Source organism: Poeciliopsis prolifica, unplaced genomic scaffold (assembly GCF_027474105.1).
Source record: "Poeciliopsis prolifica strain line A6 unplaced genomic scaffold, Auburn_PproV2 SCAFFOLD038, whole genome shotgun sequence".
Taxonomy (NCBI): Eukaryota; Metazoa; Chordata; class Actinopteri; order Cyprinodontiformes; family Poeciliidae; genus Poeciliopsis; species Poeciliopsis prolifica.
Window position 1 is genome coordinate 1,608,036 of NW_026562413.1, and position 113,220 is coordinate 1,721,255.

The 113,220-nt window shown below is 36.9% G+C and overlaps 7 protein-coding genes across 14 annotated transcripts; 4 read left to right on the plus strand and 3 right to left on the minus strand.

Moving 5' to 3' along the window:
• Nucleotides 1-231: 231 nt before the first annotated feature.
• Nucleotides 232-7,800, minus strand: LOC129374932 (26S proteasome non-ATPase regulatory subunit 4-like). The gene is made up of 10 exons (XM_055053628.1): nt 7,707-7,800; nt 7,000-7,140; nt 5,366-5,480; nt 4,515-4,601; nt 4,316-4,384; nt 3,733-3,948; nt 2,058-2,166; nt 1,832-1,963; nt 1,703-1,755; nt 232-739 (listed from the first exon to the last, which is right to left on the minus strand). The coding sequence occupies exons 1-10, from the start codon at nt 7,730-7,732 to the stop codon at nt 569-571; spliced, it is 1,119 nt and encodes a 372-aa protein (XP_054909603.1). The 5' UTR covers nt 7,733-7,800; the 3' UTR covers nt 232-568.
• Nucleotides 7,801-8,344: 544 nt separating this feature from the next.
• On the minus strand, nt 8,345-23,959 carry LOC129374966 (phosphatidylinositol 4-phosphate 5-kinase type-1 alpha-like). 2 transcript variants are annotated; one of them, XM_055053680.1, is made up of 17 exons: nt 23,830-23,959; nt 23,396-23,490; nt 22,305-22,346; nt 22,070-22,104; nt 21,782-21,868; nt 20,279-20,409; nt 20,047-20,164; nt 19,704-19,856; nt 17,839-18,138; nt 17,553-17,743; nt 16,988-17,071; nt 15,933-15,981; nt 15,772-15,856; nt 15,515-15,670; nt 15,175-15,376; nt 10,117-10,198; nt 8,345-10,041 (listed from the first exon to the last, which is right to left on the minus strand). In XM_055053680.1, exons 2-17 carry the CDS (start codon nt 23,442-23,444, stop codon nt 9,973-9,975), a joined length of 1,833 nt encoding a protein of 610 aa, XP_054909655.1. In that variant the 5' UTR covers nt 23,445-23,490; nt 23,830-23,959; the 3' UTR covers nt 8,345-9,972. The 2 variants fall into 2 exon arrangements, with proteins under 2 accessions (XP_054909655.1, XP_054909656.1); XM_055053681.1 differs by lacking the exon at nt 22,305-22,346.
• hcn3 (hyperpolarization activated cyclic nucleotide-gated potassium channel 3) lies at nt 10,294-48,186 on the plus strand. 3 transcript variants are annotated; one of them, XM_055053678.1, is made up of 9 exons: nt 10,294-10,389; nt 12,112-12,231; nt 37,318-37,798; nt 41,875-42,304; nt 44,076-44,237; nt 44,355-44,573; nt 45,236-45,382; nt 45,778-46,018; nt 46,788-48,186. In XM_055053678.1, exons 3-9 carry the CDS (start codon nt 37,341-37,343, stop codon nt 46,994-46,996), a joined length of 1,866 nt encoding a protein of 621 aa, XP_054909653.1. In that variant the 5' UTR covers nt 10,294-10,389; nt 12,112-12,231; nt 37,318-37,340; the 3' UTR covers nt 46,997-48,186. The 3 variants fall into 3 exon arrangements, 2 of the variants coding, with proteins under 2 accessions (XP_054909653.1, XP_054909654.1); XM_055053679.1 differs by having other exon boundaries at nt 12,112-12,227; XR_008607587.1 differs by lacking the exons at nt 37,318-37,798; nt 41,875-42,304; nt 44,076-44,237; ... (2 more) ...; nt 45,778-46,018; nt 46,788-48,186 and adding exons at nt 30,146-30,306; nt 32,004-32,301; nt 34,869-34,923; nt 35,011-35,122; nt 35,209-35,414.
• Nucleotides 48,187-48,985: 799 nt separating this feature from the next.
• On the plus strand, nt 48,986-56,141 carry ndufv1 (NADH:ubiquinone oxidoreductase core subunit V1). Its single transcript, XM_055054124.1, has 11 exons — nt 48,986-49,058; nt 50,370-50,475; nt 50,561-50,643; nt 50,751-50,921; nt 51,776-51,959; nt 52,932-53,121; nt 53,203-53,415; nt 54,878-55,044; nt 55,120-55,201; nt 55,303-55,448; nt 55,882-56,141. Exons 2-11 carry the CDS (start codon nt 50,371-50,373, stop codon nt 55,960-55,962), a joined length of 1,422 nt encoding a protein of 473 aa, XP_054910099.1. The 5' UTR covers nt 48,986-49,058; nt 50,370; the 3' UTR covers nt 55,963-56,141.
• Nucleotides 56,142-57,618: 1,477 nt separating this feature from the next.
• Nucleotides 57,619-62,002, plus strand: LOC129375190 (oocyte zinc finger protein XlCOF6-like). Of its 2 annotated transcripts, XM_055054111.1 has the most exons (5): nt 57,619-57,676; nt 57,998-58,114; nt 58,591-58,706; nt 60,460-60,603; nt 60,673-62,002. In XM_055054111.1, the coding sequence occupies exons 2-5, from the start codon at nt 58,021-58,023 to the stop codon at nt 61,246-61,248; spliced, it is 930 nt and encodes a 309-aa protein (XP_054910086.1). In that variant the 5' UTR covers nt 57,619-57,676; nt 57,998-58,020; the 3' UTR covers nt 61,249-62,002. The 2 variants fall into 2 exon arrangements, with proteins under 2 accessions (XP_054910086.1, XP_054910085.1); XM_055054110.1 differs by lacking the exon at nt 57,619-57,676 and having other exon boundaries at nt 57,683-58,114.
• A 2,061-nt stretch (nt 62,003-64,063) lies between these two features.
• LOC129374949 (histone-lysine N-methyltransferase 2B-like) lies at nt 64,064-105,421 on the plus strand. Of its 3 annotated transcripts, none has more exons than XM_055053657.1 (36): nt 64,064-64,434; nt 68,717-70,094; nt 70,868-71,031; nt 71,411-71,503; nt 72,570-72,726; nt 76,174-76,447; nt 77,777-77,838; nt 77,940-78,149; nt 78,392-78,471; nt 81,453-82,190; nt 82,880-82,993; nt 83,709-83,855; nt 84,800-84,892; nt 84,996-85,113; nt 85,828-85,938; nt 86,129-86,319; nt 86,406-86,507; nt 87,172-87,282; nt 88,073-88,134; nt 88,232-88,395; nt 88,478-88,545; nt 91,221-91,355; nt 92,018-92,176; nt 92,289-92,406; nt 93,186-93,264; nt 93,544-93,704; nt 93,832-93,993; nt 95,207-97,436; nt 98,110-98,229; nt 99,229-99,347; nt 99,436-99,561; nt 100,568-100,820; nt 101,848-101,958; nt 102,040-102,123; nt 102,206-102,335; nt 104,138-105,421. In XM_055053657.1, exons 1-36 carry the CDS (start codon nt 64,129-64,131, stop codon nt 104,411-104,413), a joined length of 9,006 nt encoding a protein of 3,001 aa, XP_054909632.1. In that variant the 5' UTR covers nt 64,064-64,128; the 3' UTR covers nt 104,414-105,421. The 3 variants fall into 3 exon arrangements, with proteins under 3 accessions (XP_054909632.1, XP_054909633.1, XP_054909634.1); XM_055053658.1 differs by having other exon boundaries at nt 82,086-82,190; XM_055053659.1 differs by lacking the exons at nt 64,064-64,434; nt 68,717-70,094; nt 70,868-71,031 and adding an exon at nt 74,385-74,447 and having other exon boundaries at nt 71,415-71,503; nt 76,218-76,447.
• Nucleotides 105,422-106,235: 814 nt separating this feature from the next.
• On the minus strand, nt 106,236-109,725 carry LOC129374950 (40S ribosomal protein S19). Of its 2 annotated transcripts, none has more exons than XM_055053660.1 (6): nt 109,600-109,725; nt 109,314-109,384; nt 108,228-108,328; nt 107,489-107,672; nt 107,226-107,280; nt 106,236-106,392 (listed from the first exon to the last, which is right to left on the minus strand). In XM_055053660.1, exons 2-6 carry the CDS (start codon nt 109,382-109,384, stop codon nt 106,345-106,347), a joined length of 459 nt encoding a protein of 152 aa, XP_054909635.1. In that variant the 5' UTR covers nt 109,600-109,725; the 3' UTR covers nt 106,236-106,344. The 2 variants fall into 2 exon arrangements, with proteins under 2 accessions (XP_054909635.1, XP_054909637.1); XM_055053662.1 differs by having other exon boundaries at nt 109,456-109,725.
• Between the last annotated feature and the right edge of the window lie 3,495 nt (nt 109,726-113,220).

A 113,220-nucleotide genomic window follows, 5' to 3' on the forward strand; every position in this document is an offset into this window, starting at 1 on the left:
GCGCTTCCCATCACGTGACCACACGCATCCCATCAAGCCAGCCTTGGGAAAATTGCAAGGATGCTGCCGCAAACGACACGTTTGTTTTACTTTTATTATACAGATTATTTGAAAAAAGCACACCGTGAAACTAAGAAGCCCTATTTTTAGAACTATTCTGATAATTTTCTGTGATTTAATCTGTTTTTGAGTTTTTCTGTGATGCCAGAAACGAGTCCTATAAGGCATGAATAGGAAAATGAGGCATTTAAACCTGACTTTTATTGCAAAAAACACACAGGCCAGGAGAATAACTGTATAGCCTACAGCTATAATTAATAATGAATTGGTTATTAAACACAAGAAAAATGTGAAGTGTTCAAAGTAACAAATGAGCCTAATATTTTGTAATTTAATCAAATTGTACTTCAGGAAAATTTATGCTGTCAAATTAATACTGATTTTTTTAATTTTTATTTGGTGTTTTGAAGGAGTTTAAAATGACAGAGTGCTGCAATGCAGAGAGCATCGGCATTCACATGTGTAAAGAAATCCTTAAACTGTTCATTTTTCTTTTTGTTTGGTCGTCTCATTTCTTCTTCTCTTCATCTTTTTTGCTGTCTTGCTTGTTGCCAGTCTGGGAGGCCAGGGAGCCCATTGCGTTGCGGATGGCCTCGTTGTTGGGATCGACTCCAGGCAGATTCTCCAAGACACTCTGAAGGAACTCTGGATCTTGCATTACATCATAGTCATCCTCCTCCTTTAAAAAAGACAAAGTTTACCTGTGATTTTTTTAAACTGAATTTAAAATATTCCTTCATGATATCACAACCTCGTTTACCTCTTGGGTCATATTGGGAAAATAATTTCTTATTAATAGATTACATTTTTAAATTAATTTGTGACAGTTCAAATTCCACATATATACAGTGTGGTCTCTTTTCAATACAATTCAATAATACTTTATTGATCATGAAGGGAAATTATTTTACAAGAATGAGTTTAATGGCTTACTCTGAAATTATAATTTCAAAAAGCCACAAAGAGGAAGAAAGTGAGAGGATGGCTTGATGAATGGGTTAACAGATAGAGATGAATAGATGCAGATTTAGATAATAGGACAGGGAATACATTCTGGAAATACAATTATTTTTTCATAATTATTTAGACCTGAAAAATACTCAAACCAAATTTTCCAGCAGAAGATGATATGGCTGAGAAACATACCATGATATCAGTGTTACGTATCAGTCAATATCCATAATAATAGATTGGTTTTTTTTGTTTTAAATATCTGAAATACTACCTCTTAAGCCGTTTCTCTCTTTATTCCACGGCGTTCTATTTACAAGCAGTTAAAAGGCTTGGCGGCGAAACATGAAACGGCTGCTGCGCATGATACATGAGAAGGTGTTGCTAGGCAACCAAAGATATCAGATGCAGAAAGAGGAGTACTCAGCAGCTAAATATCCTTTAGCTGCTGAGATGATGACTTCCATGGCGTAGTTATGAAATCATTGGCACATCTTTACCCAGTTCCAAGGACTTTCAGCTTGTGGCCTCCAACAGTTCCATCCCTGATGGAGGCCACAAGTCGAAAATGCATCGCTCTGTTAAAAAAAACTGTTGTCTGAAAACACATTTAGCTGAAGCCTTAAGTTGTTCTTATATTCCAACTTCTCTTTTACTAAAACAAACTGCACAGAGTCTGACAAAGACTGACCTTGGCTAATTCTGCAGCGTCCATTGGTGCTCCCGTTTCCATCTCACCATACTCTGTTCACAAGAAAACAATTATTCAACATACCAAGAGCAGAATGAAGTATAAACTTGTAGAAGGAATGAAACCCACCTTCTCCAGCTAGAGACATCTGCATGGCGTAGGCTATCTGTTCTTCTTCTGTCATGCTGCTGAAATCAGGAAGCACTGCGGCAATGCTCTCAGGCTGAGAGACTGACATCTTTAACAAGGCGTCCTCCGACTCTGTCAAAACAATAGCAAAGAAAACCCATCATTTCCTGCTGTTTTATAACAATCGGGTCAATTCTAGCAAACATCCAAGAACACTTGAAGCTACCGTCTGCAGTGGGTGTGGAGCCGCCAGCCTCATTAGCAGAAGCAGCAGCAGCTCTGCGGGCCTCTTCCTCCTGCCGCTGTCGCTGCTCTTCCATCGAAACACGCAGGGCCTAAAGCCAATCACAGAAATGGCACAATGAGGAATAATCACAAAAAAATGACAAACAGGAAACAGAGCTAAAGCAATGTAAATGCAGTCCTTAAAAAATATGAAGGCTGAAAAAGATATTAATAAAATACATTTAAAAAAGTTAGCCCCTGTATCAGTTCATGCTATTGTAGGTCCCCAACCTCAGTCCTCAGGGGCCGCTGTCCTGCATGTTTTTGATGAATCCAGACTCCAGCACAGCTGATTCATGTGATTGCATTGCCTCTTTTGCATTTCTGCAATTGCTGCAGAAGCTCCTTAATAATCTGTTCATTTAACGCAGGTGTGCGGCAGCAGGGAAACGCCTAAAATATACAGGGCAGTGGGCCTTGAGGACCAGGATTGGGGACCACTGGTTTAGAGCAGGGGTGTCAAACGCCGGTCCTCAAGAGCCACTGTCCTGCAGTTTTTAGCTGTTTAGATACTGTCAGCTTTTCTGTGCTTGGTACATGACTTAATTTCCGCCTCCTTGTGTAGATCAGTTCTCCAGGGCCTTGCCAATGAACTAATTATTCCTTTCAGGTGTGGTGCAGCAGAACCCCATCTGAAGGTTGCAGGGGTCCTCCAGGACTGGAGTTTGACATCTGTAGTTCAGAGCATATTCTTGAACCTTTTTTTTTTCCAAAAGTCCTACTTTTAATTTGAGTACATTTGCTCTTATGCTAAGATAAGTAAAAATTGCTATAATTAGATGCCCTTTACATGCCAACTGGTTACTTGAAGGGATGGAAAAACGCAGGAGGGGGGAGAAGAAAACCAACCCTTTCTGGCCCACCATCATAAACAGGAAGTATTTAAACTACTGGGAATTTACCTGGAACTGTGTGTCTTGGTACGACTAACGTTGCATTTTCTGGGAACATTTGAGGCAGATTTGATGTTAATGGAGGAATAGAGACAAAAATACTCCTTATTTGCTTTCAACTATGGTCACTATGGTAAAAATACACCTTATTTACTTTCAACTATTTTGGAATGCAAAAACATACATAAAAAAAATAACTGAAGGATGAGCCAGAGAGAATCAGACTAATTAATTAAACAACACTGTGTGAAGAGGAATGGCAAAAAGTTTCAGTTGCTCCAACCCAATAAAATGTAATAGGAGAAGACTAGATATTAATAAAGGGGGGCAAAATTTATTCTACAACTTTTAATTTTGGTTAAAAAATATATATATAACACTTTCTTTCCACTAAAAATCTGGATCTTTTCTTACTTTCCATTTCGCAACTATGATAATAGATCGATTAATTTGAAAGCTTTTTGCACAAATTTTAAATTAATTTTCTAGTTATTTGACATCTTATCTACATTTTAAAACTGGGACACCTTGATTTACGTCTTTTTCTCAGTTCAGATTAATAAACAGGCTGTGCATTTTTGTTCTTTTTTAAGAATATTTCAGGTGCAGATATTAAGATGTTGCTATAAAGTTGTGGCATTTTGATTCTGTGTCTTTGGGCTAATTAAAAGTTGTTAAATGCTAAGCTAACTAGCATCCAGGGCAGATGTTTCTACTGCTTACCAAGGCCAGTTCTGGATCAGCGCTGGGGTCAACGCCAAACTCAAAGTCACTGGCGCCCAGCCCGATCATAGAGCCTCCCTCGCCGGCCAGGATGGGAGAGGACAGCAGTGCGTCCGCCAAGCTGGGTCCAGGAGGAACCGTGACCAAGTGGGAGCCTGTTCCCTCCTTTCCATTTAGAGTGTTAATAAATGCTGTCAGCTTTTCTGTGTTCATCTCCTGAACAAGCAACAGAAAAGACCTTTAATTTCAAACTTCCATACTTTAACTGTCTACACCGTATTTTTGGTATTTTTGTAACATCCTGAACATTTGAGTACAAAATATTGTTTGACAAAATCATGTATCCAGAGACTGTATCCAGAAACTGGCTTTCAGTTTCTGGAGAGTGGATTGGAGCCATTTCACAGTTTTTTTGGGGGGGGTTTGTATTTGGACTAAATTATCTCTTCTCCCAAACCTGTGACTTTTGAACTTTGATTAAAGTACTGAAGTATCACCCCCCCCAAATGCAGGCTGTTTAAAGCACCATGAGGAAACACCAATACCTTTATTTTATTAGTGATCATAAAAGTTAAGTCTTCACCTCTTCTCCAAAGTTGATGATATCCACGTTCACCTTCTCCTTTTTCAAGCGCTTAGCCATCTTAACAAGCTAACGGGACAGAGACAGGGAGGTTTGAGGCAGAAAGAAAACAGGTTGAAGTGAAAATATGGAAAGAGTAGTACGAAGACATTCCACAGAAAATATTTACAGTAAAATGTCATAAAACACTTAAACTCACTTCTTTTTCATTGTCCTCCACAGGACTCCCAACAAAGGCAATGATCCTCATTTTGTGGTTTTTGCCTTGTCTGTGTTTTAGAGCCAGCTGAAAAAGACAAATATAAACATGGCTGCTCAAAAAGTGCTGCTCCGCTTTAAAATGCACACGTAAAAATACCTAATATCTGTGAGAAGAATAATGGATTTAGTATCCATCTGCCAAGCTCCTCATATTCTTCATTCAGGATTTTTTAAATAAGATAAAAGGAAAAGGATTTAAAATTCCAGTGGATTTGTACGTACCACAATTAATACGATTTGTCTGGTTTATTAGTTTAGATATTTGGTGATTTTAGAGGTCTCAATTTGTTATTTTTTATAACTAGATAAAATATTGTAATATGTAGGCTTGTCAACTTTTAGATTTTGTTAAAATTGGCTGTGACTTGTGAGTCTGTTCAATTTATTTTGACTAAATCTATTTTTCATGCTGTTTTGGTTCAGTTGTGTTGTGTCTGATCTTGATTTTTGCTTTACAGTTTTCAGTGTTAGAATGGTAAAATCTGAAAACTTTGAATTCTGCAGCAGGTAGAGAAACCACTCTAGTGGATGAACTAGATTATTATGTGCTTTAATTTCTAGTGAATTATAAACACCTTACTTGCAAAGACCATTTATTAAAGCAGCGATTTTTAGGTATGTTTAGAGAATTTTGCTTTTTGTGTGATTGGAATGCAACATCTCTATGATTTGGTTTAAGTAGTACAAAAAAATTACTTACAAGGGTACACACAGGAACACAAAATGCTGATTCGATTTTCCATCCTCACAAATTTGTCAAAACAAAGTTTGAATCTGTGAACTGCTTACATGAGCCACTCTGATGCCTGTACAGAATGAGATTCTTCCTCTGGGTTGGACTGCGTGTAGTTTGGACAGGATGCGGCCAGAATCTGATGTCAGGGTGGTAAGGACCTCGCAGTTACTACATCACAGAAGAAACACAAAAGCAATGTTAGCCATACTTGGTGTTTAGAGAGATGCATAGAACCTTATGCAATCTCATTGGACAATTAGCCAAAGGTAAAATGGAGAAAATACAGCTTTTTCAAAACATGGTGGATGCTCCTACCACCACCGCATCGCGTTAGTATTTATTTTGTTTTTTTATTAGGCATAGCCAATTGTCTGTTTAAGTTTGATATTTCATTCAGACATATTTTCTAATGGGTGCAGACTTTAGTTAATGTCTGTAGTTTACTCACACTTGTTCTTTTGTTTGAGATGCTGCAATTACAAACCAGCTGGAGGAGGAAACCTGGAACCATTTATTTTTCTGAAAGACTGCAGGGGGGAGATTTTGTTGTTTCAAGTTGATTTTAATTAGTTAATCTCACTTAAATATTCACTTACTATTGTTTGTGCTAGGTTAAAGTTAGTTTTGCTTTATTTGCATCATAGGGTGCTTTAGTTAATTCTGTATTTGTTTGTTCTTTTTTTATGTTGTGCCTCCCTCATGTGGTAGATATAGGTTACTCCACCCCTACTGACACAGCCTTTTGTTCTTTGTTTGGAGGTCACTTTTGTTTGTGTTCAGTTAGAGTTCATCTGAACTCTAGCAGTTAAACTGGGCCTAAATTTGTTACTTATTCGTTAACTTATTCTTGCAGTAAATCTTTAAGCTTAATGCAAGTTTAAAGATTGCATTAGTAGAAAAGTTTCAAAGTAGAAACTTTTCTACTTTGAACAATTTTTTGTCCTTATTTGAGTCTGGTCTCTCACACAAAACAATTCAGTGAGTTAATAATTAGCCTCCTAGATTGAAGATGATCTGCCTGAAATTTTATGTATGTACAGAATAAAATAAAAAAATACATGTTCTATGTGCCCAAAGTCAGTCATCAAAGGCTAGCATCCTCCATGTTGTAGTTTTCTCCCTGGTGATAGTGACAACCTTTTCAGTATGTCGCTGTTCTTCTTTGGCCTTCTAATGAGCCGTCATTGGATCCAGGTGTGTTAAACCAGGGAGCGAACTTAAACATGCAGGGTGCTGGCCATTGAGGACTGACTTTGGGCATCACTGATCTATACATATTGACTACCAAATAAATATTTGGTCATTTATGACAAACATTTTCACAGGGAGTGGGTGTGTGTGATTTCTGTACAGGGCTGTATTTCCCCCATACTCATCCAAACCAATTGTTTATCCCCCTTAAATAATTACCACCAAGAGCAGCCAACAGAAAAGAGCTGTGTGAAGCAATCAAGATGGAAAGACCTCTACAAATAATTATTAATCGGTTTATGCACTGCACTTTTCTTGTTGCAAAATAAGAACCATTTTTCTTATTCCAAAATAGTTATCAAATGTTGCATCCACATCTCAATCTTGTGAGATGTTGATACTATAGTGGCATATGCAATTAACTGTATGTTTATAAGTAGATTGTCTCTTGATATGTAAATTATGAATTAATGTAATGTAGGGAAAAAAAGCTTACTTTGCCATGGTGATGAGTCCAACGTTGTTCTCTGGATTGCTGCGTGTTTTTGAGTGGCAAACGATGTTGACAGCATCCTGCTGAGCCTGTAGTCTTGTGGGTAGAAAGTCTCCATTTCTCATGTATTCGCTGTTGTCCACACTAAAGGAAAAGACGACAAAATGAGGCTGACCTCGGAGGTCAGACTAGTTCATAACTTTAACTGAAATGTAATGTTAAATCTAACAGACTGTTTCAAACTAGTATCACATCTTAAGTCAGTTCCATATATCAAGCATCCAAAAACAAGATTAAGGACGCAGTAATAATGTTGCACAGAAGGACTTTACATGTTTAAAAAACAACTAACGCAACTGGCTATGCATAACAAGACTATTGCGACTGGTCTTAACAATAAAGTGTTCGCTTTTACCTTAACAGAGCAAGAAGCTTTCAATAGTAACTGCTAGAATTGTACCCACATATTTTAGCTAAATAAATCCTTTACTAGGACGGGAATTATTGGCTAATTTTAGCTACAATGACTCAGCCACTCAACTCTGCTTTAGCCGGCTAGCTCTTAACCGTTATTTATTAGGTCAGAAAGCCGGGACATCCGCCCTGTGTTCAGTTTAACAACTTCAATTGTCGAGTACTATCCTATCATTTTTTATTATAAACAAGAAATAGTTTACAAACTACTTAAAATTCGTTTCAAGAGTTCTTACCAAACCATAGTACTTTCGAGCACCATTTTGGAAACTTCTTGTTGCTTTCTGGCGGAGCCTAAAAAAAACCCAATCCTATTGGACAAAAAATGAATAAGAGCCCATATGATTGGTCACGTAGAGTTACGTTTGACTATCAAGCTGCGTGCGCACCGTTTGCCACCCGGGAAGCCGAACGATGCCGAGTAGGCGGAGTTTCTGGCAAGCCAAATGACACACTTACCCCAGAAATCACTTGGCGTGATTCTGAGGTAGTCTGTTTATTTATCTTGATAAATAAGAATTGTAATAGGTTATCCAGATGATACTTTGGTAAAATCTAATAACTTTACATCCAATTCGAAAATACCATATCGTAATGTTTCTTGAAAAAGTGTCCTTATTCTTCTTAGTGACATATTTCACCCATTTCCTAAATTAACAGTAGAAATACTGCAGAGTCACCTATATATATGCTAAATGATTTAGGTAGGAGACAAGTGACTGGAAAGAGAAAATTCAGGGCCTCACTGGTTAAGCTGCTGCCCAACAACCCAAACCCACATTAATGGAAAATGGTGGATGAATGAATTTAGTATTTAAGTTCATTGAGGTATATTCCATAAACAGAAATACGCTTGAAAAATAAGAGAAAATAGTCCTGTGGCAGTATTTTTTTTATTATTATTAAAACCGACATTATTCAAGAACAGTGTAAGTATCTGATTAGTCTGCAAACATTTACAGCTACAACATTATTTCCAATATTATGAAGAAAGAGTGTCTGTGCATGTATCTCACAGGGAAGGACAACCCTGCACCAAGATCAGGTGAACATCTGAAAATCTCAAACATTGGCATCTACACCTCTGTAGAAATATTTATACTTCCATGCACATCACTTGACAGCTGTCAGAGTAATGTTGTGCAAAACGTTCCAACCACATCCATGAGAAAGCAAAATGATTGTACCAGCTTATAATAATGTAATTTCCTACTTTTTGGTTCCAGTTGCATGATTCAAGAGAAACTGCTTTTTGATGGGTGGCTTTCGTGTAAAAATACCTCTGTTTGCACAAACTCAAGACAGATAAAGTACAAGATTCCGATCAGAGGTCTCTTATGAGACAAACTCCAGATCAGTGTTTGTTGAGGTGCTTCTTCACCATCCATCAGTTACATTTGATCACATCTACTCAAAGAATAAAAAACAACAACAATCACCTTCTTTTAAAATATAGTTTTGACGTTAGCATTAGAAGTTGTTAGGATTCACAGTGTTGGAAGTCATATAGATCCATTGAAAAATTTGGTTTAATAAAAAGCTGAGAGTCCTGACTTTCCCCAGCATTATGTACATTTAAAGCAAGGTTTAAAAAGGAAAAAACAGCATCTTATTGCAAATGAATACATTAATTCCTTTCAACATAAACATCTGCTTCCAAAAAGTGTTCCACATATACATTGTATGGATTTGCTTTAAAGCAACTAAATCAATTATTTAAAAAAAAATCATAATAATTCAACTTCAGCCAGTTGAGGTCTATAAACTGTATAGAAAATGTGTCCAGTTATTGAGTATTGACAGTAAAGCCAATAGAGAATGATGTTACTTGCAATACCACTTTTTGGCCATTAGGAGGAGTAAAACGTCCCAGATTCCAAAAAAAAAGCTCCTATTAAAAATAAACTTAAGTCATTGACATCTTTAGTTCAATTCACACTTTGTGATTAGACAGCAGATGATAATTTTATATACTAACTCTTAAATACATAATATTCATCAGTTATTTTCAAAATGTGGTCACGTCTAAATATATAAAAATATCAACAATCCATGATGTCACTTTGGATACTTTCATCTTTTCTGTACAATATACAATAGGATAGATACCAGCGTTTGTATTAGAACTTGCAAGAGTGATTTGGCAAATGCAAAATAAGGAATGGCATCCAAGAAGTCAAATAAATGAATAATAGAAAACAATTCTGAAGTTACTCTGAATGCTGGTTTAAATTAGGAAAGAATGAAATATTATGACTAGATGTCAATACAGATACTCTTGGGAAAGAAAGATAGTGTTCACTAACCATCACATTAATGTTCCCACATTTACTAGTGTCAGAACACGTCTGTTCAGAAATCAATGTGCAAATGAACAGGAAAGTAAACAAACAAACAAACAAACGTCCGGCTTGGTCCCAGAGATTCAATACAAGGATTTGTTAGTCCTGGTACTTCAAGGAAGACAAAGAGAGTGGTAGGAATGGAAGGCTTGTAAATAATTCAGTGTTGCTCATGAACACTTTCAACTTTATTTTCGTTGAATCCTGGTTTCTGTTCCACATCTATCGCCTGTGGAGGAAAAAGTTAGATTAAAAAAACATAAAGTAAGCTAAAGCTGACAGAGAAAACTTTGATTTTACTTACAGAGCCTTTTCTCTCAGTAGAAGCAATTTCATTGAGTGGGATCGGATCCTCTGTGGTATGTTCTTGATCAGAAGACTGAAATCTGAAAACAAAGACAAAGGAGTGATTTCTGGCGCAGTACCAATTACCACCAGCAGACGGCGCACAACGACGAGACTGACTATCCAGAATTCTGCAGAAGTAGTTCAGTGTGAGCGTAAACTGTACAAACCGGTCTGTATCACAGCGAAGCCTTTACTAAAGAAGCCGATTTCTCCATTTCTGTTTTCACAGGTGGGTTGAATGCAGAAGTAATAGATAAGTACCATGATTATAAGTGTCTGTAAATTCAGGACAGTGTTTTATTGACTTTGATTCTATTTTGAGATATTTCTGTGTACTACTGCTGCTAGCCGAAATGCTAACTATCGTTAGCGTGACCGTTAATTGCCGTTGCTCTCAATGTTATCAACCGTTAGCTTCCTTGAAAAAGGTAGGCTGGTTTAAGATTTATTCCCCCTTAATTACAGGTGTTAGGGTAGTTATTCTTGCACTATTCGTCCACTGGGAGTAAAAACTGCTAAGCTAAGTTATTGATTGTATATGGAGATCCAGAATCAGAATTCATTCCACGAAAGCACCACGAAATTTAAACATTCCACGTGTTTTATTTTGTGCGTACTACATAACAGAAAATGTACAAACTGTGTAATTACTAAAATAGGCTACGTTGAGTCAGCAGGCATAGGAAGTCCAAATCCTATATCCCGATTCACTGCAGTCTGAAAGGCCCAATTTCGATGTTTTCTTCCCCCCAAAATATCCGATATGTGCCACTTCCAAATGCGCATACATGTCCGATTGTTTTGTCTGTAGTCGAGTTTTATCCAGACTATTATCTCATTAAGGTGAGACATCATAATTCTGCACCAAAAGAAGCTGACATGAACAATAGCTGAAAATTATAATTACAAAATAAGTCAGACTTCCTCCATTAAGTCTCATTGCAATTGTATTTAATCAGTAGTATGAAGTTACTACTGATTTTTGTTTTTGTTTTTTGCAAAACAAAACAATTGGATTTGAGTATTGACATCTGTTGCGTGAACTAGCCTTAGTCTGCATAGCATAAACGCATTATATGCTCAGTGTAAGCATAAGCTGAACAGTTAAGTCAGCATCACAGCAAAGCCATTACTCCAGAAGCTGATTTCTGTTTTCAAAGAATAAAGTGGAACATTTTGTTCCACATTAATCAGTGCATCTGCCATCACATGTGTACCATAATCTTGCCAGGAGACAAAATAAGCATCCTACCTGAAAGTCAAACCTTGACGTGACAGGCAAGTCTACATTGGAGCAAGTACTGGATGAAATCATCACAACACTATGAACTTTCGAAAAGCCATAACTCGTCAAAGTGTGCCATTATCTCAAGCGCAGTGAAACAAGTTCAAGGTGGCTGGTTCAAGGGGCATGAAGTTGAACTTGAATCTCAAAAGTCAGAAAATGCTCCCATAGAAAAACCCAAGCAAGAACACAAGAAACTTCAGCAGATGCAAGAAGAATGTTGCATCCTGGAGAAGAAAATTGAAGCTTTGGGGACAAAGGTAAAAACAATGGCAGTAATTGGCGACAAAGGCAAATCCCCCTGGAACCTACAGAGTACCTAAAGTCACATTAAAGAAATACTTTAATGTATAGAGCAAGATTGGGGATGGAGGATTTAAAGACAAGCTTTCTCTCACCAGTCTCAATAACCAGATTGAGTCAGGACTCGAGATGGGATATTCTGAGAATCAAATAATTGAAACCGTCATCAAAGCTGTCAGCCCTGTCCTTCATCTCAGAGATCTGCTTGTGACTACAAAGTTAACTCTTCATTGGACCTGCAATACATACTAATGGACATCTCCCAAACCCAAAAGTTTGGGAGATGTCTTTCTGGACAGAAAGGCTTATTACTCAAGCCTTTCTGTCCAGAGTAATAGAATTGAAAGAAAAACTGCTTTGCAGGGCTGAGGAAGAAGATGAAAGGGGAGCAGTTCAGCCCAAATGTGATCCAGCATCACTAGGTTTTAAGGACAAAGGGTCTAAATCCCCAGGATATCCACAGGATGTAGGCAAACATTGTAGGTGAGTACAACATTTCTCAAACAACTAGTAAGAACTGAGAAGTTCATTTCCTTTCTTTTTCAACAGATTTAACAGTGTGTTGATGTTTTAGGAAGCCATTGGATTTTAAATATAGAACACAAGATGTATGTTTCCAGCATTGACAAGAAAAAGCCCCCACAAAATTACAGTGCTGTATTTTAGAAATACTTATTTATTAAATTGTATTAAAACAGCACTGTGTTGTCACAAAGCACAACACTTTTAAATAAGATGGCTGCTTTTGCCAGTCACTTGTTTGGTGGAAGCATCAAATAATGATGTTCGTTTTCAAGAGTCGAAAATTTGTTTATTACTCTGTTGTGACTCAGATGCTTAGTCTTTTCAATTGGCATGACTGTGAGACTGTGAAATCATTTCTGACTCAATGTTTGACGCAGCCAGGATTGCAGCTGGCAATGTGCACTAAAGGACTTTCACAAGAGCAGTTGCTTACAGAAATTTTTAGGGTAACTTGAATGTTTGCCTTCAGAGAAACATGTCTTACTCAAGGAAGTTGTACATAGTCAACATACCTGTAGAATATCCAGCCTCTGTTTTATAAGCAAAAACGTTTCTGGCCACTAGTACCTCCTATGTTTTCAGTAATGTTTTGCAAGTGTAATTCACTAAAGATGCTTGTCAGATTTAGAACTGCACACTTTTTAGTAGGACATACAGAGAATTATTGTTTTCTTACATAATTAAGACATATTTATAAAATCTAACAAAACATCAACATCTGAAGTTGCAGAACTGAAAAATAAAAGATGAAAAGAATAAGGTATGTGAAACAATACCCAATACTCCTGTATGAGGTTCTTATACAGGAGTACTGTCTGTGGTTGTTTGAGAAGGAATGTTAAAACTTTGCTCCATTAAGTTTCTTAAACTTATCCTCAAATCAACTGTGCATATTGGCATCATGGGTTTTCCATCAACTATTACAAATTTTTTTTTGCATAATACCCTCTACCTTTCTGGTATCACATCTTCGCCTTCATAGTAAAATCATAATTTTTGAATTACTGATGCTTGACGGAGCAGTTGATGCTGCTTCATCATGCATCTCAGCTGAATGGTCAATTTAAGTTGAATCTTAAGCTTTTGAAATCTTTTTTTATGTCAAAACAAAACTGCATAAAGTGCATTTTGCATTCTACATCAGACTCTGTATGGACCATTCATATTCAGGAATGGCCCGCCATCTTCATTCCTCTATCAACTGCCTCCCTTAAGGATGACCAGTGGTGACCTCTGCTGGTTGGTGGCCAACCTTACTTACTAGACTCACCTTTCCTGAAAAGATCCCTCCTCTCTCACTCTCTGTGCTCCTTTGTCCTGACTGGTATTTAGGGTTGGTGGAGTTATTCTTATGAGTGAATCATTATTATTATCACCTCATGACAATCACACATGAATGAGCTCCCTCCTATTCCACTGTGTGCAAGCATCCATGTGTGAAAAGAAAGTCCACCCAAAGATAATATATGGTAAAAGAATGCACACTTCACTTCATAAACAACAGGACATTCATGGTGCATTTCGGACTAAGTAGTTGGCTAAGTAGCAGCATTCTTTTAGCGCTGGAATGTAACGTTCTCTCATATGAAGTGTGTAGCCAGGGTTTTATTTGTCAAACAGGGAGCAGCTTGTTGGTTCATTAATTATATTTATGCAATGACTTTATGTTGCTAGCTGTGGCATGAAGGTAACTTTTCTTAATACCAGCAGTGATGCTTTACACTTTCTTGAAAAACTTTAGAATATCCATTCCTCACTGCATTGTGACCTGCCCACCACCCACCACTGGAAACAAGCACAAAGTCGAAGGCTGGATCAAGAGTTAATTGAAGGTCTCAAAGCAGACATGGAGAGAAATTGAACACACCTAATCAAAATTTTAAGACCACTTGAAAAATTTAAATAATTTCCATTAAAAATCAGTTTTTATATATTTGTACTATGTTGCAACAGTATGTTATGAGGGGGAAAAAATCAAGCTCCTGTTTTTTCCCAATGCTAACCAAGAACAACCAATCAGAGTCAGGAGGCGGGTCTTAGCACCAGTCATTCCCTCACTACCCCTTTGTTTTCTGCCAAGCTACAGCTTCAATGACAGCGGATAAACAGTTTTCCTATAACTGTAAGTTGTTTCTCCACCATTAGTACATTGAGTAGCGTGTAACTGAGAATGATTGACAGCGCTACAGCCTTTCTCCTGGCTCTGATTGATAATTTTCTGAATCTGGTATTCCACTGCTTTTGAACACCCTGGAAACCGATGGTAGAGTCTCCATTATACATTCAGCATAATAACTGAAATTCTGACCTTCTTTTTTGACCCCTCAAAACAAAGACTAGTTGTTGATTCAATTGGCATCAATCACAGGTGTGGTATTTAAGTATTTTATCAACAACAAACCTTACTATGAGGACCTGGATGGCTGGACCAGCTGTATTTTGGTATTAACAAAATGGAATTCATGAATTCAACTCACTGACTCTTCTTCAGCCTCATACATCAAGAATCTAACTGGAGAAAGGATAATTATCCAAACACAACCAGATTCTCTATTATTGATGGATGTTGTGAACTCAAGACTTAATCCTGAAAAAGAACCAAAGGCTATTTATTTATATTTATGCAACCAAGGTAATGTAGCTTTTTATTTCTTAGATTTCTAAATTATGTCTCTCTTGAATTGTGTAGAATTCAACACTACACATGGAAAAATTTTAAAAAATAATTAAAGTATATTTTATTACATCAGAAATTCCTTGCATTTTCACAGGGCGTTTGTACACATGAGAGTTAGTGTAACTGGATTTGAACTGGACCAGTTTGTGAAGTCCACTGACGTGACATTTGTTGAGAATTACTTGCTCCTTATAATGAAACCAAATTGAAATGCTCCATCTAACCTCTGGGGGGTGCTGCTGTCCTGGTGTCTGCTGGGTGTTTCACTTCCACCTTCTCCTTCACTCACTGAGGTATTATGAGAGTGAGACAGTGTGAGTATTGTGGGAGTGAAAGATAGAATAGTTGGAGTTGTAGGAGTGTTGACAGCACTGCCGTCGTGGGGTAAGCTCTGCAGGAGGAGGTCAGGTCGACCAGACTGAATGCCTGGTTGGGACAAGAGAATAAACTTGTATTACTGGATTATGAAAGCGTCACTTCACATTACCAACACACGTTTTCAGCTATCAGTAAAACTTTGTTTCCCACACTACACTGAAGCAGCTGCGCTCTGATTTCTCTTACCGATGACTCCCTCGGTGTCATCCTTAGTGTCAGTGCTGACATGTTGTTGGAGTGAAGGTTGCTGGTAGCTGCTTTGAGTCAATAGATAGACCCCAGAGCCAGCAAGTTTCTTCACAGGACCATTTGCACGACGCTTCTTAACTGGGGAGGCTTTTACTACATGCAATGCAAGATAGTAAAGAGCAAATTAGGAGTTCAAGTTCTAAAATTGAGATGTCTCTTTTTTTTTTCCAGCAGTGATTTAACATAAACCTTACCTGACACCTTCTTGAAAACCACATTGCTCATGAACCTTTGAAATCTTTCCGCATAAAAACCTGGTCTATGCACAGACACAGTGTCCTGAGTGGGAAAAAAAGGTTTATGTTTAAATCTGTGTTTTCATCCACACCAACCTGACAAACTGGAAACTACTCACCCCATCATGAACCAAGGATTTCCAAGAATGTTCTAATTTCTTTACTAATCTGCAAAAAAACAAAACAAACAAATCCAAGGCCTGTTACATAAACTATAAGACAAAACACATGTAATTCAATTCAACATCCAATTCAATTTAAATGTTGAATTGAATGTTCAACATTTAAATGTTCCTTAAATGATCCTTGACTATTATGCTCATCCATAAATTCTCCTTTTGAACTCTTCTGCCTGGGCTTGGCATCATAGTTCAGGTATTATCATAGCTTTTCAGATGCTAATCAGGTGCTCCCAGTTGAAACCGTGAAAATAGTTATGCATCATAGCAGCAATCCGAGAGTAAAAAAGTGGGAGGAAAAGTAATTCTAGCTGCACAGAGTCCAGAACCAGAGAGAACAAATGTCAAAACATCCAAAGGCTCAATCAAAAAATTATGAACAAAGTTTACAAAAATAACAAATCAGAGCTACACCAACATGCTGCCACCATGAGCAGCACAATACTAGAATCATGTAGATTCAATAAAACAATTCACACAAAATATACAGCAAAAATAAATCCGATCAGTTTCATAGATTTTCAGTTTCATACCAACACTTTCACCCCGCTCACCATAAACTTTGCTCATATACCTAAACCATTTCATATTAATTGGCTCTCTTTTGTACAAAAAAAAAATTAAAATGACAAGAGAACGGTCAAATTGTGAAAACAAATGATGACGGGGTGAAATGAACTGAAGCTCAGAAATGTCTGAGAGCTTTCATGCACAGCTTCATTCATGCTAAGTGAACCCAGTTTAACACAACACATAGGTTTATGTTTCACTTAAGCTGTTCACAAAGTCTGCACAAAAGTTTTTTATTTAAGCCCAATCCAAAGTTTTAAATTTCTGTAAACTTAGAATATTAGTGTGTGAGTTTCGAGTCTTGCTGCTACAAAACAAATGATCTAGGAGTGTTTTGTTGAACGGATCTGTGTATGTATTGCTTTTTCCATGAGGGCTGGGTTTTGGTTTTCATTTACTAAACAAAGACACAAACATGTACTCACCTATAGGACTGCAGAATGTCAATAATACCAATGTACACCAGCAGCCTCTCGCCCTTCGAGTTTCGTGCAGGGATCCCTCCAGTCCTGAAAAATTAAACACACTTAGTGCTTTAGATTTGTATCTTCTGTCTCTGTCAGGACGTGTGATTATTCTACTTGGAAACAATGGTAAATTTAATTTTGCTCTATAATATTCCTGGCACTCTTATGTATATAGTTAATAAATTTTATATAGAGAGGAGGTCTCCCACCTTTATAGAGTTAATAGCCAGATTCATGCTGAGAAACTTTACCATTTAAATTAACTTGTTTTGTAACTATCAGTAGGGATGTATGAATTTAGCAGAGCATGTAATTTGTGATATGAATTAGATGAAATCTATATTAAATGTATATATTTGCTTGAAATTATTTTTTTAATATTAAATTATGTGGTTTATAATAATTGAAACTTGGAAAAGGTTTAAATAAAGCATTTTAAAGCCCCAAAATAATACCACATTATTTTATGCACTGTCCATCAGTGCATAAAATCTTCTGACCAGAACTTCTCATTTTCACTCACTGGTCCACTGGCTCCACTCGTCGCGTTTCAGCCTGGATGGCCTCGATAGCTGTGCTGTACAGGGACTTCTGGACTTGTGGCCTCACGGCTTCTTCTGCTGCTGCTTCTGTATTTTGCTCTCGGCAGGCCTGATCTAAATTATGAATTCCCACTAGCAGACTGTAGTCCATTATCTTGAAACTTTGCAACAGCTGAAACCAAGTTGAACAAATCAAGTCATGAAAAAAAAATCACACACATTAAATGAACAGTAAACTATGCATTTATGTTTTAACTTAATTCTTACCAGACAGTCTCTCTGAATAGTTTTACAAACAGCATTGTATGTGTCTGCCTCCAGGATTAAACCGTCACGCATGTCCTGGAGGAAATCCAGGTCCTTGAACGTGGGAACAGCCTTTTCCCTCTCTTTGGGACTGGCTCGTCGCTTATGAGTGGAGCCTTTCAGATCAAATTTGAGGTGCATCCGTACCGAACTGGGCAGCAGATTGTTCATAACTACAATGCGGATGTTTTTACCGGCTGCTTGAACGCAGTACAGCCCATAAAACTTTGGTAATAAGGTCCTCTTGTTCTGGTTCAAGTTCTGCAGAAGAAAAGAAATTACAGAAGGCAATGAATTGTTATACAATATTAGGAATACATAAAAAAAATAAAAAATAATTTAAAAAGTTTTTTAATATTTCAATATTGTAATAAAATGAGAAAATATACATGTCAAAGCGAAGATGCAAAAATATAGGCATTCCTTTGGTCCAAACAATGAATATGCAAATAAGAATACTTGTAATAACCTCCTGTCCTTGACTTAGCATCAATAATGTATGGCAGATCTGTATTTTTTTGGATTACCATTTAATGATTGGATAGCAAAAGGTGTTTGTTTTTTTGTTTGTACAGAAAAAGCTAACCCTATACCACAATCTTTAGATCAATGAGTTTTGCATCGAACATATTCACAGACAAAGATAAATTCTTAACTGCAAATGTTTTTTGTACAATTTTGGCTTAATTGTTGCCCTGAGTATGCTTTTCTTTCAGCAATTGTCTTTTTTGAGTATGCATACCCCAGTTAATGATTTTTCATTTACTATAAATTAGTTGACAATTATTTTAATAATCGATTAATCACAAATAAACCGATTAATTGTTTCAGCCCTAATTGTAAGTTAGTTAGTCTGAGTTCTCTTCATGGCGATCTGAACAATTGTATAACCTAAAGACATCCTTAGTAAATAAATACTCTCCTTTGTTTTGTGTGTCAGGACACAATCTGTTCTTTATCGGATTATTAGATTATTTTAAATCACCCTTGATTGCAGAAAATCAGAAATGTGTCGAAACATTCTCCTGATGATAATGTCAACCATATAAAAGTTTTTCCACCTATATAGAATCTCTTGGTTACTTCTCTAAGATCATTGCTTTAGTATTTCCATCTTGGCACTGTGTTCAACACCTAATTGCTCCAGAACAGCAAACTGACCAAACTCCTGCCTCCATAGAAGCAGACACAGATGAAGATAATCAAATAAGTTAAATATTGCTCTCTCAAATTATATGGAAGAAAGAAGGATGTACACAAAGCTCTTCCTCTTGTCAATCGCTTTAGATTAAAATATTTGAAGAATATGGGAATGTTTACAAAGACAGGTGTTGATTTGGTCCAATGAGGTATTTATTATTAGAAAAACGTGTGAAGCCAGTATTAAATGGTAAATGGGGAGTCAGTGTAATCACTATATATTGCAATGACACATTACTTGCATTCAGCTTATGGGAACATATTGTGGTTCTATTCCTTGAAGTCAACCACATAAGCATAGACTTTGCTGTTATCAGATAACTGAAAGGAAAATCAACTGTATTTTTTAATCATGTCATGTTTCCTGTTATAGTCAATGTGTTAGGAGGAAATTATCAGTACAAAGAGAAGTGCAGCACATCTTGTGTCTTAAACTATGGTATTTCTCAATCCTGTCCTCTATGACTCAGCCGATTCAAAGGAATGTAGTTCTTCAGCCTCAATTCGCCAGAATCCTGGTAATTACTTTCTCATGCAAATAAGGCATATGAGAAAAATTCAACACATACAAGACTGTTTGCCCTAAGGCCCAGCTTGAGAAAAGTGTGCATTGAATCAGATCTTACCATAAAGTATCCTGGAAGCAGCTTTTGGAGAAACTCTGCCTCTTTGTGCTGCACTGTCTTAACAATGAATTCATCGTCACTTGAGAGGTAGAACAGAGATCCGCTGGCCCCGGAGCTCGACAGCTCAATCAGAGACTCGTTACACAGAGAATACTGTAAATAAATCAGAGGAAAGTATGAAGACCTGCGATAAGAACAGAAAAAGAACACCAACTCTAAAAATAGTAACACTAATAGGTGGAAAAAGCCCCGCCTGTCTTGTTCCAAAACTCCATTGCCCTCTGGTTACCCATTCTCCTCATTTTCATCATTCAGTTGTTCTGAATAGTGTGGACAGAAGTACCATGTAGTCATCAGGCCGGATGCCAAACATCTCTCTGAAGTAACGAAAGGCCATTGGAGCGTATGTTTTGAACCTGAAGTCCCCGTAGTGATGACCCGGTGTCAGGTTACTGCCTTCGCTGCCAGAAAATGACAAACCGGGACATTTATTTTCTGAACACAGACTACAAATAAAAAGAAATCGATCCGCAGACGACAACAAACTCCTTGATAAATAATTCCCCCAAGCTCACCAGGGAAAGAAGATGCTTTCCACGACTTCAAAGTCTTGCAGCAGCACATCTCTCTCAGGTTTCTGGTTCAAGCTGCCCACCGTGTGTGTGATGCCCAACTGTATGGCCGCTTTAAGAGTGGAAGATGTTGTCTGGATAGAAGGAAATACTTGCATGTTCAAATGTAGGATAAAAGACTAGATGTTACTGATGGTTTATGAACATAAGCTATACATTTATACACATCTGAAATAGTGAAAAGTTGAAATCATATCATTGATAGAAGAACAAATCTCAGAAATTACTTTATTACAGTGGCAATAACAAGCTTAATAATAGTGGCTATAATAATAAAATCCCATATTTAAATAAAACTTGATAAGATAGAAGCAGATTGTATTATATTTAATTCAAAATTGCCAGACCTTTTAGAGCTTCAGCACTGTTAAATTGTTGATACTCCTTGAACTTTTCTACAAACTTCACAGTATTTTTGATAGTTTATGCTGACAGGAAAACACTAAGTAGTGCATAAATGTGAAATGGGGTGGATGGTTTTCAAAATATCACCAAATTAGATTTTAAAAAGTGTAACAGGTACGTATACTCATCCTCTTTTACTCAGCTACCCCTACAATAAAATCCACAGCAGCCAAATGGCTGCAGAAGTCGCCTTATTAGTCAATAGTTATTAATCTTATTTATGAAGGCCTCATAGGTTTGTTAAAGAACATAAGTGAGCACAGCAGACAGACCAGTTTAAAGCAAAATTGGTTATAAAACAATATCTAAAGCATTGTAATTCTCAAGAAAGAGTGTTTAAACCATAACCAAATATTTAGAGTGTCGCAAAACCACAATACTGCCAAAGGCAAAGCACCTGAACAGACAAGTCTGGCATTAAGAGCATGAATTAGAAGCAGCCACACAGGTGTTCAGTCAGGTACGAGCTCAGGTGTTCACAGATACACTATTCCATTAATTAGCACCATGCAGTTTTCAGTGACATTGTTGTTGTTAGATATGCATATGTCATTGTTGTGTTATCTAGGTTCTCGTTTTTCTTTCTCTCTTTCCTCCAACGTAGAAACGGATTCCAAATGTGTTTTCTTGTATTCTCTACATCCTCCTTCCTCTTCCATTTTTATCTCTCAGTCTCCTGGTTAACTTTCTCCACCACCTGTTCTATTTCCTTTTTTTTTCTTGTTCATTGCGATTGAAACAATCACAGAGCAAGTTCTAAAAAAAGTGAGTTTTTTCTAAATCTATTTCAAGTGAAGCACTAGAGCAAAAGTCACATTGCTCCATCTGTGAAAGTAAAAGTGTTTGGCCTCTTTTTGGCACTCAGACATCAATTCAGATAGGACATGATTTAAAAACTAGCATGATAAGATAAGAATGGAGGAACTGGAGATCCACCGTTCATGCAGATGGATCTACAAACTTTATGTCACAAACACTAGCAGAAATCCAGACACTATGACTATCTGCTGGCTCATACAGAGCTACTATCTATGATAGCACCTTTTTGTAGACCGTCTCCCCCGTGGGATCAACTCCCCGATGGCCGATGGTTTTTTTCAGGGCCTGAGACGTGCCGATGCTCGTACCCTGTCAGTCCAAACACAAGACAGCAGAAAGTCAGACAGGGAAAAGAAATCTTGAATCTTAAGCAATAAGCACCATTCTCATGTTTCAAACAGGAAAGAGAAGATGGGATGTCAGCAAAATGTTGCTAAACTCCATACTGTCGAGGTGATTTGTGTCAATGTGTCCTAACCGATAGTTTCCAGCTTATGTGTTGCGGCTCACCTCTGAAGCAACATTTTTTCGGTTCCCAGTCGAGTCTGCAGGCAGAAGAGGGAAGAAACATGTGTTACTTAAAAATCAAAAAAAAAAAAAAAAAGGAACAATTAGGTAACCAAGCAAATTCAGTTTCTTCACTGGACGTAATTATTTTGTGCAACACAGCTTCAACTGTCATTCCTTACAATAAACATTGTAGCTGGGCTCCAACACAAACATGCAGACCAACCTCATCTGTTACCTTTGAGAGAAGACAGTGCCCTCCAAAACTGACCCGGCAGGTCTTTGAGTGCAGTGAAAGGAATTAAACCAGTATTAAAAAAAATAAATTCAAACTGTGCCAATGAGGAACAAAGAAACATTTTCTAGAAAATGAAACACATACAGGTGTCTCCAGCACAGGTAGTTCTCCTTTCAAAAGCTTTTTTTAATGTAAATAACAATTATATTAGTATTAGTTCTGAAATCTGCTGTTTTAAGAATCATCTGTTGTGTTCTGTGCTTTTTGAGCTCTGACTGAAGTTGGAAGTAGCATGTTTTCCATGTGATTAGGTGTGACCCATTTTTTTTGGCTCTGACACGTTTCTGGCTCAGCAACTCTTTTTAAATCTGCCTTTGTTACTTTTGTTTTGTGTATCTGTTATTTTGTTTGTTGAAGCACTTTGTGCTCCCCCCAATTTGGTTTGGGGGAAAAAGTATCCACTCTGTGTTTGTGTTGGGCGTTTTCTTACTGGCAGTTAAGAGATCGAAAATTCAGAAAAAAAGTTTTATATTTTCAATCAAAAATAAATGAAAAAAAAAACTCTAAGGCATTTTTTATTATTTTCGTACTTCATTTAGAAACAATGGATGAATATTTGATATGACAACTTACGAGAAAAAAAAAGTTGAAATAAATTAGAAAATGTGCATTTAATACTTTCACATGCATTTTTGAGATGCTCTGAGAAACTTGAAATAGGCTGTATATGCAAGAAAGCCCTGGAATATCTGAAAGAAAGGAGTGGGACAAACCTTCCTAAGATTCAGATTGAAGTCAGAGACATGATGATGGCTAAAAGCTTCTCTCTGAAGTTATTTCAGCCAAAGGGAGTAAGATAAGGGGGAGGGTGCACTGACTTTTCAGAGGATGAAAATATTTACCTTAGACAAACTTTAAGCAGAGTTACATACAATCAAAACGTGGATTTGTAACTTTTGGCTTAAATTATGTAATATATATATATATATATATATATATATATATATATATATATATATATATTTTTTTTATATATATATATATATATATATATTTTTTTTTTATATATATAAAATAAGCCTTGAACTTACTGGAAGAGTGGCCCTGGAGACCTGGAGGCTCCTCAGATGCTGTGGCCATTCAGATAGGAAACCAGTCTGGGTTCGAATGAAACTCGGGTCTGGATCTGGGCAGACAAGCAGAACCTCATCAATAACAGATACTCCTGTTGAAACTGGACTAAAACCAGCCACGTTGACTAACTCTGTGTATGTGGAATCTTAACATAGGATGGGCAAAACCTTCTGTAGCTACAATAACACTGAATTTCTGTTTGAATTGTGTCTAGAAGTACCAGCGAAACAGAGCGTGAACGATAAAAGCAGAACACATTGTAGGTTACTGTGACTAACTGGATCACTGGGTGGCGACGTCTACAGACGAGGCTAACCGCTAACACCACTTTAACCAACAGCGCTAAACCTGTGAATAACAAAAAGAAGTCAAGTCTCAATGGTCAACTCACCCGAGAGTCTGGTGACGGCGTCCTACGACTTTCCTCAAAAAGAATAAACCGTCCTCTAAAAGTTAGGATTCCCACAAACACGTAAACAAGGAAGCAATGCGGATGCGGCAGTTTCTGTGAGTGCCTCAAACCGAGCGCACACCGCGCTTCCGGTGGTTCCTGGGACTTTCACAATAAAATACCCATTCATCCTGTGCAGTCTTGCCCAGTTCTTCACCAGCTAGTTGTTAAATTAGCTAAAAAAAAATGTTTTTTCAATTAAATTTTTGTTCAATCATTGCGGATGAACAAAAATAGTTGTTTGATTGTGAAATATAGTTATTGAATGTTAAATACAGTGTGGTGTATTTTGGCATGATGTATATTAAACAGTCAGATGAAAACATGAATTTGCAAATGCGGTATTTCACAAAATTATTTGTTGATAAAGAACATTTGTTATTTTAAAAGCACATTAAATGAAAAAAACACTGGGCAAACTACATTATAAGAAGTAAGACGATATGCCAGCTGATATGAGCTCATCAGCTGGCATCAGCAAACATGACATCAGACAAGATCTTGATGTCGACATTTATGTCTTCAGTTTGCACTGCACTTAAAATGGGCTCCACCTTTCATGTTTGCACTAGAGTTGGTATCATGAAAACAATGTAAGAAAGTGAAGCTGAAGCAATTATGGGCTGTTGACAATGATCATCTTCAGAACTTTGCTTGGACTCTATTGCCCTGTTTGAATTTTACATTTGGAAGCATAAATAAATTCAGATTTTAGCTGAGCTAGTCCAACTGCATGGAAAATCAATCTCTTTTTTGTAGCATCATTGGTGAATTCATGATCACTATCAAAGTTCTAAAAAATCTCATTGTTTTTTTTTTTTTTAGCTCTTTCACCAAAAAATGGAAGAAAATGTTGGGATCAATAGTCTATGTCCTTCTAATAATATGAGTTTGGGACCAGAAAAATTGATCTCATTGTTATTCATTCTCTATGATCTCGACCACTCACCACACTCTAGTATTTTTATGCAGATTGTGATAAGAGCTATAGTATTTTAATAAACTTCTGCTGTTACTTTGAGCCACTAAGAAAGTAAAATATGCTTTTATTTTTAAAATTAATAAAATTCTAACAATACAAAGTCTTAACAATTTGACAAGGAAAACAAGTTGTGTTCTTGAATCTCTGGACATTATTGTGTAAAGGATTCTTTAAAAATGAAGAACAATGAGGATATTTCTGAGCATCCTCTTAATGAACAGAGCGTCTTCCATAAGAGGCTTCTTCAAAACCACCGTAACACAAACTGTTACAGGAGATCCTTCCTGACCACAGCTGTCAGCAGCTACAACAACAAAGCTGGACAGTATGAGTTACAACAATTAATTTCCCTCTGGAATTAATTAAGTAGTTTGAATCGAATCAAACCTTATTTTACAGATATGTTGAAAAACAATAATAAACTAAAGCACTAAAAATAATAGTAATTGGAGAAATATGTTGAATCGACAAGTTTCACAAGTAGCGTCTTGTTTATGTTTTATATTGAAAATGCATGAAACAGGAAGTGTAGTTGTTTCCTATACATTGGTTAAAGTGGTTTGAGTTGCTCTGATTCTATTCTATGCATAATAAATTGAAAACAGTTAAAAGTAAAGAAAAATTATTATTTGTTATGTTCTGCACAGGATGAGACAGACCTTTACACTTTCTTGTAGATGTATTACATTTACTTTTAACATTCAAAAGTCCAGCCTGCAGTCTGTCATTGGCTTTACAGAAGCTCCAGTTGAAACAAAATTCATGTCAGAATTTTCTCCTGAACATAGGAGTGTGAAATTAATGAAAGAACAGTTTTATAAACGTGGTAACGATAAGTATGCAAACTGTACTGCACATTTTGAAATGTGGTGTTCATTATTTCTTGAACAGTTTAATATATCAGAATAGAAAAAGTAACTCAGTCAGACCACCATCTACTCTACTCTTATTCTGACTGTCTAGGTAAGACAGAAGATATGGATAAGCAGTAAAGATATTAATTTGCTTTATTTGGGCTTCCCTTCATTCTTTATTGATGGGAATGATTACATTATCTGTCATATTTAACATGCACTCTGGTGAACCCTGGCTCTGGGGACATGATTTAAGCAATGTAACCCTCCACACAGCTATTGTCTTGGTTTGGCAAGTCACTGTTGAAGCAGCTCCATTTAGCATCTTTTTTGTATTCACAGCACTCCTGGGTGGAAATGTCTGGGTGGAAAATTCTTCCTCACAGAACTGGGAGAGGGCTAGTGTCCACTGTGAAGAAGAAAGAAAAAAATACTGGTGTATAGATGAAGAGAGATTTCAATGCTTACAAAGACTTCAAGAAAAGCCCCATCAAGAATAATACTTCTTTAGGAATTGTTCTTGATTATTTCTAGTAAAAAGAGTAATGTATCAAACTAAAGCTCTAAAACTTGCATTTTTGACCAGGTCAATCAAGGCCAAACTGTTGAGCAAAAGAAATCATCCAAAGACGAGCTTCTTACATAAACATATTAGGAGTGGTTTATAGTCATTGTATAGCATTGAATGTAAATGGCAAACAGTAGAGCTCTTGTGATTAAATAATTATGAAATGAGAACTCTGAGACCTTCAAGCTCTAGATCTGTCAGTCATAGATAGTAAAACAAATCCCTGTCCCACTTCTCTAGCACTTATAGCTTGTTGCGTGCAGCACAGTTTTTCTTCTGGCTTTCCACAGCACAAACTGTACCATGACTCCAGGAGGTTGATGGATTTTCCAAGATGGACAAAATGGCTGGCACTGGGCCACGGAAAGTAGCTTGGTAGGTATCTGGGACGTCAAAAGATCTTTCTGGCAGATGGTACCAAGATTCAGAGAAGTAGGAGTAGCAGGTGGGTACTGGATTTTGGGTAGGGTAATTGTCTTTGTCTCTGAGAAACAGAAGACGAAGAAACAAAAAGACTAAAAGCACTGAAGATTTAAGATTGTGAGAAATTCAAATGATTGAGAAGTCTGAAATACGTTTCCTCCCTGATCAGAACACAGAAGAGCTATCAGGGCAATCATCAAAAAGCCATTGGGGCATCCAGCTGAAGTCATGGGTGTGCAAAATTTGAGGTGCAATCCTGAGTCTGTTAAGGTAGGCTCCTCTCGAACTAGGTCTGTGATGGGATCACTGACCAATTTAATTTCAAAATAGAGTAGAATGTATGTGCAGAAAGAAGTGTCTGAAAGGGAGTGGAATAGTTGAAGAAATGTGGTTTCTGTATGGGGCCGGAGGAATGGAGGATGGGCAACATGTTGCTGGGAAGTGATGATAAAACAAATGTCAGTCTAACTAGGAGATGCTTCTGCGAAGGTTTTCAAGGACAGACTGAAAAGCCTCCAGCTGAGGAGCCTGCTAGTATGAAAAACGGTGCAGCAAAAAGTTCCAAATTCAAACACTAAGAAGACAACAAAATGCAGATACACCGGTCACTTTATCACGTACACATTGCTAGTGGTGGCAACACTTTATTTGATAGAGTCATGAAGTGTCATTTGGTAAATAATGACACTTTTAATGCTAAGTTGCATTAAAAGTTGCATTGAAAGTCCAGTAAAAGTGCCATCTTCGCATTAAAGTGTCATTTTTTACAAGATAACTTTATGGAAAGAGACAAGATGACTTTATGACAGCGTCATGTCAGTCTTATGCACATCCCACCAAATAACGTGTTACCCTATTGGTAAATTGGCTTGAGGTCACTGGATTACAGAGAGCTCATTCTCATGTTCAAGAATCCAGTTTGAGATCATTTAAACTTTATTAACATGGTGTTTTGCTTTGTAAGAAGCAGCCATCAGAGTTTGGGTGAATTACGGTGATAAAATCGAATGGATCCTTGCTTTGATGCTGTTTATGCTAAGCTGAAATTGTAACACATCAAACAAGATTGTCTATTTTGTTAAGATGGTTGTCAGACACTATGGTCTTCTACAGCTGTTATTCATCAACTTTGACGTTTTATGTTTTATACCTTCGTATATGTAGATATCGAATAATTATTTGACATATAATCACCTTTCTCTCATCTAGAACTTGTTTGCTCAATCTCCTCTGACACCAGCAAGTCAAACAAGCACTCCTCACTGGGTATTTTCTCTTTTTCCAGCCATTCTCTGGAAACCTAAAGATGTTTGTGCGAGACAACCCAGTAGATCTGAAGTTGGTGCCAAACAGACCAGTCTGTTTGGCACCAACATCCATTCCAGTTTTAACCCTCTCAGGCTCAAATTACTTGCAAAGACTAACAAAGTAGCATTTAGCTGTTGCAAATCTGCAACATCTGCCTGGAGAGGGTTAAAATCACTTATGCGTCATTTCTACTGAGCTATGTGATATGGTGCACTGCAGATCACTATGCTATTTTGTCTGTTTCCTTTGTGAAAGTGGATCATACACAAACCCAAACCGTACCATTCCATGACCTCCTTCAGTGGTAAGACCATAGAATAGAGCATCTGGGTCCAACAATCCAGTTCATTGATTGGAGGACAGTAAAATGTTACTGCTCGCGACAAGCACAATGCGTTGTACTTTATACATTTGGTAAGTGAGTGTCCAACAGACAGAGGAAACACTCGGAATACGCGAACCATAAAACAAAGTACCAAACCACATCGACGAATGACGTACTGCAGAGACATGAACCACCCTAATCTGAGAAAGTAGAGAAACCCAAAAGAGCAAAACCACTAGGACATCCTATTACTTAAACTAAAAGCTAAAAACAAAGGTTCTGCACTGAATTTTTTATTTTATTTTTATTTTTTACCTAACGTGATGTCTCTAAATGCAAGGAACTTTATTGTTATTTGGCACTTTCAAATCTTTAGCATAAGCACACATCTGTATGTAGCCGTGGAGATAACAAGCAAAAGGTACTGTACTTACCATAGTGGAGTCTTATCAGTTGCACATAAACTTTGACTCAATCTGGCTTTAAATTAATGGGCTATAAAAATAATAGAGAAAAAACCTTGGAAAAATACAACTGCTCCCACACTCACAGTCGGTCAAAATGCCCATAAATCCTCCCTAGCATTGGCTAAAATGATTTATCTTTTTGCAAATGGTATATGGAATGAATTGTAAATATACATTAGTGTTTCCACTGAGAAAGATAACATTTTCTAACTTAGCCCCATGCAAACTGTACTGTTTTTCACAGTTCTACTCTCTTCATTTTGTTTTATTCAGTCATATTTTTGCAAAGCAATTCATCTCCATTTATGGTCTTAGTATGGCTAATTTTCTTTTGATTGCATTTAGTTTTCTTTGCTATGCTTCTAAAATCTATATTTTTGCGTTTTTGTCTTGGAGTTGAGGCATCTCTTGTTGTTCCAAAGTATTCTCTCTAGATGTCCTCAGTCCCTTTTATCTTGTCTCCAGATCATCTAGTTGTTAAATTCCTCAGTGTTTTCTAAAAACACCACCAGTACTCTCCTTTACTGGGACAGCAGGCTGAGCCAGTTCAGCAGCCTCTTGTTCAGCCTTAGTGAAAAATTTTTTCAAAGGCACCTCTGGAGAAGATGTAGTCTTAAAGGAAGCACATGTTGCTCCAAAATGTCTGCATTTATGGAGCTAGGCTTTGCTAAGAGAAATAAAACGAACCCCTGTCATGATAATATTTCATATTGCTACACAGCTGCTGAACTGGATTTTTTTTCTTTTCTTTTTACTGATTTTCATCCACGTCTCCCAACAAAGATCAAGATAATGGTTTATTTTCATTCCACATTCTTACTGTGTGATGATCGTTCTATTTGGTTCTTTGTTTTGCTCTGAAAAGTTAAGTTTGTGGCTCTTGCCAAAGAACGTCATTTTAAATCAATTCAGTGAATATCTTGCAGGGGAGCAAGATATTGCAGGAATATTGCTCCCCTGCAATAACCTGCTGGTGAAAGCGAGGGTGCTTTCTCCCTGCTTCCTCCAGTACGTTGCTTCCTCCAGCAGGGAGAAAGCAACGTACATGGTAACAGCCATGTGGCGCCTCTCGGCGGTAGCAACGTACATGGTTCACAATGGGACATCACTACCCACATAACATAGGGGGTAGTATTCAACATTCATCTGATAATGTGAAAAAAGGTTGAAGTGCTTGTGCTTGTATAGATTGATACCTATACAAGGACAAGTTTTGAATGATCATAAAGTCACAGAAATGTTTGTAGAAACAAGACCTTTCTTGTTTCTGTAGTTGGCTTCTTTCACCTCGTCAGTCAGGTAACTATTAACATAGTTAATGTTTTCCAGAGAATCAGGATCCTCCCGTCAGCCAGGAGTGGGTGTCTTCCAACATGTGGGCGGGCTTACGGCAGCCATTAAGTTGCCAAGCAGGAAATCCAGGTGTTGCTTTTCATTTTGTTTGCAATCTGAGATCAGAGACGCAGTACTGTGAGAGGAAGAAAGTATCAGTAAGTACTATGCGTTTTATTCTGTTACAGTGGAATTATTTTTTACAAGGAATTAGTAAGAGTTTGCAGTAATGTAGAAAATACACTAAAATTAGATTTCACTCAGCTAAGTAACCGGTGAGAAATTTCCATATAAAGTAACAAGAAACTGCTGAGTTGGTCAGAAGAGACAATGAGCTGAAACATTCTGAATGATTAGCCTGCATAGTAGCAGAAACCAATATTTACATTTATTGCAGCTGCATTCAAATGAAACAACTCAGACAGTGGGATACAAAATTTAAGTTTTCATTCAGTTAGCTGAACAAAAACATGGCCTAAAATGCAAACTGTTTTTTTTTTAACAATCTGTTTATTTCAGGGGCTCAAAACTGGATCTGACAAATAAAAACAACAACAAAATGTTTTACTTTCTAACACTTGGTTAAAAAAAAAAATAACTCTGCTTGGACTGACAACCTGAGAACCTGAACTCATGGATGTCACCAGATACGAGGATTTCACATTTCCTCTTGCCATTATTCTTTTAGATTTTGACATTAAATATCTTTTATTGGACTCACCAAACTGTCTGAGCCACTCTTGACATGGTAGTGATTTCTTGGATGAGGTTTTGTTGTTATTTTTGCAGCTTTTGTATGGCTCCTTTGACTGGATGATGACTGCTCACAGAAAAATGTTTCAAATAAACTGGAGGGTTTGTGTTCAGATACAAATTGGCAGTAGCTGAGTGAAAGTGCAGATAGGGGAAAATAAAAGGATAGGAAACAGCTGAGAAGAGGAGTATGCGTGGTATTAAGTGGAGGAATTGAAGATTATGTTCATAAATGTAACATATGAGATTCATATGAGTTGCGTGTACAACAGACGGATTAATATTGTGTTGACTGGAGTAATTAAAAAAAAACTTCAGCCATAAAGAGCATTGCTTTATCTTAAACTGGCAATTACTAGATGTATGTGCCACCCGAGTTGATAATTAAATCCACAAAAGTCAGTAAAATGTTGTTTGGAGTTAAATTTCATGTATGTGTCAGAACAATTTAATCAAAATTCTCATTATGAAGCAGAAAAAAATATGTTATTTAACTTAGGAGCATTTATGTTGATCTCTGTTGTGACCAAGTATTTCTGTTTAAATCTGTGTTTTTGGTACTGAAACATGCACTGACTGGTTCAGAGACTTTTCCAAGACTTAGCTCTTCTATGAAGAACCAGAGCCCTTTGCATACATGTAAATAAACTTGTGCCTACTTTAACCAACAGTCTCTGAAGCCCCTCACAACGTCAGCCCGGTCCAATCCTATTAGGTCACTTTGCTGCCTCAGAGAAGTACAGCAATGAGCGATCGGCCAAAGTGCATTCTTGCATTGTTACCTTGGGAGGTTTGGCCAAAAGCTGCACAGCAGGTTTAACAATTGACCAAAAAAAGAAAGCCGAATAATGGGAGGAACACATGTAAATAGTTTGAAATGACAATCTACACTTCTTGTTCCGTCATGTCCACAATATCAGCGCAGAGGACAGAGGAGCAGACAGTTCAGTGACTTCACGATAAATGATATTGAGAACTGCCGGCTGTAAAAGAGGAAATCAAATTTTTGTTTTCCACTGCTAGCAGCAAGAATCCAGCTGCTGCAGAACCCTGTCAACCCTTTTCCTGCCACGTCTAACCGTGCTTGTTTTCTTCTTTACAGCAACCAGACGCATCCATGGCGAACCTGCCGATTGGTTGCATCTTTATCGTCCTGATTAACCTGGGGCTGATCATGGTTATCTTGGGCCAGTACAGAGAGATAGAGATGATCAGCAAGAAGAATGAAGAGCTCCTTACAGTCAAACGTTTGGCTTATGACAAACTTCAATATGAAGTCAATTTTAAAAAGACGTTGCAGGTCCTTCTAGCAACTGGGGAACAGAAGTTGAAGGAGATGGATGCTGATCAGCCCAAACTCACCAAGCAGCTGGAGGACAAGAAATCTGAGGCCGCCACATGTCAGGAGCAAACAGTAAAATGTTTTAATAGACGTTTCTTTCTACTTTACTTGTCTGTTCTTCTGCTTCCAAAAGATGCAAAAACGCATTTTTTAATACACATTTAGGTCAAAACATAAATTAAGAAATGCAGTTGCCCTCAATCTATTCATGGATTAGTGTTTGTAGATCATAACTCCTAATTATTCACAAAAGTCTCCTCATTTTTTTGGGAGGATATTCACATGAGCATAGAGGTTTAGCCTCTATCACGGGATGCTGGTTCTGTTTGTTCTGGGTGTGTTTGGTACTTTCAGTTGTACTAAACAGTAAACAGGTGTAAATAGACAATGAAGGAAAATCCCACAAGAAAAAACTTATTGTTTCTCATGTCGCCTCCAACCAACTGCTGTCCTGGGTGGTGAGTCATATCACCCACATCTAACAGAGTCGCTGCAAAAAATGGCACTTTAATTTAATTAAAATAAATTTACTTGCTACTTTTAGCTCTTTTCTAAATTTTTTGTAGCATGAAGCTATGCGCAGTGCTTTATATCAGCTGTAGTTATTTAAAGGGGTTCACAAATAAAATTATTTTAGCAAAAGCTTTTTTTTGCCACTATTCCAAGAAGACCAGAAAGAAATGAAGAGTGCATGACAAAATGGTCGTCCTGTTGACAGATTCCTTCATCTGAAGCTGTGGAGTTCTGCACCTTTTACTCTTGGCACATTTTTCTGAAAATGATTTTCTTCTTCAAGCTGTCAATTTAATTCTTGGTAAATTTATGGTTTTATTTCTCCTGTAATTGGATAACCCTGTGAGATATTCACAGCTTAGTCTATTGTTTTGCAAAATGCACAACTTTAGCTAGTGGAGGAAGTCGGAGTAATCTGAAACAACTTGTGCAAAATCCAGGTTTGGATTGAAAACCTGGACTTTCTTTCCGCGAGGCAACAGCGCCACCGACTAAGCCCTTGGTTTGCAGAAACAGTATTTTATTCTTTTATTTTTATCAGTACTTTTTTTTCATAATGTCTCCAGCCTTATTAAGACTTCACTGATTGGTGGAGGGTCCGATTAGCTTTTTAAGAATCATGGGAAACAGGAGCGTGAAATATAAAATAACAGCATTTTAAATAGTTTTCACCTCATCCCTGCTGTACCTTTTATCATTTCCTTTTTTCCTATTTTCATTGGTGCGATCTTTCTAAATGCAAATAGCTTCATGCATATATTGTTAAGCTTACATGAAGCATCAGAAGATAATACGAGGATCCAGCTGTAATCTAGACAACATACATAGAAGCTTTTGTTTGTGTTTTCCATAACTGCATAACTTTCTTTCTCCTGTGTTTCTGGGTTGCGTAATGGACTCTTTTTCGTAATTATTTCCTTGATGTTTGTGGTTGGTTTGCTTGCGCTGCCCCACATCAAATGTCACCACACCCTTCATGAAACAGGATCACAAACTGCTCCGATGAGACGGTGTGGTGTCTCCATTGTTCAGCACCTCTTTATCTTGATGCTGGGCGTGGAGCCGGTGCTGCTGGTCAGAGTCATCACATTCCACCTGATCTGGGTTTTATGACTCCTTCAGTACTTCAAACATAACCTGAATTCATACAAGAGTCGTGGCATGAAAGTAATTAACAGAACAAGTAAATGGAAGGAGAGTCCACACCTGATTGACATTGAACTTGTTCTCAGCAGCAGAAAAGATATCCGGCTCTTAAATCAACAAATTACCACTTTAACCTTATAAAATAGAAGTCAACATTCACTCACACTCATTTAGAAATTTAGTGTGGTCACCTTAAGCATGGCAAGACCTGCAGCTAAAATCGGATATTTATATTTACACTATAAAACCCACACACAACTTTGTTTTACCCTCTCTGTATCACTCAGAGTCAGGGTTAGAATATTTCTATTTGTGTAAAATCCCAAAATGACAGAAATAATTGTCTTTAGAAAATGTTCTTTTGCAGGATTCTTCAGACTCACACGTTTACATACGCCACACCCCAAACATCTATTGGCGCTTGGATGATGATGTCATTGGGTTTTTTGAACCTAGAATAATGTTTTTAAATTAACCTCCGCGTTTCTGAATGGAAAATTGATTAAGGCTCGTCTCAATTTTTTCTGAAGGAAAATGTCCAGCCGTCTGCTTGGGACATCAAACTGAAATGAACTAGGGCTCTGCAGCAGGACAACGAGCCAAAAAAAAAAACACCAAACAAAATGAAGACTTTGTAGTGGCCTAGTCAAAGTCCTGACCTCAAACCTATTGAGAAATTGTGGCAGGACCTTGAAAATGCTATTCTTGCTCAGAAACCCCCCATTTTCACTGAATCACAGCAATTCAGTAAAGATGAGTGAACCAAAATTCCTCCACAGCTGAAAAAACTCATGACAAGTTATCCAAAACACTTGATTCTTGCTACTAAATGTGTTATTATTTCACACATCTTTATTTAAAAACTGCATGTTGTGTTTGATCAATATTTAAAGTGGTGTGATGTTCCGAAACATTTAAGATATATTCTAAAAATGCGTGTCATGATTTGTCATTTCTCCCATACAGAAAACCAAAAACGAGGAGGTGGCAACTCTGGAGGAAACGCTCAAAAGTTCCACAGGTAGGACCTGCTGCTCCTCTGCCACCATGTGGTCAAATGCAGGAACGACAGCTCAATTCTGACCCGCTTCCTTCCTTTTTCTTGAAGCGACCTTTAATGCAGAGTCTGAAGTCTGGAAACAAGAGATCATCACTCTGAATGCGAATCTATCAGCACCCAGCCCGATCTGCAAATACGTGACAAAGACTGAAAAACCATTGTAAGATCCAATTTAGCGAAACACATCAAACGTTTTTAGAAAATATAGCTACACACCAAAGAATAACAAATTGTTCTGTTTTTCAGGGAATTTTGTGCCACAAAATCAACTCAAGCTAAAGAGAAGTTAAGCAGATGAAACTACAAACTCCAAAAAACATTTTATACTCGCAGAAATGTGTCACGATCTGTGTTTTTCTGTGTGTTCATTTTGAGTTTCTGTGTCCTCCCAGTCTCCGTGTTTTTTGATGTTTTTGTGCCTCATTTTTGTCATTAAATGACCATTCATCTCATCTGGGTCTACAGCGTTCTGCCTCGCCACCTCACACCGAGCTTTGTGATGATCTAAAACTGTTTTTACCATTGCAAACTGCATTTAAAAATCTCAAATCATTTTCACTGCCTGAAAATTGAGCTACTTGTCTCAACTTTAAGTATTTTTGCATTTGAACCAGACGAGCCGCTTCAGTATGAGAGACATTTTCAAAGCAAAACTGTTACGCAATAATCTATGATCAATGATTCTGTTGGGCCACAGCAGCAGTCAAATAAACGTGACTTTAGTAAATCTGAACCCTGTATTTACTCTGAAAGGTTTCTTTAGATTTAGAAGAGCTTTACTAAATGGAGGATTTAGAATAAGAAGATAAAAAAGCATAGACTCAAACCCTACATCTGTTGTGTTTGAGTCCACACTTTATTATGTCTGATCCCGTTCAGACACACTAACGCACACAAGTGCAGGATCTCGAAATCAAAATCTCACGTGTTGTCTTGGTAGATTTCAGAAAACATGCTTTTCTGTTTCTAAGAAAACTTAAATTAAGTAATTTATTGGGGATTGAAAAAGAACCTGAAGGTTCTGCTCAGGATGTTACTTAAAGTTCGAATAAGGACACTAAATACTATCATGTCTATTTTTCTTGATGTCTCTTGTTAAGTGGTATTTGCATTAAGCTATACATATATATGTATGTGTGTGTATATATATATATATATATATATATATATATATTTTTTTTTTTTTTTTTCTCTAAATACTTGTTTGAAATCACATGCAACTATCATTTCTTGTTTTGACTTGTTTCAATATCTAATTGTTCTGAGGTAAAAAAAAAAAAAAAAGATATTAAAGGAAAATTACTAAAAATAAACCAAACAGCCAGCTGCGTTCAAATACTTTAAAGTGTCCTGGTCTCTGAGTCTGTATTTGGATCCTATAAATCCATAAATCATGCGCTGTGCAATCATGTGCATTGTTAGTATCTGTATTTACTAAATATTTAGTTTACAAACAAGATATTTAGTTCCCAACTAACTTTTAAGTCTGAGCTACATTTTTTGTTTTCAAATTTAATGTGAAACGTTAAATATTACGTTGGCAAAAATTAATATTTAATTTCAGTCTAAATGTTTAGTTTGTAAACCACATATTTAGTATGGAAGCTAAATATTTAGTTCAGAGTTAGACATTTAGTTTAGAACAAAAAATTTAGTTTGCAAGCAAAACTTTAGCGTCAATTTGAAATCTAAACATTTAGTTTGAAACTCTGACATTGCGTGTCACCATGAATAACATGGGGAAAGTATGACAAATTTAAATATTGCTGTTATTTTTATTTCACTGCGTAACGTTACAAGCAGCATTCATAAATATAACGCCTTAATTAGCAGATTATTTGTGCAAATAACGAAGCCTTAACATTAAGTCCTTCTCATTAATGTCAACCAGAAGTTGTGAGTGAAGAGATAAATTTCTATTTTAAGTTTTTTTTTTGTTGCTCCTACTCACTCAGACTTTTTGCTTGTTGACGGTGCAACACAAGACCAGTTAGTGGGACTCTCCTCTCAGGAGGGGAGGGAGGCCACTTCCACCAGTGGGAGGGAGGAAGAGGGTTGAGTGGGCCAGGCTGTGACAAAAAGCCGATTACACTGAGGCCACTGAGTCCTGTGTGGCAATTTGCATCCATCCTCTCCTGGTCATTCAAGAGGAAAACACATCCGCGGATCAAGTTTGTGGTTTTTCACGGAGCAGGATTGTATGACTTTGAGGCTTTCACTTGTAGTTTGTAACTTGGACACAAAATACTAAATGGAAGTTTTAATAAACATTTAGATCTCAGGACAAGTTCAAGAAAAACTTTCAACTTTTTTATTAATTTTTTATTTTTATTTATTTATTTATTTATTTTGCAGTTTTAAGTGAAAACCACACAGAAATGACCAGCCCTTCTAGGAGCATAGACGATCAGAGGGGAACCGGAGAAGGCCCGGCTCACAAGGCGGAGACGCCCCGGTACCGCAGCTGGAGCAGCCTGCGCTTCTCCAGGTGGAGGAGCAGCTCCCAGAGGACGACTCCTCCGAGCACCCCCTCTCCAAAGACCGAGAAGAGAAGCGACGTTTCCCGGACTCTCTTCACTCTGGTCAGGACGCACAATGACGACTACACGGCGGACCCGGACGGCACGCTGGACATGGGCGCGGAGGCCGAGGTCGGCCTGGATGACCTGCTGCAGGATCAGACCACGTACTTCCAGAAGCAGTTCGGCTCCATGCTGCAGCCCGGCGTCAACAAGTTCTCACTGCGCATGTTCGGCAGCCACAAGGGGGTCGCAGCAGAGCAGGAAAGGGTCAAGAGCTTTGGGGTGTGGATCATCCACCCCTACAGTGATTTCAGGTAATGTTCAGTTTGGATGGCCATGGAGGTCCTGATTCACAATAGAAACATTATTTAAGTTCCTGATGGGAAAAATATAAACAATCTGTGTTGTTTAGATTAAAATTGTTGTTTATTGATTAAAATAAAAATACATTTCCGCCTAAAAGACTCACAAATTTGTAACGTAAGAAATTTTCTAGGAAAATAAAGACATTTATGAGTTTAAAACTTTGAAAATTTCTAGGGAAAAACGTAAAAATGTTTAGATTAATCTATAAAATTTTCTGGTAAAAACAAAATAAAAAAAAATTTGACTTCCAAAAGAAAGAAATCTGTTAGAAAAACAGACATTTTCAGATTGATCTCAGAAATGTTCTAGTAAAACAAGCACATTTCTGAGTTTCAGTTTTAAAAAACTTTTCAAGAATTTCAGAAAAAAAAGTTTTCTAGAAAATATCTGGTGGATTTTCTTGCAAATTAAAATTTTTCAAACTCAGAAATTTCTAATTTTTTTCTCAAAAATTTATGAAATCAAAAAATGTAATTTTGAAGTTCTTTTCTGACAAATGTTCAACTTTTTAAACTTAGAAATGCCCTTTTTTGTCAAGAGTATTTCAGAAACTTTTTTCCATCTACAATAACAGAATGTCTATTCTTTTAAAAATAGACATTTTCAGGTTTACATCATGTTGTGATGGTATTTCTTCATCAAAAACATACCTGGAGTGTTGTCTTGATTCTTTCATGCACTTCATGACTTCCTAAAGGTAGATTCGGAAAGAGACAGAAACCCAGTTTGTTAAATTACAAAGTCAAATTTCTTTTAAGTTATTTTTCAGATATACCACATTTTTTTTCATAACAACTGAAGGTTTGATTGTGTTATAGATTATTCTATATGTGGCTGGAAAATGTATACGGTCTCCAAATTTGCCATTTTTTTCTATAAACCTCCCTTGAAAGCAGCAAATGCAGCCAAACAGATTGTGAGGTCCAGTTCTTCAAGGGCATCAGCTGATGTCATGGTTTGTAGCACATGATAAGGCGATGAAGGGATTCCATTAATGATACCGTATTTAGGGCAAGATCAACTGGATTAATCATGCAACTCTAACGTGACTCAATATTTTCCAGTTCATAAGACTCTCTTTCTTGACCCTCACCATTTTAACAGAACATTTGACCTTCGTTTACTTGTGTTCAGCCCCAGTTTGGGGCAGTTTTGTTGAATCGCCACGCTTTTGGAGCGCACCACCTTCATGGTGACCCCAGAGCAGCCTCGGCGTCAGGTCATAACCGATACCCGGCATCAGATTTGAACAATTTTTAACCATCAGGCCTTTGCCAGACAGGCAGGATAAACCGGTGCACAGGGATTAATGCCCATAAGAATCCCTATAATTCCCATCTTGCTCTATTATGCAATAATACACAGACAGCTGAGGGGGAGATTACAGAGAGCCTGCTCTCCTTAGACCTTATGGTCCAGCTTCCTCTTTATAATGGACCAGTTTGAACTGCACCACACCCGTTTACAGTTTAGAGTCACATGGGTTCCTCCAAAAAGAACCAAAAAATGTGGAAAGTTTGCAAGCTGGCAAAAATATAAATACCTTTTAAACTTCTCCACATTTGATTCTAACTCCAGAGTATATTACCAACACAAAATGATGCATAAATCTTAAAACAGAAGAGAAATAACATGTTTTTCCAATTAAAAAAATTATCTGAAGTGTAGTTTGACTTCTTCCACTTTAAATTTGACTTCCATTATTAAAATCCATTCATCATAAGAAGTTCCCTTATAAGTAAATATAGTTCAGTTGTGTGTAATTTAGTACAAATAATAAAGATTTCAGATGCACCAGCAGAGAAGAACAGACGTTCACAGCTGTGCTATTATATAAAATAAATATCTCACAGAGCAAAATTTGTATTTATGTGTTTGAATGGCCTAGTCAAAGTCCAGACCGGAAACAAACCAAGAATCAGTGGCAAATTCAAAAACTGTTTACTATTACTTATTTTGCAAAGAAGAATGTTCAATAAGAAATATTTCAAAAGAGCCACAGAGAAAAAAAAAAGGTAACCTGAATGCACACAACTTTATTTATTTATTTATTTTCATTTAAATCATTTTTAAAACCAAATTAAATTTTTTATTCTTGTTACGACCAAATACACTTGAAATAGGAAAAAACTAACTTTCAAGTAACTTTTCAGCAAGGGAGCTTGTTTAAGTAATTCCTTAATATTGATCAAAAAGTGCTAGTTTGAGATCATTCTAATTATATATGGTAAAAATACCTTGTTCCACTGGTAGACTATTTTACGAATGACTAGTATTTTGTCATTGATATTAAGAAATTATAGACTTAAATCAAGCTCCTGTGTCTTGCCCAAATGTTGCTTGAGTTAATTTTGTCTTAAGAAGCTAGACCAAAACTAATTAAGATTTTGTGTTTTTGTAGTGTAAAATTCCAATGAAATATATTGCTATTTTAACTTACAATCAAACAAAATATGCGTTCTCTTAATGCTGCATATGACACATCAGTGCTGCATGTTTCTCAGTATAAACCACTAATATCTGGCCTAAAAGCTTTTTCTGCCGCTGACACTACACTTGCACATTAATCGTGTATAAACGTGAACACCCGGCCCACGTGGACAGCTGTAAAACCCTTCAGAGTCATCGGGGAAGTTATTAGCAGCAGGAAGTAGCCACTAATCTGCTGGAACATAAGTAGTCATGTAAACCAGCATGTTGACATGGAGGACACGACCAAAAGGGGATTGAAGGAGGAATGAATGGGAAGGAAAAGAAAAATCTCAATTAACTCGTTCTGTATCTCCTCTTCTTTCAGAGGAAGAATGATGTAATCAAAATTAGTCCAGCGGATATTCAGTTATCGTCCCAGAGTAATTGAAAGAGCGACAGAGAGCCAGAAAAGCAATCTGTGAGGGATGTAAACAATCTGTAAGGAAATCCAAACCGAGCCTTTGGTGCATAACGAGACACTGGAGACATATAGACCAGTGGAATCGACATGAATAGAGAGTGAAGCCATAAGGTTCACTGCTCCACACAAATCACAAGGCAGACATTTCCACTGGGAGTGATACGCTCTTCTGTTCAATGCCTTGTTCAACAAATACGGCAAGCAGTATTCATTTTTAATGGCAGGGGCTATTCTTGTGACAGAAACTATTCAGGGAATAATGAGATGGATGTCTTTCCCTGGTAATTAGGTCAACCCATGAAGCTATTATTTAAAATGAACAAGTTTAGCAGATAAATTAAACCTTCTAAAAATCTGTTAACCAATGAAAGGAAGTTTTATCACAGTATGATTTAATGTGAGAGAGCAAATTAACAGGACGGACTCTGACCTGAACACGCCAGCGTTTTGATGGTAGTTTCTTCCTGTCTTAATCCAGTACTAAGTGTTTCTAATCATTTTCTGCTAGGTTTGTTTTTCACCTCCACTACCAATACGGATATCTGAGGTTTAGTATCAGTCAATACAAATACTTCTCATTTTCTTATTTTGCCTGTTTTTATATTTTTTCCTTACTTTGCTTCTATTTGCCTTAACTTCCTGCCAATACGCTATGTTCTCTAAAATGTATGTTCATTAATGTATGGTGCATTGGAGTATTTCAGGAACCTGTTTGGAAATGGTTCTTTAGAAAGTTCAACAAAGTGAGGAAATGTTACTCAAATATGTTTAAACTTGTAATCTGTTGTCCTGGAATGAAGGACATTGAGACATGATGACGTTCTTGTATCTGAGACATGAAACCTTTTCAAAGACCATGCATATCAGATAGACAGGTCAGTTTTCCTACTGGCAGCAGTTGCAGCATAACAATGACGTGATGCTTTGGATGAAGAATGACTGAGAGTATGAGGGTGTTTTTGTACGTATGATTTTTCAATCACATGATTAAATTTTGGGGGATTTAACCCTAACCCGCTCATAATTAGTGTGAGAACCTGAAGATTAAGCTAAACCTCTACACAGTCTAGGTTTTGTAGGTAATCTCATCAGAGGACCACAGATCTAATCGATTTCTCTTGTTTTGTGCAGGTTTTACTGGGATATTGTGATGCTTCTTCTGATGATGGGTAATCTGGTCATCCTGCCCTGGGGAATCACCTTCTTTGAAGACCAAAACACCATGCCCTGGATTATCTTCAATTTCCTGTCCGACACGCTCTTCCTCATGGATCTGGTCTTTAACTTTCGTACCGGTATCCCGGGAGAGGACAGTCACATTATTCTGGACCCCAAAGAGATCCGCATGCACTACCTCCGCACCTGGTTCCTGGTAGACTTTGTTTCCTCCATCCCTGTTGATTACATTTTTCTAATCGTTGACCTGGAGTCCCGCCATGAGTCGTCTGATGTGTACAGGACGGCGCGGGCTCTGAGGATTGTGCGTTTCACCAAGATCCTCAGCCTGCTGCGTCTTCTCCGACTTTCACGTCTCATCCGTTACATCCATCAGTGGGAAGAGGTAAAAGAATGGGACAGAAAGGAAAACTGCACCCTTGGTTTGTATTGTTTCCTAGGTTTTGAACGTCATCTTTTCAGCCACTCACTCAAGGAGCCGTGTCACCCTTTTGCTTCTTCATATGAGTGATTCTTATCTCTTGTCTGGAGCAGAGGTATCAAACTCATTTTCACTTTGGGCCAAATCAAAGGCCAGTTCTGCCAGAATGTATTGACAGAACCCATTATCAAAAGGTCAACTGGTGCCTTGACCTTTCCTGTTTTATTCAGGTTCCTCTTGAGCTGTTGTGCTAATTTTCTCCTTTCACTCCATGCTGCTATTTATTTTATTTTTAAGCAGTTATGAGGAATGGTGGCAAAACCTGAAACTGCTGCTGCACAAGCTACTCAACAGGTTGTTGCTAGGTAACCAAAGAATGAGTGAGTTGCTAGGTAACCACAGAGTGCGTCAGTCAGCTGATTCCACCAACTTTGCTTAGCGAGATATGAGAGGTTGAGCGACTAAAGTCTTTCCTCTGCCTACATCCTCCAGAATGCTGTTCCGTTCTGAATCAGGTTCAGTGACATTATTGAACGTTTTATCTATGGATATTGATGGTGGGTCTATTGTGTTACTGATCACTTGCCCAGCCCTACTTAATAATCATAATCAGATGAGACTATAGTAGTTGTCAAGATGGTGAACTACGAATCAATAATTCACTGGTCAGATCTAGAGGTGAAAAGCACTTACATCTTCAGCTTGATAGGACGTACAAGACATTTCAGAGAAACTGCTGAAAATGACATTGACTTTGCTTGTTCACACAGCCCACCCACATTCCCCCAATGTTCCTGCCCATTTTCACGTCCACATAGAGAGGAACCCACTGCTAATGACGACAAACCCAATTTGACTCGAACTGAACCAGACATTTAGTGGATAGAGTAACACTTGACAACGGAGAAGGGGTTAGCATACTGAACCACACTAACCCATGCTGTACTGCTTAGTGGAAATTAGACAGTCTTCAGTCTGCTGTCACTCCTTTATTTGAGTTTTTCTGGTGTACCTCAAGGATCAATCTTTGGACTTCTTTTCATTCGCCTGAACCTTCCTCTGTTTGAGTTTATTTTGAGGAAACATGAAATAGTCTCCCATCACGACCCTGATGACTGTGAGATTTACATGTTGTGAACTAACCCGCCTTCCTCTGAGCCCTTCCTATTGTATCTTAATGACACCAAGATGTGGATGGTTCAAATTGTGTTAGTTACAATGAGAAGAAAATAGATGCTCCGTGCATTCGTGACCCATTTGGGTGTTTCTGCTCTCACCTATGTCGGTCTTTGCTGTATACTTAGTCACGCCTCACAATCATGTTTCCAGTAAGAGGAAAGTGTGGTTTCTGCCTGGAGTTGGCACGTTCCAGCATACAACTAAGTTTCTCTCATCATACAGTACTTCTCTGTCCTGTTGTACCAACAAGGAACTTGAGTGTTTAGTGACAAAACTGTGTAAAAGTTGTCTAACTTTGTGAGACAGGCAATTTTGCCTCCAGTTTTCAAATTGATTCCATTTCCTGGTGTCTTTCAAGGAATAAGCTGTTTTGTTATTATTCTCTGAATACACTTTGTGTTCTGATCTGTCAATGTTATTTCTCTCTTTTAACTCACATTTATACTTTGTGATTTATATCTGTCTTGTTTTTGAAAAGTGTTCTATAATACCACTTGGATATCTTGGATGCTTTAAATAAACTGAACTTGAATTTATTTAACTTCTCCTGTGACAGATTTTCCACATGACTTATGACTTGGCCAGCGCTGTGGTGCGTATAGTCAACTTGATTGGTATGATGCTGCTGCTGTGCCACTGGGATGGCTGTCTGACCTTCATGGTTCCTATGCTGCAAGACTTTCCTCCAGACTGTTGGGTATCTAAAAACAACATGGCGGTGAGTCCAGGTTCTGCCTAAACGTCTAACCTCAAAAGAAAAAAAAAATCAATAATTGAATATTTACAACATAAATAGGCCTACAATTACAGCTAAATGAAATCTTCTTCTCCTCAGAACGCCACCTGGCATATCCAGTACTCCTACGCCCTGTTTATGGCCATGAGTCACATGTTATGTATAGGATATGGCGCTCACCCTCCAGAGGGCATGACCGATGTTTGGCTCACCATGATCAGCATGGTTGTTGGAGCCACCTGCTATGCCATGTTCCTGGGTCACGCAACCACCCTGGTCCAATCTTTGGATGCATCCCATCGCCAGTATCAGGAGAAGGTAATTATCTCTGACCTATTATGTGTTCTGGAACAGGTTAGGGTGGGCCTATGGGCTGTACAAAACATTTTTATAATTTTTTAAATTATGTACAGTTAAAGAAAGTACAAAAACGTCTAAAATATAAATTTAGCATAATAGGTCTCTTGTAAAGGTGTAAGACTAAAACCTTTTGGCTACACACTCAAATGTTCAGTGGATAATATGTTCCAGGAGCGACACATGGACGCTAATGTGCCTCTGGCTTTGAGTTTTAATATCACAGTCATGTTTCAAATCAGAGGCTTGCTTGCGTCTTCAAACTTTGCTCAGAGAGACAGCGCTACATATAACATGTTTACTATCTAATGGATTTTCACTCTGACCTTTTACTGGGGATTTTCCCATGATAAAACCGAGCAGATGATGACAAACGGCAGCACCTCTACTGACAGCAGACAGTGATCACAAATGAGTTTGTAATCCACTTAGAATGGGAGACAAAAAAAAAAAAAACACCACACACAAAACAAATGGAATAATTTTAATTACAGTGTTGTAATTCAGCAAACACATGGGAGAAAACAGGACTTAAAACACCTGACATAAACCCCCACAGAACTTTCACTGCATCCTCATGAAGGTACTCCACCTTCATGTATGTATTTTATGTGATTTTGCAGTACAAGCAAGTGGAGCAGTATATGTCGTTTCATAAACTGCCAGCCGATGTGCGGCAGAGGATTCATGATTACTACGAGCACCGATTCCAGGGCAAGATGTTTGATGAAGACAGCATCCTGGGAGAACTCAGCGACCCACTGAAGGAGGTGGGTTATTCTTCAGACGTGTGACTTTGATTGTTCTTTCTTTTAATTCCAAGAGTTATTGATGAGAGTAGATGATTGTTAGAATGTAAGGTGCAGACAGAGTGTCTGCATGAAGTGCCATGAGTTTAAGTGCCATAATTATTGTATCATTGCCACAATGTTTATGCAACACTTCATATAAAACCCACCCAAGTAGCTGTTTCATTCAGGTGTGTTGAGCCAGAATCAAATCTTAAAGTTGCAGATGAACGACCTTTGAAGACTGGAGTTTGGAGTTTGACCTCAAATGAGTTAATAGTCATACATTTATCAACAGTCTTCAACATGCACAGCAGAAAACTAAAAACGTGTTTTCTACTCAATTTATTTGTGTCCATTTTGTCTCTGTCTTGCAGGAGATTGTCAGCTATAACTGCCGTGGACTTGTCGCCAACATGCCGCTCTTTGCCAACACCGACCCTCACTTTGTCACCGTGATCCTGACCAAGCTGCGCTTTGAAGTTTTTCAGCCAGGAGACTTTGTGATACGAGAGGGAACGCTGGGTCGGAAAATGTATTTCATCCAGCATGGCACCGTCACGATTATCCCGCGTGGCAGTAAAGAGATAATACTCAGTGATGGAGCCTACTTTGGAGGTAAATACAGTGGAGTATTAAAACTCTATTCAGCTACTTATCAAATCTATGAGAGTCTGCATTATTTAGATTGTTACGGCCTTTCTTCTATAAAATCAACCACCGAAAACTTGTTGGAATTTTACTACATTTTCCAACTATTCTTTACTATTTCTTCTGAATTACTAATGGGAAATGTAATTGTTTGTCATTGGCTTGATGTCATTTAGAAGAAAAACTAAAATTTATGAAATATCACACTCTGCAAAAGCAGTGAACAATAATATGTGAGTTGCTTGATTAGAATTATACTATAAATAAGTTTTGCAGTGTAGGTTTTTTTATCGCGCACTGTGAAAAAAACACCTAAATTTTACCAGGAATTTCTAGAGCAAACAAGAAAAATTCACTTTAAATAAGTCAAAACTAACTTACAAATAGCATTTCTGCAAGATATAGCAGCTTATTTTAAGTATATTATTTCTTAATATAAAAAACAAGTACTAGATCCATTTGCATATAGTTTCATTTATCACAAGACATTTTTCCAATACTATAAGGAATATAATCAACTTGTGGAACTTGTACATTTTTAAGTCAATATTAAGAAATTGTGGACTTAAAATTAGCTCCAATATTTTGTTGAAAAGTTACTTCAAGTGCACTAAAATATTTGGACTAGAAACTAGACCAAAAATAGAAGAATTAGATAGATTTTGTTGTTTTTTTCAGCATGTGTCGAGTTTTTCTTCTACCTTCATGTCTAAACCGATTATTTTTCTTGGTTCAGAGATCTGCCTACTAACTCAGGGCCGACGGACGGCCAGCGTGAGGGCCGACACCTACTGTCGTCTTTATTCGCTGAGCGTGGACGACTTCAACGAAGTCCTGGAGGAACATCCTCTGATGAGGCGGGCGTTTGAGAGCGTGGCTGTGGAGCGACTGGATCGAGTTTCACGTAGATCCAGTTATCAACCTCCAACAACTGAGTCCGAGTGAAATAAGAAGAAAGAGAAAGAGACTCCAGACAGACAGACAAAGCACTTTTTAACAGATCTCAAGAAAATAAATGTAAAATAATGTCTACTTGGATTTTATTGATGTACACAAACTGGATAAACCTTTGTCATTGCTTTTTCTCTTTTTTCTGAATAGATCCATATGTTCTTTTTTTAAAACAAGTTATAGACTATAAGCCAAATAATTCAGATGTTCACACAGAAATACATCCAAAAAATCCACTGGACCTCAAGGACTGGATTTCTGTTTGCCCAGTTCTGGGATGGGAGCACCAGATGGTGGTGCATCATAAAGCTTTCTGATTCAAATGATCCCTAAGATCTGTATGTTGTGTCACATGGAGGTTAATACCGATGGGCGATAAGCTCCAGTGATGTAATAATTCAACTGTGATCGCAGCTGCAGGTGGTGGTGAACTTTTACATCTCCCTATTTTTCTCATTTGTCATTGTCAGGATTTATAGTTACAATGGGTTTCAAAAAATAATGAATTTTAAATGATTGGATGCACAAAAAATAAATAAATGAATAAAACTCTTGGTATGTTATTAGACTTCCAGATTGAATCACTTAAATTCTGCTGATATATGATTCTTGTCAAGCACTTTTCACCAGGAAGAGAGGCAAAGGCAGGCAGAGAAAAGGTAAAACTGAGTTTGTTTGCATTTTTTCATCAACTGCCTCTTGTTTTACATGCTTAAGATCCTGCTAATAAGGTTTGTTTGTAAAGTGTTTTGGTCAAAACAGGTCTTTAGTAGAGTGGTGGTAATATTTTAAATGGTATAAAATGAAATAAAATTTGAGGGATAAATTGCTTTGCATGTTTGCAGAGCTGTAATTAGACCTCCTCTGACTGGGTTTTATATTTGTTTATATTTTCCTTGCACTGATTATGCAGAGTAAATATATTTCTGACCCCGAGACATAATAATTAGTTTTCCAAAGCAGCTGACACAGAACGACAAAGAACATTAGCTTATATTTGTGCACATTGCATTGATTTTTTAAATTTAAAGAAGCATTTATTTACATTTCCAAAACACTCTCTATATTTATATTTATGTCCATCTGAAACCTTTGCGTGTTATGCAAAGAGTGTAAGCAGAAGAAAAATATTGGTGTACATAACAGATGCAGATGTTTTTCTAAATAATGGCTAATAAGTCAGTGCCATGTCAGAGATCTGATGGCACTGATATCTTATAGATATTTATTTTCCTGTAAGTTTGGTCATTTTTATATTACAATGTCTTTTGGGGGACTTTTTCCTGGGAGTGACTTTGGTTATGTATTAAATTATTAAAGTAAGAGTAAAACACTGTATGAAGAGAAAATATGCTTACAATTTTGAGTAACAAATTGTCTTGTTTTATTTCACATTTAAAAATGTCATTAGAAAACTGTAAACTTATGAGCAAATTCCGACATTTTAAATACTATGAAAGGAAAGAACATAAATACAAATTTAAGAATAAAAAATACTTTTTTTGATCAAATTTCTCATTGTTAAACTGCATAAAACCAATATTTACTTCACCTCCAAATGGTACAACAGGCACAGAAAATTAGTAGGATAAAGCTTGTGTACAGACAAAAAGTCTCAGGTTAACGTAAACTTTAGATGTGTCTGTGCATTTTGGTAAAAACATGTTTATTCTTCATGTAGTGAAGTAACTAAAAATATCCAGAAATATTATTTAAGCAAGAGTAGCAGTATTGGTGACAATATTACTTAAGTAAAAGTAAAAAATACTCTGCAGTATTTTTTTTTTCAACTAAATGTGACTGAGTAAATGTAATAGAGTCACAGCCTATTTCAATTCACATACAACACAATATTCACTAAATAAAAAAAAAAATCATTCTTGAGTTAAAATATATTCCACGCACTATTAAATAACATTACCAAACATTTTGTTTTGTAACGTTAGCTCTGTAGGGTCAGTTGCGAAATTTTTGTTTTGTCTTATTAACTACATCCGGGTCACCCGCTCTGCTTCCTGTCGAGCTGTGTTTCGTAAACCTCTAACTTAGACAGGAGGTAAGTCCGGCGGATTGTTTTTGTTGGTTATTGTTGACCCTTGCAGCAGATTAGATATCTGCCTCTGATAGCTAAACGGTGAATTAACCAGTTAGCACTGACGTGTGTGAAATTAGCATGTAGCTCCGTGGATCCGTTGCTTTAATTCCACTGCAAGGTTAACCGCTAAGCTAACTAAAGTTAGCATGTAGCACTGAGGTCAGTTTGACCAACACAATCCCTGTTTATCAATACCTTGCTTTATTTAATAAATATATTTATAATTATGTCATTTTAATTGTAACACAACTTTGATCACAACTTCTCTTCCCATTTAAGTTGTTGTTTTGGATGTAAAGGTTAACGTGATGTAACCACCAATAAGTGTCTTATTTTTGTGGATGTTACTTTGAGATTCTAATTACGACACAATATGCTTCTATTTAATTTAATAAAACAAGTATCTGAGCTAAATAGAATATATATTTTACTTATAATTTTATTTTCCCGGGTTCAAAATAATTTTTCAGTTTTAATTTTTTGTTTCAAAAATAAAAACATTGATCCAGTACAGAAAAACAGCTCTCAATTGACTTAAAACCTTTCTTTTTTTTTTGAAAGAAACGGTCATAAATGTACTGAATTACAAATATATTTGACAACTCTACACCTGTACAGCATACTTAAATACACTAAAAGCATCACAGGTTTGATCAATGATGCAAAAGCAACACAGCTTGCTTCTTTTGTGGTATATTAGCCAATTTTTCGTAAATTTTTCCCAATATTTTGATTAGGTCAACCACATAGGTTGCATATAAAGAGAGTGGTAAAGCAATTGAAGCCAAAAAAGAAACTTAGAAAGACATTCAGACAGTCTGGAGAACTACTGACAAAGACCAATTTAAAAGATTTCAACATAGTTTTACATTTTGTAGATTTGCAACCTTTGCAGTTTGTCCAGGAGGTTCTGCAAGATAAGTTTGTTTACATTCAGTAATGGTTTGTGTACAAACAACATGGGGCAATTATTGGATCCTAAATGTGTAATAACTACATATATCTCATAAATTTGTTGGATGTTTTATTTTAACACCGTATTTTCACTTGTCACGTGAAGTACACTTCAATCTTCACATGTTTCTGTTCTAGCAGACATTTTTGACAAGAAGAGCTGTGTGTTATGAAAAATATTTGTCCAATAACTTATTTTTTTCATTTTCAGATGAATTTTTTTTATTATTATTATTTCTGTCTTCTTGAATTAAAATAACTTGAGAGCTCTGATGCTGAAGTTTTAAAGCTGGTTCTCTTTGTGTTTTCTGCTGGAAGGATGCTGTCTTTGTCTCGTTCGCTGGTGGGTGCCGTGGCCCGCGCTCCGGCCGCAATCAGCCAAGGAGGCGTGACCACTCTCTGTCGATTCAACAGCACTGCGCAGGTACATTGTCTGTTTTTAATAGAATCGCTAAATAGTTTAACTTTCAAGAAGCATACACAAAAAAAATATGTTTTTATTTAACCAGAGTGCTCCAAAGAAAACTACATTTGGCCCTCTGGCAGACGACGATAGAATTTTCACAAATCTTTATGGCCGTCATGACTGGAGGTAACATGACTTTTGCTTAATACAGAGTATCAGTGCACTCGGGCAATTAAAATGATTTTAAAAAAGGAATAATTTTCAATATTTACCTGCTTTTTGCTTCCCGGTAGGCTAAACGGGGCACTGAAACGTGGCGACTGGTACAAAACCAAGGAGATCCTTTTGAAGGGGGTCGACTGGATTCTCAATGAGATCAAGGTTTCTGGTCTGCGGGGGAGAGGCGGAGCCGGGTTCCCTACTGGCATGAAGTGGAGTTTCATGAACAAACCCAGCGACGGCCGGTCAGTGCAGAGACCCTGGCAGATTTGCCTCTGATCTCCTCATTATATTTTGTTTTAAAACCTTCAATAATATAGAAATGGAGTCAAGAAACTAATTATTATATCGGTAATTTCCAGATTGGCTTTGGGTTTTAATAGAAGTGGAAGAAGAAAAAAAATACATGACAGATAAATATTTGTTTCCTTTTTTAGTTTTGCTTTAATTAAAGTAGGTACAGTGATTCTTTTTTTGGATTAACTGATTAACAACTAGATAGTAAATGGAGTTTTTTATTATTTTTTTATGGCAGTTGAACCAGGTGAAGCGAAAACAATGCCACTTAAGCAGTTTTGGGTAGAACATGCTTACATGTTCTTTTTTCTCTTTAATGCGAAATGTACGGTATATATTTTTGTACAGTTTTGGCTTAATTACTGTTCATACTGTGCTGTTCTTTCAGTAAAATTGCCTTTTTTGGGTAACATGAGATTAATTGATTACAAAATTTGTTGATAATTTTCATAATCAATTAAATCATAATTTGTCTGCTTACTTGTTTCAATCATGATCAAGACTTTATTCACAGTTCCATTGTCTAAATGTTAGTTAGGTTCAGTTTTCTTTCCTCAAATACAGAGAGAAATATTTTTTTAAAATGTTCCCTTGTATTTAGTATTGAATCAATCATTGATTTCCTCAATAGCTGAAATGAAAACAAAGAATTTCATAAATGTCTATCAGTTAGTTAATCTATTAACTTCTCCTCTGGATAGTTTGGTTCTTCTGCTCACAGTCATGTTGAGTTCAGTTTGATCTCCATAATTGTTGCTGTTTTTCCTTCATAACTTGACCCAGTTTTGTGTCTGTGTTTTAGGCCAAAGTATCTGGTGGTGAATGCGGACGAGGGAGAGCCTGGAACCTGCAAGGACAGAGAGATCATGAGGAACGACCCGCACAAGCTGGTGGAGGGCTGCCTGATCGCGGGCCGGGCCATGGGGGCTCGTGCTGCTTACATCTACATCAGAGGAGAGTTTTACAACGAGTCGTCCAACCTGCAGGTGAATGCGTGCACACTGATGGTGTGACAGAGTTTATTACACAACTGTTGTGTAATGTAGAAAGCATTAATTTAAAAATATGTATAAAACTATTGGTAACTTTCTAAATAATAAATGGTCAAATTTTCAAAAGGAAAGTGGCAAAAGGACATATAAACATTTCAGTATTGACATAACTCAACAAATACAGCTAAGGAAAAAATTAACTACTGCATTGAACCCCATTGAAAGCCGAAATATTGATTTCTGAGCTCTTCCTGAGTTAAAACATAAGTATTGTTGTTTGTAACTTAAATAAACTTGTTATCTTTGCATTACTTGAGGTCTGAAGGCACTACATCATTAGGTCATTTCTCATTTTCTGCAAATAAATACTAAATATTTGCTTGGACTTTCAGAGACACGTTGTCAGAAGCTCTTAGATTGAAAGAATAATGTTCATTTTACTCAAGTATTACCTATTAAGCGTAAAATCATGTTTAGTGGTTTCTTAGTTTTTTCCAGAGCTGTATGGAAGTGATTCTTCACAAATGGCTGTCGTCTTTTAAACTAATTTTCCCTGTTTCTACCAAATTTCAGAAATAAACTGTTTTTTTAGTTGTGGGACTTGATTAAAAAAATTTATTAAATACATTTTTATTGAAAACTATGTATTGACAAATGAAGCAATATTTTTTAATTAAAGAAATTTTGAAAAATTGGAAAATTATGAACTGGAAGTTCTTTCCGTCACAATGCTTTGCTGCTAGTGAAACTGCTTCCAATAAATAAAGTCAATTTTCAAAAATTACTCTTCAGTGTGGCAAGAAAAGCCACTTTGTTGTTCGTCGCTGCTGTTTGTAGTTGGGATTGTGCGTCAGATTTACAGGCGCACTGGAAATGTGAATACAAAAACAGAAAACAATTTTAATTTTAACACGTTAAAATCTTTGCAACAAGTGAATCAAAAATGAACCCATCTTTCTCTTTCAGGTGGCCATCAACGAGGCGTATGCTGCTGGGCTGATTGGAAAGAACGCCTGCGGCTCTGGTTACGACTTCGATGTGTTTGTGATGCGTGGGGCCGGCGCGTACATCTGTGGAGAGGAAACCGCCCTCATAGAGTCCCTGGAGGGGAAGCAGGGGAAGCCGCGTCTCAAGCCTCCGTTCCCTGCAGATGTTGGTGAGTTCAGGCAGCAAACAACATCCGTACATCCCAGTGGGTTCCTCCTGGCAACTCGCATGTTTTCTCCTCTCGTTGAAGGTGTGTTTGGTTGCCCGACGACCGTCGCCAACGTGGAGACGGTGTCCGTGGCGCCCGCCATCTGTCGCCGTGGAGGGTCGTGGTTCTTGGGCTTCGGCCGGGAGAGAAACTCTGGCACAAAACTGTTCAACATCTCGGGTCACGTGAACCACCCCTGCACTGTGGAGGAGGAGATGTCCATCCCTCTGAAGGAGCTCATCGAGAGACACGCAGGTACGCATCAACATGGCGGCTTTCATTCTTACATTTGGGTGAAAACATCCATATGTGTTTCCTGCATGTTTTATGCATGCAGGATGTGTGTATAAGAACATACATCCTGCATGTATGTTTTTATACATACATCCAGCATTTGATTTCAGCATGTTAAAGGTCTGACTCTGGAAAAAAATTAAGATTTTATTCCTTTAATTACACTGTCTAGATGTCATTCAGTCCTAGGTGTTGCTATCTCTCTTCTGTCATTCCCTTCATTTTTGTACAGCTGCAACCAATGATTATTTTAGTAAATTATTACTGCATGCCACACTTCTCAGATTTCTATTTCTGCTCTGTGGTGCTCTGTCACACACAATCCTCTTAAATACATTGAAGTTAAATACATAGATTATTCTGATAAATTTGATTTTAAAAATTGGGACATTGGCTCTTTTTTGTGTCCTTCTTTTAATGTATGTGTCCTTTCACTGCTGTTATCTTTCCTTTTTTCTTTTAACTTGCCCTGTTTTTTCTTTATTTTATTTTCTGTGCCTTTTCCTCCTTCCTTCTTTTTTTGTATCATTCCTTTCTTTCTTGTTTCTTCTTTCTGTTTCGTCTGTTGTTTCTTCCTTCATTCAGTCCATTTATTTGCAGCCTCCATATTTAAAATGGCGATTAACATCAATATTTTCTATTTCTTGTTGAACATACATTCGTAATTGAAAACCAGAGGTAGGTAGAGTAACCAAAAATTTGACCCAAGTTAAAGTAGAGCTAAAAAAACATATTTTTACTCAAGTAAAAATAAAAAATAGAGATTACACAAGTAAGAATGAAAAAGTACTGAGTAATTGATCAAAACATTAATCATTTAAAAATTACATCAATTGGACCAAAATCTAAAATTGTGTGGACATTTTGGTATTTTAAGAACCAGAATGAAAGTAATGCATGTAAACAAAATTATTTTAAAACAACAGTTTTCCTAAATTTTTAATATAAAACATTAATAAAATCTGCAGGTGTGTGTCTTTGTCTCGTGAATTTTTGGTTAAAACAAACCAGTATTTTACTTATGTAAGAGAAGTGATAATTCATCTTAAAATAAATCAAGTGAAAGTAAAAAAGTACGGAGTTGTAAAAATACTCCTAAAAGTACATATTTTCCTTAAAAGTTATGCAAGTAAACTGAGTAAATGTAACCAGTTACTACCCCAATCTGCTGAAAACTCCAAAAAAGTGTTTTGGGAGATTTTTTGTATAAAAAAACAGGGAGGAGTCTTTCCTGTATGTGCATTTTTAAATCTGTTTATTTTGAAGTGTAATTAAGTAGAAAGGTCACAAAGAGATGACCTAAATCCATCTGCCATGTTCTCCTTCAGTACAAGGGTCATAATGTCAAAGATTAGGACGGCTTAACATAAGCGACTACATTTTTTTTCCCCTAACTTAATTGAAAGCAACATCTGTGCGTTAGGTGGCGTTCGTGGAGGCTGGGATAACCTGCTGGCTGTAATCCCTGGAGGATCCTCAACTCCCCTCATCCCCAAGAACGTCTGTGAAGAGGTGCTGATGGATTTCGACGGCCTCATTCAAGCCCAGACCGGCCTTGGCACGGCCGCTCTAATCGTCATGGACAAATCTGTGAGTCCGTCGCCTCTGCAGAGCGACCAAACGCCGGTAGCATTGGTCATTGGTTCATTAGTGTTGCTTTTGCAGACTGACATCATCAGAGCCATCGCCCGACTGATTGAGTTTTATAAACATGAGAGTTGTGGCCAGTGCACACCATGCAGGGAGGGTAAATGTTTCTGATTAAGTTTTTTTTTTTTTGGAAGGATTTATTTTCATAAACAATAAAATAATATGTTTTGTTTTGGATCCACTGGTTGATTTCTGCAGGAGTGGACTGGATGAATAAGATGATGTGGCGTTTTGTCCGCGGCGATGCACGGCCGGCGGAGATCGATATGATCTGGGAGCTCAGCAAGCAGATCGAGGGACACACCATCTGCGCGCTGGGTGACGGTGCAGCGTGGCCCGTACAGGTAAAGACATACCAGAGAAGAGAAATCATTCCAACAGGTTGGAATGCCCTGTTCTTGGCATTCCAACCCACTGGACTGGTCAAAATCCAGTGACTGAGGAAACTGGGTTTTACCTCAGTCAGAGTATGAAATAATGTGTGATTTATTTATTTTATTCACTCATATGTGTCTGTACTTGTTATGGATGCTAGATGATATTTTGGGCTGAGAGGTTTTTCCTGAAATTTGACCAATCCTTGTTTGTAATTGACAATTTGTGCCACTAGATGTCACTAATTCCCTCCCACAGTAACAAATAATGCTTTTGATTTTTTTTTTCTACATTATGTTCTGTCATAATCTCTTCAGTTCTGAAGTTATTTATCACTTTGACTTGATATTGTATATTGAAGTGATATTGCTCATAAATAGTCTCTTTTTTTTGTGTTTTTAGGGATTAATCCGGCACTTCAGGCCTGTAATGGAAAGCCGAATCGCTGAATACCAGCAGCAGCAGAAACAAGCTGTGGCTTAAATCTCGTTCTCAACTTTTTGATTTCTTTATTCTGCCTCTAAATGCCCTTAACCTTATGTCTGTGAGAAATATTTAAACTAAAGATGATATACTGTCTTTTTGCCTCATCAGGAAGCTTCAATTCACACTTCTGTCGTATTCGGTGAAAATACCAATAAAGATCTATTACCTGAACTATTGATTGATTTTAAGTGTTGAATTGTTTGGGGGGAGTTTTTGTATTACTTTAGAATTTTGGTATGTGGAAAAGAAAACTGATTCTGAGATGTTAATGTCCTTTATTTCAGTCTTATAGAGTAGATTTATCCACATGAAAATACTTTAAATATTGCAACCCATGTTAATAATTCACAAAACTGAAGACTAGTAGAAGTTTTAAAGTAAAAACTGTCTGATTTATGAAAGAAATAGTAACTAAATTTGGAGCATATCTATTCTGGGTTCATACAAAAACTGTGAAAGAGTTGATTTAAAGAAAATCTTTAAATTTGAAAAATATGAGCAGAACATTTTGGATCTGTAAAGATGGTTTGTGGGGAATTATAACCACAATATTAAGTTATTTTCTGTTTGAGCAAAGATATTAGGTCTTCGCCTTTGACACAGTTTTGGATCAAAATTGATTTTCAGTGTTTTATTCAGAACTTAAAAGAGGAGCTGGTTCAACAAGGTAGGAGCCGATGAAAGATATGGCTCATTTATTTAGATAGATTCGAAACTGCAAATACACCTACCAGTGTGAGAGACACAGTTTGTCAGGATCGTTTGTGTCTTTAGAATAAGATGGTAAGTTTTCTACATTTAGTTGAAAAACAATCACAAACTTCAATGTATTTAAGAGGATTGTGTGTGACAGAGCACCATAGAGCATAAATAGAAATCTGAGAAGTGTGGCATGCAGCTTTTCTCATCCCCTTCTTTTCAATAAAATCTGGAAAACAATTGCTTCCAAATATCTAACTAGTAAATCGATTCCATCTGTGTAGTATGAATACAGCTTTTCTAATTCTCAATAGTCAACTAGCATCAAGGTCAATGTTGAGGAGAATTACAAAGAAACCGGAGAGATTTTTTGGGGGGAAAAAATTACTTTTAGGACTAATTTTACTCTTTTACTTGAGTAATTTTATTGTCAAGTATTTCTACTCTCACTGTGAACAACTTCGCTAAATGAAGAACAAGTTTGCTTTCACCAAAGAAATAATCAGATACAGACACAAGCCTGCAGTTTTTTGTCAAATTTTCTAAGTTTTATATTGAGAGATTTTTACTTTTACCTGATTCTATTTTGTAATTTTATTTATATGAATTACTTTCATTTTGAGCTTTAACAGATCAATATTCCCACATATTTTTATATTTTAGTCTAATGTAATTTTTAAAATATAACATAATTGATGTTTTATCAATTATTTCTACTATCTTCTACTTATTAAAATGTTACTAAGTACTTTAGGAGCCTTTCTACTAAATACTTATGTCACTCTTAATTTCTTTAATTTTCTACTTTTTATTTTTACTTCAGTAAAAATTAGCTGTAGTAGCTTTACTCTTCAATATAATTTTTCCTGTATTTCAGTGCCGTATAATATCTACGGCGCTGCTCTTGCTTTGTAGTGGCGAACTCTAATCTCGCGAGATGTTCTATTCCTACGTCACGTGACGGGGACTAAACAACGGCTTCGTTTCCGTGGACGCTGCAGTTAGCGCTAAAGCAAGTTTGGATTTGTTTTATGTGAAAGATCGATCATTTAATCATCGCATGAATTATACAACGGGCATATAAAATGTTTTTTTTAATTCAATTATTTGTTTAAGTTGAAACCAAACGGCGTAGCTCGTGCTGCCCTCCATCGTGGTGCAACGGTGGTCGTGATTTTACGACGTGTTCTATTTATCGCAATCATGGATGCTAAAGAGTTCACACCCCAGTATTTTAGAGATATAACGCAGTTATCGCCTGTTTATCTGTCCCTTTTAAATAATGTTTCGTATTTACGTTGTTTTTAATGACGATTTTGTGCTCGTCTTACAGTTGGATGTGGTGAAAGCGTCGAGATGGAAATGAAAATAGAGAAAGTGGTTGTTGGAAATGAAATGAAGTCCTCTGCTGCAGAGACCAAGTCTGACCCGGTGGGCGGCCCGGACTACTGTAAGCTGATATTTACTGTACTGTTACTACAGAGAACGTGAAAAGTCACAAGTCTTCTCTGTCTTCTTTGTGAGCTTTTAGATTATCACATAATGTTGGGACATTTTAGGCTGAATTAGCAACCTTCATTGATCTTGTTATTCAAAATGTGGAGATTTCTCTGTAAAGGTTCATGAGTATTGACCTGTGACACCTAAGGTTCTTCTCCACAGTTCAGTGTTTACCCTGTTGATGTTTATATTTTATTTTATTTATTGAGTTATTCTTAAATTTAGAAGAGGTGGTTGAAACATATTATTTGGTATGTTGTGGAAAGTTCAGACCATGCATTTGAGCAAACTAGTTGAGTTAATCATTCTTTATTTGTGAAACCAATGAAGAAAAGATAAAAGGAAGAATTTTAATCTGGGTAAATACTTTTAATAAACACGTTACTAAACATGAACTACTTTTTAAGTCTGTCGTCTGCACTACAGATCACCATGAGAGTCTGCAGTGTTTCCATTGCCTGATAACTTTCAAAGACCTCAAATCCAAGGAGAGACACATCAAGAGGAACCATCGGGACGAGTACAAGCGTCATCTGCAGCAGGTTTGAGACATTTTTAAAAGTGAAAAATGTCTCAAAAATATTTCAGCAAACTAATCCATATAAAATAAAATTGAAAAATATCATAATTTATCAAAACTTCTACCCCAATAAAGAATTATTCTAAAAATTAGCATTAGTATCAAATTATCTTCAGTGAAATTTAGGTGCAAAAATTTTTTTTTTAAATTGTTGGTATAGTACTGTTATAAAAAACTTGTAAGGATTATTTTATTTATAAATAGGCCTGAGTAGGCATTATAATTCTGCAGTCCAAAATTTAGGCAGACTTTTACCTACATTTGTATGTAGGTAAACAAATATGTTAATTTATTTCAGTAATTGAACTGAAAAGGTGAAAATCTTAAATAGATCCTTTACACATGAAGTGATTTATTTAAAACATTTGTTTCTGTAAATTTTGATAAATGGACTTATAGTTATTGAAACCCCAGAATTAACTTGGTCACAAAAATAAGAGACTAATTTAAAAAATAAATTTTTGTACAGAAATATGACTTAATGGTTTAGATATTTCGAGTAAGGACTGGAGACCTGTCTAGTAGAACATTCACTGTTGCAAAAATGGCAACTTTGTCGCTAAATTTAGTGATTTTTCAGTAGGGACTTTTGCTTCAAAAAAGTAAGTAGCAACAATTGCAGCGAGTTTCTTCTGTGTTTTAGCATTTAGATTGCAGTGTGTGAGTAAGTCCAGCCTACTGTTAGGGGTGTGAATGGTGAAGGAACTAAATATGTAATGTACTCTGATTACTTTGCTCTTTCCTATTGTGTTGACAAGTACAGAGTTATACAGCTTCTCAAAACTAAAACTGCTCTTTTCTTTGAACTGCCAACAAAAGAACAGAAAAAAAGTAACTTTGTAATTTAATCACGGATGGGTAAAGCTGCAGCTGTCCCTGCTCTGCATCGCAAAAGCTGTAAACATTATTCAAAATTTACCACGTTGCTTAATGTTTTTTTTTTTTTTTTTTTGCTTTGTTTTGTTTTTTTGCACTAAAATAAATCATTGCATTTGATTCACAGCCTCAGTCACTGATTCACCTCCTCCAATGTCTGTGCCTCAGATAACTGTTGTTTGGTTAATTTTGATAAAATGCAAGACTGATTTATGTAGTGTAAATTCAGGTAAAGGATTTATTTTACATAAACATATTTAGAGTAATTTTAATCACTTTTTTTTTCTTGCCAACTTTGACATTCTCTTCTTCTACTCCCCGTAAAATATGCAACTTAGGCAGTGATGTCATCTACTGACTTTTAGGACAGCCCATAGGTTTATTTCTTGACAATAGTGAGACCATTGTTGACATCTTCTACAAAGAGGCCCAGGAAGCTGGCTGTTCAGTGCTGTATCCAAACATAATGTTAAAAAATTAAGTAGAAGGAAAAACTATGGTTGGAAAAGTAATAGAGTATTACAAGGCGGTAATACTCAGTGTTTAGGTTAAACAAGCTGTGTTAGTCTGTTACAGCAAACTATTGAACATTAATTCAGAAAGGATTGGGTGTCTAATGCTTAATATTAATTTGTTGCCTATGTTTAAGCATCAGTCTGTCTCCATTTGTCCATGCATGTATACTTTAGTTTCATGTACTATAATTAAAGCCTGACCACAGTACACATGTATGCCACAAATAAATAGTGAAACTTGAGAAATAACAGACGGAGTATTGATAAAATTTGAGTCTGAAACAGGAAGGATTTCCATTTTTTCAAATTATTTTCTTTTTGCAGAATAATACGCTGTTCATGTGCTACAAGTGCAACAGCTCTTTCTCCACAACCGCAGAGCTCAGCCAGCACCAACCCACACATTTCACTGAAGAAAAGCCATTTTCCTGCTCCCTCTGTCAGGACAGATTCAGCACGTTTACCGAGGTTGGAAAGCTGATTCTTCTAATGTTTTACGTGTTCGCCAGCTGTGCTGATCATTTGTTTGTCTTACAGCTGAACCAACACAGACGGAAGGATTGCGGGCAGCGGCGTTTCCTTTGCGTTGACTGCGGCGCCAGGTTCCCCGTTCCTTTTCGACTCCGCAAACATCGCATCGCATTGCATCCCGAGAAAGAGGCTGCAACTGAAGACATCGACATGTTTCAGTGCTGTAAATGTGGCGTTGTTTTCCAGACAGAAGACGAGCTCCTGCAGCATCAGGAGGAAACCGCTGACTGCGATCTTGAGGAGTCACGAGGCAAAAAGCGGGCTTGTGAACCTACGCCCGCTTCCCAAGAGGCGGAAGTTGATAAGAAAGTCAAGCAAGAAGACATTGCAAAAGAATACCGTGACTCGACTTCATCTGTGGAGTGTAAAATTCCCTGTCCTGAAGACGACTGCAATTGGATGTTTGCCACAGTTGAAGCCTTGCGAGCTCACAAAAAAGACCTGCATCACCATCGTCCTCTGAAAGCTCTGAGCTCTGATTACTCCTGCCTTACTTGCGGGAAGAGCTTTGGAAGAGAAAGTGCTCTAAAGGCTCATCAAACCTCCCATATTAAGACAGAGAAGGCTGTTGAAAAGAGATGATACAGAAGGAGAAAACTTCCTCCTTTGGTGTCGCATCATCAGGTCATTCATGTTGCTTGGTGAAGGATTTCAGCATGATATTTTAGAATAAGTTTATGAAGCAGAATTATCCACCACATTGCCAATTGTTTCAGGAATGTTATTTATTTTTTCCTTTTAACCTGGGTTTGTACAAGTACTTGAAATCTTTGAAAATGCTTGAATTTCAATTATGTGAAGGTTTCCCCCTGAAAACTTGCTAAGCCTGGTGGTTGGGCTCTAGGACAGTCATTCATCCAGCATCCCATCGTGCTTTTGAGTTTAAAAAATGTTTAAACTTGACAATAAATTTGAAAGCATCACTTGATGTGTTATTAAAAGACTGGAAGATTAATATCTGAACACCAACTATAAAATCTTAAAAAATCTAAACATTTTAAAAACACTTAAACATAAGCAATGCTTAGCCTAGTGGGGGCACAAACAAAGCCTGGTGGCCCACCATTCTTATAATACATTGGGGGAAACCCTGAAGGGTTTTCAAGGTTCGGAAAGTGCTTCGTTTCTGTAAAAAAAATTTAAAAACCCTTAAAAGTGCTTAAGATTCTATTCGCAATTTTGTAATAAACATTTCAGAGAAAAGACTCCTTAACTGAAAGTCAAGTGATTATTTATGTCGTGTCTCAGCATTTAATTTGGGCAAACCAATGTGTTCAATGTAATAAATAATTGTTACTCATAATGGCTCAATAATTGAAATAAATTTTTGATTTTGTTTGTGTTAAAATTCTTGAAATTGGGGGATTTATTTTCTTAAATTTGTGTTTTGTTCTCAGACCAATCAGATGTCTGAGAAAGACTTTTCAAAACAAAATTTTGTGAGTTAAATTTATTTTGTCCCTTACATAAAGGATACTATCACAAAACATTACTCGTAACAGTAATAAATGATGCCATATAATAGTGAATTGGAACTGTCTTTTATTCATTTGTATTGTTTAGTTGGAAAAGTTTGAAAGCTTATCTTGAAAATGCCTGAAAAGTGCTTGAATTTTATTGTTGGAAAAGTGTATGAAACCTGTTTAACAAAATATCCTACACTGAAAACCTGCCCTTCTGTGTGTAAATAATCAGGATTTATTTTTACAAAGTAACAATCTGACAAAAATCATTGTTCATGTTGCCTTTGTTTTATCCTAAAAGTTTAATATTGATAGTGAAATAGCAAAGTGATTCTTCTTTGGGTTGTGGGAAATACTTTGTAGTTTAGTACTTGATTTTAGCAAAATGTGTAAACGTGGCATTGGCACTGTATCTCATAACATAACCATAATAAAATATATTAAAAAAAAAACTGCTCAATTTATAGAACTCTGCACTGGCAAGTGTTTTTTTTTTTGTCTTTCTGTTTCTGCATCAAAGTAATTGGTGTTTGCCTTAATGTCAGTTAATTCCTTATGATGCAAACTATTTAGCGAAGCACACCACTCCTTTTTGAAACTAGGCATGATACCATGGGCATGGTGCAATTTGGCTTGTGGGCTTATTTTCTTTAAGTATGGCATAAGACACCAATTTTAGTTTCATGAGCTCGCCAGGTCATCGCTACTGTCTTCCCAGTAGATTTACAACCAAATTTGTGTTTTGTTTATTTTTATTACGTAATGGCTTCTTTCTCAATGAAGGTCCTTATTTGAGCTCTTATTGGTACAGAACGTATTTCACTCATTCCAGCGTCTTTACAAAGTCTGTTCTTTTGTTTCTAGGTTGATTCACACATGTTGCACTTTAACATGTTCAAACCTTAAAGACCCAACCTTAATTAATAGCATGGTGGCTTGACATTCCTATGGTTTCCATACTTGCAAATCCAGAGTTTGAACAAATAAATGTCTGTAATCTTGAGGTATTTGAAATGCTGCACCTAGAAATATTATGAGGTGTTGTCTTAAAAGTCATGACATTTTCATTTAAGCTTTCCCATATTGGTTAAAGGTGCATGTTAATAATTTGGCTAAACTAATATTCTTCCTTGCTTGCTTTCACTAAATAAAAATCCCATCAATGCATTTATAACAAAATGTTTCAAACTGATATCTATTAATATGGGTGGAACCTGTACCCCATACAAGCTTAAATTACTATTACTTTTTTCTGCTACACCTAAGTAAGAGATTTAGACCAATTAAGACCAGTGTTTAAGTAAACCTGGATGGAAACGTTTCAAAATAATTTAATTTCCACAATGTGGAATTCAGTCCCTATTAATTCAAAGTCTATGACTATTTTCAATATGTTTAAAAAGCAAACCAAACTCTAGTTGTGTCAACAGCAATGCATTCATGTTTAAAATGTTTCATTGTTATGTTTTAATATGTATGACTTTGTTTGTATGTTTATATCACCTTTAATTATTTTATTATTTTACTACCATTCTATTTCGTTGTAGTGTCTTAAAAAATTATGAGGTCACTATAATACAATTTGTCAATGGGACTGTGTGTCTGTCTGTATCAAATAAACTTGATAAATAAATAGATACATAAATAAATAAACAAATAAATTAAAAAAAATTGTGACCTGCATTTAAAAAAAAATATGAAGCTCAAACATATGCTAGCATTTTTAGTAGAAGTAAAAGTTCTAAGCCTTTATTTAAGTAAATGCTATTTCTATTATTTTAAATTTGTCACACAAGTAAAAAAACAACAACAAAACACCAAACACTCATTTTAAAAGCGAAGTCGCTCACGTCGTCGAACGTCGAGCAGCTCCGGCGACGTTCGTCTACCCATGATGCACCTATCTCGCGCCTTTGCATCGAGCAGACCCATCTTGCCTCGCGCACCGCTGCAGTGATCTTCTGCCCGCGCACTGTCTTCCGTTGTTGTAGTAAATATAATGGCGGCCTCGGGAGGCGGTTTATCCTCTCCTTCCACTACCGCTGGACTGAGTTCTCAGGCACCGCCGGCCCGGGCTCGCTTCCCAGGTCGGCCGTTAACGGGTCGCAGCAGGCTGCGCTCTGAAAAACGGACGAGACGCGGAAGATTGGGCTCGGACTACGGAGAGCTGGTCGCAGCCGGGCCGAGGCCCGTCAACACCGGCCTTGCGTTCGGCGAGGATCCGTCCCTGCTGCGGCTGCTGGGGGTGGCTGAGAAGTACGGTCGGCGGAAGGATGTGGGTTTCGACTCCAGCAACAGCGAGGAGGTGAGTCAGCTCGATGGAAAACCGTGTGATTTAAATTACGAATAAGCACTTCATGCGACGTTAAAACACAAATTAGTTCTGTTTGATACATAAAGCACAATTTAGCTTATGTGCAGCTAGCTAGCTACAAACATAACACATAGTCGCATTGTAGCACGAAGCTGTTTGCCTGCAGGGACTGTTTCATATGGGATTACCAGCGATTGTTTTCGTGTGATTATTCTGCATATATTAATACTCTGCTGTGCGGAACTGGTATAGGAAGTTGCATCTGAGGTATAAATATCCGTCCAGCCGAGTGTTTGGATTAAAAAGAGATAAGGCGGAAACTTTGGCGGTATGAGCACAGCAGTAAAGGGTTTTTGTTGGTGGCAACCATTCTTTGGCATCCTGTGAATATTGGTTTTTCCACGCGGGTCTGCTGAAAGCTGCTCTCCAGTGATTTTGGTCGTTGTTAAAACGTTTTGTTGCTTTCCACGTTGGAGTTTGTCAGCTGACTGCTCGGTGTTTTTTAACGTCAGCTGAACGTCGTCAACAGCGGAAGGAAAGCAAAGGTTTAATTAACCTTATATAGAGTTTGTGAAGCCAGACATTCAATGCATTAGGAGGATTTTAGAAGCAGATTGAAGGATTTTTACAGTTGCTTAATGATCAGACAAAAGGTTAGGGAGGGTTTCATGTTAATCCTATTCTGGCATCTAATTGCCTGCAAAGAAAAGTTGATGATTTCTCAGGAGAATCGTATTTTGGGTTGCTGTAATAACTTACAATTTGTGTCAAAATAACATCTCTTGAAGATGCTACTTTAACTCATTCTGGTAAAAATACAAACAAGTTTTTTTCTTTATCTAATTCAAAATTATTAACACCATTCTCTGTCATCTATGGACACTTGTGTAGTTGCTGAGATGTTTCTTCTATGCATTTTTGACCATTTATCTTGGTATTGGACTACAAAGCTTTGAGGTTAGGAGGCCTCCTTGCCATCACATCACCTTAGCTCCCTCTACAGATTTTTTTTGTACTGGATTCAAGCCAGGACTCTGGTTGGGCTGCTGTAAAACATTAATGTTCTGGTCAGAAGAAACATGTTAACTAAATAGAAAGATTACTTTAAATGTAAATCTGACTAATAGTATATTTACCATAACTTGTAACTTTTTTGTTTTTAAGGAATCCAGGTGCAGAAATGTTTTTTTTTTTTTTGTTTTTTTTTTCGTTGATTGTCTCTAAATGAATAAATACTGACATATCAAACCTTTTCTCTTTATCTACAAAATATATCACATCTGGGAACTCCCTAGTATATTCATTGTTTCAGTTGATCAGTATTTTCTACAATTCACTCTCTTAGTTTAATTTTAATTATTTTAAGGTTGGCAATAAATACATCCTTGCATACAAAAGACAAAGAAGCAAAGAGTAAAAAACAAAGGAAAACAAAATAATGAACGGAAGAAACAAAGCAATTAACTAATTTTGTATCTTCATTTTCTGTTGATTTCACAACTTTATCAAATAACCTGCAGGATATTTTATTTTATTCGTTTTAGTAGTCTGGGGGGGAAAAATAATCAGAAGGTCAGATCTTTAATGAAACTGGAAAATGTATTGAACAGAAAAAACTTGGTCCGTTTTTAAAAAGAACAAAACAGAAGGTGAGACGACTTCCATCTGTATGGACACACATGAATCCTGCAGTTAGGTTGGATGCAGTCAATAAATGTCTTTCCTGTATGACATCAGAATGACTTTACTGACGCAATCACTTTGGAGTTGATTGAAATAGTCACATGACTCTCTTATAATGATCTGTAGCTTGTCACATCTCCTGATACTGAGCAGTGTTCTTTGTTGCTGGATACTTCAAGAGTTTTTGCTTATCTTATGATCGCTCTTAAGATTTACATTTGAGATGGATGTAAGTATTATGAATTATGAACTGCTGAGAAAAGGAAATGGATTAATTAAGGAGTCTTTTTGTTAACTGCAACTGTCTGCAGATAAATATCCATCCTTACTAGATCCTTGATTGATGTTTCCATTGTGCATTGTTTCAGAAATAAATTGTGGAAATCTTGCAAGCTGCAATTTAAATGTTGCACAGGGAGAAAAAGCGTGAACCGTTTAGTTTTACTGCTGAGTCACAATTGGAGGACAGTAAAAAGAAATTTCAGTTGTGTCAAAACTACACTGATGCAACAGGGGAGTAACAGCAGAGAGCCGGGCTGCAGATGCTGAGATGCAGTTTCTGTTGGGCGAGTACCTGAAAATCAAATCATGAAGAGAACTGACTCATCTTCAGTGACATGTACAGTTCTGGTTTATCGGGTAATTTCAGGGACAAACAACAGAATCATGCTCATATGTGAGTAAAATCTGACCTGAGAATATTTTTACTTTCTAAAGCTGAACACCAACATAAATATATCACTACTGTGAAGTGCTGTTGGTAATTTAATGTTTGCTTTATTTTCCAATTTCTGTGATTTTTACCTGTAACTTGGCAAAAGCAGGATATTTTTTTTCACTGTAATTTGCATTTAAAATGATTTGTTTCCTTATATGTGGAATGGTATTAACACTTATTGCTTAGACACAGTTAGTGTTAAATTGAATACAATAATAAGTTGGAAGTTTAGAAAAATATGTTGTTCTTTTGTATATTATGACTCAAGTTGCAAATTAACTGAATAAGAAATTATGTACAATATTTATTATTCAACATATAAATAATACATGAATAAACTACAAAGATGTAGAATTAATGTCAACAAAAGCATTTTCTCTGGTTTCCAACAAGTTTATTAGAAAAAAAATTAATTAATATTAATTTATTTAAAAAAAGATTAAAGATTACAGAGCACAATTTTGTTTACATATTTGAGAGTTGATTGTATCTTTTACAAATGCTATGCTAAATGTCGCATGTGCTTTCTAAATATGCTTTGAAGTTCTTGTCTGAAGCTCCAGCAGTTTGCTTTCTTCTATTTATTCCAGTTTTATCTTCCACACATTGCATTTATTTCAGATAACTGTGTAGGATTTCAACAGTTCTACAGACAAAACACTTTTATTGTGATTAGAAATTTGTTTTTCATGCTCTTAAAACTCATTCTTTCCAGTGTCGTGTTTTTTTTATTTATTTTTTATTGTTTTACTTGCAGGTGAAGAAGTAGTTTTATTTTACAACATGTTTCTGCTTTCTTTGGTCCAAACTAATTCAGGGCAGTTGACAATGTTTCCTTATTTGTTCAGTACTATTTATTCTAAAGAATCATTTGTCTATGCACAAATCGCTTCAAAGTCCGCAGTAAATGTGTATTTTACAAATGCTGGGGCGATCTTTGCATACTGAAGTGGTAACATGTTGTTTATGCATTTGGCAGCCGCCTTTTAACCCAAAGTGATTTACAAATGACAATACAACTCATTAATATCAAAGCTAACAAGTAGCTACTTAGAGAAAAACACTAGTCAAGTTGTTTCTGGGGTAACAGAGTAGAAAAATAATCCAGAAGCTGTTATCTCTGATTCTGTTTGGATATGACCAGTGGATGTATTTTCTGTGTGTTACCAGCTAATCAAATGCAGGAAAACTTGATAAGAAGCAGCAGCAGCTGCCACTGAGGCTTATCTATAAAAATATCTCCTGAAGAGTAAAAACAGATATGATGTTAGAAAACAATTGAGATTCATTTGATTAAATTATACAAGTAGAGCTGAAGTGTTTAATTCAATTAATTGTGATTAAGTGATTACTGAATTAACTGTCCATTAATTTAGTAATTAATAGTTAACTGGAGTACAGACTCAAAAAAGGCTGTGCTGAAAAAAAAAATTCATATTCTGAGCAGTAATGAAACCAGATCTTTACAAAAATATATGTATTTTGCATTTAAGTAAAAAAAAAAAAGCTTCTTTGTGAATTAATGTTCTACATAAAACTCAAGTGGAATAGTTTTAGTTAAACCCATTTCAAATATGAAGACCCTCCTATTATGCACCCAAAAATAATCTACAGATCAGCCTTACACTGGATTGATGTGAAGTAAAACAGAAAGGTCTGAGCTTTTCATAAGTTGATGTTAGAATAATTTTTTTAGTTGCAGATCCATCCTTTCCTACATTCACTAAAGATATGCCATGTTGTTACATAGTTTGAACCTAAGATGCCATTGTTGTCGTAAAACCACAGGTGGTTTACAGATTCTCTGTCCTTATCTCAACATATCCAAATACTTTATTCTACCAACTATAAGGTTTGTTTTGTGTTTTCTAGGAGGAAGATTTTACTGGTTTTGGGAGCTCAAGAGTTTGCCCACCAAAACCTAAAATCTCTGTATCCAAGAGATCGGTGAATCAAGCTTCAGATCCAGTGCTGGAAGCAAAGCCTTATATAGGAAAAATTATTCCCAAGACCCCAAAATCAAGTCTGATTGGGAAAATTGTACCTAGAATTCCCAAGGAAGGGCCGGATGTGAAGGAGAGCCCAACTAGAGACAAAGAATTGCCAAAAGTGGTTATCAAAGTGCACAACAAAGGGACAAAAGCCAAACATGTAGAAAAGCAAACAGCGGCAGGAGAAGGAACATTGAAGCAAAGAGCAACCAAATCAGGAAGTGATGCTAAACCTCATGAAACTGAGTCGAGTGTATCTGAACCAGTTGGAGATGAAGAACATTCACAAAGGATGGATCAGGCTGAAGGAGAAGTGTTGGCGGACTCAGAGACATCTCAGGCAAAAGGATCTGAAAAGTTTAAAAGCGGTTTTCAAATGGGCCAGGGCGCCGCCGTCTCCTTAACGTCTTTACATAAACGTCACAGGATGATGAGGATGGTTAAAGGTTTGGGTTCGTCTCCAGAAGCGGCAGCCCAGAGTGAAAAAGAGGCGGGAGTGTTGCTCCAGAGCAAAGCTGCAGAGACTTCAGTGAAGAGGGCGCACAGACGCCATCGAGGCAGATTTTTGTTCGGTTATAGGCGCAAACAATCAACGGATGTTTCTGTTAACAAACGGCCGAAAATTGGTCGGGTTCGGACACGGCATGTGTTTTATACCTACGTACCAGAGCCGCTTCTAGCTGTGGATGGTGCTGAACCGCAGGGTCAGAGTATGGAGCCATCGGAGGACGAGACAAAGCTATCTACAACTGTAACGAGTGGACGGTCTTCCCGCGTTATCAAAACCCCAAAGAGATTCCATAACGAGGAAGTCATCCCGTTTCCAAAGGGTTCGCTGTCAACATGGCTGAAAAGTCAGCAGAAAGATGACACAAAATCCACTCTGTCTCTCAACGAATCAGGCTATGACAATAGCTCGCAGTCGCTAGACAGCTATCCCAAGTCGGTGTTGGACAGCTCATTGCTTGAGTCAAGGATCTCATCCAAACCCAGTTCAGGCGCGAGTCACGTCGAGATCTACAAAAACTTAAAGAAGCTGACATTAAAACTGGCAGAGAAAAAGAAAAGCCAGTCCGGTTTTCAGGAGGACCACGGAGATCAGGACAGCGGTTTGAGTTTCCCAAACAGGAAGAGACGGAGGCCCAAGATCATGATGGAGGAGATGGACTCTCCAGGAGTTGTGAGGAAAGTGTCTGTGGTGGTCAAGGCAGGCGTGGAAATTCCTGAGGAAACTCCAGCAGAAGACATGGAAAATAACAGTGAGTATCCCATCCGCTGTATTTCCTCCTCTAAAAGATGTTTAAAAGTTACTAACTATGCTTCCTTGAATATGCTAGAATAGGTATACAAAATGGCTTCATTACATTTCTTTGCACAAAATCATTCTGAGATAATGAGATTTTAGTCTGCTCTGTTCTGCCTATTTGAGCTCATTTCAGATCGAGCTGCTTTAGGGCATCTTATCTCTTTAAATTCAAATAAGCTGCTTCTGGCCACACCCTTAAACTCAATGTTTACGCTAATACATAAAAATGGCTGCAAACACATATGCAATTATTCAACTATTCACCTTTGAAAAGCATTAGAGATTCCTGCACAACCAACAAGAAAGCAGCAAGTGGTTTCTGAATAGTAAGTCAACAACAAAACTTTTCCAGCAGCCATTGCACAGCACACAGCAGTAAAACCAGCTGACCAAAAGTGCTGGAGCTCCACTGGGGTTGCTAAGTAATGGGTGGAATTCTGTCTGGGTTGCTAGGTAACCAGCTGGGCTGAGGGGTAGTTTTTGAAACGACTCGTTTTCCAGGCACCAAAAAAAACATGAACATTTTGCTAAATATGGCAGGGCTGTTTTTTTTTTTAGAAGCAGTAGAAACCCAAATGGAAGTACAAAAACAAGCAAAATGTTAATTTTGCTTTATAGGTCCCCTTTAAAACTAAATATTGTCTAAGACTCCGGTCACAATTACAGGATTCTTTTCCTGCTACGAAATCGTGAATAATCTACCTTTCTTTGTGCTGTCCCATAAAGAAGCAGCAGTGACGGAGGAGCCCGGTTGTGATGTGCTGGAACTGGGCGGGCCGAGCCATCGGCTCGGTCTCAGCGGAGCAAATAAGCGAATGCTGCACCTGCTGAAGAAAGCCAAAGTTCAGCTCATCAAGATTGATCAGCAGAAGCAGCTCAAGCTGTCACAGGTAGGAGCAAAAATCCTTGCTTTTGAAAATTTATGTGAAAAAAATAAAAAATATATTTAAAGAGAAAACTGATAAAACAGACAAAGAAATACATTAACTCAACATCTTTTGAGTTGATGTTCTGTAAAACATCAGTAAATTAGTTCAATGCTAACACTGACATCTGACCTAACTGATAAACGAGAAGTGAAAGTATTTGCTCATATACTATTTGATTCGCCCTCTTTGTTTTGTCTAATTATAGCAGGCGGTAAATCACATGGCTTCTTTTTTTAAAGTAAAAAAAAGTTTAACAAACATGTTTGACTAAAACATGTTTTTTATCAATGTTCTGCAGCTGTTTCTAAAGGCATTTTTCCACTTTGCTTGGACTTTTTAGTTGAGCTCAAGGGAATCACAAGTGCCAGTGAGTGGAAGGAGGAGGAGAAGGAGGAGGAGGGCTGTCCTTTCTCCTAAAGAGTATGGTCCACAGGTAAAGTTTTTAGCACCATATACACACAGTCAGGTTGTATCGGTTGCAGTGGCTCGCAAAGATATTCATACAGCTTGGATTTTAATTTTTCTCTTCAACTTCAACATATTTTATTGGAATGTACTATAGACCAACACAAAGTAGTGCAAATATGTGACTAAGAAGGAAAAGGATTTTTTAAAATGAAAAAACTATGTATGTATACATGCTACCCTGATACATACACAAGCTGAATTGACAGCGATAAGACCAATCTCCTGGCTCGGTTTGGTTGTTTCTGAAATGGCATCTGTAGAAGGCAGTGGTACTTGATTTGTGCCAGTTAGATAATCTGTCTAATGTTGACAGCATTTGACAGATATATATAAAACATGTTTTTTATCAATGTTACTTACTCGGGGTAAGTTAAAAAATTTTAAATCCGTGTGTATATAAACAAAACATTATTCCCTTAAATTTTGTCTTGACAGAACTATTTAATTGTATATTTTATATATTTCCTGTTCTTCTGGGACTTTTCTGTCAAACAGACATTTGAGTTGCACTCATATATCTACATTCTGCCTTTCTGGATGGTTGAGTGCTAAGAGTAACTTGCTACTAGCGTACCTTTGCTAGCTAGCTTTTTAGTGTCTGTAATTGGTGTGCAAATTTAGTGTGAGATAGCTGGTCAAAGGTCAGTTCTCTGTGAAAATTTAATTGATAAAAGTCTTAAAGGTTTTGAATTTGACTTAAATGGCATGTGTCAAGTTTCCTTCTATTTTGTAGATATGTGCTATTTTGTGTTTGGTTATCACATAAAAACTCAATATAACCACAAAATTTCAGCTGCATTTGAAACAGTGGTGTCACTTCCTGTATTTATTCATATTGCTGCTTATTATTTAAGTCCCAATTCTGTCTCTCTGGGTTTATTGCAGTCGGCAAAGGACTATCAGGACTAGAAGTGCATCTAGGATTTGTAGATTTACAAACGTCAACATCACTGGTTGCATAATTTGCGTTTTAATTCTGCTTGGATTCATTGACTTGGGAAGCAACTTTTAACCTTAGAGTCTGTGTGCAGGAGCAGCCACTTGCCGGTCCAAGGATCAAGCATGTGTGCCGGGCAGCCGCCGTGGCTCTGGGTCAACCCCGTGCCTTGGTACCGGATGATATTCCCAGACTCAGTGCTCTGCCGCTTCACGAGAGGGAGGGCATCACCTTTTCCCCTGCTGCAGAAGGTACGGCTCATTACCTCACTTTCTGCTTTTTACCACGTACAATAAAGTCTGCAATTAATATTTTATATGCATTGGAATTGGATTGCAAAATATAGAAATTCTACTTTTTAAACGATGAAAAATTTAAATGCCTTTAATGTTTGTTTAGATATGCTTTATGTGTTCCGGTGAGAGGTTATTTCAGGCAAATTAAACTTAAGAATTTCAAGAAAAGAGTTCAGCCTTTGTTTTTAGTTGAATCAATAGCAAAAAGATGTCAATGTTTATCTCCACATTTTGTGTTTTTTTCTGGTTTGCAACCAATATGTTTAAAATTTAGTTGTACTGATAATTTTGAAAGTGTCTTCAAAGGTTTGCTGCAGCAGTAGATTATTTTCAGTCTTGACAAGATTCTGGCTCTTCTGTTTTCTGGAGAAATTAAGTAATAAATAATCTAAATATAGTTTGTTGATAATGTTCCTAATGTCATTTAAAGGTATTCCAGTTTTTATTTTGGTGGTAATATTGCAATTTAACAACTAAACTTTATATTTTCTGACTGTGAATTAGGTCTTTTTCACATCTAATGTAAAATCTAATCTCAGACTAGAAAAAAAACACATTTAAAATGACTTTACGAAATGCATTTAAGAAACAGAAGCTTGAATTTAACTTTTTCATTCTTATTTTGTGTGAATTGTTTTAAAAAATCAATTGTGTTCAACAATCTTTATTATTTTGTCTATTGATTATAGATTGTCAAATGTTTTTAAAATACAGTTTTGTCCTTACATGTCATGTTTAGTACGACGGGTAAATAATCTGTGATGTTTCAAACTTTTTAATTAAGTCATCTGAAAATAAATCTGAGGTGGGTTTAGGTGTCATGACGACATTTCTGACCTCCATCATCTGGTTTAGTTTGTACCTGAACCGAATTACCAGAGGTCATATTTCATGGTCTCTAGTAACAAAAATAGACCATTATATAGACATTTATTGGTAGATAATCTGTCTAAACGTAACAGTTTTTCTATATATGTCAGAAACAAAACACTATTTCAGCAAGGTTAGCAAGATGTTGTTCCTTTGAATTGTTGCTGATGTTTAATAGGTTTTGTTGGTTTGCATGAAGTGCACACAAGTCCACCAGTATTGAAGTTTTGCCCATTTGATTTTGAGTTTCTTCAATAAAATTTGTGGTAAAAGAGAAAATGGAGGAAAAAATGCTTCTGTTTGACACCATATAGCATTTTGGCTGACAAATAGACCTAAACTCAACAAATCTATAGTAATATCCAAGGAAAGGAGTGTGTTATATGTAGTTAAATGATCAGTGTGCACAACCACACCCACTGCTAGGGTTCAGGCATTCATGTTGCTTTTCAGTACCAAATATCTGTTACTGCTCTGAGAGTTTTTGTCTGTGGGCGTAATTGATTAAAATGCTTTGTTATGATTATGCAGATTTATATTTTCTTGTGTATTGTTTTTACACTTTACTAAGTGTAAAAACAACCACACCAAACTACTGAAATATTAAATACAACTTAAAATATGATCAACATGAGCACAGTTTTGTCAGCGACTCTCCAAGTTAATTTGCAGAGGGGAAAAAATATTTAAAAGTTCAATGTCTAAAAATATTTGCCAGCAAAAATATCTTTTGTCACACACAGATTAGCCACCGCTGTTGGAAAGCTTTACCCAACACTGGTCGAGTGAACTTCACTCATAATGAGGTGAGGAAGTGCTGCTTGACAAATGAACTCACTGAGGCGCTGTGCATTTTGGGACTCACTCCGATCCCAGGTATACATCATCAGAAGTCAGAGAGACAACAAAAAAAAAAAAGTTTCAGGTCTCAGGAAAATAGTCATCAGACTCCAGACAATACAGATGGACAAAATGGAGGAAAAGACGAGAACAATCAATTTAATATTTTGTCATCTTGGATGTAGAGCTGGGCAGATAGGCTTAAATATAATCTGATATTTTTTTTTTCATACCAGATTTGATTTCCAATTTTATAAATTTTTTTTCCTGGTTTCTTTCTTTTCTTAAAAAAATAGATTACAAATGACAGAAAATATTCTCAAAAAGTGGCTTTTATTTCAGAATTTCCTATGTTGTACAACAGAGTATTAACACCAGGCTATAAGAATGTTTTGATTAGAATACAGACATAGTAGCATTAAAAAATGCAATTTCACCCAAAAAAAGTCTTAAAATTATAAGAAATATCTGTTTTAGTGAGAAAAAGGATTCGCTCTGTTCATATGGTTTTATCTCAAAAATAGATAATAATTTAACTGTATATTTTTTAGACCATAATCAAAGTTTAACTTCATAAAATGCTGAGCATTCTGCATTTTTAGTTTTTGTTATTTTTTGTGTTTGTGTTCTCATAAAATTACTACTCTATTCTGCTGTTATGACATGTTTCTTATAACGCAATAAAAAATCTAGCCTGGCTTTAATACTCTGTCATAAAGTCGACCTGATTGACTAAAAGTCCAGATAAATAGACGCTGTTAAACATGCTTGACAAGCAAAATGCTGGCTCCAGACGTTCCGACGTAACTCTGAACTTTGGAAATGTAAGGTGGGAAAAAAAATCCAGATTTTACAAAAATTAAATCTTCAAAACCAATAAAAGTGAATTATCATCCAGCTCTACTTGCATGTTTTTATGTTAAATAGTGAAACAAGAAAATCTCTCTTTTATTAAGTTCCTGTTTGGTCACATAATCTGGTATCTGAATGTGTCGCCATCTGTATTTTAGTCTAGTTTCTCATATCTGATTTTTTTTAAAAAACAATTCAAGATCTGCAGAACCAAGACTTTGTCAAATATTTGCAGTGGCTTGGCCTCCGAACCAGCATCAAGAAGATTTCTTCTGTCTCTGTTTTGTCTGAAGTCTCATTTGCTTCTCTTGTGACCCGATGCTTTTTTTTTTTTTTTTTTTCTTTCTGAGGCTACGTCTGATGATGTCTTGAGACCAGATGTCTTAAAATGTACAACGTACACTGAACACATATGGAGGAAAGGGCAAAGAGTGATGCTTGCACACGGTTCCTGTAGATGCATTACTGAAAACAACAAACCTCTGAATCATTTCTCATTTTTAATGTCCAAATAGTAATTGCTTACCAAAAAGGAGAACTAAGACGTTCTGATTAAATCTCAAATGTTTTGAAGGATTTTGTGGGTGACTTTACAAATTATCCAGCCACCCAGCTTCATTAAAGAGCTTTATGTCGTCAGTCAGCCAGTAGAAACATATCAGCAGGAAGCCTACTTATCGGACAAAAGGCTTATCAATGCATGTAATGAAGCTCCAGTCATCGCCTCCTGCAGGCTGCGTGAAAAGCTCTGCCATCTCCTAAACATCCAAACACACATTTAAAGCCGACTCAACGCCGTATCGACTCTTTACCCCATCCTCCTCTGTGTCTCACCTGCAGATGTGGCTGATGATGATGACGATGATGATGACATCTCTGATCAGGGCAGGGCACAGTGGGCTGTCTCTCAGGAAAGCATCCAGCGCAGGAGGCGGAAAAAGGGACACAAGTTCATAAGGAGGAGGATACTGAGTCAGTATTTACCCGGAGGAGTCCGCTCCAGGCGCTGCGGGATCTGCACAGGCTGCCTCATAGAGGACGACTGCGGCGATTGCATCAATTGCCTGGATAAGCCCAAGTTCGGCGGGCCCAACACCAAGAAACAGTGCTGCATGTAAGTCGCTTTTAAGTCACCTTCCCATTTTGACTCATTGTCACCGCATGCTTGGAAGTGACTTACTAACGAGAAATCATGTGATTTCTGTTTAAAATGTGACATTTTATTTCAATTTTCTGCGTATTAATTTATCATCTAAGCAGGTGTTTAAGTTATTTAAACTGCAACATGGGGAAATTCATAATTTTGATATGAGATGGCCATTACTTTTTTAACAGTTTTGTTATGTTTCAGTCACAAACGTCAACACAAAGTAGTGTGTAATTTAGAAATGGAAGAAAAATGCTAAATAATTTTCTATTTTCTTTATCATTTAACTTTTTATTGGCTTTTTCCACTTTTGTTTACATTTAGAGCGCATACAGCTCTGGAAAAAAACTAAGAGGCCACTTAAAATGATCAGTTTCTCTGATTTTCCTTTTTTAAAAGGTATGTGTGAGTAAAATTAACATTGTTTTATTTTGTGAACTACTGACATGTCTGTGAAATTCCAAGCAAAAGTTTAGTATTTATTTGCAGAAGATATTTGGGCGACAAGATTTGTTTTTCACTAAAACCAGATAAATAATTGTGGCTTTTCTATACAAATTATGATGAATATAAAAATAGGTTCCTATTTTTGTATATTATCTATTTTTTTATCTGTAAAAAAAAGAAAAAAAAGGAAAAAGCCCTAAAGGTAGAGGAACTGGACACCTTTCAATGTGTTTATTAACTTAAAGTACCTTGAACACAAATGTATGGGACAATTTTCAATTTTTAACATTTGTTAAAACTTTAAAAACAAGCTTCCACCACCATTGCCTGCGTTGTTTTAAATCTCAAAGAAATGGACTGAAGTTTGTGGTTGGAACAGAACAAAATGTAAAAAAAAAAAAAAAGAAAGAGTGGTTTGACATTGGCAAGGATTGCTTAATGGACTTTATGAACAGAAGCCACCTTAGCATGGACTAGCTTACGAGAAAGACTTCAAAAAGAGGAAAGCTATTTTTGTGGCTCACAATTCAGATTCCTAATACAACGATACATTTTATGTGTTGATGTTTTTACAGTTTAGTTTTGCACAAGTCATTTGTTTTCTTTCCAACTTGGTCTGAGGTGATTTCTACTATATGGAGGTCTGTAATGCTTAATTTGTAGTTAAAACTTTGTTTAAAATGTTTTATATAAAACATGAAAATACTTTTTATTCCTTTCCAGTAACAAATTTTAAACAATCCTGTTAAAAAAGGCAAGTTGACTCTTACAGTTCAACACATTTACAGATGTCTACAGAGGAATTTTACTTTCAGCGTTTTAATTTTGTTTTCCCCGTTTCTTATACAGATACAGGAAGTGCGACCGAATTGTGAAAGCAAAGATTCACCGCACGCTAAAACCACTAAAACGTAAGTTTCCTAGTAAGATTGGAACGGAGTTCTAATAATTTAATCTTTTAAAGTATTGAATTTAACTGAATCGTGATTCATTTAAATGCTCCTTTTCTCAGTCCAGTCGAGGTTGTATTCAGGCTCAGCGTCCGGCAGTGATGTGAACGGTGGCGAAGAATCAATGGCGCTTGGAATCAGGAAGCAGTCGCTGCGTAAAATCAAGCCGCGCTCTTACAGCAGGTTGCTAAAGTCCGAATCCGAGGAAGAGGAGGAAGAATCGGAGAAGGACAAGGCAGGCAATCCAAACGCAGCTGCTTCGTCACGCCAAGGTAATAAAAAACAGTAGGAGAATTTTTAAGCCTCTTGAAAACAAAAGATGTTTACTATAAGTGATTATGTTTTTTACAAGCATTCACCACATATCCGGGTTCAAGATCAGATTTGAAGGGAGTCGTTGTAGCATTTTGAAATAGAAAAATAATCCCTTCCACTCTCATACAGAACTTTATTCTGATTTTAGTTTTCTCCTAATCACAAATCTCTAATGTATTTTTCTTTATTTGTGCTCTAGAGGGTGTTTTGCTGCAGGATGACCAGTTCACTGACTCCAGGAATCGTCGGGGATTCCCCAGAAGACAGAGACCGTACAAGGTAAAGACAACACCACCGTCCTTCTTGACGTCTACATCCTACTTAATTAAGACTGGGCTAAACTGTATTTGTTGGAAAATGCTTTCCTTTTTTTTTTCATTAGTTAAGTTTTTTGTGAACATCTTAGGTTCTTCTTCCATTGTGAAATTAGATTTTTACCCAAATAGCAAATACTGTTTACTATTAAAATAAGAGCAATTATTTCCAAATAATACATTGCCCAGGACTTTGTTACTCAGTTTTTCTTCTTTTTTTTATATTCACAATCTATTTTGAATTAACTTTTATCTTTAAAATTGTGTTACTCATTTTCTATTTAAAGTAAGTCTTCTGCATGTAAACTATTGTTTTCTAAATAAGTTTTTATTGAGACTTTATCAGTTCAAATCCATATAATTTGATAAAAAAATGTTTACTAACATGATTTTGTCTATTAATCTTACCTTCTTGTATTCTTGAATTTGTCTCTCTTTTATTGGACAAAGACACTTTTAGCATAAGCCATTACCTTTTTGCAGTTTCATTTATTTGTAATGACCAATAAGGATCTTAAAACGAATTCATAAGGTTTCCTTTATTTTTTTTTTAAGCAATTATTTCTTCTTTTAGTGTTTTTTGTTGTTTTTTTAAAGTTGGTAATTACTGGAGCATGTCATTTACATTTAAAAGGTGGCCTATCTAAACCTAACCAACAACTGTTGCAAGGTTTCCACCAGAAAACTTGTTGAGCCCAGTGGTCCGGAGTTAGGTCAATCATCCAGCGGCCCGTCGTGTTTTTGAGTTAAAACAATATTTAAAGAAATTTGAAAATATTACTCGATAAGTATGTGTTATTAAAAGATTGAAAAATTAATACTCGATCACCAACTATGAAGTCTTAAAAATGCAGTAATTTTAAAAAGACTATTAAGCAATGCAGAGCCTGTTGGGGACACAAGTCAAGCCTGGTGGTCCTCCAGGCTTTATAATAGACTGGAGGGAAACCCTGTATTGTGTAAGTTGAATTAAAGTTTGCTTACTTACTTAAAGGGAGGTATTTTGGTTTTTATTGTGCCATTTTATAGCACAAAGTTACTATGTTACCTTCAGGTGATCTGAAAATGCTGTATATAAATCAAAAACAACTTAAAAGAAATTTGACTTTGCATCATGGCTGTATCAGATGAAATGGGCCTCTGTCTCTTTAAGATCCCCTCCCTTCAGCATTTCATCACAACAACTCTTCTGCCATCCGTTGGTGTTGTTTACAACCGTCCGTATCATGAGCCAAGCAGATTCAAAGTTCCGATGGGTTTTTGATAATTGCTGCTGCCGCTAGTCTGGAGGAGCTGGGTGGGAAAGGTGTGGTGGGGGATTTCTCTGTGGGGTGGGAACTTCAATTCCAAGGAGCTTTGTGAGCAAAAGCACAAGAAACTCACATTTTTAACCCTTCAGGTTTGTTTTGATGAGAGAAAACATTATAACATGATATAAAACTCAAAAAAGTCGATTTTGCATAATACCCTCTCCCTTTAAACACGCTGTTATTTTTGGCTGAAACTTTTTGCTTTCACTTACCCCCTATTTTAAGAATCCTCAAAACTAATTAAACAATCACAGGATGTTTGGCATGTTTGCTGTTATTCTTATTTGATTCTTCCTGATTATTACACTTCATTTTTTACATTTTTTCGTTTAAAATCTATGTTGCTTGATTCTCCTTCACTGCTTTTACATTCCGGGCCACAAAAAACACAATGAAAAAAAAATTAAAGTAAAAAATTCCCATACATTTCAATCAAAAGATGTATCTCATCTATCTAATTAAATGGTTTATGATGTCTCTGGAAACAAAATTGCCCTTCAAAAAATATTAATCATCAGAGTGGAAATGGTCAAACTCATTTTAATTTATCACATGATTAATTCAAATTGATTAATTGTTAATTATGACAAGATTAACAGAGACTATGAACTCAGTTCTCATATGAAGCAGTTTACTGAATCCTTTTCTCGCAGTAGCATGTTTACTTTCTTTTGATACAACTTGTTGATAGTTTGACTCAAACAATTTTACTTCGTGTCTCACTTTGAACTTCATGTCATAATTTTTGCCCACTAATATTTCAACTGCTCTCTTCTGAACCAACTGCTGTCTAAATACAACGCACAACACAGCAGCCAATCCAGTCTCTGTTTTATTGCTAATATAATTCTAAACTGAAAAATTTGCTACTGCGATTGAAAATAAAAAACACAGATATGCTAGGGCAGTAAAATAATGTTTAAGGGCTTTATTATTAGTTTTAAAGCATTAGAATATAAAAGAAACATCCTTTATTGTCCTGCAAATAGACAGTAGATATAAAGCAACAGATATGAAGGTTTAACATTATTAAAGTGTTAAAAAACAATATATCAACCATAGCAATAATAATGATATACTGTACAAGACTTAATACTGTGCAGTTTCAGAAGTTTTGTTTTAAAAATGCACACAATGTGCCTGTGTATTAAACGTCGCAAAAGACAGACTATTTACAACACATGAGTGCAGAAAAGCAGATGTGCAATAACAGCAGAAATGTTATTAAAAATTAGTAAAAACAGAGTAGGTGATTGTGCAAAAGCCAACAGTTATTTCGTTAAGTATTATTGCACTGGAAAGCAGGCTATAGTTTAAAAGAAATGCTACATAGTGTGTTGGGGATGTGACGTAAAATAAGACACCAACTGCATGTATTAGAAATTTAGTATAATCAGGGTTTGCTTAAAAATAGCATCTTTATTTCATATTTTACATCAGATATATGTGTATCGTTGCTTACTGCCTTTTCTTAACTCTTCTTTGCCTTTCATTCCTCTTTGCTAACACTTTATGCTCCACCCTGGCTCCCTTTCCTCTGTCGCTGCCGCTGGTCGTCGCCGCTGCATGCTACTATTAATAGTGTAACTATGGAACCCGTCTTGCTGGTTGGCTTAGGCAGTCCCCTCCTCCACAGGCACAGAAGAATGCAGAAGAGACGCAGCGCAGAGAAACTTTCCCCAAATCCAGACGGGCCGGGATCCCAGTGCCGACGCTGCAGAAGCAGCTGCAGATACACTTGTACCGTCTGCCTGCATACATCCTGAAGACTGGCTCTCAGTCTTTGCCGTGGCAGATGCCTCGGTTTGTGGAGCCTTTAACGCAGCCTCCTGTTTCACTACCATCGTGTAACGGCGCAAACTCTCCTCTAGGGTCGCTGCAGACTGAAATGCACCCTGCTTCTGTGTTGCCATCACCTCCCATTGCAGACTCTCCACAGAAATCTCCAGCGTTATGTTTGCCTGCCCCTCCTCCAACTCAACAACACCAAACAGCTGTGGCAGAGGTTTTGCCTCAGACGTGTTCTCAGGGATTTGCGTCGGAAGCAAAGCATCCAGGCGCTATAATGGACGTTTACTCGGCTAAAACAGATAAAACTTTCCGAAATCCTTCCTGGACTTCTAGTCCAGGCAGAAAGTTACAGAAGCAACAGGAGCAGGAAGACATGCATGGGGTCCAGCACGAAGAGGACAAGGCGGCGTCTTCTGTAAAAGCGACGGAGCTGCAAAGCTGTCCAACAACTGATCCACAATATGTGCTTCGTTCCCAGAATCCTCCTGAATGCGCATCAGTGAACACGCAGACAGGGTTAACTAATGGCTTTCCCCAAAAGGGCGTGTTGCAGCACAAGCACAAGATCCGTGTAGACTTTAAGGTGAGTCGTTGCTCTCAAGACAACATGCATTCACATTTTTAAACCCTTGTTTTTGGCTAAATTAGCTCAGTTGCTTTTCTTAATTCTAATTATTAATTACAGTTTGATTATTTACAGCTGTTGGATGAACAGAAGATAAATGAAAGAAGAAAAATTGCCTTGTAAAAGTTCAAATCTAAAAAATGGTGTTCCCCTTCACTCTGTTACCCTTTTAAAAATTTTAGTGCATTATTAATAAAGACCAGCTGTTCATAAATTTAGCAGCTTTGTGAAAGCCTCAGACGTTAACAGAAACCAACGTCTAGATAAATAGAAGCTGTGAAACATGCTTGGCAAACAAGATTGATAAAATATGAAAACCCAAGGAATGGATTTGTGGAGGGAAAATCACAAAAATTAATTCTTCAAAAAACTAAATTTTGATTAAACAAAATTGATTTATCGCCCTGCCTGAGAAGCTGTTCATGCTTTGTGCTGTTTCATCTCTTAGGTTAATGGCTGTGATGTGAAACGGTTCAGGAAGTGAAAACACTTTTGCAAGGCAATGTTTCTTTGCTCTCCAGATGCTGCGTCATTATCGCACTTGGAGCATAATGCTAACCTTTGTTACTACAGCACATCGGTGAACAGATGTGCTGAATTTGACTCATCATTGTGATGTTTGTGCTATCTGCCCTGCGTCCGTCCAGGAGGACTGTGCTGTCCAAAATGTGTGGCTCATGGGCGGCCTCAGCGTTCTCACCTCCATCCCAACCACTCCTCAGCCGGTCTGCCTGCTTTGCGCCAGCAAAGGCAAACATGAGGTATTTCAGCCTCTAATAAACTTTACTTACTGAAGTTTATTACATGGATGTCATGCATGAATGACATCCATGCATGACAAAGCACAAAGATTATGAATGTTCTTAAAGGGACAGTCATGGCAGAATATATTGATAAAACCTATTAAGAAGCTTATAATAAATAACTGTCTGCATTATTAATATAATTCTTTCATCTTTTCACGTTGTCCAGTCACTCCAGGATTTGTGGGTTTTTTTGTTTTCAATTTAAATCACTTATTTTGTTGAGCTAATTTAGAAATATTTCCAGGAATTTAGCTAAATTTACGTTTAAGTATGATGTTAATTGTGACTCTGTTAATCAGTCATGGACAAACTAATAACTTGACATCATATAAGCCCGAGGCAAAGGTGTCATAAAATCTAAAAACTTAGCGATCCGGTAGACCTCAGGTGTTCAACAATTTTTGTGAAAAATTTGCAACAAACTTAGTTATGCGTTAGCGGAAAAAATTAGGACTATTGCTTTTACGTGAATTTCCACAATCACAAAAAACTGGAGAGATTGGTTGATATAATTTAGCATCTGGAGTCTTGAGGACCACAAAAAAAAAGCTACGGTGTGCCAGATTTGGCCCCTGGGCCTTGAGTTTGACACACTTCCACCAAAGCATTAAAAATCGAAGAAGAATCTTTTTAAGAATTTGGTTTAACCATAATATCTTTCATTGGGCAGATGATCTTCTGCCAGATCTGCTGTGAACCTTTCCATGATTTCTGCCTGATGCCTGAGGAGCGCCCCAAGGAGGAGTCTAAGGAGAACTGGTGTTGCAGACGCTGCAAGTTCTGTCACGTGTGTGGCCGCAGAAGCAAGAGGTTGAAGGTAGGCACTGTCACTTTAAAACTGGAAGAGGTTCGCACAGGTGCTTGAAATTCTTGAAAATGCTTGAATTTCAATGAGATGTTTACAACGTTTGGAAAAGACTTTATTTCTGTATAAAGTCCTTGAAGGTTTTTGATATCCAACCTGCTCAGTTTGGTAAAAACACAAAATCTCATCAACTATTTTAAGTCTAATTTCTACTTCTTATATCTTAATACCCTTGAAATAAGACAAAACTAACTTGCAAGTAACTTTTCAGGGAGACATAGAAGCTTGATTTAGGTGAGTAAATTCTTACCTAACTACTAGTTCTATTGGCAGATCATTTCACTTATAAGAAAGCAAAAATATCTATTTGTAAGTGAAATAATCTGCTGATGGAACTAGAACATCTTTCCCAGCTTGAAGGAATTATTTACTTAAATCAAGCTGCTAAAATATAAGAACAAGAAACTAGACTAAAAATACTTGGTAAGATTTTGTGTTTTTGCAGGGAAAGTGCAATCTAATGTTTGATTGAATGTCTAAATTTGGAAAATGTTAACAGATATTTTCATACATCTAATAAAAAAATAAAATTCTGTCTGAAGTTAGATCAGACTAAATATTTTTTTAAGTCACTTAGAATCACCAAAATAATTTTTATTTACTAAATGCCAGAAAACGTTGCAAGAAAATATTTCATATACAGATTTTTTTTAGTTCGTCTTGAATACTATCACAAAACTATAGTTTAAACTTATGAAATATATCATATAATGGTCTTTATATGATATAAAAAACTCACCTTGCAAATTCTTGAAAGTTTATCAGTTTTTCTGTAGGAGAAGTGAACAAATCTGAAATGAGCTTTTCTGCATTTTAAGAGAGACCTAAAACATTTACGAATCATACAAAGGAATAAAAGTGGAATATTGCTCTACAGTTTATGTGTTTTTGTTCAGCCTGTCTTGCAGTGCAGGATCTGCCAAACCTGCTACCACCCTTCCTGCTTGGGACCGACGTACCCGAAGCCAGTGACCTCCAAAACACCTTGGGTAACTGCTTCACCTTCCTCAAACTGTACTGGAGTCTTTTTGGAGTATTAAAGAGGAAAAGCTGAGGCCAATGAGTAAATATTGTTGTTTTTTTCCGCTGCAGGTGTGTATGACATGCATTCGGTGTAAGAGCTGTGGCGTGACTCCAGGAAAAACCTGGGATATGGCCTGGAACCACGAGCATGACCTTTGCCCCGACTGCACCAGCCTCAGTGCGAAAGGTGGGCGGTCCAAATCACACGAAGCGTTCATCAAAGCTTAGTCACAAGTTATCCAAAGTAGATTTTATTTTCCATGTACTATTAAATAAGGTGCACACATTTATGGCCATAAAGGAACAACATCAAGCTGATGTCTTTGCAGTTGTATATAAATAAAATGTAAATATTTATATGTATATATAAATATATGTATTTTTATGTCTCTTTGTCTTGCGATACTAAAATAAAAGTACAGAAATACTCATTCAGCTTTGATAAAAGAATTACTAGGGAAACAAACACAAACATTATTTCTTCCACCAATTCTCAGATTCCTTTTTTAGACCATAAAAGAACAATAGAACAGCAGGACAGGTGGTAAAACCCATACCCATTTAATAGCTAATATTTAAACAAAATCAGTTCTCAGTTCCCTAATATAGTGTGTACTTGACCCAAAAATGTATAAACCTGTCAATTTTTTTTGTCTTAAATCTGCAAAATAATACAGTCTTTATCACAAAACAATTTAATTTAATCTCTTTGTTTTTTAAATAATGAAACGTTCGTTGTCATCCAACTCTTTTTACCCTTTTCTTAGATTTTAAATCACATTAGTCTTTCAATTTCTTATATTATTTCAAGAGTTTGGTGCTGATTCTTTTGTTTGTGCTTATTGTTATTATAACAACTAATTAAAAATAATACATCTTTGTGTGTGTGTGTGTTTGTCAGGTAATTTCTGCCCCGTCTGTCAGAAGTGCTATGAGGGAAACCAAACCTCTGAGATGATTCGATGTTCGAAGTGCAGCCACTGGATCCATTATGGATGTGAAGGAATGTCAGGTGAAGAATTACAATTTTTGTAATTTTTTCTCAGTTTTACTTTTTTGCTGGACAAAAATCCACATTTGTAACATTTATGTGGATTTTCTAACAAATAACTAATGCCAAAAAAACTAGATGCTTTCAATTTTTTCTATTACTTTTATAATTTAGGGAGACAAAGTGACGTTGGTCGTATTTGTGTTTACAGAGGAGCTTTTTGGGCTCATGTCCAGTCAGCCTGACAAAGTGGACGTCACCTGCACTGCCTGCAGGGGGCGCCACACAGACAGAGGCAGCGTGAAGGAGGCGCTGCAGAGCAAGCTGCTGTCTGGACTGCAGGAGGTTCTCAGTGAGCTGCTCTCCTCCTGCAGCACTCAACACCTCCTGCTTTGTAACCAGGTGAGAGACAACAGCTCCATGCAGGCCGGTTGGTTTTGTTTGTTGGTTTTCTGGAAAATGTTCTCAGATCGTTTGTTGAATTTTAGTGTCAGGAATCAAAGGAGACGGCGTCCGTCAGGACGGAGAGACACGTCTGTGATCTGAGAGCCGTGGAGGAGAAATTCAGAGAGCACGGATACACAACCATAGTGAGTAGCTTCGGATTCATCCATCCGTTTGGCCATCCGTCTGTCTCCTTGTCCGTCCATTTATTTGTCTCCTCGTCCATCCATTTATTTGTCTGCTTGTCCATCCATTTATTTGTCTGCTTGTCCATCCATTTGTCCGTCTGTCCGTCCATCCACCTGCAACCTTTGTGCGCATTCTTGTCTATCCTTGTCTAGCCATCTTTCCAGCAGCTTGTCTGTCAGTCTGCTTGTCCTTCCAGCTGTCTGCTCGTCTATTCATCCATTCGTCTGTTTCCTTGTCTACCCGTCTGTCTCAGTCTGCTTATCTATCTCTTCCTCGCCCATCAGAGCATCTAACAATCCACTCATCCCTCCATCTTCTCTGGTATCTCATCGTCAATTTTTTTTTCCTTTTTCTACCTTCTGTCTGTTTATAGTTTTTTGCTGGTTATTACATCCTGACATCTGCAGACATTTCTGTAGTAAATTCATTTAGAAGTTTTACAGATTAGAAAATTGTTACATTTTAAAAAGACTAAAAAAGACTGAAAAGACAAAAAAAATGTTCATTCTGGAAAACCACTGAATTTTGACATGAAGGAACTTTGTCTAACACTCATATCCATCTTCACATCTTCTGCTTTGTATTCTTGTTGATTCCTGTCTTGTGTCATTTCTCTCTCAGAAAGCGTTTCATTGTGATGTTGCTACTGTGATGAAAAAATGGCTGAAGGAAGAGGAACTTCTTCCCGAGGATCAGAGGCCAACAAATCGGTCCAAAGAGCACTATGTTCAGGTCAGCTCCTCCTCTTCCCTGTCACTTATTTTACTTTTTACCAATTTGTTTTAGACGTGACGATAAATCAATTTGATCAATTAACCAAATTTGAGTCTTTTTGAATAATTAATTTTTGGATTTGTTTTTCCCCCCACACTTGGCTGTATAACCCTTCTTGTTATACAGCTACAATATTTATATATTTTAAAATTTCAAGAATAAAGTTAAAATAATCCAACAATAGTTTTAATATTGCCAGAATAGAGTTGTAATGTCAGGAGTAATTTTATTTGACACAAAAATTTAAAGGAGGAACGATGAGCATCTTGTTATAATTTGGTGTCAGTTTTACAGATGAGGAAATAGTTACACTTTTAACAGATTAGCATCAAATTATTATAAGAAGCAGGACCTTTTAAAGGAATGATCCAAAATGAATAAGCTGGTCTCTAACTGTAGAAACTTTTTTTTTTCATTAAAACTACTTTTTCTCATATTTTTCTGGTAAAATTGCATCTTTATTCTTCTAATATTATGACTATTTTCTTGTAATTAAGGAAAAGAAGTATAGCTTGGCCCTAATATGCCAACATTCAACTCACAGAAGGCATTTTTTAAATATATCTTCTGTCATTTGTAATTTTAAAAAAAAAAAATTTTGTTTTAATAGTAAAACTTGACTAAGATCAAATCTTGCATGAGAAGAATCCATCTTCAAGCCGTATGATTGTTTTTATTATGTATCCTTGTCTTTCATGGCAGAAACTTGAGGCTGTTCATATTTAAATTTAAATTGTTTTTCTGACAGGTTATGAAAAAGGTTTTCAGCTGGTTTTCTTCGTGCCATCACTTCGCTGAAGAGTTGCCAAGGTGAGCACACTCAGTGAATCTTTGCCAACTTTTTTTTTTTTAATTTTATTTTTAAAGCAGGTGTTGTATAGCTCTGTGTATTGTTTTTGCTGCTCAGTGGCATGCTTCCCGAGGCCGTGCTTCCTCCTTCGAAGGAGCACAGCTATGCTCAGTGGATGGAGCGAGCTTACCGCACCAGGGAGGCTCAGACCCGGACCACGCCGCCATCGGTCGCTACGTGGGACGCTCGTTCTACGATCGGCACCCCCGAGTGTCCACAAGGTAGAGAATCATGTCCCCCCTCTAAAATTAGGTATTTAGCTGTTTGTTTCTCTCTAGTTTATGCTTTAATTTTTAATTCCAGATACATCTAAGATGAAGGATTTGAGACAATGTGCTCTGTGCCAGCAATATGGAGATGCTGCTCCCAGTGTGAGTTTCTACAGAAATCTTTTATCTATCTTAGATGCTGAAAATGTCTGGAGCTTTTATTTATTGCAGGGTGTGTGGGTGCTTGGGAAAATACTTGAAAAAGCTTGAATTTTAAGGTTTGCAAAGTGCTTGACTTCTGTATAAAATCCATATCAGAGCTTGATTCAAGTTTAAAGATGCTTTATTGATCCCAGAGGTAAATTCAATTAATTAAATTGTGATTTAAACAATTTCCTATTGGGGATCAATGAAGTATATTACGTTCTATATTTTGTCTGTACAATTCTGTGAAGTGTAAAAAAAAATTTCAGATAAAAGACTCCTTTCAGAAAGTCAAGTGATTATTTATATTTTTTGCTTTAAACATTTAATTTGAGCAGAAACCAGTAATTTAACACACATTTATTCAATGTACTGATTATTTATTATTCCTATTTTTTCAATGAGTCATTCACTTCTGTAACTGAAATAAAAGGTGATCTTATATTTTATATGTCAGTTATTAATAATAATTATTGTTAGAATTAGTGTATTGCATCTGTTGATATTGAGAGTTATTGATTAGTAAATAATATATTATATTAAATATCTGAAATACGGCAAAACTAGTGGCGTGACCTTTCCTGTTTCATTTAGTTTTCACTCTGCGCTGTTATTGTATTATTTTTAATCACTTATGAGGCACAACAGTGAAAATTTTAACTGCTGCTGCGAAAGTTACTCTACAGGTTGTTGCTAGGTAACCAAAGAGTAAGAGAGTGAGTTGCTAGGTAACCAAAGAGTAAGAGAGTGAGTTGCTAGGTAACCAAAGAGTAAGTGAGTGAGTTGCTAGGTAACCAAAGAGTAAGAGAGTGAGTTGCTAGGTAACCAAAGAGTAAGAGAGTGAGTTGCTAGGTAACCAAAGAGTGAGTGAGTGAGTTGCTAGGTAACCAGAGAGTGAGTTGCTAGGTAACCAAAGAGTGAGTGAGTGAGTTGCTAGGTAACCAAAGAGTGAGTGAGTGAGTTGCTAGGTAACCAAAGAGTGAGTGAGTGAGTTGCTAGGTAACCAAAGAGTAAGAGAGTGAGTTGCTAGGTAACCAAAGAGTAAGAGAGTGAGTTGCTAGGTAACCAAAGAGTAAGAGAGTGAGTTGCTAGGTAACCAAAGAGTAAGAGAGTGAGTTGCTAGGTAACCAAAGAGTAAGAGAGTGAGTTGCTAGGTAACCAAAGAGTGAGTGAGTGAGTTGCTAGGTAACCAAAGAGTGAGTGAGTGAGTTGCTAGGTAACCAAAGAGTGAGTGAGTGAGTTGCTAGGTAACCAAAGAGTGAGTGAGTGAGTTGCTAGGTAACCAAAGAGTGAGTGAGTGAGTTGCTAGGTAACCAGAGAGTGAGTTGCTAGGTAACCAAAGAGTGAGTGAGTGAGTTGCTAGGTAACCAAAGAGTGAGTGAGTGAGTTGCTAGGTAACCAAAGAGTGAGTGAGTGAGTTGCTAGGTAACCAAAGAGTGAGTGAGTGAGTTGCTAGGTAACCAAAGAGTGAGTGAGTGAGTTGCTAGGTAACCAAAGAGTGAGTGAGTGAGTTGCTAGGTAACCAAAGAGTGAGTGAGTGAGTTGCTAGGTAACCAAAGAGTGAGTGAGTGAGTTGCTAGGTAACCAAAGAGTGAGTGAGTGAGTTGCTAGGTAACCAAAGAGTGAGTGAGTGAGTTGCTAGGTAACCAAAGAGTAAGAGAGTGAGTTGCTAGGTAACCAAAGAGTAAGTGAGTGAGTTGCTAGGTAACCAAAGAGTGAGTGAGTGAGTTGCTAGGTAACCAAAGAGTGAGTGAGTGAGTTGCTAGGTAACCAAAGAGTGAGTGAGTGAGTTGCTAGGTAACCAAAGAGTGAGTGAGTGAGTTGCTAGGTAACCAAAGAGTGAGTGAGTGAGTTGCTAGGTAACCAGAGAGTGAGTTGCTAGGTAACCAAAGAGTGAGTGAGTGAGTTGCTAGGTAACCAAAGAGTGAGTGAGTTGCTAGGTAACCAAAGAGTGAGTGAGTGAGTTGCTAGGTAACCAAAGAGTGAGTGAGTGAGTTGCTAGGTAACCAAAGAGTGAGTGAGTGAGTTGCTAGGTAACCAAAGAGTGAGTGAGTGAGTTGCTAGGTAACCAAAGAGTGAGTGAGTGAGTTGCTAGGTAACCAAAGAGTGAGTGAGTGAGTTGCTAGGTAACCAAAGAGTAAGAGAGTGAGTTGCTAGGTAACCAAAGAGTAAGAGAGTGAGTTGCTAGGTAACCAAAGAGTAAGTGAGTGAGTTGCTAGGTAACCAAAGAGTAAGAGAGTGAGTTTATTCCGCCAGTCTTGCTTTAAAAGTTGAGAGGTTATTATTGAATCTATTTATTTGATCACATATCTATTGCAATATATATTATTGATTTGTTGTTGAGCTCTTGACCCTACAATTTAGAAAACGATCAGAAGACATTATTAATAACAGTAATAAATTATGTCATACTATAGTGAATTTAAACTGTCTTTTTTTTTTTTTTTCTTTTAAAAGTTGAATTGCATTGCTTTTATCTCCAAAGTGTGGTGCTGGAAAAATTTGAAAACTTACCTAGGAAATACTTGAAAAGTGCTTGAATTTTACAACCGTACAAACCCTGTTATCGTAGCGTAAAAGTTTCATTTTTGCCACATGTTGGATTAGTGATGGGTGTGTTTTTTGTCCTACAGGACGCAGGGCGGCTGCTGTACTTGGGGCAGAATGAATGGGCCCACATCAACTGCTGCCTGTGGTCTGCAGAGGTCTATGAGCAGAACAGCGCTCTTCTACAAGTGCACAGTGCGGTCTCAAGGGGGCGCCACTTGGTAATTATGACAAACTGTTAACATAATGCCAAGGGTCTGCAATCTTACTTTATAAATTGGCTAAAGCAATGGAGAACCAACAATTACAAAAAAATATATTGATATAAAATGCAGATTTTGGCTGTTTTTTTGGTTATGTATAGAATAAATCCTGAATTAAATTTACACAACAAAATGACAGAAATATCACTAATATTTATTTACTTTTTTCCCAAATAGTTTTATTGAAATCCTTTTAACTATTTTTTGTGTTTTATAAACGTTTTAAAACCTAAAAACAGAAATCAAATACTGTTTTTAATTTAAAAAAATTCTTTTAGATATTTATTAAAATATTTCTAGTTGTCTTTTCACAAAAAGTTATGTAACATTCACATTGTAAAGGCTTTAAAAAAAGTTTTACTTAGCTGGACTGAGGTTGCAAACCCCTGATATGTGGTGATAATGGCCTTATTCCTACAGTCTTGTGTGGATTTTGCAAAAGGAAAGTGTAATGTTGAATATTATTTGGATTCTTGGATGTTATTTCTTGTTATATTAATCAATATCTGAACTTTTCATTCAGGTTTTTATGTCAGAGATGCACATTGCTAACACATCCTGTATTTTATCACAGTTCTAATGTCTCTTGTTTTGTTTGTTCATGATATTTCTTCATCTAGCGCTGTGATCTTTGTGGTCAGTGTGGAGCCACAGTGGGCTGCTGCCTCGCCACCTGCTTGAGTAATTACCACTTCATGTGCGCTCGTGCAGATGAGTGTGTGTTCCAGCAGGACAGGAAGGTGTACTGCTACAAACACAGGGATCTCGTTAGCGCAAAGGTGAGGGGATGAAAGTCAATTTTCCTTTCAGTTCATTAATATTTACAGGAAGGACATCATCTTAATTCTCACTCCTTTTGTAATAAAATCGACTGTGGTTGTTTCATTCCAGATGGTGTCAGGGAGTGGGTTCGAGGTCCCTCGTCGGGTCTACGTTGACTTTGACGGAATCAATCTGAGAAGAAAGTTTCTTACAGGCCTGGAGCCAGAAAGTATCAGCATGACAATAGGTGAGAATAAATGGGTTGGTTTATTCTTCTGTGCAAACTGGATCTTATTTAACAGGAATCCCTCATAATAAAATAGACAAGACTGTATGAAGCTTTTGTTCTATAATTGCTACCATTAAAAAGTATTGATGTCAGGTAACAGCCATACTAGAGGGCATATATTTTCTTTGAGTACTGCTGTGGGGTTGAAACAATTAATCAGATTAGTCTGGTATTGAAATAATAATTTAATAATTGATTTTAAATGGAGTACACAGTCTAAAAAAAGGACATGTTCTGAAAGTACAATATAGTAATTATAGCAGTAAATAATGTACCAGAACTGCATAAAAATGACATTATTTTGCATTTAAGGTTTAAAAAAAGCGTATTTATTTTAAGCAGCACAGGATAGAAAATATTTGCAAAGTTTGACTTCATTTGATTTAAATTCTGTCATAATAATTGAAATACACTGTATTGACATTAAGTCAAGCAGAAAGGGATACATTTTTCATATGTTGATTTAATAAATAAAGCTAGAAATGTTGTGGTCTAGCCAACATTCATAAGTTTGATTTTTTTTTTAATGAAAAAAATTCATTTCATTGTTTTTTTGCAGTTTTTTTTATTTCTAATGTTTTATAAAGAAAGCTGAAGTGATTAAATCAAAAATCTGCAGAATGTGGCTGTTTTGAATCTGATTAATCATCAGAACAATTGATTACTAAAACAGTTATCAGTTGCTGTGCTGCGATGATATGTAAATTATTGTGCTAAATGTTCTGTTTTGTTTTTAGGCTCTCTACAGATTCAGAAACTCGGCGTGTTGTCAGAGCTGTCGTCAAACGGCAGGATGCTTTATCCTGTTGGTTATCAGTAAGTTCTTACTTCTGATATAAAGTCAGGTCTGGGTATTTTTACCCAGTACACAAATCCTAATTAGTTTTTTCCATCATTTTCTGCTGTTCACATCTTCATCTTATTGATTTAGTTTCTGTAATTCCACAAAACTAGTGTTTTATTTTCTCCAAAGTTGATATTTGTTTTAGAGGATTAATGTGTAAAATATGATTAGATGTCATGTGAATTTGTGTGGAGGTTATTGTAGGTTGCAGTATTTTATATAAAGCCGGTTTCTCTGCCTTCAATCTGTAGATGCTCTCGGTTGTACTGGAGCACAGTGGACCCACGCAAACGCTGCAAGTACACCTGTAAGGTGACGGAGGTGAGCACACCTCTACCTGGTGAGGAACAAGACCTGAGGATGGACATGGAGGAGAACCACACCATAGTCCACAGTCCTAGTCACCACAGAGGTGAGCAGGTTTCTCCAGTCTCAAAATAACATTGGAACTTTTTATTCTTATAACATCATCTGACAAAATTACCTATTTTTTAGGTTATTGTGGTTTAATAATGATTATATATTGTATTTACGAGCAGATGTGGAGTCTCCAGATCGCTTCAGCTTCTCTTCCAGCCCAATAAAGTCCACAAACTCGTCTCCAAACTCTAAAACACACAACACACCCGGGCCTAGGAGTCCGGGTTACACTCAGACTAGAAGACCAGCAGGAGGATCATCACGACCGCTCCCGTCTCCTGGTCAGTAAAATGTCTTGACATTTTAGGAAAATTAAAGTTCCTATTCCATCTGGAGTAGTAAGGTCTTCTGCTACTCGGACAATAGAAAAATGTCTACATTTTGGTCTTGAATTGAACCGAATCAATTAGATGCCAAACAAGGCATTCAGTTCACTACAGTTTTTTTTTTAAAGAAGTTAAAGCAAAATTATGATCTTTTATGTCATAAAATGTGGTTAAGAGAATCTCTATTAATGTAGGATGAAGCAAACCGGACTCTATAATTGTGTATTTCATTGTATATTATTTCATTCTAGATTTTGAAATAGAATAGAGTAGAAAGAACCTGCTTTATTCTCATTTATCCAGCCTTAAGTGAGAAATTAAAGTATATCAGATATAAAGGTTCAAACAAAAGTAAAAAGTTGTCAGTGTTCAGAAACATTATATATATTTAAAAAATACCAAGATTAACAATAATAGTTGTAATAATAATATAGTTGTATACAAGACTAACAGAAAATTCTGTGCAGTTATTAGAAACAGAAATATCAGAAAGGAAGTGGATAAAAATAGTTCAGATGTCCTTTAATGAAGAATTAGGAGACAGCGTCTGACAAAAAAAACCTATTTTAGTTGGTTTTTAAAACCTTTATTCAACCTTTATTTAACCAGATTATAACTCATTTAGATTAGAGAGCTCTTTTACAAGATTGTCCTGATTATAATACAGTAAAACGGTTACAAAAAAAAAAACAGTAGATGAGTAACACAATTAAGCAAAAAAAAAAAAAAAAACACTAGCAAAACAAAGTTGGTGGAATCAACTGACTCACTCGCTCTTTGGCTACCCAGCAGCAGCATGTTCAGTAACGGCCACAGCAGTTTAAAAGTTTTCCCACTGTGCCTCATAACTGCTTAAAAATAAACAACAAAACAAACATGGATAAAAGAGGAAAGGTCTCACCGCCAGCTTGGCAACAAGATATTTAAAACAAATAACTAAACATTAATAAATGACTGAAATGAAATGCTTACATCATGAAAAGTATTGTCCAGCCCCAAGGAATAAAATGAGACCAGTTCTTTCAAATGAAGTTCATCCTGGAGTCGATACTTTGCACTAAAATATCTAAAATGTTTTAAAACGACTGTAAAAAAATTTGTAATTTAGATTTTTCTGTTGGAACCAGGATGTTTTTCTTCTGTTTAGTTTTTACGTCTTTGATTTCAGGAGCTGCCTCTTACAAATCTCATCACGTCCTCACCCTGAGGGACCTGGATGACACCAGACGGCCTCGCCGGCTTCCCTCTCGGAGCCGCCACAGCTCCTCGCCGACAGAAAGCAATCCGTCTGTGGCAATGAGCGTCCGTCCCGGGGGCGCCGTCGGCTCCCGGCGCGCTCTCTTCAGCTCCCCTCCCAGCTCAACGACCGTTGGATCGGCGGCGTCACCGCCGCTTTCGAGGCAAAACTCAACCTCCCCGGTGTGGAACTCCCCTCCGAGGTCCAGCGTTTGTGGAAGTTTTTCTCCTCGCCAAGGTGGCGTCTCCCACTCCCCCAGAGGAACACAAAACTTTAAAATCACTACCCCAGTGACGGCGGAGGTCCCACAGGACTTTCTGGCATCATCGGAGGCAGAAGACGCCGCTGTTGCCACGACGAATGGGATCTCGCTCGCCCCCGACAACCTGGAGGAGGACGTGGCCCATCTGATGTCCCAAGAGCTGCCTTACAACGTGTTCGACAGCGACGCGGACGTAGCTGTGGCGTCCATGCTGGGCACCAAGCTGGAGTTCGACGAGGCTCTGCTTGCCGAGAACATGGATCTGGGCGGCGGTCAGGCGGAAGTCGGGCCGCGAGACGTGGAGATGCAAGAAGACCATCAAGGGGACAGCTCTGAGGATGAAGACGGCGGATGTTACTCTAAGATTTCACGCACGGTTGTGTGTAACGCGGCGAGCGGCTCTGACGGCTCCAATCAACCCGCTGCAGCACAGTCGATCTCCCAGTTAGACGGGGCGGACAGCGGGTCAGAGACAGAGGACATAGAGGGCAAAAATAAACCCTGCAGTGTTCAGGGAACACCTACGAAACATCTGACTGTCGCACTGCAGAGGCTGGAGTCCATCTTCTCTCTGCCAAAGCAAAAGTCCAAAGCGGAAGCTCCTGAAAGTTCTTCCCCTCCCGTTTTCTTGGAGACCAGTTCCATGTGTGAGGAGCTGTGCCTGCAGGAAGAGGAAGTCCCGCTCTCCTCCGACAGTCCAACCACTCAGCAGGAACTGCTGCTGGATCCGATGTTGGGCCAATTTGTTTCAGCTAAAGACGGCCATGTCGTCAACTCAAATAAGAGTGGCGCTCCCGACAAAGACGAAACCTCATCAAACGATTCGACCGACGTGTTCAAAGACGATTTAAACGATCCAGATTTTTCTCCCAAATTTGAAACCAAAACGATGGCGAAGAAAACCATTGTTGTAAAGAGGAAGCTGTCTGGCGTCTCCATGGCCAAGCCTCTGCTGCCCAAACAGTGTCTCCAGCTGAACCCCAACATCACCCTCATCGCGCCTCAAGTCAGGCAGACCGCTAGCATCGCCTCGGTTTCTTCGTCTTCTACCACTTTGTGCGCGGTTCCGCATCCTGTCGCCTCGCCGATCATCATCAACGGCTTGAACACTCTACCCATCCAGCCCACCGCCTCTCCAGGAAGATCCATCGCGATCCGATTGGACGCCTCCAACAAACCGGAAGCATCGCAGCAGGTGGCGACGGTGGTGAACTCACCCAACCCACAGACGACTGTCCGCCAGGTGCTCCTCGTCAACCGACAGGGACAGATCCTCGTCAAAGATCCCAAATCGAACATTTTCCAGACGCTTGCAGGAAACTCGCCGACTTACAGCAGAATCAGCCAAATTGCCAAGATGCTCCACAGCGGAGGCGGTTTAAATCAGTCGGTCCCGCGCGTGATTCTAAAACCTTCCGCCGGCTCTTCAGATCTGAACGTCTCTCCTCCCGTCAACCACGTAACCCCGGAGAGAAAAGTCATTGTCAAAGTGTTGCCGGTGAAACACGTCGTCTCTCCCACTCCTTTAGTTCCCGTCAGCGTTCAGACTTTTACTCCAGCGAGTTTTTCAAAGATGGAGGACCTCACCACGCAGGCGATCATCAACAGAGCGATGGCCACGGAAATGGAGACGCCGCGGCCGGCGCCGATCATCCTCAACAACAGTCGCAGACAAAAGGCCAGGCAGCGGCAGCCATCACAGCTTCCACACACTCAGGAGTCAGATCAGTCATCCATGGGGCGTTCGGAGTCACCCAGTAGTTTCCCTGGTGATCCGTCACCCCACCAAATCAAAGTGAAGAGAGCGTCTGCGCTTTCAGAGAGGCAGTCCAAGAAGAAGTCAAAGATTGACTTCCTAAAGGATCCATCGAGTGAAATGGAAGAAATTCAGGAAGCAAGGTGAGAGATTTTTTAAAAATGTATTAAAATTTGAGAGGCAACTATAACTCTGCCAACATTTTACCTTCATTAATTGATAAATGGGCTTACCGTAGGCTACGCTCATACTGCATGACATTTCTGTCATTACAAGAATGTTATGACAGGAACATTCTTGTTTTGCTGGATGATAAATAGTCCCAGAAATTATTGCGATAAACAATAGTATTATTATTTTGAGGCTATTTTCAAGTACTGAAATGCCATAATAATGCAAGAACACATTCTCAAAGATCAAGAAACTTCAATTTCTAATCATTCATCACTGGATCTGGAAGACATTTTAATATCCAAAATAAACAAACAAAACTACAGAAACAACAAGTAAAATGAATAGTGAAGTCTCTTCAAAAATTAAAAAGATTTAGTTGAGACCAGTGAACCAGACTGAAAACCTTTTCAGTTTTTTTTCTTCCAGTTTTTAGTAGAAAAAAAAGAGAAAAATGAGAAGAACAATTTATAATTCAAATGGAAATGATTGAGTTTCTTTTCATTTATGTTGCAATTAATTGATTTATTGCATATTGTGATCCAAAAAGTCAGAAGAAAAAAATGAGAGCCGATTGAGACGTTTTCTCAAAGACAGTTGAAGTTGGTGGAAATTTAAAACATGTAGTTGCATTTTTTTAAACAGACCCGGCGGCGTCAGGGTGAAAGCTCCGACAACAAACGACGTCATTGATCTGGACCAGGTGAAAGCACCTGAGCCGATAAAGATCACCGTTCCTCCTCCTCCAACATCATCTTCTTTCAGGTAACACTGTCATTCACAAGATGTTACTAAGTACTTTTACAATTAATACTTTCCGACACAGATTTGTGTTTCGACATATTAGAAAAAGAAAACAAGGATTGACTTAAAGGTGCTGTAAGGGGTTGTATGGATGCTTGAAATTCGCGAAAATGCTTGAATTTCAAATTTTGGAAAATGCGTAAAAATGCCTAATATTCAAACTGCACTGTTTTGTAATACATTAAAATCTAATGTTTGATCAAAAGCCTAAATTTGAAAATGTTATTTACAATTGAAACCAGATATTTAAAGATAATAAAAGGACATATCCACATTTTTTTTCACTGTCTGATGGTAAATCAGACTATTTGTCTTTTCTTATTTTAGGTCAGTTAGAATTGCTAAAATAATTTTTGCTTAATTAAAGAAAACTTGGCATGAACATTTTTTCCTTGTATATTACGTATTATTTATTTTGAGCAGGTCGTTCATTTACTTTAACATAATTTGTTTGAATTGTTCCAATGTGTTGCTATTTATTATTTTTAATGGCTAAATGACTTAAAGTTGGTCTTATATTTTATACATAGAGCAACATTATTGAAATTAGGTGACTTTTTTTTCTTTTTTTGTTGTTAAATTTGTGATTTGTTCTCCAATTAGTCATGTGTCTAGTGTGTGAGAAAGAGACATTTCAAAACGTCATTTTTAAAATTTTTTAGTTTGACTACAATACTCTGACAAGACTATTATTGACAGTAATAAATTACATCATGTAATCGTGATTTGAAAGTGTCCTTTTAGTTCATTTGTATTGTGATATCTGAAGTGTGGTGATGGGAAACGTCTCTTGAAAATTCTTGAAAAGGGCTTAATTTTTATACAAACCTGGTTTTACATGTAACCGTACTAAGACAGTTAACTACAAGAAGTTACAAATTATTTGTACAGTTGTTATTTTCAGCCACAGAAGTGTATTTTGACATATCATCCTCCGCTCGTCTCTTCCTGGTTCCTCAGGCGTCCTCGGGTTGAGAGTTCAGCTCCGACATCCCGACCCGGCGTTCCCTCACACTGTAGAACCCACATGTGGGTCAGCTCTCGACACGGAGAGCTTTCTGAGTGGGCTCCCTATGCAGGTCTGTCACTCGGCTCTTTGTGCATCTTTTGGTTTTGTCGTTTTCTTTGTGTGTGAAATTGAATCCATCTTTACTTGCGATTCTGCAGGTTTCAGCTCGGAAGACGACGCTCCTGCGCTGAAATACAGGAAGAAGATTTGCATGAATCAGCCTCACCTGCGGTTTGAGATCACCAGCGATGACGGCTTCAGCGTCAAGGCGAACAGCATCGAGGGTAGGACGGGTTCTTCTGCTTTGCTTTAGGGCTGAAACGATTAATCGGATTAATCATAATTAATCAATTATTGAAATTGGCCACTAATTTAGCAACTAAGTAACCCTCAGCAGGAGTATACAGACTCAAAAAGGCCATTTGCTCAAAGAACAACACACTTAGAGCAACAACTAAGTCAAAACTATAACAGAAATGTTTTATTGTAATAATGTGTTATCCTATTACGGGATTTTTATGATTTTTTTTTCTTATCCCGACTAGTTTTTACTAATACTACATCTTTATTTTCGTAATATGACTTTATCAAATGGCTCTATTTTCATATTATGATTTTATTGTGGTAACATTATGACTTTATCATTTCGACATGATGTTTATTGTATTATTATGACTATTCCCATAATATTTCGACTTGCAGTCATGCGACTTTATTTACTTGAGATTTTGACTGTATTCTTGCAATTTAACAACTTTTTCTTAGCGTGGCCCTAATATTTTGTTATAGAAAAGAAATTTTCTGTCGTTTCAAAATTCACACATCTGGAGAGATACAATTTTGCATTTAAGATAAAAAAAATAAATAAAAAATTTTTATCTGAAAATATTTTCTTCCCAGAACTTAACTGACAGTTCAAATTTTTGGAAACTATCAGCTAATAATCAAATTATCGCATTATTGAAAGCATTTAGCTGCATATTCATCCTTTGCTACAAATTATCAAGTGTATCTTACAGCTATGCTGTTTTTAGATTTTATGCAAAAAAGTCTATATATTGTCTTTTTTAAAAATGGAGTTATTTATTTATTTGCACCTTTTAAGGTATTTCAAATATTGCATAAAAAAGTTTCATGAAAAAGCCAAAGAATGTGACAATAGTTTTCAGCCGAATAATTGTCATAATAATCCATTTTAAAAAATAATTGTTAGCTAAAATCCAACTTTACTGGCCAAAAATAATATTTTGCCAATATTTTTAAACAAATGTCTTGTTTCTTTCCGCTCAGTGGCGTGGCGCGCCGTGGTCGACGGCGTCCTTGACGCTCGAGCGGACTTCCACCTGAAGCAGCTTCCTCTGGGCGTGATGAGCGGCCAGCGCGTCCTGGGTGTCGTCCATGACGCCGTCATCTTCCTGCTGGAGCAGCTAGAGGGCGCCGCCGACTGCAAGCGGCACCGCTTCCGCTTCCACCGCTGCGACGACGCCGAGGAAGAGCTTCCTCTCAACCCGAGCGGCTGCGCCCGAGCCGAAGTCTATACACGGTGCGCGACATCAGAACGATCACAAATGCTCACAAATGTAGCAACTTTAATTTAATCTAATTTGGTGGAAAATGTCTTGGTAAATCTGAAGGATAAATTTGTTTTTCTTGGTATCGTATTCATAAAGTACATTTACTGTCATGGTCAATATGTTGTAAAATCAAAATGTTTTAAATTGGCATTAGTTTCTTGTCAAATCAATGATTAACTTGGTATTAACGACACTAATAACTGTTAACAATGAATTAAAACTAAATAAAACAAACATTTAATCAAATAGTAGCTATTATTGCTCAGTTACTAAAAACTGAAATCTTTATTTCATTAGTTTTACAAATGTTGCCATTTTTATTGAAAATATTCAATTTTTGCCTCATTTTATTTTCCTTAGAAGTTGAATTAAACAAATGTTTAATTACATACAATATTTATTACAGCTTCGTTCAAGAATCTACATCAACTAAAAACAGACAATGAATATTATCGTCTCTGTGTGTGTGTGTGTGTGTGTGTGTGTGTGTGTGTGTGTGTATGTGTGTGTGTGTGTTTTCCTCCTCCCCCTGTCTGTAATCAGATCAGATTAGAGTTTAATTAACGAATTGAAGATCAAACTTTAGAATATCACTTTGGTTTTTGCAGTTTGGATTTCTAAACCAGAAACGGAAGGAGGTGGGTTTCGGTGGTTTGGCTTAAAAATAAAATCTGATTTCTGTTTTATTTCAAACCTCAGTGTTTTAGAGAAGAGACAGCTCCACACAGGTTTCTTTTGAAAATCTACTGACATGAAGAGATTTATTCTAAACTGCAGAAAAACAAACTTTAAAAATTAAAAATCTGTGGAATAAAATGTAATTTAATCTCAACTTAAATCAATTTCTTTTTTTTATTTTCTGATGGATCTTGTTGCTGTACATCTGAGCAGTTTTTAGTTTTCAAAGCACATCATTGGGGCTTTAATTTGTCTTTTTTTTGTTTTGTTTTAACAATGGCAACTTACCTTGTGTTTATTTTTTGTTTTTCTAATCAGGAAAGCAACGTTCGATATGTTCAACTTCCTGGCTTCGCAGCACAGACCGCTCCCAGAGTTTATCGCCCCCTTCGATGAAGACGATGACGAATTCCCGCTGAAAGCCTCCAGGTTAGTTGATTGAATCTCTACTATTCATTAAATATCTGCTATTGATTGGCTCTGACTTCAACTCGTCTTTAACTCGTCTAGACGAGCGACCAGCAGCGAGCTTCCCATGGCGATGAGGTTCAGACACCTGGAAAAAATCTCCAAAGAAGCAGTTGGCGTTTACAGGTAAATACTGGAGAAATATCTGAATGAACTTCAGATTCTTTTGGAACACGACAGAAAGCTTTTTTCCATCTTTGCACGGTAGGTCTCCAATTCACGGCCGTGGACTTTTCTGCAAGAGGAACATCGATGCCGGAGAGATGGTGATCGAGTACGCCGGCACCGTCATCCGAGCCGTCCTGACCGATAAACGGGAGAAATATTACGACAGCAAGGTGAGTGAGAAACGAAACATTTTCCTGAAAATGCTATTTATAAACCGTAAGCACAGTAGTTCAAGTAATCATGTTTAAATTGAATCGCTGAGACAATTTAAAGTCTGACCCCGAGGACTGAGATCAGCCTAAGAGATTAAAGTCATAATCTTAGAATACAGATACAATGTTATCAGAAGAAAAAAGTTGCTTTATTGAGACCGAAGCTTCGATAGTTATCAAGGTCTGACTTGATTTGTTCTTTGAAACAATCGTATTTGTTTGCACCATCATTTCTAATCGTGCTACTGATAATGATCTGATGTTGATGTGTCAAAAGATAAATTATGATCTGATTTATAAAACTGTAATGGAAGTATAACTTCACAAGATGCTAAATATTCCGCATTTTAGTTTTTAAAGTTATGACGCTACTGCTTCATTCTACTAAAAATGAAACTATTCTGGATATATTAAGTTTATTTTTGTGATATTTTAACTTTTTTTTTCCTATTAAAACTTTATCCCAGTACTTTTGTGCCTTTTTATTGTATGACTGTATTATTGCATTGTTGCATATTTATTCTGGTGATATTACATTATTTCCATGTAATTACGACTTTATTACGGTGATATGACTTTTTTGTACCACTTTATTATGATGTTATTCCTGTAATTTTGTGATTTTATTCTCATCATTTTCCCCCTCATTATGGGTTCTCTTTTAATATTCCAACTTTATTCTCATAATATTACAACTTTTTATTGTATTATTATGACTTTATTCTGCTAATATAACTTTCTGATTTTTTTTTCTTCCTCATTACAACTTCATTCGATTCTGTATTTTTTTTTCTCATAATATTAAGGCTTACTGTCATATAACTTTATACTCTTAAGTGTAATATTAATTTTTATTCTCTTAACATTAAGACTTTATTCTTGTATTAGTGTTTTTTAGCCTGGCCCTAATTCTCTGATGTAGAAACAAAATCGTTTGCCGTCAATTCAAAAATTCACGCACCGAGGGAGAATCACAGTTTTGTTGGTTGATTTTTATGCATTTGATTTTATTCATGAATAAGTGCATCATGAACGCATCTGCGTGTTAAAATCGCCTCGCCTCCTGCTGTGATGCAAATAGAAACGAGTCCAGAGAGTAAAACTGCTGATTGAAGACAGGAAGCTCACAATGTGGAGTGACTGACGGCTGAAAACGCGACTGAGCAGAAACAATTTCTTGTCTTTGATGTTGTTTTTTTCTTATGCTAGGGCGGCGATCCTTTCAGCTTGTCTTTATTGTTGTGTCTCATCTCCTTTATAATTTCCTCCCTCTCTGTAATTAAAGCAGATGCTGCCACTTTTTGCAGTTTGCCTGGTGCAGAGTCCTGCTGAATTATTAAATCATCATTTCCTGTTTCACTGCTAACAACCGACTCCAGCTGCTTGGGAATTTTCTCCAAACTCTCGCAGCAACTTTAGACTTTGGATTGCAGTTACCTTCTTGTTGCTCGTGCAACTTTTTCAGCATCCTGAAAAGTTAAGAGTTGTAGGAAAAATAGATTCTATTGAGAATTGAAATACGTAGTTCCCACAAGTCTGAATCTGACGTGGTCCGCAATTTGACCCCCCCAAAAAAGAAAAATCACAATTAGAGTCTATAGATTTATAGATTTAATTAAAAATAATTTGCTATAATTGGGCAGGTTAAACTAAGATGAAAAAATTTGAGAAATCACAATTAGATTTTAATTCACTAAGATGTAGAACGGGTCTTTAATTTGTGAAATTACAGACTTTCACCTCTTGTTGTTTCGCCGCAGGGCATCGGGTGCTACATGTTCCGCATCGACGACTTCGACGTGGTGGACGCCACGATGCAGGGCAACGCCGCCCGCTTCATCAACCACTCGTGCGAACCGAACTGCTACTCCCGCGTCATCAACGTGGACGGCCGCAAGCACATTGTGATCTTTGCCCTGAGGAAGATCTACCGCGGCGAGGAGCTCACCTACGACTACAAGTTCCCCATCGAGGACGACGACAGCAAGCTGCACTGCAACTGCGGCGCCAGGCGGTGCCGCCGATACCTGAACTAGCAACTCTGGTCTCGCACATCACCGCTCTAACGAAGAAGCCATCTTCTGTGGAGTTTAATTTATAAACAAAATCATGGGTAGTTTGTCTTCTCATGCCTTTCCTGGACAGTTGTAGCGTTTGTTTCACGCCACGCTCTTTCAAGGTGTCTGTAGCCCGCAGACGGAGCTCACCAGCAGTCGGAAACGGAGCCGTCGGCAGAACGACGAGGATTCATTCAGCACCTTACTTTGACACGACCTCCTCAGACACGGCTCCACTTCCAGTCACACCCAAAGCACCTTGTGTACATTGTAGAGCAGCTACATTTTAACTCTTCTCCGGAGAGCAGGGACTTCAGTGTTTTAGGTCTTGCTGTTATTTATCCCCAAAATATTAGTTTTAATAGTCCTCCATCAGTGCGTCCCGCCTGCAGCCAGTTAAATGTTTCTACTTTTATTTGTGATGATCTGAGTGCTTTTACCCCGCTGACGTTTTGTTGATCTTTTTTGGTGTGTGTGTATTTTAAGGCTGATGAAGGAGAATTTTCTTGTTGCAGGACTCGCTGATCCTGCCTTGCAGTCCTTTCTAAATCTTTTTGTATATTTGAACAATAAATGTCTAATCAACCAACTAACAGGAACGTGTTTGGGCTTTTAAACGGCTGGAGGTGGATGAACAGGAAGGATGCTGCTCTCGTCTCTCTCAGGTGTACTACCTCTAAGGTTTTATAGAGCGAGGTTGTATTTAATAAACCGTTTGATGAACGCCGATTCCTCATTGTTTAATCTTTCAGTACTAAAAAGCGTGAGCTACTATTATGAACACAAAGTTCGCTCTCATTGGGAGACCGGATGAATTTTTTTGTTTATCGTTTTCTCCTTTATGTTGGGAATTTCAATTAAATTTCACACGTTACTTTACAGGCGGATTATGGATCCTGTAAATAGTTGTATAAAAAATTTCTAAACCTGTTACATATTTTTTACCTTCATTTTTTTTTATTTATGTTGAATAAAAATTTGTTCAAAGTTTCTGTTCTATTGTCTGCATTTTGTAACTCGTATTATACATGTTGTCTCCTGTAGCAGTCTGTATTACAGATGCTCCAGAAGCCTCTGACTGAAGATCCAGTTGCATGACAGGCTTTTGAACGTTTTACTAGATTATCTGAAACATTAAATGTTGCAAAAAAACAAAGGAAATACTTTTTACAGAATTTTATACACTAAAAAAACTACAATAATGCTTAATCTACTGAAACATTCATTTCAAATTTACTTAAATTTACTTACTGAAATTTTTTTTGTCACATTGAGCCACAGCTTGAAAATTCACTGCAATTTTTTATTGCATATTTTCACAATTTTTACCAAGTATTCCACACATTTTTGTTATTGTTCTTTGTTTTTCATATGCTTTAAATGAACAAAAACTTTTCCCTTCAGGGTTTTCTTCTATTGCATTTAAACACACTGCTTCTGCAGTTTTTAATTGTAGTTTTATTCTTGTGACTATTCAAAATTAAAATTGACTACCAAAGAAAATACTGTATAGTTAATGTAATTTTCTTAATCCCCTTTACTTTTACTCGGAATGCAACTTAACATGTTTTGAAGAACAGATCACCAGGTATTAGTGCTGACAAGGCAAATTTATTGATCTGCTTTTATTGTAGCTAAATCAACATTATGCATAATTTTCTGCAAACAAAGCTGTGTGAAAGACTAAAACATGTTTTGTATTTGCTTTATTTTCTGGCTTTCACAGCTTCTTGGTGGAGAGCAACAACTTTTACATGCTAATGCTTGTTTATACTTTATATTGGTTCACAAGTTCAGCTGAACTGCAGACTCATGCATCTCTGTCTGCTGTCCTTGGACAGAGTGGGAACCAGGCTGAGATGAAAAGACAAGCAAATAAAAAGTGAATAAATACGCTGTGGATGCTTTCCTCAGGCGGCGCTTTGTAAACTTCGCTGTTTCTTGTTTGCAGAGGCGACCTGAACACACAAAAGGAAACACAAAAGGACAAGAAAGCAATAAATATAAAGACAGTTTCTTAGAGACAACATGGCAGCAAATACCACAGGCCAAGTGTGAGCGCCCACAGGTTGTTACATCTATTTTAGCAAAATAATTCTCAAAAATAAAAGAAGAAAAATAAAATATAATCACTTTAGTTTTTATGTAGCACAAAAAAACATTTCTGAAAACAATATTTTTATTTCAAAACTTAATAATACACAACTACAAATTGGGTACAAATTTGATAAAACAAAAGACATCACTTCTATTATTTACTTACTTATTATCAAAAATACACTGCAAAAACACAAAAACTTACCAGAAGTTTTTTGGTGGTTGGTTTCTAGAGAAAATGTCTTAGTGCACTTGAGGTAAGACAAAACTAACTTACCGGTACAAGTAACTTTTCACTAAGATAGAGGACATTGTTTTAAGTAAATAATTCATCAATGTTGTAAAAAAAAAGTGATGGTTCCGTTGGCAGATTATTTCACTTATAACATGGGAAAAATGTCTTGATATGAGTGAAATAATCTGCTAACGGAACCAGAACTTTTTGATCAATATCAATGAATTATTTATTTAAAATCAACTCCTACGCCTTGCTGTGAGTTAGTTTTGTCTTATTTCAAGTGCACTAAACTAAACAAACACAACTGATAAGATTTTGTGTTTTGCAGTGTAAAAACACAGACAGAAGGAAACATTATTTTATCTTATACAATTAAGTTGTTTGACACATTAAAGCAGCACATACATTTATACATATTAATAAAACTCTAAATATATGTATCATGGAAAACCTCACCTGTCCAGCGATTCTGTCTAAATCCCTCTGACCTTGAGGAGTGAGTCGACGACCGCTGTAAGATTAATTGGTAAAGATTAGACGCTGATTCCTTTATTGTCATAATTTAAAAAAGTAAATAAATCTTAGCCTGGCCCTAATACTCCGTCGTTAGGAGTCAACAACTGGACAGAGAATGAGTGAAAAACCATCCGTACTTTGATAAATATTGGCAAACTATTGATCAAGGTCATATCCAGATTTAATTTTCGCTCCTGTCTTACCCATTGGGGTCTTTCTCCACCATCTTGAGGCCCTCCAGGGCTTGAAGAACCTTCCTTGCGACGTTCCTGGAGCCCACGCTGAAGTGGGCGGGGCATACGCCGTTCCGCTGGCGACCTCCATAGATCTTGATCATGGCGCCCACTCCCACACCTCCTCGCAGGTAGAGGTGGCGGGCTGTGGACGCTAGAGAGGCATGAAAAGATCAAATAAATATGTACTGGTTGTTTCCTGACTTATTTGCTGTCAGTGTGCAAAATAAAGTGAAATTAAATATCAAAGTTTTAGCATTATGTTAAAGCCAATTTATATCAAATAAATCCTCACATTTAAAATAAAAGCTGGACAAATAACTGTTGTGATTTCTTTAGTACTGAGTGAAGAGAGGCTGCATAAATAGTTAACTTCACTAATGATTTTCTTTCTGTTTTTCTTATTGTAATCAATTATTTATATTGTTACAAACCCCAAAATGCACATTTCAACTCACTTAAAAATATCAATGGAGGCCCAAAAGTGCCAAAATTAATAAGCAAAATATATGAAATATTACTTAAATAAGGCTGGATGGAGTATTTTATGAAAGCTTTTGAAGGATAATGAAGTAGTAATTTTATGAGCACTCCAATACAGAAAAGAAGAAAAAAATTAATTATCCAAAAGAATCAATAAAAATTGGATCTGCTAGAGATCCAACTTTCAGTCCAGTTGAAATCCAGCGGATGAACAGTGGGAACCAACCTGCTCTGGTGTAAAACCAGTTGTCATCGCACGGAGCTAGCTCCTTGTGTCTGGCCAGCTTCACAGTGTCGACCCACTCTGGGACCTTTAGTTTCCCAGATCTGAAACGTTTTTGAGCATAATATGGAAAAATATTATGTTATGTACTGCATAGATGTGTATTGTTAGGTTAATCAGCAAAGAAACAAAGGGGATGAATGTCCTGGAATATAAATAAAATACTTTATTTATGCTTTAAAGGTTTACAACAAGAGCATATTTTATTGTAGCTAGATGAGCGTTTATTAAGGGGAAATGAGAGCAAAATCAATGACAATTGCATGGAAAGCGACTGAGCGTCACTAAATCTACTCACAAACAAGACGAAAGACAAAGTGTTTACCATAACGGAGTCCAAAAGATGTATACTAAAGAACAAATAAAAATTATTTTATTTAATAGTTGAACAATGTCCTCAAAAAGCTGCAAGTTAATAAAATTTAATCAAGTTTCACCTAGCAAAACTATGTTAACGAGAATCAGTAAAGATTATATAAACAACATGGATACTGTAATATACTTTTTAAACTGTAGATAGAATAATTTCAGAAGTTTGCAGGTTGTTGCAATCTGGTGAGACAGATTTTTTTTTTTAACTAATTTGAATAATGAACTGAATTTATTGCACTATTTGATAACTAGAATCAAGTGGAAAGCATGTATAAATATAAAATAATAATAACTTTTGATTGAAGTGCCCTGAATTGACATGTTGTGAATTTGTGCTATATAAACAAACTGAATTGAATTGGATGGATGAGTAGACTTTTCTGACAATGGAAAAAGAGAATATATTCTATTTCTTTACTTTGAAAACAAACCATAGAGAGAAATACTTAGGAAATAGTAATAATAATAATAATAACAATAATAGTGAAGAATTTGTGTATTTAAAAATATATTTTTAATATTCCCTCCCTCATTTATAAACAAAGAAACAAACATCCCATAATGTTTGTTATGTCATTAGAGTTAGCATCCGGCAGACTGGGCGACCGACTGGCAGTTAGTGACAGAAAGTCTGGCTTCACGCTTCGCCTTACTCACTTTTTAAGGAAAGCTGACAACGCCTTGACAAACTCCTGCTGGTTGACATCTTTCACCGTCACGCTGGGCATCTAGAAAAAAAAACAAACAAACAAAATGGAGACAAAAGTGAGTTGACGAAATTGTTTTAACGTTTAGAGACCTGTCGCGGCTGGGATGTGGCGCGTGCCGCAGCCGTTGGAAACGGTCCTCTTGCTAACCACTAGCTTAACTTAACGCAGCAAAAGAGAAGCTTCTGTCTATATACGGCTTTTAAGTCATAATTTTTTTGCGCCAAGAATCATACTTTTGTGATATAGTTTATAGGCGCCAGTAGGGCTCTCTCCGGTCTGAAAGTGTCCCCGTTCAGTCGAAGCTAACGCGGCGGAGCAACTGAAGGAAATGATGCTGATGATGAAGGATGGAGGAAGACTGTCCGCATAAGAAAAGGATGACACCATGAGTGCATTCAACACACCTTCAGGCTTTCATTTGATTCCTAACCTCTATTTTTAAACCACCTTCACGGTAATTGGATATTTCTCTTTATTCGTGTGTGAATTATTTTTTATCAAACTGATTAAAAATAATGACGTTTAAACAAGCTATTACGTACCAAAAAAATATCAAGTAATTCCGGTTGTATCCAGCAGAGGGTAGTGTTGTGTCTTTTCTCTTATTTTTCATTTTTCCCCAACAGATTCGAGAGTTCTTTGGAGGACTGCGGTACAGACGGCAACAGAGGAGAAGTCGTCTGAGTGAGGAAGACAACACAAGAGGGTCAGTAACTGCAATATTTGTAATAAAAGTTACTATTCCTTTCTGGAATTACACTTGCTGTGTTGTATTAGCTTGTTGAAGGGAGCTACACCTCCTTTTAGGAGTGATTTACTTGCAGTTTGTGTGTTTTTGTTGCAAAAAGACAGTTTACAGCAACTTATTTTGAGTTTTAAAGTGTAAGAGGGGCTTAGCATTTTAAAGAAGATAAGTCTTTTGTCATTTGGTACTGTTTGCTTTGATCAGTGGCCATTTTTTCGGACTGAGACTAAGTCAAAGGCCTCCTTTTGCCAGGATGAATGCCTCCCTTCAAAAACAAAGAAATAAGCACCGAGTGTTTCTAGAGATTTTCATCATTACAAATGTTATACCTAATTCACGTTTATGAGAAAATACAGCATACAAGAACCCAGCCAATCAAACTTCTAGGTTTTAACTCTTTCTTTGCAACCACTCCTTTTTTTCTTTTCCTTTACTTTTTTACTTATATTACTGTCTTCATAATATCTCTAAGTTAAAATCATTGGATAATTTACCAACCTACAGGTTTATTAAGTTTGTAGGTGATACTAAACAGCACCTAAAAATGTGCATCGAACAGACTTTAGCTGTGCTTTCAAAAGTATGAGAGCACCTGCCTTACATCTCTGAGTTTATGTAATACGCCTTATTAAGTTTTTAGCTTTAGTTTCAGTTTGTATGCCTGGGTACACGTGAATTATTGTGCAAAGCTGTTCATCTCAGCTTTGCACACACACACAAAAACTAAGGAGCAATAACGAATGTGCTGATTAAAATTATTTGTTCTCAAATTACAATAATATGTGATTAAAATATATATAGATCTAAGATTAGATAATTGTGTGTATTTAGAAATGATCGGGTTAGCATCTAAAATACTAACAGCTTTAGTAATAAAAACTGTAAATGTCAGGATCCACTGTGTGCTGGAACAGGTTTTTTATGTTGTAGCTGCAAAAGAATAAAGCATCGAGGCATCAAGTCTTTCAAAGTGACAGTTTTTAAAGGATGTAATATATGTTAATGTTAATTTTTGCATTTAAAATAATAATGTGGTAGCCGTTCATACCTGATAACATCTGAAATGTGGGACGAGTGTTTTCGGCTTGATCAGCTCTGACCTGCTGTTGAGCCTCTAACAGCCGTTTCTGTGCCAGTTCAGCGACAGCACAGACTGCAGTGTCGAGGCTTCACTTACTGAAACATCTCCTCCAAGATTTAAGAAAACAAAGGGCCAACAGTTTTTTTGTTTTCTGTTTACATTTTAGTAAGTGAATGTAAACAGAACAAATGCAAAAAGCATTTCTTTTTTTAACTAATAGTGTGCAACCACATGAGATGTTTCTCTGGAATATTTTAACAGACTGGTGTTAAAACTGAATAAATAAGGCAACATAACATTTTAACACAAAGTAAATTATAGATAAAAATAACTCCAACAATATTTAGAGCCTAACTTTAACAGAAGGCGGCTTGAGGCGGAAACTGTGGAACAATCTGGCGGTTCTGCTGGTTGCATATTTTTTACAGAAATAATTCAAAAAGTTCATGGAGAATGTGTGAGGAGTGTCTGACAGTATTCAGAGCCATATATCTGCAACAAACCTCCCAGCTCCCCTCTTTATCTTCTGCCATGGTGATATTGATCATGATTGATTTCTAATATTTTTTCTAGGTATTAATATAAAATATGTAGTATGTTTTTTTTTCTCCAGAAGCTAATGTAGCGAAAACTTGATATGATGACACAAAATGACTAAAAATATAATGTCAGCAAAGACAACTAATGACATAAAAAGTTAGGTTTTCAAAACTGTTAAAATTGTTATTAACATAGTTTATAGTCTTTTGAATAAGATAGTCAGCAGCAACAGTCCCCACATGTTGCTGTGCACTGCCGCTGAGCTGGCTGAAAGAAAGCAACTAGACAATGTAAGTGTTTAAGAATACAGCCAGTATGCTTTAGGTTATGAAACACATAACCTAAAGCATGTCACCCTTCATTCTTGTCATATAAAAAGCAAAATTGCAAAAAAACTGAAATATTTTGTTCGATTCGTGTTAAAATTGTATTTTTTAATTGTATATGTATAAAAACCATAATAGCAAACAATACATATTTCAATAATTAAAATGCTCATTTAATTTTTGCAGCAGTTTGAATAATTGTTATTCTTCTGATTGAGATTAAGACAGTTACATTAATTTACACATTTTTGCTTAAATTATTGGTGGAAATACTGTCATTTAATGACACCTTGGTGTTTTTACTGAAGGTTATTTCACAGTCAGAATCTCATACATATATTTTTTTAACTTTCTGATGAAACATGCAACTGTTATATCTTCAAATAAAGAGAATAAACAACCATTAAAGCATTAGGCATGGGCATTTATCATACTGTTTATTCTTATTTATTGTGATACATTTCTTGTGATAAGAATTTTGATTTTTGTTGTCACAATAAATCCAATGAAAATCGGTAAAAGCCCCTAAAACTGTCCGTATGGTTGATTTTACTACTATTGCTTGTTTGATGAGCGTATCAATACATTTCCATACATTTGAAAATATAATTAAATGCAGTTATTGTGAGCACTTTAGTGATATAAATAACACTTCTTTATATGACTGTTGTCCTAAATTTGTACTTACTACAAATACTAATACTCTGTCATAAAGTCACACCAATACAGTTGCTTAAAAAAAGAAGTAATAAATAGTTTTTATCATCACTTTTATTGTTATCACAATAGTACTGCAAAATATTGTGATAAATCTCCTATGAAGCATATTTTTTCTGCAAAGTTTTTGCCTAGTTTTTAATAGTTTAAGCAGATTTTACAGCCTTGCACGATGTGCTGAAGGTATTTCAGCCGTTTCTTTGAAATGAAAATGCAATGTATTAGATTTCTGTTATCAGTACGCAAATAACTGCAACTGAATCAAACGTCGGATGAACATGCATACGAACGTGAAGACATGTTCACATGCAGGACACACACCCATAAACACACTCTGTGCTCTCTGTGTCAGCCCGTCTAAGCTTCTTCCCCTCCCCCCTCTCTCTCAGCTCAACATCTCTCTCCCCTTTTTGTCCCCCTCGCCCTCTCCTTTTCCCTCCCCTCG

Coding starts and splice junctions, on each gene's coding strand:
- LOC129374932 (XM_055053628.1), bottom strand. CDS start 7,732: ATGGTGCTCGAAAGTACTATGGTTTG. Junction 7,141..7,706: donor CTCGAAAGTACTATGGTTTG/GTAAGAACTCTT, acceptor CTTTTCCTTTAG/TGTGGACAACAGCGAATACA. Junction 4,385..4,514: donor TGGAGGACAATGAAAAAGAA/GTGAGTTTAAGT, acceptor CTGTCCCGTTAG/CTTGTTAAGATGGCTAAGCG.
- LOC129374966 (XM_055053680.1), bottom strand. CDS start 23,444: ATGGCCACAGCATCTGAGGAGCCTCCAGGTCTCCAGGGCCACTCTTCC. Junction 17,744..17,838: donor CTATTCAGAGAGACTGTCTG/GTAAGAATTAAG, acceptor ACTTGGTTTCAG/CTGTTGCAAAGTTTCAAGAT. Junction 10,199..15,174: donor GACAGCAGCACCCCCCAGAG/GTTAGATGGAGC, acceptor CTTTGTTTTCAG/ATTTCAGTCTTCTGATCAAG.
- hcn3 (XM_055053678.1), top strand. CDS start 37,341: ATGACCAGCCCTTCTAGGAGCATAGACGATCAGAGGGGAACCGGAGAA. Junction 37,799..41,874: donor CACCCCTACAGTGATTTCAG/GTAATGTTCAGT, acceptor TGTTTTGTGCAG/GTTTTACTGGGATATTGTGA. Junction 44,574..45,235: donor ATCGCCAGTATCAGGAGAAG/GTAATTATCTCT, acceptor GTGATTTTGCAG/TACAAGCAAGTGGAGCAGTA.
- ndufv1 (XM_055054124.1), top strand. CDS start 50,371: ATGCTGTCTTTGTCTCGTTCGCTGGTGGGTGCCGTGGCCCGCGCTCCG. Junction 51,960..52,931: donor ACGAGTCGTCCAACCTGCAG/GTGAATGCGTGC, acceptor TTTCTCTTTCAG/GTGGCCATCAACGAGGCGTA. Junction 55,449..55,881: donor GTGCAGCGTGGCCCGTACAG/GTAAAGACATAC, acceptor TTGTGTTTTTAG/GGATTAATCCGGCACTTCAG.
- LOC129375190 (XM_055054111.1), top strand. CDS start 58,021: ATGGAAATGAAAATAGAGAAAGTGGTTGTTGGAAATGAAATGAAGTCC. Junction 58,115..58,590: donor GGTGGGCGGCCCGGACTACT/GTAAGCTGATAT, acceptor TCTGCACTACAG/ATCACCATGAGAGTCTGCAG. Junction 60,604..60,672: donor GATTCAGCACGTTTACCGAG/GTTGGAAAGCTG, acceptor TTTGTCTTACAG/CTGAACCAACACAGACGGAA.
- LOC129374949 (XM_055053657.1), top strand. CDS start 64,129: ATGGCGGCCTCGGGAGGCGGTTTATCCTCTCCTTCCACTACCGCTGGA. Junction 88,135..88,231: donor TTCGCTGAAGAGTTGCCAAG/GTGAGCACACTC, acceptor TTTGCTGCTCAG/TGGCATGCTTCCCGAGGCCG. Junction 92,177..92,288: donor GGGATCTCGTTAGCGCAAAG/GTGAGGGGATGA, acceptor GTTTCATTCCAG/ATGGTGTCAGGGAGTGGGTT.
- LOC129374950 (XM_055053660.1), bottom strand. CDS start 109,384: ATGCCCAGCGTGACGGTGAAAGATGTCAACCAGCAGGAGTTTGTCAAG. Junction 108,329..109,313: donor TTGTCAGCTTTCCTTAAAAA/GTGAGTAAGGCG, acceptor AAAACGTTTCAG/ATCTGGGAAACTAAAGGTCC. Junction 106,393..107,225: donor TAGACAGAATCGCTGGACAG/GTGAGGTTTTCC, acceptor TTGTGTGTTCAG/GTCGCCTCTGCAAACAAGAA.